This window comes from Grus americana, chromosome 2, assembly GCF_028858705.1.
Source record: "Grus americana isolate bGruAme1 chromosome 2, bGruAme1.mat, whole genome shotgun sequence".
In the NCBI taxonomy this organism is placed as follows: domain Eukaryota; kingdom Metazoa; phylum Chordata; class Aves; order Gruiformes; family Gruidae; genus Grus; species Grus americana.
In genome coordinates this window covers 138593699-138737877 of record NC_072853.1, presented here as the reverse complement: position 1 = coordinate 138737877, position 144179 = coordinate 138593699, and the positions used below count along the sequence as shown (strand labels likewise).

Here is a 144179-nt window from a genome sequence, read left to right as displayed (position 1 = left end):
AAGGCCTTTTTGGTGCCTCTCTTAAAATGTTAGCAGCTGATTTGGAAACTCAGTCCATCTGTAGTTTGTTTTTCAGAATCTACAGATGATGAAAAAATCTCCGTTGTTCCCTGTAAGGAAATGCCAGCAGTAACTCTAGGTGGCAGCTGGAGGCAGAGATACCAAGCAGAGAAAAGTCTCTTTCTGTCAGGTTGTCTGAAGTAGATCCTCAGGAATACTACACTGAACAAACAGAAACAGGAATTTTCTGAGGTGGAAATATCATCTATCTATCTGACCAACCTTAAATTAAATCAATATCGTCATGTCAGCAAATGAATTTATTGTCATTATGAGTTATGACTCATAATTTCAAGAGATGAAAAAGATTTTCCTGTGAGTTTATCCTGACTATTCTGGGGTACCTGAATTGTTCCAGAATGGCATCGTGGTGGTAGCCAATTTAGGCAGCACTTTTTTCTTATGAACGTTTATAATATTTCTATGCCCTCCAAAGTTATCATCCAAAAGAAATCTAGACCTTTCTGCATCTTTCAGATCTATGATACATAACCTACCTCTGTATTGTCTTCCATAAAGACTGCTAATTTTTACTCTCTGATGTCTCTACTGTTCTTCAATGTCACGTCCCTCTGATGATGCAAGGCATTTTTCCTCTCAGAAAGTAAACTCCATTATTCTTGGGAAAGTGAACTAAAAACAAAAATGAGGCAACACTTATCCACATGGATGTATTCACAGCTCTTTTTTTAGCCAGCTCTCTCTGCAGGCATACTGTGCAGATGAAGAGTAGTTCATCCAGTTGAAGAAACCTCAGCACAGAAGCCCATAAAAGAGCACTTTAATCTTTGCTAGTCTCCACTCTCTCTTTTACTTTATGACAGTGATCATGAGTGTTTCCACTCCATTTCAAGAAGGAAGCACCTAGCTCTTTTTCTTCAGAGCTCTAACAATAGCTGATCCATATGTACATTCAACTGTCCTGATTCAAAGCAATTTGAACTCAGAGAGGCTTTGGGCAGTGTTCTCTGCCATGCCAGTCACACAAACAGTACTGCATAAACCCTGTCACGAATTTTCAGATGATTATTAATATGTAGTGACTTCATCCTTTGCTAGTTTTACCACCTATTTTTTCAAGATGTAGCACTGGGGAAATATTCCAGAATATCTCCTAACTGCAGAACATCATTTGAAGCCTCACAGAATAGAAATTGTTTTTCTTTTAAAGTGAGGGATATTTGTAGCTAATCTCTTGCCTAACGACTAGCAGCTCAAATTATACCTAGTGAGGGATATACACCTGGATAAGCCTTGCCTGCCAGATGACACATCCCAGTCTGGATTTAGGACTTACTCTCTGTGGTTTCATTCCTAATCTTTCACTGAACTCTGCTGTGCTGCCCTGGCTTTCAACATCTAACCTTCTACAGCAGCCGTTATTAAAGGGAGTTTGCCTTTCAGTCAACCATACAAGATCTAAACCTTTGTGCTGCAAAAGAATCTTGATTTTTATTTGATCTCTATTAACATGAGCATGTATCACCACTTTGTTTGCAGTGGAAGATTTTAACCTTACTTTTTGGACTATAAATACGCAGTATTGTGAATGCCAAAGATGATGTCATGTTTTATTTTTATTTAAATATCTTTCATAAATTTGTAGAAATAAAGATGCTCACTGGATAGCTCTTCCTTCCAATTTTTTTGCTACCATTTGGCCAAGACAACTGAGTCAAGCTCTGATGTATGCTGATGCATTTGCATTAGAAGAGTTACATTTGGAACCAGTGCATGTGTACAGATACCACGTACAGAACGCTGTTATCAGATTTGGCACACCAAAAACTGTTAGGTTTTAATCATGTACCGCTCAGGTTCATGTTTTAGGGCAAACAACTCGATTCAGTAAGGCTTTTACCTGTGTAATTAAACTTATATTTATCCAGAAAATGTCTTAAATACATGCTTACATTTCACCAAGCAATGGGGTTGCCATCTCCTTTCTCAAATTAATGACTAATTGCTGAATGAGCCTTAGATAAAATAGTGGATAGTAACAAAGCTTTTTTGAGTGTATTGCTGTTATAATCAAATTACAGATCACTCTAACAAGTGTTGACTCCTTTGAGACATTTGAGACAGCAAAGTCAGGAGGACAGAAATACAACATGAAGGTGTAGTAGATGCACAGTTTTGTGTACAAAGCAATATGTACCATTCCATGTGACATCAACATTGTTGAGATGATACAAGAAAGGATCAGAATTGGTTTCAGACAAAGTTAACTTGGGAGAATTGTTGAATCTGGGATTTTCTTTGAAAAAATGCATTGAATAGGACAAAATACAAATGCGTTATAAAGAATGGCTTCCTGAAACTCGCTTTCCCTTCTGCATCTGCAGCAGTCCCTGTACAGCGGGCCATAAAGACACACACTCAGGAGCAGCTCACTAAACAAAGCTGTATATCTAATTTCTCAACATTCAGCTTAGCCAAGAAAAAAGGTGCCCAACCTCTGCAGAGTCACCAACAGATGCTATACCATCCTACCAGCTCTGTAGTGGAAGAGGATAAAATAAAAGGAGGGAAAAACAAAGGCCTGAAACTAAGGCAAAAGGAGGAAAAAAACGCCTAAGCCCAACATAAAGAATGACTAGAGAAACAGGTCAAAATTGGTATTTCAGCAAAGGATGGTAAAGGCTATCTGTTTTCACAGTTCTGTCACAAGGGAACTCCAATACAAAGGTCTAGTTCATAAGTGTGAGGGTGCTTTCACCAAACATTCTTTTCACAAGAAAAAAGATTATGAATATAAGGCAAAGAGGTATTTAAGAGAACAAAAAGAACATTTGATTGTTGTTAGATAAGTATTTTCTTTTTAAATTAATTTTATTGCTGAATAAATAAAAGCCAGGCTTCTTCATGCACTGATCTAGCTACATCAATCTGACTCATTATTGTTTTCCATTTATTTTTGGGGGATAAGCAGATTGAATAATGAAAGCAAACTCCATCCACCTTCATGTGAATATATTGTAAGTCCTACAACGTGACATATGATTGTAATACACTGGTTGAATTAATGATTTCAATTTATAAATGAATCAGTGATTTAGAGCTGTGCATATACACAATCTATTTGAGTTGATATTAAGCCTCTGGAAGCAGTGTATATTTATTAGCACCTTTGTAGTAATGCAAATTATACTTGATTTGGCTTCTGAAACACTGAACAAAGAATCTTGGGAATTCAGAACTTTTAACTCCTTGTTGTACAGTTTACAATTGAGTGTGTTAGAAAATTATTAGTCAATTTACCTGAAAGAGTCCTGGCTGATTGAAATAATATCCAGCCCCTAATGGTAGCATTTTGTATTTGTATAAAGCATTCCGGATTGCTCATCTTCATTAGAAAGACAATGTTCATTTGGCTGTTACATAAAACTATGCTTAGCTAAAGGAGTGTAATAGCTTAAGGTTATTCAGCAGAGCCAATATAATTATTCTCGTCTGTTAGAGAAATACAGGGATTACTGGAAAATTAATTTGAAAGAGGAAAGGATTTATTATATAATTAAAGAATTGTCTTTATTAAGCAATTATTGAATTCTAGTAAATTTTGTCTGCTGATTAAGAAATGAGTTTCCTACTAGGAAAAACATCCTGTAGAAAATTACTTTCATCTGTATTTAGCAAATGAGGACAAGGTAATGATTTGAAACTTTCAGAGACCATTTATTAGGTCCCTACTTATTCACAGTGGACAGAACCAGTAGGTTTTCTCTTGTTCACCATCTGCAAGAAGTCTGAATGCAGTGCTAATCAAGACTGGTCTCAGTTCCTCCTTCCATACCAGATGTCTATGCCTATGATGCTCTCTGGGACTAGTCCATTCCCCGTCCCTTCCCCTGCAACTCACTCTTTCCTCTCCCCAGTTTACAGCCTGTTAAAGGTACTGGTAAAGATACCATCGCGTGTCCCTGTCATAGGATGTGGTATTCAGATACCCCTCCATCAAAACTGCATACCTTTGTGGATGTAGGAAAATGCTATTACAAATGTTTTATGAATATTGAACAGTCAGCAGGATGTATTCAAAATAGCGTTTTAGGAACTGTATTACATACTGCTCTAATGCCTCCAGGTTAGGTACCAGACTATAAAAGTAATTCAACAAGACTGAGTTGTGAATTGGAGTCTCCTTCTCTGGAGATATTCCAAACCCACCTGGACGCGATCCTGTGCGACCTGCTCTGGGTGATCCTGCTTTAGCAGGGGGTTGGACTAGATGATCTCCAGAGGTCTCCCCTATCGCTCTGTCATTCCGTGACTGAGATAGAGCACATTGAATGAGGGGAGTTAGACACATAGGATTCAATTTGCAACAATTCAGAGGGTTGTATGAACACCTAATTCAAGAAGCAGGATTACCCATTTCTTCTGGTGTGTGGTTCCTTCTTTTTAAAGGAAATACTATTCTTGGATGTATTTCCATGGAATATGAAATTGTTCTGCACTGTTCTTGATTTGTTTCTTCTATTTGATTCTTTGCCTGCGAGGGAGTAGAGGATAAAAGCTGCAGTCCTGAAGCAGGATTTTGTTGGTAGGAACTGTGCACATACAGAATAAAAAGGCATGTCCTTGTTGGGAGAATTTATGCATCCCAGCTGGAAGACTGAAATACGTTAAGGCAGCAATAAACAGCTAATGGTAAATGTTTATTTTTGGGTATCATTTGTATGACTTTTTGACTCCAAACTACATTATCAATGTGATAAAATGGAATTACAGCCACTCAAAATTGTTATTTATGACAGAAACAGTCTTGTAGAAGTTATTTAGAAAATAATTTGTGAATCTCCTTTTTTTTACTAGCAGACATTGGATGTGTCAGTTCCCTCAACTGAGATAGTTTTTCTGTGTATATCATCTATACCAATGCAAAGTCCCTTGTTCTGGTGTTTATTTTCCAGCCTCCTAGGTGGATGGTTTGCAGCTTTACGGAGATCATGGAAATGTCTGAAAAAGGCTGTCTGATTTCAGAAAAGGCAGGACTAAAAACCTTTGAAGAGTGGGAACAGGAAAATAAAAGCCAAATGTATGATGTTAAAGTTTGCTAGCTTATAAGAAAAATGTTGAATTATTTAACTAAATAAATGTAATCTATATACATTGAGCCACTGTGCCTATCTGTTGCAGTTTCTAGATTTTGATTAATTCAAAATCCAGGGAATCCAATCCCACTGGACTCAGACTCAGAAAAGGGAACATCATTACTTCAGCAGCAACTAATGTAAAGACTCAAAACCAGAGCAATGTGGATTCCTCCTTTTAGTTTTGTCAGCAATTTGGGTAAATTAAATCCAGTTAGAGAGGCATTTAGAACTTGGTGATAAAGGCTAAGGCCGTACCTTGTCTTAGATAGAGACTATGGGGTGACAATTGTTTTAAGGTGTAGGAACATCAAATATTTACAAGCTGATTTTATACACACACATTTGTGGTTCTTACTGGAAAAGGAGACATATAAAGGGGAGAAAATTGCTATCTGGTTTAATTTTGCTTTAGAAGGACATTGCAAATCATATGAGAGCTCTGTGCTATCATTTCTACTGCTGACTACTCTTTGTTGTGTGTTTATCTTCTCTTCAGTTCTATGTGGTTCTGGAAACACAATGAAAGACTGCTATCAGAATGGATTAGAAAAGACTAAATTTTCTTATGATTTTATTTTTAATCAGTCACTTTCTAAATTTTCCATAAAAAATAATTTTTTGGTAATTCTCACAGCTAAAACAGGTGAGGTTTTTAGTTTTGAGTCATACAGTATCTTAAACTATAATGGAAATATTTGAAGGCATAACCAGATAAAAGGAGAAATTTATAGGGACTCAAATTTGACAAGTGTGGGAGCTAGTTTTCAGGTTTTGTTTTTGGTTCATTTTGTTATTCTATGTATCCCAGCTGTTTTCCCTGTCTATTGTATTTTTAAGAAATAGGAATTGCCACTACCTAGCCTTTGAGACTGTTTTCTTTTTCCTTCATCTCTGTCGAAGGACTGATGATAAGGAATTATCCTCACAACTCCTTGTGTGGAGCAGAGAACCCTAAAATAGCTCTGAGCTGGCTTGCATTTCTTTACTCCAGCACTTGAATGCAATAGAGTTATGTTTGCATGATGCTGAACATGAGGGCTAATTAGCTGAGATGGATATGTCACCTTGACCTGGACCCGTAGGCATTGATCCTGGAGTTAGCTGGGATGTTTCAGAGTTGCACTGCATGGGGTAGACATGCCTCTAATTCCTGGGCTTGATGAACAACTACTCAGAATAAGGGAAATGAAACAGTTATTTTACTGTAAACCAGGATTTATTCTACTCAGTCTTTAATCAGATTTCAGAAGAAAGAAGTGGATTTATGAAATCTGTAGGCTTGTTCCTTACTTACATGAGTTATAGCAAGGGAGCACTAAGCTACCATTTGCCCTTAAACACCACTCTATATCCTAGTTGCAGAAAAATGAAATATTACTTTGTTATGACATACTGATCAGTATTTTACACAGTAATGCAAACCTCTGTAATTTAATCTTTCTGTTGCTCCAGCAGTAAAGTAGGTAATTCTGATTCACACTGCTTTTCACCAACTTCAGTGGACATACTCAGATTCTGCATGAGTGTAAGAAGTAAATCAGAACGACAAACACTTAGTGATATCTTCTTAGTCTTCTTGAGTTATCACTGGAGCATCGCTATGATATACCCCAAACAAGGGCCCTGAACCTATTTGGCTCACCTGCCACAGAAATACAGGAAAAAAGTGGGTCACTATCCCAAAAAGCTAGGAAAGGAAATATTCTATTTCTAACATTGGCTGGAAACTGGTTATAAGAATTGTTTGTCTGTTTTCAAAATCAAAAGAAAATCTTTTTTTTGTGGTTTTTTTTTTTGTTTTGACTCTTCGGAATCAATACAGCATAGAACAATTCCAGTTTAAAAAAAACCTAAAAAGCATTGAAGAACACAACATGCTCAAAAAGTCATGCTAATGGTCCTGTCAAGGGATGTGTTTTTCTTATAGCCTGGGGTTTGACTCTTAATGCTTCTGTATGGTACGGTGATTTAACAAAATGTTTTTCATCCCATTCTCTTATACCATTTATAAACAGTCAATGTGCAGGGTTTGTTGGGATTGTTTTGGGTTTTTTTCTTTTTTTTTTTTTAATTCTGAAATATCTTCTTTCAAGGTAGAAAGTATAGAAGCTGTTGGTTATGGTTTTCAAGGTTAAACCTGGGTATGATATTCCATCTGTGCTTGCTTGTCCCTAAGAAGATTCTGCAGCTCAGACTGGGATCCTGACCAGCTTTACTGCTTTTTCCAGCTTGTACTCTTAAGGTTTCCTTAATCTTATTTAAGTCTACAAAGGGCTTATAGTTAGCTGAAAACATGAGGTGGTTTTGTGTAGGAAAAATTCAAGTCCTCTTGCTACGCCGTGGTAGAGCAAAAAGATTTACGCCTTAGCTTTCCTGGGTTTTAAAACTCCGTTACCTTGTAAAATAAGTAACATGCTGCCATCTACTGGCAATGACACAGGGTTTTAGTTCGTCAAGTGATTCTAAGGAATTTTGTTTGATGATATTTTCTCTTCAGTAAAAACTGGAGGTATCTCAGCAGCATAAACTTGCAAAGGATCATCCAATTATATCTTGAGGCTCGCCCAGAGATCTATTTGTATTTGAACTAATACAAAGTCTTACCACAAATCTCAACTACAACCTCCAACTTCCTTCTCAGCAGAAAGCTAGAAGAAAGGCTAATTTCCTTAAAAATACAGAAAAATATATTGCATCAGTGTACAGTGTGCCCTCTCAAAGGGTTCTGAGTCTTGTTGAAAACCAAACAGAAAGCAAAGGTTGGATTTGTTTTCCCCCAGATACTCTTTTGGCCCTGACTGAGCAATTGCAACAATATAAATGTTGAAGGAACTGCATGGAAGTGCTGCAAGCTTAGAAACATTCAGGGAAGAAAGATTTTTTTTTTTTTCCCTATTCTTTTTCTTTTGGAAATAGTATACTTATAAGAAGAAAACCAGAGAGAAATGAATGTGGCAACTGTTCACATGGGTCTAGGTGATTTGTCACCACTGAATTTTGCTTCCTCCTTCGTCTCCAGTTAAATCTACCATGTACACAGTCATATCACATAGCTGAAGAATAGCTCATTATAATTTTATGATGAAACGCCAAAATAGAAAAACAAACAACTGATCCCTGCTTACTCAGCTGAGAACTGTAACTCAGTTCAGGCATGGCCTACTCTGCTGGAGTGCTGGCCAAAGTTTCAGCCTTGTAATGAGGTTCTGCAACCAGAGAGAACAAATTTTACAATTAAATAGCTGATTGAACCAATGTAATTTCCAACAGCGCACACATAATGACCATTTGTTAAGGTGAAAGGGTGCTATAACGTATTTATAATTTTATGCTTCTGCTGTGTTCTTATTCATACTTCACTTGCACATAAGCAAATGCAGAGAACAGTTGTGGTGGTTGAACCCCAGCCGGCAGCTAAGACCCACACAGCTGCTCACTCCCCCACCGGCAGGGTGGAGGAGAGAATCGGAAGGGTAAAAGTGAGAAAACTCATGGCTTGAGATAAAGACAGTTTAATAGGTAAAGCAAAAGCCATAAGCAAAGTAAAGTGAGGAATTAATTCATCACTTCCCATGGGCAGGCAGGTGTTCAGCCGTCTCTGGGAAAGCAGGGCTCCATCACATGTAACAGTTACTTGGGAAGACAAACACCATCACTCCGAGTCCTCCCTTCCTTTGTCCTCCAGCTTTATATGCCAAGCATGACGCCATATGGTATGGAATATCCTTTTGGTTAGTTGGGGTCAGCTGTCCCGGCTGTGCCCCCTCCCAACTCCTTGTGCACCCCCAGCCCACTGGCTGGTGGGGTGGTGTGAGAAGCAGAAGAGGCCCTGGCTCTGTGCAAGCACTGCTCAGCAGTAACTGAAACATCCCTGTGTTACCAGCACTGTTTCAGCACAAATCCTAAACACAGCCCCATACCAGCTACTGTGAAGAAAATTAACTCTATCCCAGCCAAAACCAGCACAACACTCTGTGTGTATGTGGTTAAGTAATTGCTCCCAGTTATACAATCCATGCCATTTTAAGAGTGATCTTATCAAGGCATGTGTAGCAACTATTAAATTATTCTGTTGGCAAAGTGCTTGAAAACTGAAATACAAACTGGAAGTTAATTCTGCTATCCTGATTCTTGTGTTGTCGCTTTGACTGCACGAGCTGAATATTCAGAAAATACTGGTGTAAATACCAATGCTGCTTTTTATTCACTTGTTATAGTAAATATGAACCTGCTCAAAGCACAGGGTAGCAAAGCATCAGATCTTACAGGTCATAAAAGTATGTTTAGTAAAAGATAGTTACATCCCTTAGGATAACTGGTGATACAACAGCTCTGTTTTGTTTTCAGATTACTGTTTTCTTTTCCTCAGTCATATTTTCCTTCTAATACCCTTGTTTTCTAACATGTAAGAGAATCACATTGAACTTGTGGCCTTGTTGCTAGGTTTCAAGCTGCATTTATGCAGTCTACTGAGACACTATTTTCGTTTTTGAATTCTGAATCAAGTCCCAAGGCAACAGGACCCTGTTTCTTAGCAACACAGATGGGTAGCCTGTATATTCCAGCTCTTTTGTACAATGGAAGAATAAACAACTCTCCGAATAAGGGTGTGCTGCAAGTTCATCCCTTTGCTTAACTTCCCCGAGAAGACAGGAGAAGCCTTCTGTGATACAGCATATGAAGTTTGTCAGGAAGTCCCTGGTTTTGCAGAGTGGTGAGTGGTATCTGTCTTTTCTGTTCACTGCATCTCTTTGGGGTCCTTATTCATCACTGTGCATATGGATCTGTAGGTGCTTTGGATCGGCGAGTTTTAGGTTTCTAGGATACAAAAATGTGCATGGAAAATCAATAGTAACAAAGTTGGTAGAGGTGGGATATGTGAAAATACACAGAGTTTTTGTTTTGGTGAAATTATTGGAGAATCATAGAATTGCCTTGCTTTAGCAGCTTCCTCTGGATGCAAAACCTTGGGTTTAGGAAAACAAATGGGGCTGGAGAAAACAGGTGGAGGATTCAGAGGTAAGGAGGAAGTGGGTATTCATGTAACTAGTAAAGTAGTGGTGTATGTTATCCACCATATGAAAAGGAGAAGAGTTGCCCTTTTGACGCCGTCTCTGCAAAAGGTTGCACTGCTTTGGGACTTCTTGGCAATAGAGGTGAAATTTGAATTTTGCTGTCTCCAGGCTGTGGGACTGACCTTGCCATGGGGAGGGAGGAGTGTTAGGAAGAGGGAGAGGGGCAGAGAAGGGCATGCAGCTCCACAGGGCTGAACCTTTCTGCTCCTGACACTTGTGGAGGGGCGAATGCACGCATACCCTTTTCATGATGGCAGCAGCAATGCAAAGACTAGGTTATTACAGTTTTGGCACAGACTAGAAAAGCAGAAGCGCCTTTGCTATTCATTCACGCATCTGGTTGCTGACCTTGACATCTCCATATTTTACCTGTACCTAAAGGCAGCCTGGCGAGTCTGCCAGCATTTTTGTTTAGTTGCAAAACAAGAAAAGGCTGCTTTAAGTGTATAAATTATCAGCTGTCATTTTTTCTCCCCAATTTATTAAATGATCAGATAAACACAGCAGCTAGTTGTGGTGGGACAGCTGGCTTGCCTGTAGACTGGTGTGTGTGTGTGCGCGTCCCACTTAATGGAAAGCCAGAGCCGCTTTAGAGGACAAAAGCAGAGTGCCCACTCAAGCCCACCCAAGCTTGCTCATCTCCTTGCAGGCTGTGCTTCAATGTTTGGATAGCCTGAGAATAATTTGTGGAGTAGGGACTGTGAGTTTTGGCCCCTTCCTGGAGGCTTCCCTGCAGCGGGGCCTTGCTGCAGCTGGGAGTGCTCCAGCCACTGGGGTCCTGGACTGGATGGAAAGCACAGCACAGCTGAGCATGGCTTGGGGACCAAAATCATCTGAAAAAGAGAGGACAGAAATGTGACCTTCCAACAGTTTGTGGGAACTTACTTTATCTCCAGTAAGCTGCCTACCCAAAACCTTGTTCAGAAACAGTTTTGCTGGTGAGGACACATTTCCATTTGCCCTTATCCTTCAAAACATTCTGTCCTCAGAATAAGCACAAAGAAGAGGAAGTTGTAAGGTTATAGCTTTTCTTTAGGTTTCCTAAGCATTGAATATTAAAGGAAGTAAGAAAAATGGTTTGTATTGTCTTGGGGCCTGTTGCAATAGCCTTACAGTCTATGTCTTTCTTCCGGATTTTGCAGGACATCCAGGGATCTCTTTAAGGCCGCTGTTACAGATAATAGCGTAAGGAAGGTAACAGAGTCTGCGAGTGTCTTTAAGATCAGTGAGAAACAGAACAGAGATAATGTAGTATCTACCTCATGCACAGAGCTAAATACTTTACTGCCTATTAGGGCGTTAGTGCTGCTCCAGTGGTCTTTCACCCTGCCCAGAGGCATCCTTGGGTATACGAAAGGGCCTCCCTCTCCCTCTGGGCAAAAAGGTGAAGCTTGAGTGGCACTGGCTGATGAGATGGCCCACGGCAGGACATAACACCTGGGCACATATTAGGACAGTAATGGGGCAGCTCTAATTAATGTTGCGGCGTGGGTGGGCCCAGGAATGTGGAGAAACATGAAAATGCAGCAGGAAGGATGGAGACTGGAGTTTCAACATTTCCCTGATTTGAGGTACGTTTTGTCACTCCTGCTTGTGCGAAGCAAGGTGAGTGTGCATCCAGCGCTGCCCAGCTAACACCAAATCCCTGCTGTGCTGCCCTGCATGTGCACAGGTTTAGTCTCCCCTCAAGGATGTACTGTTTAATGAGACAAGCATAAAAATGTGAAGGAGAGGATGTATTTGTGTTGCTACTTAGTGATGGGTATTTCAGCCAAAATAAAAATCAGAGCTCCTGTTCCTACAGGCTAGTATGTACATGTAGATTCCTGAACATGCATGCTTTTGGCTTTCTCTAGGGTTAGGAGTTTGCTTCTTCAGGTTACTTTGCAGAACTGAGAGAAAGAGGGAATCAAGAAGCAATACTTCATCTAAGCACAGGTACAAAATAATACTGACATACAAGCACACATATATCTTCAATGAATGTACTAGGTTATACAGACAGAGGTAGCCAGATTGCAAGTAACAATCAATAGAAGTTCTGTTGTATATGTGTGTGTTAGGTTTTTTTCTTTTTCTTTTTGCCAGGGATTACAGTATCTGAGAAGAAAAAAAATCCATCATCAGGCCATTATGTTCACTCTCCACCAAGAGGAGCAACAATTTTTATTTAAAAGTCAAACAAAATTTTCTGCAAGCCTTGATTTGCCTTCCTCCCAGCAACAAACTATAGTGCAGCAACCCAAAGCCAAAACAGATGTATGGCTAAAGCAGCCTCCTGATTTTAGCTACCGGCTCTATAGATCATCCAACCCTTCTCAGAAGCCACAAGGAAAGGGAAAAGGGGAACCGAAGCCAAAAATGACCTCTGAGCCCATAGTCATGCAACAGCTTTCCAGGCTTAGGTCCAGGTTGCTCCTTCCTCTCTCAGAAAAGAAAAGGGACTTGCCTCAGCTTGTCACTCGCTTTCCACGGATCGGCTCTTATGAGGCCAAAATACTGTTTGTGAAGAATGGCAAATATAAGACTGGTGTATATGAAGACCCCAAACCGCACGATTACAGACAGGTAAAGTGTCTGGCTCCCACACTTTTATAAAGCAAACAAGCTGAAAAAAAGATGCTTGGGGATCAGTAAATGAAACCACTAGATGTCAGTCTCACTAGCCAAAAAAAAAAAAAAAAAAAAGAAAAAGAAAACCCAGTAGTTAGTACCGCAGTTGGGCTCTAACTTTGATAGATATCTCTGTTTATTTGCCAAATGGACTTCCAGAGGAAAAGCTGATGAACACAGGTTTGGAGCTCTATGTTTTTAATGTGCTTTGCAGCTGACAAGACGGTTTTCATTTTGGCAGAGCAGATTGAAGTATGGACATCAGGGCTAATCAGTTTATCTTTGCCTTGCTCTCTGTGACATGTCTGCCTGTACTTTCTACTTTCCCCATATGTCTGCCTGTACTTTGTACTTTCCCCAGTAGGTAGCAGTTGAATTGCTTGACTAGCTGGATGGAAGGATTTTATGGTAATGTTTCCATTTAGCAGCCCTGAGACCAGCATCTCATTGTGCTAGCTGTTGCGTGTAACATACGGCAAGAAACTGTCTTTTTTTTTCCTTTCACAACAACTGAAAATCAAATTATGTACAGAAAAGTTGCAAGGAAAATTAAAAAATCCAAGATACAACTTGGATTGGTGTATCCCTCCAAAATGAGTGTGTTTAACATTAAAACCGCTAAGGAAGAGAACCCTTCAATATAAATGGATTATGTTCCAATCTTTTGAAGATATTTTTCTCTTTTTAGAGACTTATTCTTTGGTGGGTTCTTTTTTTTTTTTTTGGGGGGGGGGGGGTTGGTAAGATCTTTTAAAGTCAGATGCCATAAAAACAGAGAGAAGAATCTTTTATTAAGATTCAGTATTCTATTCATATTCAATCAAATTTTAATTACAAACCTTCCTAGCTCCTCTCCTCTGAGCCCCTCAAAGAATCTTGCTCAAAGAACAATTCAGCAAACTTACTATTTCTAAAATAAGAAACAAAACCGAGACAGTAAGCTTTTGTTCTCCAAAGCAAACGTTTATAGCCGGACATGTAGTTTTTTGAAGAACCACATAAATGGCATATAGGCAATGTTCATTTCCATGGAAAACAAGAAATATTTTTTTCCTCCTTCTGTCTTCATGAGAGTATAAACCGTGTCTTCATTTATTTGCCAAGCTGCTATAGCAGGAATTTAACTTCCTTGTTTTTGAGTTTACCTAAGGTAATTAAAAGCAAACCTCTAGTTAGCTATTACAGCCAACAGAAATTTGTCCAGTAATATTCTGTCTTGAGGAAAATTTGCTTTATTTCAAGATGATCAAGTTTCTATAATAGTAATTAAATGCCAATTTCTCTTAAAACCTGCTAAACAAAACCTTTCTCTTTAAGTAAATATGCCTTATTTTTTCTCACGTGTTGACCAGTAATGTAAATTTGCAAAACCCGTGGAAGGGAAAAAAGCACATGCTTTTCCTGCAACTTTAATGTTGTGCTTTCTAAGGTCATCACTTCAGAGGGCCTGACTATAGCAAGATAATCTATAACATCCGTATCTTAGGAGAAGTTCTCAAGTTTTCAGAACCTTTACAATTCCGTATCAGGAGAAAACGAACGCTTTAATAATTTGACTGGCTCCAAAAGCTAATTCCAGAAAGTCCAATAACTACATGACCAAGGTATTTAGCTATGAGCGTGAAATCAAATTTCAGGTCCTTCTTACAAATCAGGTGCTTTGTTTGGAGATTTCAGTGTCACCAGTCAGTGCTCTAAACTTAGGACTAATGGTTTTCTTTGGTGAAATTCTGCCTGAGTGAAATGAGTAAGTATAAGTCAGCATGTCTGAAAAGAAATAAGGAAAAAGCAAAAAAGTTGCAACCAAAAATTCCTGCTTAAATTCCTGACAACAACAAAACATCCTCAGACTCTCCTCAGGACTTGCTACAGAGGTAGAAGGGATCTCCTCTGTGAGGTCTGGAGGAATATAATGCATATTGTCTGATTGCTTTGACATATCGTTAACTTTTCAGCCAACTGAAACTTCAGACTACTTAGTTCTAGCAGGCTGTAGACTGTACAGTGATGCAAATTCAGTGGAACTAAGGACTTGCCTTTACAGGGAATTTTACTCTTTTGTTTTTTCTTTTTTATCTATCCATTAAAATGTCCGCTGGGGAGAACCCTTTATGATATATTGTCAGGAGTTTAAAAGGAAGTGAGAAATCGCAGTGCACGATCTCTAAATGGAAAATGTACCTGAGAACTAGCTGCGCTGATCCAAAATTCTTAAGTATAGACTTGATCTTACACGTACAAAAAGAGGCAGTTTCTTTGTTCACTTAGATGGGGAGTCCCTTTTTCACCATTCAGGCCAATGGGAAATGCTTCATGAAATGGAAATCAGAACTCAGTCAGAAAAAAATTAGAGAAAGGGGTGTATGAAGAGAAAGGCAACAAGGAAGATACATAAATTACTAGTGTACAGTGTTTCCTTCTCTTTGTGGCATTCTCTCCTATACACTTCTGAGGTGCATCACACCCATCAATCTGCAGTTAAACATTCATTACCATCAAGTTTTCAACATGTAAGTTCACACACTATTTATGTTCCCTCCTTGATTTCACAGGCTACTCATCCTGTACTCACCCCACCATTTTGATTTTATCTTGTTCAGTTAATCAAAGAAACATATCTTCCTCTTCATGCAGATGATACTGATACCTCCAGAACATCATGGTTATTGATAGTCTACCTTGTAACTCACAAGAAATGTGAGAAATGTTTTATGATATCCATTTCAACCTGTGAAGATAAGGGAAAATTGTCAGTCAAATCTGCATACCTAGCAATGTAGTCTAACATAAGTGATGTACATGAAGAAGCTAATTGCTTTTCAAGAATGGGCTGATGGAACAAACTCACCCTTTTGAGATACCTCGTCTTGGAAAGATTTTTAAGACCAGTGTGCTGGTGTCATATCTTGTCCTACACTTATCTGACTCTGCAAAATATGGTTTGGTGAAAAGCAGCACTAGCAGCAGCCAAACTCACAATTTCCTCTTGCAACTGGCAGAAAACATTACCAGTTATTTAAAATCCTATCCCCTTTGAATGCAAAATCACTTTTGTTTAAAAAAAAAAATAGAATACCTATCTAAAAAATGGTATGTTACTGATGTTAAATATCCCCTTGTTTCAGCTTTCCTTTCAGCCCTCTCCTAAGTTCTCCAGCAACAGAAAGTGCTTAAGCTCATTGTAATACAGATGAATGCAGGGTATGTTAATGATTAACTAAATTCACTGGAAAGGTTTGAAAAATAATGCAAACAACTCCACGCAAATAACTCCAAAGCATGCAACATACTTACTCCAAGAAATTGCATCCCCTGTGTTTTTAGTATCACAGCTCCTTTCTTTAGAAGGGTGTTCCATTTCTGTTATTATTCCTCATCTGTATTCTAATAGGAGGTCACTGGACTCATTTGAAATCTGGACCATGGTGATAGGAGTTGTGTAAATAGACAACTTTAGGGTAATGGAAAACTGTAATTCTTGTCAGCTCAACAGCTTGACTTGTTAACAAGTTAATTAACAGTTAATCAAATCTCCTAAATCTTGCATTTTTTAACAGAAATGTTACAGGTTTATTTTTTACCTTACCTAAATCCATCATGTAAAGTTTATTCTTCAGTTAACTTCAGTGTTCTTGGTTCTAGGCATGATGGCTTATCTGGTGTTACAATATATTTTCCTTTTCAAGTACAGTATGAAGCTAATTTACCAAATCTTGTGACAAGTTACTCCAGAGATCCTTTAAATCTGAAATTAAAATCACAACATTTAAACACAGGTAAGTCCTTGACAACATGCCACATACATTGTGTTAAAGACATCAGAATCAGTATGTAAGAGCGTAGAACCCCTCTACTGCCATGTAGCTGGCTGAAGTGGCCTCCGATGGAGCTTGGCAACCGAACAGCAATGTTTTCCCCTAAGTTTCAGTATCAGAGAAAGACTGCTTCCTAGCTCTAAATAACAGACTCAGACCACAGAAAATACACTAGTTCACTCACGCAAAGACACTCAGTTTTAAGATTACCTGATAAAAGCAGGATTATCAGCTCAAAAATCTGCTTGCCGATGTAGATTTGCGGATTAGACTGCACTTTCAACCTTGTAATGGTGGTTTATTCCCAGGCAACCGAATCAAGTCCAATGTCTGCTGTCCTCGTTGTAGACACAATAGTCTATATCTGCATTCATACTGTGGTAGATAGTCCATACTGGGATGTCTGCCTTTTAGTGTCGTTTCTATAGCTTCATCTCTTATAAGGATAACTTAGTTGAAAATAATTAACCACACATTATTTAAAGTACACACACATACATACTATGTAGCAAAACCCACTACTTTCTATGTACATTCACAGCAAGGCCACAGACAGAATATTTTTTTTTGCTTATGATCTCTATCATCTAAGTCTGGGTGCTCCTTTTTTGGAATCCTATCTGATTAACAATAAATATAGCTTTTCAAATCCTAGAATCCAGACAGTTTGTCCTATAGCTTATAAACACTGTTTGCTTAGTATTTTCAGATCCTGGACTTGAACCACTGAAAGGAAAGCAAAAGGATTCTAATAGGAGATTTCTTACATACAAACCCTGTGAAAGCAAATGGGATCCACGACTGCTACTACCAAAGAATCCCTGGCCACCTAAATCTGCTTCATTTACAGTAAAACAGATTAAAAGACAACTTCCTGCTTTTCTCTGCATCAAAAGATTTTTTTTATAATAGTAGTACTAGTAATAACTATTATTATTATTGTTGTTGTTGTTACTGTTGTTGTTGTTGTTATTACTTCTGAATTCCATTGATTTCAGAGTGCTTTGGATCATGCAATAGCTGAACTTGGGACAGCTGGCATGGCCTAAGGAAAGTGTCACTATACTGGAGATCTGGGGACACAGACCACCAATTTCCTTTAGCTTTTCAAGAATATAATTCTGTTTCCAGTTCTTGTTGACTTTGATGTAGTCTGGAAAGATAATCTTTTGTGGAACACATTTTTATTTCAGCCTGTAGGGAAATTATACAGCATTGCACGTGGCAATGCATTTGTAGGAATCAAGATGTCCATATTAAACCATCCAGACATAGACTATTTCAGAATATGCAGGTACTGGGTGGATACTTTGATGGTTTATATGTATATACCAAACACTTTAATGTAGAGATCTCCAAAAAGAGAATGTCTCTATTTTCATTATAAAACAGCTCCCATTAACATTATTGAAGATTAACAAATAGTGGGTTGAGGGGAAAATAAATTGTGTAGGGAACTGATGACATTCTGATTTGTGAACATAACTACTGAATAGTGGCAAGTCAATATGCACATTTGTAAACCGCATGAATTGGCTGAACACAAATGCCTCTAGGCATTTCAACATGTTGTGCTCTGATTCAAGTCTGAAACACGCCTGAGAATGAGTTCTTTGATGAACCTGTCAGAGATCGTTCTCATGGCAGACAGTCCTGTTTCATTTTATAGCTCTGATGTACCTCTACTTCTTTGCTCTCAGAGGCACAGACAGCGGCGTGGTGCTCACACTGCATTCCTGGATCGTGTGGAGGAAAAGCTGTGCCAGCTGCAGCAGGGAGAGGCAGGCAGAGATGTGAGTGTTCGTTCTGCTAGAGTAGGGACACAGGGTCTAGTCACATCCAGAGGGCAAACATGATTTTGCTCTCCTGTGGTCTTAGATGAGAAAGGATTGATGTGTGCTGGCAGAAGCCATAATTCCATTGGTTTGGGAGGGTCAGGAGGACTCTGACACCCAATTAAACTGAATAGGCCCAAGACTTTCTTTGAGTCCAGAGCAAAAAGTGCAGATAGCTTGGCTGGCCTTCCTCATGCTGGCTTGTACTGGTGAAAGCTTACCACCAAGTGACATCCTTGCAGCATCCAGGATGGCCCTGGCTTACACGGGCTCAGTGTGTCCATGCAGGCAATGAAGCATTGTCTCAGAGTCTGAGTTGCAGCGTTGATAATCTGAGTGAGATGAAGCCATGAAAATGTGCTGGTCGCAACATTGACCTTTGCTGGAATAGCTTGTGCTTCTTGGAAAAATACACTTGTCTGAGAGGAGTCCTCTGCTCCTATAGCCAGGATCTACACTTCTGCTTGTCAAGTCTCTTAAATGAGGTCATGGTGGGCAGCTTCCTAAAGCAGGTGTGTCGTGGTTTAGGCCCAGCCGGTAGCTGGGTGCCACGCGGCCGCTCACTCACCCCTCCCCCAGCGGTACGGGAAGGAGAAGTATAACAAAAGGCTTGGGTCGAGGTAAGGACAGGGAGAGATCACTCACTAATTACCGTCATGAGCAAAACAGACTGAATGTAGTGAGGAGATTCATCTAATTTATTACTAGGCAAAACAGAGTAGAGCAATGAGAAAATACAATCAACTCTTAAAACACCTCCCCCCACCCCTCCCATCTTCTCGGGCTCAACTTCACTCCTGGCTTCAACCTCCTCCCCCCTCAGCAGCACAGGGGGACGGGGAATGGGGGTTGCGGTCAGTTCAGCACACATTGTCTCTGCCGCTTCTTTGTCCTCAGGGGGAGGACTCCTCTCAACATTCCCCTGCTCCAACATGGAGTCTCTCCCACGGGCTACAGTCCTTCATGAACTGCTCCAGCGTAGTCTCTCCCACAGGGTGCAGACCTTCAGGAGCAGACTGCTCCAGCGTGGGGTTTCTCCCACAGGGTGCAGACCTTCAGGAGCAAACTGCTCCAGCGTGGGGTCTCTCCCACAGGGTCACAAGTCCTGCCAGCAAACCTGCCCTGGCATGGGCTCCCCTCTTCACGGGTCCACCGGTCCGGCCCGGACTTGCTCCAGCGTGGGCTTCCCACGGGCCACAGCCTCCTTCAGGTGCCTCCACCTGCTCCAGCGTGGAGTCCTCCACGGGCTGCAGGTGGAATCTCTACACCCCCTCATCCTTCCTCCATGGGCTGCAGGGGACAGCCTGCTTCACCATGGTCTTCACCACGGGCTGCAGGGGGATCTTTGCTCTGGTGTCTGGAGCGCCTCCTCCCCCTCCTTCCTCACTGACCTTAGTGTCTGCAGAGTTTCTTACATATTCTCACTCCTCTCTCCAGTTCCAAAAGCTTTTTTTAAACTCTTTTGTTTTCCTTCTTAAATATGTTATCACAGAGGCGCTGAGTGGCTTGGCCTTGGCCAGCGGCGGGCCCGTCTTAGAGCCGGCTGGCATTGGCTCTATCAGACACAGGGTAAGCTTCTAGCAGCTTCTCACAGAAGCCACCCCTGTAGCCCCTCCCGCTACCAAAACCTTGCCACACAAAACCCAACACAAGGTGGAAGGTAGGACTGCTTTTTAATGTGTTAGGAGACACTTTTAGATTCCAACACACCTCTCCTTCAGTATTCCTGGGCTGCTGACTCTTTACAGTGCCCTCCAACACAGTACCCATGCCTGGCTGCCAGAGTCCCAGGAGGAAGAGAAAAATGTCCATGAAATACACCATTTTCTGCTTCTGTCTTGTCTAGAACAAGCTTCTCATGGGGGAAAATCTTGATCTTCTCACTGGTGAAACCAGTTTGCTGTAAAACTGCATTTTCTCCTATAGTGTTTGATACTAGCCTGATGTGATCTTATAGGGTGATGACTCTATTTAAATGACAATGTCTTTCCTTTCACAGGAATCCCAGCCTGAACAGCATGGTGCTGAGGAGAAAGCAATGCGGTAGAGACTCCACACCATTATCCATGCTAACGTACCAAACTTCTGTTCCCAAGAAGTGTGTTCATCTGCACACATTATGGAAGACACTAGTGGTCCTGAGCTGTGTCTTGTGTCTATCCTGTGAGGTCCGATATGAGCTCTCTGAGAACCCTATCCTGCTGTAACAAAGCAGGCCTAGGTCCTTCGAACAATACAAAACCTGGAACAGAGAGCCCCCTTTATCAATGATGTTCAAATATTTTAGCAAAATATCTGGTTTTTACTGTAAATACCAGGAGGGAACAGAAACATAGTAAATGCACTTTTTCTGTTTTAGTAGTGAGTATTTGACCTCTTTCCCTTAGGTCCTGATTTGTGAAATAACATGGAAGGTAGCATTATTATCTCTTTCTACTTAACAAATTCCTCTCTATATATATCTCTCCATATTGCTAAAAATTACTTACCAACTCTTCCATTTAATTAATTATTTTCCCTAAACAGTCACTCAGTTATCTGGAGGTAAAAGAAATGGCACAGCCCATCGCACTCCTGAGAACTAGAGAGGCTGTGTGCCATGATGAGCTTACTTTGGAAACTCCTTGTCCTCTCCACCCAAGAGCTGGTGGTGATCAGCAGGCTGTGCCAAAATCAACCCTCATGCTTCCTCTTTCCTTGACAGGAACAGCTGCTTTGCTCTTGGCTGTAGTTACAATGGGCTTGACTGCTGAAAGCTCAATACGGTCAGGTAGTTTCAATTCCTTTTATAAACAGTGTGGGGGGGTATTGAGTGTAACAGGGGAAGCACTTTTTAGTCATAAGTCTGCATTGCCGAGGGCTTTGGAGGCATATACAGAGCCAGATTTGGATTCAAATCTCTAGATTTAAACTGTAAGTAAGCTGCATAGTAAGTGCACCCCAGATAGTGATTTAGCATAAGAAAATTGCATATTGGATTGTTTTTGCCTTTCCAAAAGACGGTGAGCTACACCCCACTATGGAAAGCTTGGGACACTAGTAAGAATCTGTTAAGCCATGATCGCATAGCTCTGTGTGCACTGCTGTGGAGTTTGGCATTTCTCCAGGATTTCCCAGACACAATGCTTAGTGAAAAGAAAAATTGTGTAAGATGTTAACACTAAAAAAGGGCGTATTTTTTGTTAAAGAGACCTTCCTACCAGTCAGGAAGCAATTGCTTGTTTGAAATTTGGGGTTCCCCAAATTTGGGTTTGGAAATAAAAAAGTCCCCAGTCTGCCTGGAAATTACCAGTTTTCTGAATGCCAGGCAAACCCAGCCCAGCAAATGGTACTTTCTCTGTGCATGGCAAATGAAAGACTTAGGACAAATTCCATTTCAGAGGTTGTTAGGTTCTAGACCTCTTGTGGGTAGACATCATCATAATAAAATAGCATTGTATCTATGCTAAGATGGATGATAAAATTTTAGCTGGGCCTCCCCATTGTAATAGGAGCAGCAGTGTAAAGAAATGATGCACGTAGCAATCCTTCGAAGGAATGCTATTGACTTTTTATACAGATGGGAAAAAAGAAGCACAGACCAGGTAAATGAATTGCCCCAAACATATGAGGGAGAGTCAGTTTCAGGCAAACTCTCGCAGGTAAACTTGATCTCTTATAACACACGTGGAGGCAGTTCCAGTGTTCCTGAGGAAAAGAACAATGAACTTGTCTATAATCTCTGTGCATGACCCCTCATCTTTAAAAATTTAGATGACAGAGGTATGTCTTCATTCAGACCCACAAGATGGGGGTAGCCCCTTGTGCTTGCTTGCAGTGGGGAGTGAGACACACAGGCGTGTTACAGACACTCATTTCCTGGCTTAGGCAACTTCACTCTTTCATTAGAGGAGCCAGGAAAAAAATGTGGGGCTGCTTTGCAGTGAGGAGAGTGCAAGCTGCCAAAGTCTCAGGGGTACTAAAAGGCTATTAAGGAAACTATGGTACCTGCAATAAATCTGTGCATGGATAATGCAGTAAGAGGTATCCTAAGAATCTAAACTGAGACTTGGGAACCTAAGAGTTCCTTGAAAATGCTGTCTCAGTTTGTTCACCTACTTTGATGTAATTATTACATATACTACATACCTTTACCATATGCAGTATGTATAAGAAAAAAACTGTTCCTGTTAAGAACACTATGAAGCATGCTGTTTTCTTTTTCTCCAACACCACATCCTTGCTAGGAAGCAGCTTAATGAGCATTACTGCTACTGACAGGACAGGTATCTCGCTTTCAAATTCCTACAGGGGTGTGACACCCAGCTGTATCTTTTGTGAAAGGCAGAGGTAGTGCCTCCAGGCAGCTGGGCAGCTGGAAGCCCCCATTACCCTGCCAGGCTTACCAGTACAATGCAGTGGTTTGGTCTGAAGGAGGTGGCAATGCTGCCACACAAAGTGGAGATTTAGGTGCTCTCCAGAGAGCAGCTGTCCCCGCTGCAATGTCAACTTGGTGCACTCCAGCATCCAGCAAAGCCCAGCGGAGGTGCAGCATCACTAGCCTGCTGCTGCGTCTCTGCACACCATTTCCCATCGCGATGGCTCATAGGCACAGAGGGAAGAAGTGCTCACCCGAGCTAAGTACTGTGGCAGCTCTTCACACTGGCCCCAGCTTAGCATCGCCTTGTCCTTCTGTTGCGCATCCGAGTTCTACCAGAGCCCAAAAGGTCATGAGATTCCTCCTCAGAGATATTTGCCATTCAGGCTGATCTCCACCTCCTGACATGCTTCACAAAACTCTTAAACCTCAAAGAAAGTGGAGTATAGTTTTTGTATCAAGGACTGGCTGAAGTGGTGTTCTCATGCCTCAGCAGTTGGAGACCATGCAAAATCTCTTCATCCTTTTTACTTTTGCATTCTCATTTTTGGGGGTGCAAATGCACTGTAAATCTTGCTGACAGCTATGTCAGCCATTTAGGCACAGAGTCAACTGTGGCGTGGATATCTCTTAGCCCAGTGTACAAGAAATGGCCAGTATCCCTTACCGAAAATGTCGCTGATCTAAAATCTGTTCCAGTCAGTCAGCGTTTTTCCATTGACTTTGCTGTATTTTGGAACAGGCTTAGGGAGGTGAATTATTTTGTTTTAGGCGGCAGTATTGGATTGTTCCTTTAGAATCACTTTATAAAAACCTCTACAGCTTATATAAATGCAGAGAATGAATTTGGATGCATTCTGAAATACTAAAAGGAAGAAGCAGCTTTACAGGTTAACTGTAAATACTGTGATCTCATAAATGACGAGAAGAAGCAAATGTGTATACGAACATATAAAAATATGTTCAAATCTGCCACCCACACATACTGACTCTATAAAAGACAAATCAGTAGATTCGGTAAGTTGTTAATACTAATGTTTTGTGTATGTATAGAACTTACCTTACGTATCATTATAAAACAGACAGAAAGAATTCAAGGTCTCTGCTGAGGACATCCTCCACTCCCCCTATCCCCCCATATACTTCCAATTCAGTATTATCTCTAACTTGTACTTTGGGCTAGATTTAGCCATGTGTCCTGTGATTTCTTGAACTGAAATCCAACTCATGTTAATGATTACCATGCAGATTAAAATCAGTGTTTGAATAATCCACAGGACTCCTAATCTAATCTCTGACAACATCTCTATAACTTTGTTTATATTTTATTTGCCATGAATTTATGCCCAAGTTCAACTAAAAGACACCTCTCTATATCTTCCCTCCATCACAAACCTGTACATTTGAAAAATTAAGCACATACACATGGGGTACTCAGGTGGTCAGCAAATTTTAGGTACTGGAAATGGTCCTGGGATCATACTGGTCATGCTAGAAGTGTTAATATCCTTGTCACACTAAGCTGTTGAAATACCAAATTTTATGCTTTTCCTGTGGAACAAAATGATAAAAAGCATGAAACAATAAACGTGACTAACAGTAGACTAACCATGTAAAGTTTAAAGAATTATTATTAATTTACTAAGATCTTTCTAAGGCCTGATGTACAAAAGTTGGTAAACATAGCAGATTTGTTTGCAATAAAAAAATCTCATATTGACCACAATTAACATACTGGAAAAAATGTAAAGAATAATTTTCTGCCAGATACTTCTCTGTTCTCATTAAACACTGCTCTGAATATTGCATTATACATTATCATGTTAAAGTGATAGCAATAGGATAATTTTATTACCTTAATAAAACCATCATAGTTAGCTAACACCATACAGACATGTGCTGTTTAGTTCATATAAGGAAGAAAAATATTAATTTGTTTTAAACAAGGGAATGTTTCTAAAAAGGCACTAACTGCATCTGAAAAGACACATAGGAGAGCTGTGCGATACTAAATAAAGGAGTGAAGCCTAAATAAAAAATGTTCTGGGATGCCTCTTTTCATTTAGATAAGACTAATACCCTCTTTTACTCCGCCACCAACCACTTCGCCACGTGGGGAGAGGGTCTCGGAGGAGGCAGCGGGATGTGCGTAGCCGGAAAGGCTGCTGGTGCTGCAGGACGCCTGTACATGGTTCTTTTAATAAAGAGCCACTTTAGTTTGAATACCATGGGATTTCCTTGAGTTGCAAACCAACAGGCAGTGCATGAAACACACAAGGTCTTTTCTGTAACTGTTTAAAACTTAAAGCTTTATAAACATTGAAGTGCTATTTTTCCTCCACAGAGGCCTTTTCTTAGTTGCAAAAATAAAACAAGGAAGCGCCTGTCGTGTAGGTTGTACTAAAATTATACTTAGCACAATAAACTTATCTGTAATAGTATGTTCCTCAGCTGACTCATCTTTTACTTTGTAAAGAGAAATAGTTAATTTTCACTTGCTTCCTACATAGTTGAAGAAGATAGTAGCTAAGTAGCAGTGAGATTCCTTGAATGTTCATCTCAAGAGATGGATAGGAAAACAGCAAGCACCTGGCAGCCAGTGGAAAGTCAAACCACCGAGCCATAAACAGATGTGTTCCTGTACGTGTTTTCCTGAGAGAATAATCGCTCTTGTTGATGGTTATGTACCTTTGAAAATAAATAGCAAACAGTGTTACTAGTGAAAATAACTAGGAATGGATAAAGTCAAAGGATACCAAACGGATTTTTCTTTTCCCAACAGAGGAAATTTTCTGGCCTTTTGGAAAAGGCAAGGAAGGAAAAGGAATATCTTGGCCTAGTGTATTTTAAGATAGTGTATCAATATGCACCCTTCCCTCTAATCGTGTCACTAAAAGTTGGCTGGCATGCCCTGGGTGAAACATGAGCCCAAGCATACAGGGGCTGTGTAATCACATAATGTTGGCTACCTTGCACTGAGTAAGGAAAAAGTTTCTCTTCAGTCCAGGAAGAGTTGGACCAAGCCTTAAGTGACTTCCAGATCTGGAATTTCAAGCACATAGTCCATGCGCATAGTGCTGCGTTGCTGTGTCGCTGTGTCATTGAAGAAAAAAGAGCACAAAATTTATCAAATTATTTATTGACTTTATTGATCTGTTTGAGTTTTTTAATTTTTTTTTTATGTTTTTGTGTATGTATTTCTAGCACCACACAGTTTATCACAGTTTCACAACATTGTAGGTCTCATATGAGTGAGCATCCCCCAGTCTTTTGTGGCACTGTTCAGGATTTTATTTTTAAAAGTAGAAATTTGAGAAATGTACTCCCAGAAGTCATATATGTATGAAGCAAGGAAGGGGAATGGTTGGGATACAGATTACATTTATGTTTGGCTCCTAGACAGATCTAGTCAAGAAGGCTCAGGAGCAAAGCTTGGAAACAAGGGACAGGAGAGTGCCAGAGACCTCAGACCATTGCAGCAGGATGGTGGGACGGCATGTACCTTAGCAGGATAAACTGGAGACCCAGGGAAAAGAGGTACCTAAACTACTGGTTTGGGGGCGAAGCTAAAAGGTACTTTGTAGCTGTTGAACTGTTTTATTCTGGAAGGAGTGAATGCTGTAGTTCTGTTTGGGAGCACCAGTATATACAGTATTATTGACATGAAGGAAATGAGGGGATGATAAATATTGGAGACACTAGCTCTTTTTTTTACAGTCAGAGGATTCATTTATTCTGGGAACTATGCCTAATGCTACCTAGGATTGAGAGCGTGTAAATAATCTGCACACTTCACCATCTCACATCAATTATGTATTTTACCTCACACTTTATTTTATCTGGTATCTGCCCTTTGTCAGTGGACAATGAAATAGGAAGACAAGTCAGGAGAGCAGGGTCTGTAAAGATAATACACTTGTGTCCCTGAGGACATGCCTTCTCTAGAATAATAGGCTCCTTAAAACAAGACATTAAGAAAATATATTGATTCCCATAAGATTAATTTTTGCCTTGGAGTCTAGGGCTGGAGGAGTTGCATGATTTGTTAATCTGACTTGAGTTAATATGAAATGTGTGTTCTCCAGACTTTCTCATGGAAAAAACTTGTTCCTGATGAGTGGCAAAAAGACCCTAACAAAATACTGCTCCGTGTCTTTCCTTGTCACTTAGAATTATAAAATCAACCTTGAAATAAACGATATGTTGACAGTACAATTTTTAATATTGAGGCACCTCCATGATTTCTATGCATAGTGCTAATCAGAAAACAGACAGATAGGGTCCTTTTCCAGGAAGTATGTTTCGGACTCTTGAAACAGGAATCAGTCCCAAACTTTGATTTAAAATAGATCTTTCTGTAGACCTCTTGAGCAACATCAAGACCCCATCTTGAACATGCGCTACCAAAAGATAACTATTTTAGAAGCTGTCTCCAGCAGGTTTGCAGATCTCAGCAGCTTTGTAGCGAATGCTTTCAATATTTCAGAGAAAAGGAAGAAGTTAATTATATAAATCTGGTTACCCTGATGTAGAAACAAATTTATGGATGTCTTTGTTCTCCTTCAGATAGTTTTGCTTTTAGATCTGCTAAACTCAATGGGCAGATCCCCAATAAATGTTAGTGATCTTAGAAACTACTCACTTAATTTGGGAAGGCTGATCAAGGAAACTGTCCTGCCCTCTTCAAACTGAAGCAATGCTGAGTATGAATTTTAAAATGGTGTGACAGGCCTCTTGTTAGTGATCTTAGTGTTTTGTGCTGGTATAATTAAACTTTGCTAATACATAAAAGCTGACATACAATAATAAAATTCATAATTCTCAAATGTGTTATTCTCGGAGAGTATGAAACCACCTTAGCCTTTCATTAGTAGAAGTATAACAATACACTTGTGCCTTAAGAAAACAAGTGGGAGGCATAAATACTCTCCTGTATGAACTTGGTAAAAACTGCATGTTTTGAACAATCTAGAAGATGTTTATTTTCCCAGGTTGGTCTTTCAAACAGACTTTTTTCAGAAAGTCAGAAAACAGAACATCTTCCCCCACTTTCCCACATTTCCCTCCTTTTCTGTTTCAGATATTTGAGTCATTTAAGTTAGTGTCCAGGGTCAGTGAATTAAAAATGAAAAAAATGTTAGAAAGTATTTCAAATTTTATGTGAAGATAATGAATGTTTTGGAAAAAATAATTTCAGTACATGGTTTCCAAATCCAGAATAAATTCATATGTGAGATTTGATGAAAAATGTAATTTTAAGTACTCAAGTAAGTTTCAAGTAAGAAATCAATACTTACAGATATCTATTAATGAGGAGCTACTCTGTATTTAAAAGGCAGCCATACCACTACAGAGATCTGTGTTATTCTGAAAATCTAAAGAAGCTTAAATCCTAGTTTTATTCATCTTATAACTGTTTTGCCTGGAATAGAGAATCTGGCCTACACCATGGATATCTGCCACTGAAACCAGCTACAATGAATTAATTATTCCTTCTCTGAGAATTCAGAGGAACTGCTTGCTGTTGGGGGTAGGAGCTGCACATGCTTTGAGTACTCGGCTTTTCACATACACTGTCTTTAAATGCATAAAGATATTCACGTATTATCTTCATTCAAGAGAAAAAGCTATCTCAGTATAACTTTATTTCAAAATACACCTGTGATTAGAATCTTAGTAAAAATATCCTTTCCTTAGGATCTTGGTTTAATGTCTCACAAAAATTGTTCCTTTTTATATTAAATTTAGTAACCCTCTCAGACAAAACAGTATCAAGGAATTAATGAAGGAAACTTTTACCATTTGAAAAATGCAATGAAATATATTAAACTGAAATCCTACGTCAGTTTAGATAACTACCAGCAGTTTTGCTTTTTACCACTTTTTTACAGATTTGATTGTTTCCCGTTCCCCCTTTGTGAGTAGATGTCTAGAAGAGCCACTGGTTTATGCAGATGGAGAAGGCTGTTTTCCCTGGGTCCTCCCCACTCCCCTGCTTGCCATTTCCAATACTTCAGGCACTCTTTCCACAGATTTAAGGATATCTTCTTGGAGAGTTGATCTATGAGATTAATGGCTGTTGCATATTCAATTAATCGGTCCATAAGATACTATGCTTTCTTCAAATTGTTGCTGATTTCTTGTGTGTGGGTAAACCTCTTTTCATTGGTTTTACTTAGATGCTTTTAACTTTAATTATTGCACTGATGGTAAATGGGAATGTGGCAGTTTTCTTGTCCCTCTTTTCCAAGTATGCAAAAATAACTTAAACTGTCATCAAAACCTGTATGCTGCAACATACAAATAAAAAACTTCAATTATCACTTCTTGACACTCAAAAGATCATTCTGAAAATATAGTCAGGCCATAAATACAGTATTTTCAAATTCAAAATGGATAAACACCACTTTGACACTTACAGAATGTCAATCAATGCAGACAAATTCTGTAACTACCTCATACATAGCCCTTTTAGGCTATGTATTTGAACTTTGCAGAAGAAACAAAGAAAGAAATCAGGGTTTAATTCCCTACTGCCTTCCATCTTCTGTAATGTAAAGTGAAGTCACTTCATCTTTTGTAATGGAGAAAAAAGTCACCAATCTGACACATTGCCACTTCCACTTATGCAAAACAAATGGAAGAGCTGGAGCAATCAGGTACTGACTTGTGCCGTATGACAGGGCGTAACCTTTAGTGCACCATGTGAATGACACGAATGGAACCAGCCATTTTTTGTGGGGCATCTTGCTTCACAAAGCAGTGTGAAGCAGTTGAGTCCCAGCAATACTGTAGAAATTGTAAAAAAAAGAGTGAAAGAGGTTTTGTAGCAATTATCAAAGTTATCAACTGATATCAAGTAGCCTTGTTTTAAATAAACTTTCTGAGTGATAATTCCTGGCCAATATCTCTGAATCTTTCTTAATAAAGAATGGCATTTCCATTTTCCTATTTCCAACCAAGATACACTGATTCATTGAAAACTTGAACCTGAACTCTTTGCAAAGAGCTGGAGATTTTCCCCATCAAACTTGGGACCACTATATCTAAGTATAACGAAGTAAACTCAAGGATCAGTGGGATGATTTTGGTGAAACTTACTGAGCCACGTATCCATAGAGAACAGCATGATTTATTCCTATGTTAGACCACATGAGCAGGAAATGTGGACAGGCTGCTAAATCATTGATGTGAATAATGACAGTATTTCTCTGTCTAGATAGCCAAGGTGGGTAAAATGATGAGTCTAAGAATGTTTTTCTGAATCTTGTCTACTCCCATGACCATGCAATGAAATGCCATATATAGAGGAGACCTTCTGTCTCTTGGAGAATAAGGGATTGCTGAAGGAGTGCTTCACTTCCCTCTCTCTGACTCTTTGAGATATAATATACTGTGGCTTGGCATGAACATATACTTGAAATTTCTTGATTAAAGTTTTATGCTGCTCATCATTGAATATTTCAGGAGAAAAACATAAGAAAAATGCAGAGAGCTATAACATACTTAATAATTAACACTGCACTTCTCACTAGCCCAGTGCCAAAAATGTCTTCCTAGATTCTTTGATGGAAGCCAACATTCAGATGGCTTCCTCTGCATGCCCTACTTAGGCAGCGCCATTGCTGAAGAATGAATTTGGAGAGTCAGAGCTCCTCGGCTGCTGGGCATGCGGTGTCCTTACCTGCACAGCTGAGTGGTGGGCACCACAGAAGAACCCCTTGTTGCCTGGACAGGGAGCACTGACGCTGCCATAGTGAGCGAGAGAGCGCTCATGCAAGCAGGGCAGGGCGTAGGTGGGAGCCAGCCAGTTGCCACCTGGAGCACATAGCGTAGCTGTGATCCTACCCTCGCTGCGCCTTAGATACCTGCTTCAAAGCTACATGCTAAGGCCCTTTATTTGCTCTGGACTTGGATTTAAGTTGTTGATTTAAAAGCAGACTCCTCTCTTGAAGGTAAAGGGGGACTTGTTACTTCTATGTCAGGGGACTGGTTGGCCTTCTGCATACCTCTCATCTGGTAGCCTCGTCACTCAAACTTTGCCAGTAAGGAGGAAAGCGAGGTTTCAGTCTTTCTTCAGCGTGTTCTGGCTTTGCTAAAGCCTCTTCTGTTGAAGCTGGGCTACCAAGCAGGATGGTTTGAGGGATCATGAGAGAATGGAGAGAGTTAGCAAGTGATAACATAATTCTATAGCCTGTTTTTGATAACTTGGCTTTTAAAACTGTATGTTCTAATTCTCCTTCTGCTCATACAGTATCAGTGATTATTATGATTTTTTTTTAGAAGTATATTGAAAATAAGAATTTAGCTCAGATCTGTGAACTGACTTGTGCTGTTTGGGGTAAATCTGAAATAACTATTGATTCATAATTCAGCAACAGAACAGATGAGAGCAGGGGTTGACCTCTGTGACTGTTTGGACAACAGTGTGCTTTTGACACGCAGACTCTGTGTATAGCAAACTTTGTAATGTGAAACTGGAGGAAAAACTAAACATCTGTAATCCCATTGTCAAGGTAGGGTCAGAGAGTTCAGGAGGGTATTTGGCATATGTGGTGAAGAAGAAATAAGCTTTGTAGAAGGAAACAGTTGTGACATTTGAAAATATTCTCTCCTCACATTGCCTTTTTGTACCTTCCATTGTTAGTTCCTGGAACCATAACTCAATGCTGGGCATCAACCTTGTAGAAGGACTTAAACAATCCATACTGAAAGTTATTCCTACTGCGAAAGATGCTGGAGCTCGGCTTCTGGAAACTCTTTTGGGTTCCTTGAGTATATCACCTGGAAACACCACCTTGTTTTGCTGCAATCCTTATCCCTGACTGGGACCAAAATCAGAACTCACGATGTTGCATTCTGGTTTTCCATATGCATATACATAGCCACACCCTGTGTATATGCAGTATATGACAACAATACTTTAAGGGGAAAATATCCCTTAATCAATGTAACAAAGGACTTTGGAAGCAAATTAGCAAAATTAAATGGCAAAGTTTTTCATAAGTCCTCTAATTCTCCGAGTCATTCCAAAGCTTTAAACTCAACACAAGTTTGAATCTCTGCTGTTTTAAGGACTAGATGAGGAGCAGAAACATCATCTGACACTCCTGTGTGGCCTATCAGGACATTTAAAGCTGGCCATACCTCAAACAGTGCAGTCAAGCAGGTAGAAAGCTACATCTTTATGACTGTGTTCCTGGTCTGCAACAGCAGCTGATCGCTATATCCAACCTCCCCCTGAGGAAAGGGTATGAGGCAAAATTATTTCCCTCTGTTACTCCAAAGCTGAAACAGCACCAGACCTTTGCTATCCTTCTGAGAAAGCTATAGTTTATCAGCAAAATATAATCTTTAGGAAATTAGAATGGAATTCTTTGAAATGTTAAGGAAGTCTGAAATTCAATTCCAGTGCAGTTTCTAATGAGTGTAGTACTTGCAATTTCACCTTGGACTTCTGAGTCACAAAACCAATGTTGTTTTGTAGTCCTCTCCAGTTACTATACCAAACCACATGCAAAAGCACATAAAAAGTAATTTAAATACTCTTTCTGAATGTACATATCCTGGGATACTTCTCAGTTTTTCCTCCAAAATTTCACTTTTGAATAACTGCTTTGATTATTTAAAATGTTATGAAAATCTGTGTAATGTTAACAATGTTAATGCATCTATTTTTGTTACAAAAATTAGATGGAAATGGATCAAGACAAAAGACAGTACAACTGTCATAAAATGACAGACATACACAACAGCAGTGAGATTGCAAATGCAAGATTTGCAAACAGACAAAAATTAATGTTGAAGAGTACAAACAAATACCCTGGCACTTGCGATACAAATTTCAACCCAAGATTTTCTTTGCTAGCAGCCAGTAAGTGGTTACATAGTACGTAATCCTAGTAAGACAAACTTGGGCATGAGAAAACTCTGCCGTCAGTACTAACATAATGCCACGGACTCAGAAACAAAATAATTAAACTGTTCTTGTGTCTTTAACCTTTGTTCATTGGTGTGTGATAGCGGGCACAGGCAATGCTGAACAAATAGCATTAGCATGTATCTCATGACAGCAAGAAGGATTACAGCTGAGAGTAGTATTTGGTCTGTCGATTGAAAATTTAAAGCTAGACTAAGGAGATGTAAATTTGACTCAGCTGGCCTGTGCAATCTGTGCACAAACAATCTTAGCTTGGCGAGACAGGCAGAACAGGCAGGAGACATGAGGCTGCATAACACCGGGCTGCTTTGAGCTCATGTATGGGCAAAACCCAGCACACTTCCAAAGTGAGTGCAACTCGCCAACTTCAGAAGAAATAGTAAATCCATACAATTATGCAGTATGTGGTAAGTTCTACCCACACTGATTAAAGCTAACCATAGCACAAGAATGGAGAAAGGTATGTAATGAGAAAAGAAAAGAAAAACTGCTTGGTGTGAGTGAGTAAAAGTGAAAAGAAGAACAGCTAGCACGGATAGAAGGGTAAATCTGAGAAAGCATGAATATTTCGAAATGTCTGATACTGTATTGAAACTGGAACTGCTGGATTTTTTTGGCTGCTCTTCCTAAAGTTTTTTTTCTTCTTCATATGGTGAACAGTCTGGAGAAAAGGATTTAATCTGGGAGGCATAGTGCGTTATCAAGCAGGCTCAGCATCAGCAAGTCCCCAGCCCTGGCAGAATGAGGGATAAAATGCTTGGCTGTAAACTGGTGAAGGTGAGCTGTAACATAGAATCATAGAATCATAGAATCTTTAAGGTTGGAAAAGACCTCTAAGATCATCAAGTCCAACCATCAACCCACCACCACCATGTCTACTAAACCATGTCCCAAAGTGCCACGTCCACACGTTTTTTTAACACCTCCAGGGCTGGTGACTCCACCACTTCTCTGGGCAGCCTGTTCCAATGCTTGACCACTCTTTCAGTAAAGAAATTTTTCCTAATATCTAATCTAAACCTCCCCTGATGCAACTTGAGACCATTTCCTCTTGTCCTCTTGTCACTAGTTACTTGGGAGAAGAGACCGACACCCATCTGGCTACAACCTCCTTTCAGGTAGTTGTAGAGCGCGATAAGATCTCTTCTCAGCCTCCTCCAGACTAAACAACCCCAGTTCCCTCAGCCGCTCCTCATAAGACTTGTGCTCCAGACCCTTCACCACCTTTGTTGCCCTTCTCTGGACATGCTCCAGCACCTCAACATCCTTCTTGTACTGAGGGGCCCCAAACTGAACACAATACTCGAGGTGCGGCCTCACCAGTGCCGAGTACAGGGGGACAATCACGTCCCTAGTCCTGCTGGCCACACTATTCCTGATACAAGCCAGGATGCTCTTGGCTTTCTTGGCCACCTGGGCACACTGCTGGCTCATGTTCAGCCGGCTGTCAACCAGCACCCCCAGGTCCCTTTCCGCCAGGCAGCTTTCCAGCTACTCTTCCCCAAGCCTGTAGTGTTGCCTGGGGTTGTTGTGACCCAAGTGCAGGACCTGGCACTTGGCCTTGTTGAACCTCATACAATTGGCCTCCACCCATCGATCCAGCCTGCCCAGATCCCTCTGCAGAGCCTTCCTACCCTCAAGCAGATCAACACTCCCACCCAATGTGGTGTCATCTGCAAACTTACTGAGGGTGCACTCAATCCCCTCATCCAGATCATTGATAAAGACATTAAATGGGACTGGCCCCAGTACTGAGCCCTGGGCAACACTGCTTGTGACCGGCCGCCAACTGGATTTAACTCCGTTCACCACAACTCTCTGGGCTTGGCCTTCCAGCCGTTTTTTTACCCAGCGAAGAGTGCACCTGTCTAAGCCATGAGCCACCAGCTTCTCTAGGAGAATGCTGTGGGAGACAATATCAAAGGCTTTATGGAAGTCCAGGTAGATATAACATCCACAGCCTTTCCCTCATCCACTAGGCGGGTCACCTGGTCATAGAAGGTTGGTCAAGTAGGACCTGCCTTTCATGAACCCGTGCTGGCTGGGCCTGATCCCCTGGTTGTCCTGCACCTGCCTTGTGAGCACACTCAAGATGATCTGCTCCATAATCTTCCCCGGTATCGAGGTCAGGCTGACAGGCCTGTAGTTCCCCTTAGGAACCCTTAGCTTAGGGTGCCTGTACGCCTCTGTCTGGCAAGTTGATAACAGGAGGCTCACCAAAATGGGAGGCGGTAGTAGGTACACACATTGTGTAACGGCATCTTTTCGCTCAATAGCTAAACTGTACACCAGACAGTATGAAAAGAAGGCAGAGAAAATGGTTAAAAGACTTTCTTAGATGTGGTGCTTTTTTAACTTTTTGCCAGAGAAGATGCTCTCCAGCTGTTCTGTTGCATTATCACTGCCTCTCCCTCCTTATTGACATAACCCAGATCCACCTGCAGGTGGATACTTGCACTCTGCTTGTATTAACTTGCTAAAACAAACTAGTAGGGAAATCGTGAGCCTCAAAATCAGTCCAAGTGAATAAGATAATGGGACCTAAACCCCCTCTGAAATGTATCCTTTGATATACTGACAGCTTGAGCTGTACATATCTGTATCCTATCCAGATTAATCTACCTCCTACCAATATCAGATGAAAGCAGTGATTTGCTATAATTTTCATGCTGTAACGACCTGCCAGGATGACGTACCAACCATTTATAAAGGATAAGTAGGAAGTTGGTTTAACCTTTTTGGGTTGTTTATGCATGGTGTTGGAAAAACACCAGCATAATGCTTTGTTTTTTTAAGAAAGGGAAATTTATATAAATTCTGAGCTTCATCTGGAATCTTCAAAAAGACACAAGATTTTTTTCCCCTACAAGAAGATTCCTGGAAATATTGGACAAACGAAATTACTGGATGCAGAGTAAGAGCTGTGCTCTGCCATTCCAATCTAGGATAAAAAAAACATATCCCAGCAGCAAGCGCAAGCTATAAAACCTCTGTATTCTGATATGAGCAGCTTACAACAGCAAGACAGATGTGATAATTGCATAACCCGTAGCTTACGGGGTTAGGCCGGTTGTGCTTTGCTTTCTTGACTGTTTTGTTTCTTCTGTTTAGAGAAAAATTACCCGTTTGCAGCAAGGGGCGCTGATTATCTATAACATCTCTGCAACGGCTTTGGGGCACAGAAAGAAGGGTATGCCGGGTGAGTTCTGTAGGCGTGTTAAAAACTAATATAGAAATAAAAAGTCAGCCAGGCTGCACCGGGGCCGCCAGCGGGAGCCGGGGAGGAAGGCGCATCCCGGTGCCCTGCGGGAACCAGCCGCTCCCGTCACCGCGCTCCCCGCCCCGGGCGGCTCCCGGGCAGGGCTGGCCCCCGCTCCGCCCGGGGGCCGGGCCGAGCGCTATAAAGACGGTGCGGAGGAGCCGGCAGTGCCGCTTCTCTCGTCCTCGTTTCTCGCAATGGCTTCCGACCGGTTCCCGCCGGCCTTCGCCGAGGCCGGGCAGCAGAGCGGGCTGCAGGTGTGGCGCGTCGAGCGGCTGGAGCTGGTGACGGTGCCCCCGAGCCGCCACGGCGATTTCTTCGTGGGGGACGCGTACCTGGTGCTGCACACCGTCCGCCGCGCCGCCGCCGTCGCCTACCGCCTCCACTACTGGCTCGGTAGGCAGCGGGGCGGCGCGGGAGATCGGGGCCGGGGGGCAGCGGCAGCCTGCGGTGCCTGACCTTGCTGCGGCTCAGGGGTTTTTTGCGGCTTCGCTGGGCTCCGGGGGATCGGGAGCTGAATTTTCCCACCTCTCTTTTCAGAAGTGTGTGCAGCTCTTCCAAGTTGAGGCAGTTGAATAACAGAAGTAGGGCTACAGTCAAGGATCTGGGTGATGCCAGGCCTCACTGTGTCTGATGATAAGGGGCTCTAGGGATGAGAAATGGGGTATGACACAAAGGTGACCATTTACTTGCCTTGTGATGTTAGTTTGGAAAAGTGGTGAAGGATTAAAGTCAACTCTTGGTTGTGCAAATCCAGCCAAGATTCGCAAGTGAAATCCTGCCTCCATTCAGATGAAGTTTTCTTGCTTTTGTTTCCACTAGGACCAAAATTTCGTCTCAGCCCATGGCATCGTTGCACTGCTTTGCCTCCAGATGTTGCCTTTTTTCAGCTAGACTAATTTTGCTTTCTGATTATACAGAGATTGGAGGCAAAGTCAACAGATTTTCTGTAAAACCTCTTTAATATTAGTCTGACAGCCTAGTAAAGCCCCTCCTGAAGCAACTGGGAACACTGAAATTGGGCTGATGTCTTTTGCCTTCAACTTCGATTAGCATAGTGTTTACAGCAAAATAGAAGTCTGACATAAGAATGCTTTTTAGGTAACTTCCTCGTCTTTTAGAGTTTTCTTAAGATTTCCTTGTCTGGTCACCAAGTCATCCAACCACAGTGGATGTGATCTATTATTTTGTTCTTGTTTTACCATCACATGGTTTGTATTTGTAGGGAATTATCTCAGTGAATGCACATAAAGACAGGTCAATGCATATTAACATTAATGTGTTTGAGTTGCCATGGTTCTCATTGTACTTTTGGATGCATTGAAAAAGAATAGCAGATAAAGCTGGGATTGTTTTTGCATAAATGTTTGAAACTTGTTTAGTTTTGTATGTGTTATGCATTATCCAGCTGGCATGTGGGATAGTGTCTGTCTCTGACAAGAGTATAATCATAGATGGCAGAGTAAATGAATTTCTGGCAGATGTTCTTATGTCAACAGCATTGCTAGTTAATAGCAGGGTTTGGCTATTTAGACCTTTGTTAATGAAGTTAGAACTATTTATGTAATAGTTAAGATATAGTAGACATTTCCCAGGGAAAGATGCAAAGACTCTTTGCAACTGGAAGTCAAAACAGTGACTGACGCACTAGTTAAAACCTCTTTGCTGTTGGCTAAAGACCTTTAGTTGTACGTGCACATCTTATGCTGATGTGGTGATACCCAGATATTGTACATAGCTTCAGATAATCTGGGCACACATCGTTCTTATGTAGCTGGCAGGTTGGCAGCAGAGTGCCTATCTGCTGGGAAATCCCTTCCTGCTTGCAAGATATTCCAGTAGCAGGGTGGAGGTGCTCAAACACTGCTGCAAGCTTAATAGCAACAGGAGACCAGAACTTCATACAAGGTATATGGGGAAGAGCAGTCACATTCAGAGTAGGAGTGGGAATAAACTTGGGTGTTTTTGCTGACTGATTCTCGCCACTGTTACATACACCAAACTTCTCTCTTATGAGCAAAGGTTTTATGGCCTGTGGGCCAGGAAGACCTCAGTAGGCTCTTTCTGAAGACTTCCCATAAACTGTCTCTGAACAGTAACAGCAGTCATTAACAGTCAGGCTTTGGGATGGAAAGAACTCTTGTGAAATTAGATGGAAGGAAACCCTACAAACTTTGGGCTTAGATACTTACAAGGGATTTGCCATTTGGTGGCACTGTCACTACTCCTGACTGTCATGTGGCATGTGTTATTGTGTGTGTCTCGTGGTGGCTTTGAGCCTGAACAGATTCTGACTTCACCAAAAGAGACCTCAAATTTAGAATAAAAGCAGAGCATTGAATTTTTGTATTATATAGTGGTAAACTTCCTCCTAATACCTTGCTCGGGCATACCCATAGTGTTAGAAGGAGGTCTAGACCATGGGAGGATGGTTTGTGACATTGGTGCAGTCTTGTGGTGTGACTGGCATCCTAGGGTTAAAGGGACCAGACTGCACAAAGTCTCACACCTGGGTAGGAGGTAAACAGCCAGGAGGTGGGGGGTTACATCTCCCAAGGTACACACCACACTCTCAGAATAGTTCTTCTCCCTCATTTTGCTCCACCTTTTCTCTCTGTGTATATTTTTAACAGCCCAGGGCCTGCTCTTTAGCTAGCAGGGCGAGTGGCACAGCACAGTCCCATGCAAACAGCTGAACTGTCTCCTTCCTCCCCCTTTGACTTCTGCTTAAACAGAAGTGAACATGTCTCCAAAGTATTTCTTCAGAAATTTAAAATGTACAGTTGTCACTAATATGCAGAATGTTTGGTTACAACTTACTGCAATTTGGATACTGAATCTTTACCCTTTTGCAAGTTAGTCTTTACTAGCACTGGATCCTATGATTAATGTGGGGTTTATTTTTTCCAACTCAACGCAATACAAACTTTATCTTAAATGTGTTCTCTCTCTTAAAATAGTTCAGTATGTAAAAGTATTGATAGATGATCTGTCTCTCTGAAGTTGCTGTACTGTATCTCCCTTTGTTAATAAAAACAAAGTTGTTGCTAAAGAACTTGATAAATGTACAGCTTTCCACACCTATTTGCAATAATATATGAAATCTATACAGAAGTATTTTCTCTTGATTAAGTACAGTGCCAGAGCCTTTTTTAAAGACCATGGAGGGCAGGGAGGCACCTGATTTCTTTTGCTCCTGGTGAAATGTACAGTCATCTCTGAGGGATGATTACTTCACAGTTTTTCTGTCCTTCAGCTCCAAAACAACAGCTTGCATAATACTTTTTCCCTACCAGTACTAGGTGTGCATTTGCAAAAGAAAAAAGATAGTTTTGAGAATTTGGAATTAACTAATAATAATTAATTAGCAAACAAAAATTACAGAATCTCTTCACCAAATATGTCTGACTGCTACCTGAGATCAGAGTCCTAGGGAATCACAAATCCTTGTTTAATCTAATTTTTGTCACCTCGTATTTAAACTTTTTACTTAAATCATTAAAGTACACCATCTGTTTTAGTAAAAAGAGTTCAGACATGGCTGACCAATGTTGCAATGAAAGGGTTTCTTTTGAGGAAAGAAAATTTAAAACATTATGTAACTTACCTAAGACTCCTCTTCACAGCTTTTTGCTTAGTAAAACTTACACCTGCATACCCTAAAACCATGCCTGTACTTTTCTGAACATCTAAGCAAATCATTGCTGGTTACTCTGGGTTTCTGGGCCTGCCCTTGTTCCCACTGTCACAGTCGTTCCATTGGCCTGAAGCTTCCTATGTGAAAGCCAATGTTTTATCAAATACCTCACATACGGTGAAGTGCTGCCCAGGTCAGATAATTTCTGAACAAGCTAACTCGGGTGCTGCCATGATGTTGGCATGGCCAACTAATCAGTGTGGATCTGTGTCACGGTAGCTGTATCCATTTCTAATTTTACTCAGAGACCCTGGCTTGGATGTCTGCACTGGCACTTGAGGGATGCCCTAGCAGCTAAAGTAATCCTAAGGGAGCTGTCTTGACTTCAAACTGTCACTAGAGGAAGCGGTGTGTGCTATGCTGGTATGAGGCTACGTGTGGGAGTAAGACTGGCTATAGCCCACTTAGTATCTTTAGTAAAATCATGCATGGTGTTTTTAACTATTTTTTTTAATTCTTGTCCCCAGAGATTAAGTGATAAGACCTATCCATGTGAACGTATCCAGTCTGGTAAAAATTTTGTTCTTTTTCCTATATACACTGGCTTACAGTTGTTTGTGCCTCAAACTGTAAGGTAAATCCATTTTCCATACAGCTTGAACAACCTACACTTGGATTGATGCTGACTTTTTTATTTTAAATCATGCTTTCAATGACTATTTTATCGCACAGCAGCTGTGAGACCAAGCCTGGTAGCGGTTCTTATCTCTAACACCGTTCCAAAATCAGTTTACACAACAGGGTTCAAGGTTGAAGAAATTACAAGCAATAAATCTGAAGGATCTAGTCCTAATGGACATGAATAACCCTATTAAAAAAAAAAAAACCCAAACCAACCACAACCAACAAACAACACCCCCCACCCCCCCCAAAAAAAAAATAAAAAAACCCTTAACCACCAACTTTAAGGAGGTACCCAGGTCTGAGAAAGAAGAACTTGCTATGTGACAGTATGCTATCACTCTTGAGGGATGGGCTGTTTGGGGTTTTTTCCCAGAGCTTCTTGTGTTATTTCCTGCTTTCAGTAATTTTTTTTACTGCTTTTGGGCAGGCCTCGTGCTTTTCTCTTCCCCATGTCTCTATTATTCTTTGGGGATCCCTTCTCTATTTCATCCTTGCTGTTTTCTGAAGGCTTCCATTGCACCTGTGTCCCCACAGAAGCTGTGGTGGTGGCAGTGGAGGCACTGCTCAGAGAAGCAGAGTTGGTGGTGGGGTGTTTCCACGGCTGGGCCATGAATAGGGCAGTCATTCTCCCTGAGAGAGGAGCTAGGTCAGTGATCCACTTAGGAACCCCTGTCCCCCCCTTTTCCCATGCCTTATTCTTTCCTAATACCTTACCAACAGGCTTCCTGTGACAATGACTCACTACACCGTGAGGTGACACCAGCACCTCACTACGCACTTCCCCTTGTCCCACAGCCTGAGAGGTATCAATGTCTGGGCTGCCTGGAGCTCTGCACTATTTTTCCACTCAGTTACCTACAAGCAAAGAAATGGTTAATGCAGGTGAGAAGCTGCTCTTGAGAACTGTTGCTTGTGTACCAGCTTCATCCTCTTATTTAGAAAGAACAAATTAAAACTAAATGGCAAACCTTGCCTTTCCTTGCTCTTCAGAAGTTTGAGAAGCCAATATTTTTGAGACTCAATCCTATTTGCACTGCTCTTGAACGTTTTCAATAGTTTTGATTGTTTCATCAAACATGTATGGGCCCATGCTAAAAGTTTTGGTTTAATATACAGCTTGCTTTGCAGTATGATTAGTTTTGCCATGGTCCTGAGAAGAAGCTAATCTCTGAAAGGTGCAAAACAAAGTGTGACCTCATGAAGCAAATATCTGAGCCCCAAAGCTGCTTTTCTTTCTCCCAGCTGTACCAGGCAATCTAATAAAAGATATCTAAGCAAAATACCCTGTGCTTACATTATAGTATCAAGAGGACTGCTTTTGAATTATTATTTTATGGCTTGGCGAGTTGATTTTAGCATAAACATATGGCTTACCTTCGACATGACATTCCTTGGTCTTTGCACTTCAACTCAATGTCCAAAAATCATTCCTGCAGACACTTGCCATGCTAAACTTAATCTCTTTGAACAAGAGAGTATTTTAATTGAGAGAAGACAAACTTGGCTATTTTTCACTTTTTTGCTTATGAAGGCACTTCTACGAGTAGCTAAGAAATGGTCTGGATGGTCATGTATTTGGTGATGAACAAGGTAATGATGTAGTGCTTTGTTGCAACATATACATGGGCTGTACAACCTGCCGAAGGCAGTGTCTGAGTATCACAGAAACAATTTCTCCAACAGAATTCAAAGTTATATTGGTGCTTTATAGATACAATATTTCATCTTATTTCAGGGAAAGAATGTACTCAGGATGAAAGCACAGCTGCAGCTATCTTCACTGTTCAAATGGATGACTATTTAGGAGGAAAACCTGTGCAGAGTAGAGAAATTCAAGGATATGAGTCTACTGAGTTTGTGGGCTACTTCAAAGGAGGAATTAAATACAAGGTAAAGAGCTAGCCATCAAAATATATTCTAAAAATATATGTACCATTGTCCCGCAAGTAAAATCAAGTCTTTTGCTTTGTATCTGTTACTGAAAGTTTAAAAATTCTTTCTTAATGCTTAGCGGGTTTAGATCTGAACTACCTATCCTAAACTATAAGAGTCCTAGTTATCTTCTGATGACTGAAAATATCTCTCAGTGATTTATTCCACCATCCCCTCCCCAAATCAAGCTATCCTGAGATTTCATACTTGTGTGCACTCACAGTAGGGACTCTGTGTTTGGGAGGCAGTAAATTTCACAGAAGTCATTTCTGTGTTGTAGACTGGAGCATTTTGTTCAAATGCAGAAGCCGATGTGCTTACACAGTTAAAAGCGTGAACAGAGTTGAAAAGACCAAAACCTCACATTAGTCTAAAAATAGTGCTTTTGCAGTCCTACCACAGTTTTTTTTCTTTGAGGTAAGTAGAAAAACCTCCCAAATACTTTTAATGAAAATTTTATATTTTAAAAAGCTGTAGTGTCAGCCTGCTTGTTGTTTTACTTCCAGAAGCAGAATCTTTGGAAGGAAATTTTGAGATATCTGTGTTTTTTAAGAATAAAGTAACGTATCTCCTGACACTGTCCTTGTAGTGGGAGCTGTGGGAGGCATTGTTCAGTCAGCCTTTTTGCCATTATGGAGGTTTGTGACTTGTCACACAACCGATTTGAAGCTTTTAACTCTGCTTGCGTAAGAAAGCTTGACAGTGACCTGCCCACACTTTTACTTTTTACTCCCCCTTTGTAATTTCAAGAGACACTTTCTATTCCAATTTAAGGTCTGGGTCTCCCAGAGACGTGGAGAATGCTGCCTCAGAAGCAGACAGCCAAACCTGTTTACAGGAATAAGTTAGGCTTAAATTTACACTTCATAGATTGTAAATCAATAGTTTGGTCTCGCTTCCCCAAGTTTGGTGCTTTTTGCTAGGTTGTGTCCTAAGTTGTAAATATTCCCCTCAGACAATTACAGAGCTGCTGTGGAATGACTCCTCCCTCCACACGTAACCAAGCACTAAAAACACCCACACCTCTGAATTTAAGGAAGTTGTGAAAACTTGTACAGGAGCTGCATGTTCCTCTGCTTTCACTCAGTCCTTATTTGATAACGCACCGACTTTTGTCCTAACAGTCTGGTTCAGCATTACCTTATCCTCTAGATAATGCAGGAAAGTGTGGTAAATCCTGTCCTTTCCCCATTCATCTGAAAACGCTTTGAAACAGGGTGACATCTGCTCCCTCAGATAAAGGCTCACACCTGAGAATTCAGCAGCAGCAGTGTTCACCAAGTCTGTCTGGTCTGTGGTCAGCACTGTTAAACAGTGTATTATTTTGGCTCGTCTCTCACTGCATAAACTATTTTTTGCCCTTGCTAGCTCTTTGGCTGCAGCAAAATGGTAAACTTGCAGAAATCAAACTGAAATAAAGCTTGCTGCTTTGTTTTGTTTTATTCAGGCAGGTGGTGTTGCCTCTGGATTTAATCATGTTGTTACTAATGATCTGAGTGCTAAGAGGCTTCTGCATATCAAGGGCCGGAGAGTGGTAAGAGCCACAGAAGTCCCCCTGGCTTGGGCCAGCTTCAACAGAGGAGATTGCTTCATTATTGACCTCGGAACTGTAAGTCTTTCCTAGAGCAAAACACACTGAAAAGAGATGCGGCATCCCTTCTAAGATCTGAATCTTCACCTAAAATGCACAACTGATTTTGTCACTCACCCAAACTGACAGAATCTGCTTTAGAAAATCAGTTTGTGTCACAACACTTTGAAGGTTCAAAACTGCCCTAAATGTTTTTTGAAGTATGATTGTCCTTCAGGAAACAGTTCTCTTTCCCACTCAAGTTACTGGGATTTTTTTACTACTGATGTTTGAACCTTAAGCTGTTCACAGTAAGTCCTGTGTGACTTTGACACTATCTACGAACCGAACGGGATCAGTGCTAGGGTTCAGAGCAGAGCATAGATTGGGCCTTTCTCTCAAGAGCATTTCTTCATATTCATAAAACTTTAATTGTGACATTCACCCTAAAGAAAGAGCTGCAAAAGAAGTTTTCATACAATGTGTTATAAAACTACTTCATTATTTCAAGAGATCTCTTGAGAAGCAATCCCATACTTCACGGCTTTTTGCTGAAAGCAAGCAGAGAGCGCAGAAGCGTACGTACAGATAAGAGAAGATAATTTTGCTTGCTTCAGGTGACTTCAAGAATAGTACTGTCACCTTAGTATCAAAAAGTCTTAAAATGAATTCTAAAAGTAGCAGCCGGGATGTAGTCCACGCTAGTTAGATGCTAATTATCAGTCTGAAGTTATTCCCATGCCTGATATGCTGACACTTATAAAATTAAGAGCATGTGAAAGAAAATAGTTTATCTGCAAGGCAGCAACTGCAGTTGGTCTCAACTGTAGTGCTTCACAAGGAAGTGGTCACCTACTTCACAAGATTTCAGAGAAGAGTTCCCTGACCTATTGACAAATGAGCTCTTCTGAACTCACGAGTTCAGCTGTTTCTTCTGAAAACCATCTCCTGGTGTGATAATTTAAGATATTGGTATCTTTTGATACCAGTATTGATTATTTGTCAGCATTTGATCATGCTTAGCAGCCTTCAGATAGAACAATCACCAGTGTTTTCCTAACATTATTCCATTCCTCCTATGGCACTGTGGTCTAATCATCTGAAAGCCAAATTATCAATTATCAGCTATCTCTCAGTGTCACTTTGTGTAAAGGATGCATAGAAGACTCAAATCATCTATTCACGTTCAGAGTTAACCCATGGGAGATGGGAAAGTTGGAACTAAATGTTGATAGAAAATGCTGCTTTTGCAGTCAGGCTGTCGCAGGGCTTGAATTTTCTGGTTTGGAGTTAACCTTCCATGGATACTCTGTGGAACCGGATGTATGCCTTGAATCTGACTTCTCCTGACCCTTATTGTGCTACAGTTACCCAGTTCACCTAAAATAATTACTCAGGTCACACTGCAGACGTGGCAATGACGGTTATGAAATGTACTATGGGTATATAGTGATGTTACGTGTATAGCTTGAAGCTTATCCCTTTTGATGACATTTGTTGCGAGGAGAGCACCATCACTAAGCAATTTAAATGCGATATGGCTTTAGGGTCTTGTGTGCTAATAGTGAATGTATATTGTGAGCCCTTTTCTGGTTTTAGTACGTCATCACTCCGGTTTCTGATTTCCTGTTTGACAAAACAGAGGTTAAGCAGCGATGCAACCCTGTGCCTTTGTAGGAAGGAAGATTAGATGTGAACATCTAGATATCTTCTTTACTGTGTTATGGGAAATGTCAGTCAAATCACACAACTGCTCTTGGTCTTGCCATGTCAGTGGTATATGAGCATTGGGTTTTCTTGGATGTATTAACAAGTTAAGGAAAAATTCTTTCAGCATCCAGACACTTGTAGTAGTTTCATCATAGGTTATTATATAAACCAGACCTTTCTTTTGGGAGGTGAAAAGATAATGTGTGACATACTTCAGGATGAAGATATACAAGTCTAGTGAAGTGCCTATAGAGAAATAGGTGTGGTGTAAAACTTGCTCAAGATTTCTACTGTGACAGTGTATTTTCTAAGAACTATATTTCAAGCTGAAGTAACTGTATTTCAGATTGATTTTTTTCCATGGCTCCATGACTAGAGGTCCATTGTAAATGAGTGAGTCTTTACAGGAGCTATTAATTGAATTTAGGGATCCTTTAACAAAAAAAATTGGCTCAAGTAGATTGCTTTACTTAATAATTGAAATAAAATGAATCTTAAATAGGGTTGCTCTTGAGTCTTGGGATTTATCGCAGGGCACTACCGAATCATTGTCTGAGAATAATGGGCAGTAATTGCATAAAATAATGAGCTTATGGCCAGTGCTTTTAATATCAAATTATTGTAGCATGTCAAATAAGATGAATTTCCAAGACTTACTTTCCCCAGTCTCTTAGCTAACCAGAAGGATGGTCTCCATGGCACTGCAAAACTGCTTGTGCAGTCCATTTGCTGTTAATTTTACCAAGCCACTTATCTAATATAATGAAAAATTTCAGTTTTCCCACTGAGCTCAATTATAGCAGTATTTTAAACCTGTGGTTTGAACAGATAAGGGAAAATTAAGAAAGATAGTAATGATCAGGAATAAAATCATTAAAGTCACTAAGGGTTCCCTCCCAGTGATAATGCCTTAAGTAAAAAGCGTTTGTGTACATTTCCAGCTAGGTTCACGTATTTACAGTTCAGGTTATGATTGTTATGTCATACCTAGATATGTCACTAAACCACATTTACAGCATTTCAAATATCCTGCCCAGGTCTTATCTTGCCTCCTTTAAACTTCCTAGGCTGGAACAGAAAATAGCTGCAGATGGCAGAGAAAACACTGTCTCTGATATGAGGGGAGTCATTAGCTGTGGGTAATGTGTAAAGACCTGTTATTCAATCTTCTGTAAGACCATGACATGAGCGCTGTGACAACCAGACTGATGCTCCAGTGCACTGAATGATCCAGGAGGGTGCCTGGGTTGCCAGACCCTGATTTATGACTTTTTTTTTTTTTTTTTTCCTCTGGAAGAGATTTCCGTGACAGCTCCTTGATGAATCTGGAAGTCTCCCCGTAAGGGAGCCTTTGGGACAGGGCAGGCAAGACAAGTGCAAGGCAGTTGCTGAGAAGGCTTTGCACAGGCCTGGAGTAAAGCACACCTTACCTTGTTAGGCGCTGCTTAGCGCATCCTGTCCTGGCATAGCTGTGCTCAAGCCCTCCCAGAAGCCATGGTCTTCTGCCATACTTCCCATCCTGTCCTTTTGGCTGGAGGGTGCTGAGCTCTTCCTGGTGTCCCACCTGAGAGGTACCAGGACAGGTTTGGCAGTTCTTGGTGGCCATAAGCTGTCTGGCCTTGCTCTGTGCTGTCCCCTTCAGCTCCAGATGCAGATCTCACTGCATCACCCCATCCTCTAGCTACCTCCCCTTAGCCACATCCCTCTTTCTTCTTCCATCACCAAGACATATTATCAAAACAGCAAGGAGCATGAGAGGGCATGGAAAATGACCATGGAAGGGAAGGAAGAAGATTAATCATTGTGCCATTCAGTGAATAACATACACACTGTTTCCCAGGCTATTTTAGTATTATCCTGATGCATATGTTAATGTAGCTTATATATGTATATTTCTGATAAGCTGTGCTAAAGACTTTCATCTCTTTTGTCAATTTTCTTAGCAATTGGTTTAAAGTGAGAAGAAGGCTTATCAGTATATCAGTTCACCCTACATACATTGGTGTACACTGGTGATGTACAAAATGTGAACGTTGAGACAGGATAATTTGGGTAGCTATCAAAGCATGGAACGGAAGTAATGGGAGTAGCAAGACAATAAATTAATATGAAGTGATCGGCTGATTTTATTGAAAGCTTCTCAACTCAGTTTCAGAAACTCTGCTGTATGAAGGCTGTCTAAAGTTGTATCCTTAGTGACCAGCAAAAATTCAGGTAGAGCTTTGTAAAATGTAAGACTTGGTTTTCTCTGGCTGACTTCCCTCTTGGTGGGAGGCAGCAGCAGTGCTATGAGCCAAGTGACTGCAGAGCGCAGGGAGAGGGCTGCGTACCGCTCAGCCTCCTGGGAGACATTGGGAGACAGTTGTTAAAATAAGGAGATGGGGGATGTGTGGTAAGTACCAAACAGTTCTGAGCTTGGGCCTGATTGAGTTTGGAAAGTTTTGTCAGTACAATCAAAGTTCTGCTAATGAAACGTTACCCTTCCCAAAGGAAGAATGCAGATGGTGAAATAACTATATCTCAAGTTAAGTGAAGACTGAAGGTAAACTGCATTCAGTTATCCATCCTTCGCTTTCCTATAGTGGTGCTTATAAACTGCTTTATAATCAGCCAAGAGGTTGCTGGTTTGAAATTTAAGAGCCTGTGGTGTGCTTAAAAACAACTTTTTGTGCCATCCAGCAATCAATGTATGTACTTCTCACGTGCTCCTTGAATCACAAGTGAAAATTACAATGTTAGAACTCAAAAGTATGAGGCTGAATAAAGCTGTTGTGATCATGTATCTGTCAGTATGCTCCTACTTGAACTCCCGACATAATAGCTATTTCACAAGGACAAAAAAAGATTGCACAAAGACACTAGTAAAAATACATCACACAAAAAGGCTGGCTTTTTTATGACAGCTGTTTTTCATAAAAGCTGTTAACTTGGTATGGATTAAATTATGTTTACAAAAAGAAAATTAACTTCTGCTTTTTAACAGAAAAATCAAGAGGACGGATACTTGCTTTATGATTATGACTATGGGGTATGAATCAGCATCACATTACAACCTTGAGCACGGTTGTAGTTTTGCTTGCCTCAAATCTCCCTGCCTTCTTGCCTGCACTATCTCTTAGGTGGCTTTGCTGCTCTTCCTTTAGAGAAACCAGTTCACAATCAGCCTATTAATCACTTTAATAATCAGTGTTTGGGTATTAACAGGACTGGAAGAGCAGATTCTTGCATGTTGGAGTTCATCACTGTAAGTTTCTTTCTTTTTCCAGTTGCTTTCTCTGGCACTAACAACTACCCATGTCCTTTGTCCGTGTTCTTTATTCACGTTTCTCCTACGACTAACCTCTTCCCCAGTTTCCCCAGAGCTGAGAGTTAAACTATCGCTCATGCTGTAGCAGGGAGTTGCCAAACAAGGAGCAGAGCTTGAAGAACTGAACTGCTTTAGTTCTCTAGTAAGTCTATGGACTTATTAGCAGCTTTAAAATGTGGTTCTATCTATGCACAGTTTATCTTACAGAAAAGTGAGATGTTAGTTTACTAAGTCTGTGAACCAATTATTTTTACACTTCCAGTAGTGTAAACTCCAGCATTCTGGAAATGGTTATAGTCCCAAAGTCATCAGATGAAGAAAAATAAATATGAAGTTTTTTTCTCCTCTTCAGTCGAGTATTCAGGGTATGTAGTTTTCCTTCATACTCTCTGGACTGAAAAGCTTCCCCTTGCCCCCACTTGTATGCAGGAAAGTGGCTGGAACAGACCATGGTTAAAGCTTCAGGTGGACAGGACATACGTGTTAGCACAGGGATTCAGTTAGGTTACTTCCTGATGCTGTAGGAAATCCAGATGTTTTGCTGCTTGTGCTCCTGTTATTCAGAATGAATATCCTCCTGGTACTCACCCTTTAATGCACTGTGATATAGCAACAGCTATTCCCAGAATATACGAGCAAATCAGGTGTGAGAGGAAAAATACATGTAGTAAGTACATGACTGCGGTACATCTGACTTATTTTTATTCTGACAGTTTGTTCCAGTTGAATCAAATGGGAGACTCCAAGACCGATTACAAAGACACTATTGTAATTATACCAGGGCCAGGCTTGTGGTGGCCTCAGCAGCATTCTGGCTGAATGAATTCAGAGTTTGTTTTGGATTATCAAAACTCTACAACTTTCAATGGTTCACTGTATTACAGTTTCAACAAATATAAAAGGCAGATTTGATGAACATGTGAAATTATTTTATTTTTTCTTTTCCCTGCCTGTATCAAGAATTCAACAGCCAAGGCAGGAAAAAACATTGAATAATTTAAGGAGAAAAATGTACTCATAAGCCTATGTTAATGTGGTTCAATCCAAACGTTCCTCTTAATATATTAGGTCAGTTCCTAAAAAAACTGAATATCAGTGAACTGACAAAAAGCTCTATATCCTACCCACTTTTATTCAGTCTTACTGTTCGGTTATTTTTCCCCACCATTTGGACTTTGTTTTCTTGATTTAGCACTCTTTTTCTACTTTTTTTTTTTTACTTTTTTTTACTTTTTTTTTACTTTTTTTTTTTTAAAAAAAGCTCCACACTTGTGCTTTAGAGCTCTCCATTTGATTTCCAAAACCTTGGTGTTTGAATTGCAAACACCAAGGTAACGTGCATTTGTTTTACAAATACTTTTACTGAGAACTGAAGGCATTGGAAGCATTTCTGTTTGCGGTTCATATAAAAACTTTTTTCCAAGGCTATTTGCGTTTTGTATTGGCTTTTTTCCTTTCAATTTGTTAACTTTAAGAGACTAGATGTTAACAAAGAACAGTTACAGCTAAAATGAACTCTTGCCTTATCAGAACAGCTGTTTATTAATGACCGTGAAGAGAATGAATGGAGTCTCAGCTGAGTGCATGCCAATTATTTTGATACAAACACAGGAGCATGATAAGATATATATACACATGCTTTGCCAATATTTGCGCATGTTCAATCTGCCTTTAGCGTTGCTTTCCCCACTTCGCTGAAGAAGTGGTATCTTAGGTTCGCCCATGTGAAAATTAGGAGTGCAGGCTCCTTTGGGCACTCCTGCATCACAGCTCCTCTCCTCCTGACTCACCTTTCCTTACAAACCTCATCAGCCTTTCTTTTACCTACCCACTGTGAAACCACTACAGTGGCTTTCTGTGATGTGATTATTTGCCCAGGTCTGATTCTATCTAATAAACAGAAGCAGCTAAGCCTAAGAGAAGAAAGGAATTAAGGTAGTCATAACGTTACAAACCTTCTTCTCTTGCTTTTCCCCCTTTTCTATGAATTGTGGGGGTAAAGAGAACGTGGTGTGGTGTTTCACGTGAGTGAGCAGGTTTAGCTGGTCGTCTTTTTTGCACTAAGCCCCTCTGCTTCGTAGCCGTGCCTCCGTACCTAATGTTGTTCTTTAGATGAACAGAAGACAGCGTCCTGACTGACATATATTAAGTCAGCATAAGCTACGTCATGTTGACATGACACTATCCACACTATAGATTTAGCTGACTCTTAGCTAAGAGTGGTAATTTTTTTTAATTGAGGTGCAATTACGTTTTGGGAGCATGTTTTGGTGTAGATCCAGGCAAAGGTGGACAGGCTTAGGGTGCATCAGGGTCTGCCAACAAAGAATAGAGGCACACCAGCTTGTGATACTTCACTTAAAGTCTTTCCTTAATGAAAGCTTAAATTTTTATTTTAAGATTGGTAACACTTAATCCCTCAACCATTTCACTGTTACGTTCTACCAAATTTGAAGTTTTGCAACAAATTTGCTGCAAATAGGTTTCAAAACTATTTAATTTGTTTAGCTTTTTGTGTCTCTTCATGTAAGAGAATGCAAATCAGCAGTTACCTATGGGCCTGGAAATTAATAGGTACTTCAGTAAAGATGTAGTATTAAAACACTTTTATGTTCAGGACATGTTTGTAACTAGAACAAAATTGTGAGTTCTTCCTAGATTTAAACGTCTTTGTTTTGCTTTCGTAGTCCTGGCTAAGATTCATAGAAAAGACACTAGGACACCGAGTATATTTTCATTTGCCTCCAAACTGAGCAGGCTGCCAGTGGAATACAGAGGTGGCTGTGTGTTAGAAAGGAAAATTGGTTTTTATGTCACTTCTGAAATAAGCAAGTTTTTTTGTTTATTTTTCCTTCTCTTGCTCTGCATGCCATGTGAGGTTGGAGCAGGAAGGCAGGAGGTGTGCTTTCACAATCCTTCTCCGTAGAGGGCAAAGTGCCAAGGTACTCTTACTCAGAGTTACACATGAGCCTTACACGATGACTCTGCCACACGCTTGTGTGGAAGCTAAGTGTTGGGTCAGTTTGAATGTGCTGTAGAAGTCTCATGTGACTTGCTCAAGGTCACTCTGCGGGCCAGAAGCTGTCAGGAATGAAAGTGACTCCTGCTACTCTGGAGCGAGAAGACCGAACTGCATTCCCAAAACATGCAGACGAGGAGAGACCTCGCTGTGACTGCAGTGTGCATGGCGCAGACCCGATTTGCCATCCCGACCTCCCTCAGGAGCTCTAGGGTAGTCATTGTGATTATTTATGATAACATTTTCCCACTGTGATCTGACAAGGATATTGATATCAACAACCATTGCTATCGGGTAGCAGAATAGCTGTCTTCCACGGCATCTCTCTCAAACTCTGTTGGAGATTGAAAAAAATAAAATACTGCTGGTACAAACTTCTGAAAATAAACTAGGCTTGGCACAGGAATTACTGATGAATGAAGTTTTGTTTTTTTTTTTTTTTTTTTGAGGGGAGTGAACACTTGAAGTCTATTTTCATTTTAATGGAAACATTTTTTGTCAGCCTGCCAATTCAAAATAAGGTTAGCAAAACAAACCTAAATATAGTGAAGGTGTAGTACAGCTAAGAAATTGCGAAAGCACTGAGCTAAAGCTAAATACCACATTATGGCCCTAGTTCAGCACTTTATATATATGTCTAAAAATAAATACATGAATAATGAAATACAAGCCAAAAGCTCAGCGGTCTCCTGGACATGGTTAGATAACTATCTGACTGTATTTCAGGTAAATCCAGATCTAAATATTAGCCTTGTCAAGAAGTGGCTTTAACTTTTAAAAAATCTCTTTTTCTGACTTTAAATTGTTAAAAACTTAAAACTTCAATCTGCCTAAAGGTTGAAATGGGTAAGTTATATCAGGAAGACAAACTTGTAAATATCCAGATGTACTTCTACTGTGAGGCTTCAAAATTAGATACATTTAAAAATAATTGAGATTATTTTACTTCAGAAGAGAAAATTAACTAAATCTAAACTCCTGAAAGCTTGTAGCACTGAATGCTTAAGATATTTTAGTGCTCATAGTAAATACAGTAAAATATTATATACTTTGGGACATTTTCATGACTTGTGGCTGCTCACTTCCTTCTATTAAATTACACAGTACCTGAAATTCAGCTTTCAGGATTTTAATAAAGAATACTGTCTTTATTCTCTAATGCTGAAAAGAATCAGATTCTTATTTCTCTAGCTTTTAAAATAATTATTTTTTTCAAATAACCAGGGAAGATGGAGCTTATAGGAATGGTATGGCTCGTCTATGTGAACTCCAGATCAAGTATGTTTTCAGACATAGCTTGTTCATTCAAATATTTTTATGCAGCAGAAGAAAACATTTACCACACAAGGTTTCTCAAGATTATGGCTAATGAAATTTCACATTTATTTTAGTTTAGGACAAAAGTATTTAGGCCACGTTATTTTGTGGGAATGTTTCTGTAGTTGAGGAGTGTGGAGTCCATAAGGAAACTAATGAAATCTGCAAATCAAAAAATCTGAAATCCATTACTGTAGAATTTAAAGGTCTTTCTCCTTCATCAGGCTGATTTGAGAGCTAGAGCCAGTGGATTGTAGGAGAGCTCAGTTTAGTCACTTGCTGACCTGAGGACAAACTGGGAGAGTGAGGCGTAGCTGGGGTGCACTGTGCAGTGGGACCTTTAGGAGATGCTAAGAAAAGAAAACATGAATTTATTGTCTGAGAAGTAAAGGTCTTCGTAATTTGCAGTGACAGTTTCAGTCTCACAATATCCTTTGTGGTCAGTGCAGTAAATACTGTTCATTTTGTAGATGAGAATACTTGTTTGAGGTTGCATGGCCAGTTACCAGAAGTCCAAGAGAAGGCTGACACGTACGACTAAAACTGAACTTTTAACCTTTCTGAACGAGTAATCTCCATGAATCACAGCATACACGCTGAGATAAGGCAATAGCTGCCTGACCTCTTCAGCTAATTGTCTATATGTATTGTCTTCCTCTTCCTTATTGCTTCTGTAGACTGGGAAATAAAGAATTCCTATTTATTGCTGCTGTATCTCTAGTGACTCCTGTTTTCTCACATAATTTCAAATAAGCTCAATTAGTAGGAGGTAGGCTAAGAGGAGAATGAGTAAGTTTGAGTGCTGAAATTCTCAGAAACTAAAGGAGTCTGTGTTTTGGGAAGTCTCCCAAAATTTGGGAGAAGATGGCTGAAGCAGTGCATGGCTATAATAACTATATTAAAGAAAAAAATGCTCAGATTGAAACTTTTGACTTTCTACACACTTAAGGCAGTCTTTCATGAATACTTTAGAAAATTCTGTTTCCCTGCGTATGCACAGATATTTTCTTTTCCTGTGGAAATGTTGAAAATCAGGTTTAAGATAGGGTTCAAACCTGAAGCCAAGTATGTCTCCAGATTCTGGATACTTAGTAAGCTGACAATAGTTAAACCAGAACTTGGAAGCAGATTTTTTTTTTTTCCTTGTCTTAAGCCTACAGTCAAGTTGGTAAAGGCAAACTGAAAACCTCACAGCATTCATTGCATAACATCTGCAAGTTGAAAGTTCTGGGACTCTGTGTAATCCTGACGTAAGCTTAAAACTTTGTCTCTGAAGGATGTTTCCAAAGGGAAGGGAACTTGGCTATGAGATCAGTGAGTTTTATTTTTTTTGTGTCTAAGCTGGTGAAAAGTAAACATCAGAAGATACTAGCGTGGTTTTGCATGTGGGTGACATTGTTAGCTGTCTTCTAAAAGTTTGCATATCTTAGTACTGAGAAGCTTCATCTCCTGCTTGTCTCAAGCCACCATTTCAAGAACTATTAAATAACAATAACGGTCAGCAGAAATAGCTTAAAAAGCATTTTTTGAATGAAACAGCTTTTCATCCAAAATCTAAGTTTTATACAGTTGTATGTACATGATAAAACTAAGACCCCAGTAATTTACCTAGTGAGGGCTCTGATTAAATCCTCGTTATTTGCACTGTACTTGAACGCAAACCAGTTCAACCTTTTTTAAAGCTGAAAATTACTGTGTACCTTTATTGCTGTACTGTTTGGGCTATTTGACAGAACCATGTGAAGCAGAATCAAATTACTTTCTTCCAGAGGAAGGGAGGGGGGAAAAAAGCAACCAGCCAGGCTGATTAATTTCCTTTGACTAGCTCCTTCCAGCTCAGCCTCTAGCGGCTCTCCAGCTTATGTTCTGCTGCTTCTTAGTGATTTTCATCAAGGCCGGAATGTAAATTCTTTATTCTGAAATGCTTTGCATTCAGGATAAATAACGGGACTTGCCAAAACTGGGGGTCCTTGGTCTGTGGTGTGACTGGGTTAGGTGACCTTAGACTGGTTCTGGTGGCCCTCCTTCCTGAGAGGTGCCTTGGGAACATGCTCCATTCTGGTGGAATTGTGCTTTCCCCGTCATGTGTGGGTCATACCCATTCACTATCTATTCAGCCAGATGAGAGGAAGGCCTTGAGGGCCTGTAAGATGGTATCTAGGAGTGGGCTGCTGCCACCAGAGCGCTCGCTCATCAACATGGAGAGCTGCTGCTGCAGTGTCAGAGGAGCCCCTTGTGAAGGTGGCAGCCGCAATGGGGCAGATTGCCCCTGTGGCAGCACCGTGCTCCTAGCTGCTGCGTTTCCTGAATGGAGGCATCTTTCACAGATGTGTCTCTTGCCTTTATTTTATTCAGTTCCTGAGGCAAGAAGGGGGACCAGGAAAGGGGTCCGTCTTCTGCTGGGGAGGAACTTGGTGTTTTAACTGACCAAAAAACTGTGTATTCCTGATCTGTAAGTCTTTAGATGTAATTTATAAAGACATTTGTGATAACTACAGTCAGAAGGGCTTGCATTAGTCTGAGGTTAACAAACTTTTAAGAGCACTGGATCAACTGTACACTGAGGAAAAGTCTTCCGGTGAAGAAGACTTTGTATTGAAAACACCTATGCCATCCATTTCCACTTGAGCTGGTTTTGTGGCTTGATGCAGCAGAGCATGCAACAAATATCATTGTACAGAAAAAAGTCACCAAAATAAAAACTGGATTAAAAGATCTAATGTTACTTTTGAGTAGCAGATACAAGCAGAATTTTCCTTGAGATTTTGAAATTACTTTGTTTCTTGCCACAGATGGGAATCAGCACTGCTGAAGTAGCATAGAAGAGGAACTGCCAGATATAAAATAAAACCAATTTGCACTAGCAAATTTAGGAGTTTCACGTTCTTTAAATAGCTGAAGATATATCTGTATTTGGGATAAAACTCAGTCAAACCAAAACTCTGACTATTCTGAGATCGAGTGATCTCCTAGTATGTGGATGCTAAATTACATTATGTAAATATCTTGCATATTACAAATATCTAGATGACTTAGCAAATCTTTTCTGGAAAGTATTTCTGAAAGATGTAGTTTCACTAATGTTCTAGTGGTTTAGATCCAGTAAGATAATTATTAATCAAATACTAATTTCATAATTTTGCTCAGTGTTGAATTTTATTGCTAACGTGTGTGTACTTTTAATTATTGTAGGAAATCTATCAGTGGTGTGGCTCATCATGCAATAAATACGAGCGGCTGAAGGCTACTCAAGTTGCTGTTGGCATTCGGGACAATGAACGAAACGGAAGGTCTAAATTAATTACCGTGGAAGAAGGGAGTGAACCAGAGCAGCTCATAGAGGTATTGTAATATGTGTACCAGTTACTGACATAGCTGTGAATATAATGTTTTTACACCTCAGGAACTAAATAGGATTGGGCTCAAACCTTATGTTCTTTAAGGACTCCAGGAAATCAGATTTAGGTTATGGTAGGCCAGTTTGTACTTCTTTTCCCTCCTTATCCAAGCAGTGTTAAGTTTATTGGGCAGTAGAGTCTCAGATAATTAAGCATCTGAGAATACTTTTTCAAGAACTAAATGTCTGCTTTTTTGTATTAGCTGTAGGATGACTGAGTTAACAGCACAGCTCATACCTGAACCACGCTATCTGCTTTGTGTGAGGAAAGAGCAGCATCGAGGTGGGACAGCACCGAACAGGAGGAAAGACATAGAATTGCTATGTCTAGGATGTCAACAAATGTCGCAAATTGCATAGAGATGGATGGGGCCAAGCACACTGCTTTGCACACCCATTTCTATTACAAAGTCTTATGCATCTAGCCTCTAGTAACCTTAGTGAGCCCCTTCCTCGTAAGTTTAGAAAGTTTAACTGTTTACTGAAAAAACCAGAATTTAGATTTAATAACTGAGCTGATCAAAGTACAGTGCAAAAAAATTATTCCCTAATTTATGGTGTTTTCAGACTTTCAAAAAATTAACAGGTACTCATAAGATGTTGCAGGCCACATCCTAATAAAAGCATTGTCACTTGGCATTTGTGTGCTAAATTAAGCTTTTTCCATTCATTCTCTAAAAAGAAGGGAGAAGCAGGGTCATAAAGCAGTCCTTCAATAAAATGGAAAATGTACAGTTAGAATATTATCTTGTACTTCAGATTAACGTCAGGAAGTAACGCTAATGGTGCATGCAGGTATGCCATTATTTTTGATGGTGCCTACATTCAGTTTTGTGACACGGACTGTAGCAAGTTATTGCCTAAGCAGCAAAACGTGCCAGGTGCTGAGCCACCAGCCCGTGGCCGTGCTAGCTGTGGTGACGCCTGTGGATCTGTCCATCTGCTTGCAAAGACTTTCTGCCTGTGGGTGTGAGTACAGAGGTGGCTGTGCTCAGAAGCAGGGGAGGTGGCACTCAGTGCACTGGAGATTTTTGAAGGAAAAAAACAACTCCAATCCAGCTTTTTACTTCCTTGTACAGACTTCTCACACCGGCTCTGATGTGGCACATATTTTACACCTATAACTATTACGAAAAGAGCACAGGTTGGCAATTAGAGCCCAACCTCCTGCTCCTTACTTGAATCATGGTATTGGGTCGCAGCCCACTGCGAGCTGCGGCTGGGTGGCACCGTGGGAACCTGCTGGCACGGTCCCCTGGCAGCAGCCTCCTCGTGCCAAGCCCATCCCGGGGTTACAGCTCAAGGCTCTGCACGGGGTTTACAATAAGCTCACATGTGAGTTGGGAGCATTGGACAGAACAGCTGCACTTTGCACGTCTGTCCTGAGGTAAAGTTAATTTTCCTCCTAGCAGCTGGTATAGTGCTGCGTTTTGGATTGAATAACGTTGATAACACACTGATGTTTTAGTCGTTGCCAAGCAGTCACAGACTTCTCAGCTTCTCATACTGCCGGGCCAATAAGTAGGTGGGGGGTGCCCAAGAGGCTGGGAGGGGACATGGCCAGGACAGGTGACCCAAACTGGTGAAAGGGACGGTCCATACCATATGACCTCATGCTCAGTATATAACTGGAGGATAGGCAGGGAGGTGGTTTGACTCAGGAACAAGCTGAGCATTGGTTTCAGGTAGTGAGCATTTGTGCTGTGCATCACTTGTTTAATATTAATATTAATATCATCTTCCTTTTCTGTCCTATTAAACTGTCTTCATCTCAGCCCACAAGTTTTACCCTTTTTTTTCTTTTCAATTCTCTCCCCCACCCCTCTGGGGGTGGTGAGTGAGCGAACGGCTGTGTGGTTGTGGCTGCCTGCCGGGTTAAACCATGAGAACCTCTGACCTGACCACGGTGCGGATGCCGTGCCACTGCAGGAAGGATGCGGGCCCACCGCAGGGATGGCCGTCAGGAGGCCGGCTGCCTCCCCCGACAGGCGATGAGCGGCAGGGATATGTTAGCCTCACCCCTGCATCTGTTTGCCAGATTTTTTCAGCTGGCTGCAACTGTTGTTTTGTAGCAACCTTGACGCATGATTAAGAGCTGGAAAAATGCCAAGGTTGCATTTTGATCCTGTAGTGCATTGTTATTGTATCAGGGAATAAATCTTTTCTTCGCTTGCTCAGCAGCGCATGAAGAAGTTTCTGCTTTTCCTTTTGGATTGTGACTATAGAGGGAAGAAAAACGGGTAGTTCAATACAGGTGGGTTCATGGCTTTTATCCCCACTGGTGTAATGAGCCTGATTCGAATGAGTTTGTCAGCAGCCAGGGCTTAGCTTCTAGCCTGCATCGTGCCAGGTAGCCTTGCTTTTGGCAGCGCTGCTCACATAATGGGGTTTGCAGCTTGGCCGTGGCTGTCCCAGTCCAAGCTCTGAAATGTGCTGCTAATAAGCCCAGAGGGTAGTTAACCTCACAAATATATAAAACCTATTAATCTCTATTCCTGCTCAAATTGTGTCCAGTTCCTGGTGTTCTTCATTTGGATTTCTCCTTGCTCCCACAAAATTGTCTCTAACTTGCTGTAGCACCTGCCCAGGCCGACTGCTCTGAAATTGGCATTGTGCTCGTTTCTTCCCTCTGCATCAGGAAGGATGGATTTTTGCCATCCCCAGCTTTCTTAGAAAAAGGTTGATTTCTTTTCTAGGGAAAAGAATTATGTACTTTAAATACTCATTTTGTCATCCAGTATGTCACTGAAATCGGAATGAGATTTCATAAAATTATCTCCTCTGATAAATGTCAGGAATGATCCACCCTCCTGTGAGCTAGAAATCTGCTTACCGTATCAGTGGCTAAACTTGCTTGGCCAGCGCTGCTAGAAGAGTGTTCACGAGGCAGGGGCTGACATACATACCCACCATGAGTGCCAGCGTAAAGAGCCGATAGCGATCTTATCCCTGCCCCCTAAGCACGGAGTCGTGACTCCCAGCCAGGAAAGCGAGACTGCTGTGCCTGCGGGCCCGCCATGATTCAACAAGCCCTGCCGGCCTTCTGTCCCGCTATGGGACTAGCAGAGGCAGCAGCGGCTGTGCTGGGTCGGTGTTTCCCAGCCTGCCCGCTTTCCCGTTGGGAGCTGGGGAGCTGTGGGTGAGGAGAACTAGTCTGACAAGGGCGGCTGCCTGCTCCCAACTACCATTTTTAGCAAGGACCTGCGAACGGGCTGGCACCGCTTGAGCAATTTGCCCGTGGGAGAGAGCTGTCTGGAGCATGCTGTAGGGCTGGATGAATTGCTGTGGCAGGCCAGCATGATACAGCTTGCTCGCCCTGGGAAAGGAGAATGGCTAGGAGCTGGGTACGTGAGTAGTTTTGACAGCAGCAAGCCCTTTCTTCATCTGCTGTAGTGACCAGGGGCTGCTTGGGAACACACAGTGACCGTGCTGCGCCCGCGCTCAGGAAACACGGTGGATTTGGAAGGCTCAGACCTGCAGTGGGTGCACAGGAATCGCTAGAACTCTTCAGCTACGAAGACGAGGCAGAAACTTCTGTGCAAGCACATGAAAGGTATTTAGTCTACCTGGTCTCACCTCTGTGTTTGCACTTTAGGTGAGGTACTGACTGGCAGGTTTAAATAAGCAGTGCTGTATAGGGTTGCTGCCTTGGAAATTTAAAAACTAAAGTGACCACCTTGGACAAATTGCTGCTCTCGCTGCTCAGTAACCATGACTGGTCTCCAGAGTCACAGCTGCCCCTAGTAAAATTCACCAAATGCCAACTCTGCTCTGATTTTCACAGGTAAGCAGCTGAATAGACTTACTCATTCTGCTGAATCTTAGCCCTGAGACTTCAAATTGTGTTACAGGAAGTTTTTCATCTGCATGTGACCAATCCAAAAATAGATCTTAGCAACCCTTGAGTCAGTTTGGTTGCTCTAGAGTGACCACGGTAGGGTTAGAGATAACAAAGTTTCTTTTTTTTTTCCTTTAACCAAAAAGAACACTAAATACATGGTTTCCAAGCTAACCTAGGACCAAAATCTTCTCGGGTCAGTTGCTAGCCCTGTCAGAAGCCCCCTTGGGCCGACTGCACTGACACTGGTTCTTGCCTTTCTGACTGCTCGCAGTGGTAAGCAGAGATCTCACAGCATCGCATTTGCACACCCAACTTGTGTCACTGAGAGCAGCAAGGTCTGAGAGTGCAGCCGCAGTAACAGGTAGCTGTGCTCTGGACGGACAATTTGCTAATTGTATTGGACTCTCAGCTCTAATTCTGAAGAGAGGACAACATAGGGGAAGCTAAATTTAAAAATAGTTTCCCATGATCTCCTTACTCAGCATTGTAGGAAATGGTGAGCAGGATGAGTGAATGACTGAGGTACCCCGTTTTTTTTCTCCAGTGAACTTATTGCCCACTGTTTGGCTAGTGAATGTGTAAGCTGTGGTTCTGTTTTCAGAGCAATGGCAAACTGGAGAAACGAGGAATCGGAAATGTCTGGTTTTGTGAAGTTTTCTAGTTGGCCAGCAAGCTGAAGCTGACCAACACAGAAACACAGAAATTTGGTTCTGAGTCACCCAAGGGAAAGATGCAAAGCATCCAATCTTCCATGCGTAGCGCACCAACACCTTCATCTGGTGTCATACCTCTAGAGACAAAGTAGGAGAGGAGAGGAAAGTCTCAGTATATTTGCTTTACTATATTTGTGTAATTTGAAATATTGGACACTCTAACAGATTTTTAGATTGACAGTACTGTTCTGACTACATAGGCTCATCTCCCCATGATAGATTTTAAATATCTCAGGCAGCTGTTGACAGTCTGTCTGCAGGGTATAACAGCCAATGAAAAAGTAAGATAAACTGAGTTTTAATTAACTAAGTACTGAGCCTGCATCTGTCTCTTCTACTCAATCCTGAAGTGTTCAGCTAACAATTTTCAGGATGGTTCTTGTTTTCTATGCAGTCGAAACTGATTCTTAGGACCGTTTTGTTGTTTCCCCACAAATGACTCCTTTAAAACTGCAGCTCTTGGTAGCCTGTGATTGCTGCAGTTTTTACTGTGGAGGCTTTTGGCTTTCTTTTCATTTTTTTAAAGGTTTTTGATGTCATGGCTGAAACAATGAAACCTGGGAAACGTGACTGCTGAGGTCTAAAACCACAAGAAAATGAAGGATCATTTTTGAAATCACTCTTCTGCCTTTAAATTAAAAAATGCCATGACTTTTGTTTATTCAGCATTTGCATGTGTTGTGTACTTGGTTTTGTTAGATTTCTAGTGGCCTTGCAACAGATGAGTGCAAACTCACTTCTTATAAAATACTTGTGTAAATATTCACTTAGTTTATATTTGTTTACATATTGAGCAACAGAAGGAACCTCTTCCTCCTTTCTGATAACGCAGCCTTTCTCTTCTCTCCTTTTTCTTTCAAGCTCCTCAGAAATGCTTAATCCTGAAAATTCCTGAATGCCATTGTGTTCAGTGACGATTGTTTTTGCATGTGGCATGAATAAATACTACACACGGAGGTATGGGAATGGCTTGATCATATTACAGCCAGTCACACCTTTCCACCTCTGTAGCAGGAAAGGGACTGGTAGCGCTACACAGTGCTAACTCAGTCATGTGGATTAAATCTCAAGAGCACAGAAACTAAGAACTGCCCATTGCAAATGCAAGTTACAGAGGCTGCTTCTCTAGGAGACCCAAAAAATGCAAACATCACCACAACATCAATCTCCAGTAAACCTTAAATTAGCTGGATAGGTGTCTGGGCATATGGACAGAAGAGCAGGAGCACCCCCTCCTTTCTTGTAAATTCAAGTCCCTAAAAATTATTTGCTACAGAACAAAGATAGTTTCCAAGGGCAGCACAGAGCGCAGTGAGGTAGCTGGGGCAAACTAAGGCTTGCTGTGACTTGTGACTAGCATAAGTAGGTTGAACAGTGCAAGGGCATGCTTCTCTGAAGGAGCTAGGCAGCTTCCTGCAGTCTCTGGTCCTGTCACATGGATCACTGCGTAAGGCTCGAAGAGCCACGCGTGCCCCACCAGTTGGGTACCCGCTCCTTTCCCAGGGCCAGCAAGAGTAAGATTTGCCATCACAACTCTGTGAAAGCAAAAATTGCTATTACTGCTCTCATAACATTTGCATTTCTTCTTGTTCCCTTGCTTTTGGTTGTATTAGGAGGTCAAGTCATGCTAAGGAGAGGTCTGTTTGTTTTGTATACAGAGGAGTGGAGGAACAGTGGGAGTGAGGGTGATGCGGGAGGAAGACGAGGAAGAGGAATAACTTCTTTTGCAGAATACAAACTCCAGGCATTTCTAGGGATTAAACAATTGTTTTACTCCAATGCTGTGAATTCATAAGCTATGAATTGCATGTAACTGTTATGGTCCAGTCTGATCTGTTCACTAGGAAGAAAATGCCCAATATAAAAAATACCTTAATGAAGTCACACTAGGCCAAATTATCCATCGAGTTGGGAATATGTAAGCCAAAGGATTATCTTTTGTTATCTAGATTGAGACAGTTGGAAAACAAATGGACAAGCTTCTAGGGAATTTTGTGAAATAAATACTAGAAGTGAATTTCAGTTGCAGGGCAGAGGCAGTGTCAAACAGTCACATACAGAAAAGAATGAATGCACTGAGAGAGGGGTGAGGACAGCAGAAATTGTACCAGTCCCCAATGCAAAGACTCAGCTATGCAGTCAGACACACACAGAGAAGTTAACTGCATTTTCATGAGAATGCAAAAACTTAAGAAAGCTAATGGGCAGAAAATAGCAGAACTACTAGCTATAGATGCTAGCTGTAGTTGCATCGGCTACTCAAATGAACAGACAACTTTCTCAGGCTGCTTTGAAACTATGGGTCAGATTTACCCCTCAGGAAGACGAATAGCCTTCTTCACTGGATATATGCAGGTGTCAGCAAGAACACAATTTGGGTCTTGCCATTTTGAACCGTAAGAGTTTGTAGGATACAAACTCAAAATAGTCCAGGGGGAAAAATACTACACGTGCTTGTGCACCTTTCACAGCAACATCTGTCCTATCTGAGGAGTGGCAGTTTATTAATCATTACACTGCTTAATTAAAATTTATGATGGGCTATGAATGCAGATACAAAGTACAAACCCCTTGCCCTGCAGGGAGCCAGTTTCACGCTGTCAAAACCAGGCGTCCTGTTTTCTTTCTAATTACTGAGTGTATCTCCTTCATTAAGGACAGTCCTTTTTCTTGATGCAAATTTCCATTTGAAGGACTCAGTTATGCAACTTGTACTCAGACAAAACACTCATGGCCTGGATTTCAGTACAGCTTAGCTGCTTTACACCAGCTGAGCATTTGGCCCAGCGTTTTCCCCAGGCCCAGGCAGAAAATCAGCAGGGGTTCTGCCCGAAAATGGCAGAGGCTGGTATGGAGGACTCTTGAGCAACATTGTGAGTTACCCATAATGTTCTTCAAGCTGCAGTTCTCGATCTTGGCTGCCTGAAGCCAGGTGCTTAAATGACGGGGAACTGAATAGGAGCTGCAGGTGGCAAGTACATCTGAAAGTCAGGCTTTTAATTAAGTCTCTAAATACGGATTTCAGTGCCTGCATTAGAAATTTTACTTCAGACAATGTTCAGCCATGTCTTACTGCATGGTATGAACTAAATAGTTTATGAACAGCTCTAATAATAGATGGTTGAAAACCTAATTTCTTATGCTGGGAAAGATGCTTCTATACTAGGTATTTTAGTGAATTTCTAAAATGGTAATGAATTTCTGGAAGCACTTGCAATTAAATTGTAACGTGTCTCGTTTGCATTCTCGTGGGTGAGAAAACCACTCACCTTTGTTATGTTTTCTTCTTCAGCAGCTGTAGTGCTTGCAGGGTTACCACCTTAGTCAATTATAATCTTCTAATTACATGTTAGAATATTAATGGAGTTTGTAATGGCTTTTTTCCTTTCTGTGCTAGACTATCAAGAAATCTATTGATGAAAAACCACTATAACTTTCAGTTATTAAATGAGCGTAATTAAGAAGACAAGGCCAAAGAAAAATGTTGTTAGCAGTTATCTCCATGTAGAGTTGTTAGCAGTTCCTTCTGCTTTATTGGGACATAAAGTTAGGCATGCACTTAAATCTTTGTAGCTTTGCAGAAGGAACAGGCATCTTAAGCGCATGTGCACATCTCTGCAGGATTTGGGTCTCATTTCTAATATTTCTGCTGGTATCAGAGGAGGCTGTAACAAAGGAGTAGGATTAAAATATGAGGCAGAAAAGATTAGTATAAATGCAAAAAAGATGTAGGGGTGATTACTTATTGTATTTTTAATTATGCTGCAGGTTGTCAGGTTGCTGAACAGCTCAATTCTCAACGTTCAGCAGCAGTAATGATTAAAAACGTCTGCATAGTTACTGCCATTCACCCTCCCAGCTTCTTTAGTATGGGATCACTGTTCATCTTGGAGACATCCTAAAAGGCAAACATTTGAAGATAACACAGGCTGGGGGTTCCCTCCACTCATTTCATGCATACCTGATCTCAGTGTAAATAGCTAGCTTAGATACTGCCAGCTGTGCGGTCCCAGCAGGACAGAAGGTAGTTTGTTTTACCTCGGAGGCAAACTATTGAAAAACATCGAATTTGTATTCTCAGGACTGATCTAGCAACTTTTATTGTGAACATGTTATCTGTGGCCTGTTTCACAGAGTGGGAAATTAATGTTAGAATATCATTACCATACCAGTAAAGGCTTTATATTCAAGTTATATCCCAGACAGATATGCAAAGTTGCAAATACTGTATGAAAAACTGCCAAAGCCTAATGCCCTATTTTTAGGAAGTTAAGCAAAGAGCTATGAATAAAATTATGATTTGCATTTGGAATTCCTGAGACAACACAAACTGGCTAAAAACGTAGGCCATAATTTATGCGTCAAAAGTGCCATGAGCAACTGATGTGTTTTGCTATTTTATAGCAAGCTGAATGCATACAGATCAGGTTTAGACCTTACTACCAGAAAGTCCTTTTGATAAATTACATGGTAAAACAAAACCAAAAAAACCCAATCAACAACGTACCAGAACTGTTTGTTAGCATAAAACATCCTTGTGTCCACTTCTCAGTATTTTATGGCTGTTTCCATCTTATTTTCAGTCTCTGTTCAGGCAGGAGGGAGGTCTTTGGCTCAAGGTGAGCATGTAACGACAACTGTTGTTGCTGGAATTGCTCGTGAGAGGCAATGTCAGGCAGAAATTCTGCTAGCTACCTGGGAGCAGTTTAGTGAAATGATTTTATTTTTTTTCCTCTTGTGAGTGTAATTTTTTGTAAGACTATGAATGTTTGCTCAGACAGATGGAAAGAGTTCCAGGGTACAAGAACCAGTGAAATAAGCATATTCAGCTATTCATAATCTGACCAATGTCAAAAGTTGGTTTTGTCTGGACCAGAATATCCTCTGCAGTGGCTGTGCTCTGGCAGGAGAACCAGAAAGCCGAAATGATTAGAAATGAAACTGTGGCTGGTTACTTCAGCAGTGAAGCCCTAAAGCCACCTTTGCCTGATGATCCTCTGGGCTGGTACCCAGGGTCAGCCAGGTGGTTACTAGCCTGCATCGTGTTCATCCCTTCCTCTCTCTGCTGGATCTTTTCCTTTTACTGGCTACTGGAGTAGGTATTTGAGGCAATATTTATTTCGGAGAGACATTCCTTCTTCACTGCTTTGAAGGTTAATAAAAATCTAAGCCTTTATCTACCAGTGAGTTCACTCCATGCCTATAGTTCAGACCTATTTTCCTGCACGGAGGATTTCTTCTCTGTCACAGCCTGCACGCGTACCGTGAGTTTGCAGGAGCAGGATATTCTTATGTCACAGCATGCAAGAAAATAATGATGAGCTATTAATCCTGATTGTTTTCCAAAAGTATTAAGTAAGAAAATGTCAGGCCACAAGACAGCTGTAAGCTATCTAAATGTCTTGCTTTTCTTTCTATTGCTCTTAGCATATAAAGAGAGGAATTTGAGTGTTTTTGAGATCTGACACTTGGGATCACAGCCACAGCAAATAGTTCCGTTTCAGACCCAGAAACCTAACCCAAACTGTGTATACTAAGAAGAAACACAAACACAGTGCTAGTGTACACAAGTTAAACTGTACAAAACTGGTTTTCTCTCTTCATTAACCTTCACCTGACATGTTATTCAAGTATTGTTTTCCTAGTTGGATTTTCAGCCTCACTGAACTGTTTAAAATTCTTGCTCCCATTAAATCAATATCAACTATTTTACGATGCAGAGCTGGCTTCTCCAGTTTTGAAGACAATGTTTGCTAAATTTCTTCTTTTGATTAGTTTATTTTAAATTATTTACCTTTTCACATTCCTACAGATTAGAAACCTTTTGTCTGTGATTTCTTCAATTCTTTTTTAAGGGCAATGGACTGGAATTTCACTTGTCAGTAAAAGCTTTGGCTCTGTATTTTACACTTCTCTGAGGGGGTGCAGATATTTTCAGAGAAGAGCTCGTGCACTGAGAATATGAAAGGGGATTATGGCTTTGCAGGCAGGATAAGCTACATTGCATTTACCGCAAGATAAGAGTGAACTTGGGCAGTTGCAGTAGAGGAACTGATGTTCTATTGGTTTCCACTACAGTATTCTTGCGCTAACCTAAGAAAGTCAACACAAAGGTTTAACAGAACTTAAAAAACCAAAACTTTTAAAATTAATGCAGACTGAGTTCCTGTTATACCCCCCCATAGACAGGATCTAAAGGTGTAGAGTTAATGAATACTTTTGCTAAAACAACACTAGCTCGGCGGTCCGATGCTCTCCCTGAGAGGTAAGCTGGCATTAGGCTATCGCCACGTAAAGCAAGGTAGGCTCTGCTGTAGCCAGCCATGGGCATGTCTTGTTCTGAAACAGCTGTGAAGCAGATTAAACCCTGAGTGGTTAAACAACCTCACACAGACCGTGAGGTTAGAGTGTGCACACTGGTGGTCACTGCAGAGTAGCAGCACTACACCTGTGTGCACCTTCGCTGAGGCCAGAGTTGCTCATGCTTTTCTCCAGGACTCTGATAAACGGGCACACAGGAAGCAATGGTGGGGAGAGGATAAGTATCATTCTATGGTGGAGCAACAGAGAATGAGGGGTGGTTTGACATGTTAATCTGTCAGTAGCAGATAAGGTGAAGTGATATGGAGAGTCTCTGTGGTTTGGAAATCAGCTGCAAAGAAAGATGCTAAGCCCAAAGAATGAAGAAGCTGGGGCATGGATATGCTTTCAGGGCCCCTAATTATTCTTTAGATTATTTCTACTGCAGTAAATAATAATAATGATGATTTTAAAAGTGGTTTCAAAACCTGTGTGTGCACTTGTGTATTTATGAGAGGTATGGTTTGAAGTTGCCAATATGGTTGGATGTCTGGGGAAAAGTGTGACTAGATTGTTTTGGATCCTCAAGAGAGCATTGCTGTTTTCAGGTGTGTAGGGTGGATTTGTGGGTCTGCATTCCTGGCAGGTTTGCGAGTCAGGGTCTTGAACCTCAGAGCAGCCCAGGAGAGCCAGCCTAGGGCTGTCAGTATGCTGGGTAGAAATGTAAGGACCCAGTGAAGCAGCCTGACTGTGTCTGTATAGGGAGAATTATATGAGCAAGGTCCTGTGTATATAACCACCACAGGATTTGTATGAGTATATGTAGGTAAGTATCAGAAGACTCAACATCCTTTAAACGGTCTGTTGGTTTAAGTAATTTTATTGGAGAATCTTGCTGAATATCTTTGGGAGCCTTTGACTCTAGTCTCAGCTGGCATGGTTTGTTTTCTTTTTGATGCATCACATGGGAATTATCTGTATAAAGGTGAGGTGCCCTGGAGAGCTGCAACTCAGCCAGCCCAATTCCAGCTGTTGTTCAATACACACTTTGTAATCTTATTGATAAAATTATCAGTTGTCATAACATCCAGGCATATGTGTGGCCGCGTGTGGACTCAGCCGTAGCACAGGAGTTTGGTTAAGAAGGAGGAAAGACAACTTTTCTGGAAGGCATTTCTTTGGGACAGGACTTAACATTTTTTTCAGCATAAATTGCTTTCTGTTCAAGCACAGAATTTTTCCTTCCATGATTTGTCTCATCCTCCAAGACAAACTGGCTGAAATTAATGCATGTCGGGAATGGCAGAAGCTGTTCCTAGCAATACAAGAGTGTGCTGACTATATGTATTTCATACTGTATCGTTTCATATATTGAGTATATATAGTGCACGCTGCATCTGCACACAACTGGTGTCTTCACATGCCTTAGGTCATTTTAACCTTGTATCATCTTCTGGTTTTGATACCAACACACACAGGTATACATACACGTTAGCGATTCAGCTCAAGGCTTATTCTAATGGCTGTGTTGGCTGCACAGCACTCCTCGCAAGTCCTGGATTTTCTTATCTGGTGGGAGGAGAAGCACATCTTGTCCCTTCTTAACAGAGGTCACCAAAATGCCAGGATCTACAAGCAACTGTGACTTCAAATGCAGGAGAAGGGAGCACCCTCAAGACCCTTCTCCATTTATTTTTGGGCTCCTCTGAGAAACTGCAGAAGAATTACAAAACTTAGTGATGTTCCTTTTCTGCTTGCCGACGCTGAAGCACAGGGGCTGCTGTTTAGTGAATCGTGAATGGATTTCCCCAGACCGTCTCTGGCCTTTCCAGGGCAGTTCATCTCATACCTGTAACTGCACCTGCGCAAAGGAGGTTTTGACCCCTCTCTCTGTGCCTGTACTGATGAATTGAGATTTCCTAAGATAAGAATTAGGGAATCTGACAAAAATTCTCAATCTAGTTCAGAAAAAACATTTCTACATGCGGTTTTAAGACACCGGCAAGTCAGGCCGGCAATGTAAACTGTGCTGGGGCCAGATTTAAAGCCCAATTTTTAAATTATAGAGGCTTCTTGATTTAATTGCCATCAGAGTGGACCGTCTAGACTGTGCTGTGAAAAGGGAGGCTACTTTTATCAAGATGCTTTCACAAACACCAACAGGCACTATTTAGCCTTGTTTAAAAATATTCAGAGTGGCACTCATGTAGTTTTCAAAGACCCCTGGGCAAGCAGAAAATTTTAAGAGCAGTTTATTTTATATCACTTTAAGTGACTTAGAACAAAGGTGCAAAATAATTGTGGTGCCACAGGTATTCTGTATGCACGGCAAGGGAAAACGCTGACTTTAACTGCATCAGGAATCACAATTTTTGTATATTTTTTGGGGTGTATTTTTTTGCTGCAAATACCTAATAAAGCAGAGAACTAGTGAGTATGGACTTCTGGAAGTTTTATTAACAGGACTCTTTTAGCCTCTTAATTGTTACTGAAAGTCAAATGTTATCAAACCCTCAAGCCTATTCCGTGTCTGTTCAGGTAAAGATGCATGCCTGTTATTTGTCGATTTTCTGACCCTTGCATTACAAAGACAACATTATTCTTGGTGCTCTGTGGCCTGTGTGTATACTGCTGGTTAGTGTGCAAATCTAGAGAGGGAAACATTTTCAGAAGCCTTGTGCTGATATGCCACATACGGCCACTGTTTTTAGCCATTCACCAGCACGGTGGCACTCTGCTATGAACATGTAGCCCTACTCGGCGTATGCGTTAGTAAATCTGCAGCCATGTGTTCTGGAAATCCTGACTGATAGCTGCTGAAGAGCTACTGGCAACATCTTTGGTAAACACTCAGGGCATTACTTTCTTGTCTTCAACGAGTCACAAGTAAAGTATTTTAGCTTAAACTGCAGCAATCACACTTAACAAGGCTTTCCCCCCCGCCGCCCCCCCCCCCCCCCCCATTTTACTGGCTTTACCAGGTCAGGAAACTCCACAGATGGCAGATTTATATTAAATATTTAGGCTATATTGGTTTTATTCCAAATTCTTTGCAGCTGTATGCTTTGTCAGGCTTGCCTGTTATCAAATATTCACAGTGGGTGTGCATGTGACTCCATGTTGCAATAGTGATAGTTGTTATAACATTACCCATGGTGTAAAACTACTATGATGTAAAGCAACCACAGTGTTAAAACTAATACTCTGGTGATAGAGCAAGAAAATGTTTTTGTTACCCCATAAATTTTTTTCAAGACCTTGGCTAACTTTTCCCCCTTAAAATAGGATTAAGAATCTGTAATTTTTAAGATTTTTGAACTCATAATCTGATATTTTATATTGTCAATTGTAATATTTTAAAAGATAATTTCAACTCATATATTTCACTTCGTCTTCTTTAATTTTAGTATCGTTAAACATTTTAAGCGTAATGTCATTCCAAAAATTGTAAGACCTGCTTGCCGACAGTTTAGAAGTTACTGGGAGGAAAATGGGAAGACAGACATATAAGCACACACATAGAATAGGATCACAGAAACCTTTCTATTCTGTGTATTTGTGTGTATGTCCCTTTGAAGCTTTTCTCTATATATCATTTCCTATCCTAGCCTATAGATGACCAGCAAGTTGGCCTGCAGAAAAGGCAGCATGTAGATCTAAAGCTGCTGGAGATCTGACACAGTTATTTAAAATGATCCATATGTTTGTGAACAAGTCACCCATTAGTTTGGATTTTGATTAGATTATATGTAGAGGTGATCCCAATTAATTGATTACTGGGACAACAGATTACAGTGTTTAGGTATTTATACTATGGCACCTACTCTCTCTGCATTGAATTTGTTATTCTCTTGTACAGGTTTTAGGGAGCAAGCCAGCGCTTCCCGAGTGTGGTGATGATGATGATGAGCTGGCTGATATTACAAACAGGAGAAGCGCTAAACTATATATGGTAAGTTATTTATTTATTTATTTATTTATTTTAGTTAGGTACACTCAACAGTATTCATGCATTCATTCATTCTTCATATATAGAGCTCTGGTTTCAGTTACAGAACTGCAGTTGTGTTAATTGATGTGCAGCCAATGGACAAGTTCCTCAAAGGATGTCAATCAGACAGCCCAGGTAATTTGAGGGAAAAAATGGATTACAGTCCTGTTTACTCAGGAAGCAAGTTAAGCATGGCCTATGAACTACTCAGTGCAGGTCATAGAAGAATTAACTGGTCTTAAACTGTGTTTCCTCTCTTCTTGATTTTTAACAGTGGGAGTTTTAGTAGTCATGTATGATTTGACAGTGGGATCAAGTGCACCCTCAGCAAGTTTGCTGACAACACCAAGCTGTGTGGTGCAGTCAACATGCTGGAGGGAAGGGATGCCATCCAGAGGGACCTTGACAGGCTTAAGAGGTGGGCCTGGGCAAACCACATGAAGGTCAACAAGGCCAAGTGCAAGGTCCTACACATGGGTCGGGGCAATCCCAAGCAGAAATACAGGCTGGGCAGAGAATGGATTGAGAGTAGCCCTGAGGAAAAGAACTTGGGGGTGTTGGTGGATAAGAAGCTCAACATGACCCAGCAATGTGCACTTGCAGCCCAGAAAGCCCACCATGTCCTGGGCTGCATCAAAAGAAGCGCGACCAGCAGGTCAAGGGAGGGGATTCTCTCCCTCTGCTCTGCCCTCATGAGACCCCACCTGGAGCTCTGGGGTCCCCAGTATAATAAGGACATGGAGCTGTTGGAGCGAGTCCAGAGGAGGGCCACAAAGATGATCAGAGGGCTGGAGCACCTCTCCTATGAAGACAGGTGAAGAGAGTTGGGGTTGTTCAACCTGGAGAAGAGAAGGCTCTGGGGAGACCTTAGAGCAGCCTTCCAGTACCTGAAGGGGCCTACAGGAAAGATGGTGAGGGACTGTTTATCAGAGAGTGTCGTGATAGGACAAGGAGCCTTAAGCTGAAGGAGAGTAGATTTAGATTAGATGTTAGAAAGAAATTCTTTACTGTTAGAGTGGTGAGGCACTGGAACAGGTTGCCCAGAGAAGCTGTGGATGCCCCATCCCTGGAAGTGTTTAAGACCAGGTTGGATGGGGCTTTGGGCAACCTGCTCTAGTGGAGGGTGTCCCTGCCCATGGCAGGGGGGTTGGAACTAGATGATCTTTGAGGTCCCTTCCAACCCAAACCATTCTATGATTCTATGATTTAGTTATTCTTCACAGAGTTAGAGATGGACAGTTATGTTATATTTTATATATAAATCCAAAGGAATTTGAATGCAAAACTCCTTTCTTTTGCAATACCCTTTTCCTCCTTCTTCACCTGCAGTGCCTTAACACTAGGACAGTGCCACTATATTACTACTTATAAACAAAATGGATTAAATATTTACTCCATTTAAATCAGTAGGAGTTTTATGACTACATTCAGTAAAGTTATGATTTTTCCTCATGTCATGCTAGGCATACTGCTCTTTCCTAGAAGAGGCATGGAATTTATTCTTCGAACTAACAATACAGTATCTTACTTATGTACAAGGCTACACAACTATTTCTTTTTTTTTTTCAGGAAAAAAAAAGCCAAACCCCAAACTATTTCCAGGCCTGTATTTTCTCTTTTTTTTCTTTCCACAGCTCCCCTTTCTTTCATATTATCCCACTTGAGAAAAGAAGTGAGAAAGTATTTGAAAAGGAGGATGTTTTTAATGAAATCTAGAAAAGACTGTATCCTCCCCCTCCCAATAAAAAAAAAAATTATTTTCTCCTGAAGACTGCAAGAAGAGTATGTTTTTTCACAAGCTCTCATTAGCATCGAGATCTGGACCTTTGTCTTCAGCACTGTGCTCTGGCTCATGCAATGAGGTTGCCTTGTGTGACAGAAAAGAATCTTTCATTGGCGTACAATATACTTTCTTCCCTTCCCCATAGTCACTTAACAAGAAGGTTTTGGTCAACAAGTGGCAACACTGACAGCACTGAGTGCTACTGGATCCCCACGTGTGTGACCTCTTAGGTGCCATCTACACTCCTTCGAAGCTGCTGTGAAGTGCAAGATAGGATGAGTGACTCCCTCTGCAGCTCCTGCATCCCACAGACCACAGCAGGATGGAGCCACCTCTCTCCCTGGCTGTTACGTGACCTTTCCCCTACCCATATTCGTGGCTGGGGTTTACAAGAAGCCTGTATGAGGCGATCCATGTTACAAGGCCATTTTCAGTCCTTGTTGTCTGTGTGCTGTGTTCAGTTCCCATTAATCATTCCATTCTTGCCAAAAAATCTGGCACCTATTTATCTTTATAGCAGGGTTTTAGGGAGAAAAAAAAACAGAAAAAAAAAAAGAAAAAAGAAGGAAAAGAAGGCCTGTAGTATAATCAGGACCACTGTAGTAAGACTATACTAGAGAAAAGTGCTTGCAGCGAATTTTGGATTCTGTGGGTATCTAACAAATTCCTATAAGTACATAGGTCCTGCTAACAGACCTCTTAGCTAAATGTAAACGTGCTGCAATGTAACAGGGAGTGTTAAAGTCAGGAGACAGGTCTACGGTGAGCCCTCACAGTGGGTATAATAGTTGATTTTTATTTGTTGTATGCAGTGGTAATTTCCATCTTGTGCTTCTATAGTATACAATATAAGATATAATGGTGTATTTAAAATTAATATTTAATTATGAAAGGAAGTAAAGATTGCTAGAAAAGTGGAAGCCACCATAGTAATAACTTCTTTTCAGTAGTAATAACTGGTCTGTTCAGCTACACAGGACTGAATTTTAAAAGGTCATATAGGTCTACATGAACTTACAATGTTGGTAGAGGTTACAAAGCAGATTCTGCAACAGGTCTTATATGACAGGTTCCAATTAAAGAACTGTAGGCTATAAATGTATTTCACTTGTCAATATCAGTGCAGGACTATTTTATTATAATTTCAAATGTTCTTGTTCAGCATGTGCATGTACCTTTGGCTTCAGTGCGGGTTGCTTGGTAGCAGAAGATGACACCTAGAGACTCCACCAGTTCAGCTCAGCATACAGGGTGGGCTGAAGAAAATACAGATTTTTAACTGTGAGGTGTTCACTGAATGAGCAGTTGAATTGAAAGTGGAAGAGAAACAGATTTATTTTAAGAAGTTGTGAGACAGGGATCCCACAAACTCACTAAAATTAACACTACATCTCCCTCTATTGGATGTAAAATGAAATGAAATAAAAAAAAAATCTTATTAGCCTACCTTCCTTTCCAGCAGCACCCAAGTTTCATACAGCCATTTATATAGGAATGGCGACTGATTTTTGTAGTAATTTTGGGAGCAGCAATTAATTTGGTTATAAAAGCCAGAGTTGATCTGAATTTGAAATAATTGCTTTCTTAGGTGTCAGATGCAAGTGGATCCATGAAGGTGTCTGTGGTAGCAGAGGAAAACCCCTTCTCCATGGCTATGCTTTTGTCTGAGGAGTGCTTCATTTTGGACAACGGTGCTGCAAGGAAGATCTTTGTGTGGAAAGGTAAGAGATCATTTCTGTGCAAAGGCAGAAGCTACACTGACATATCTAAGGAGTCAACACAACACCCTCGGGACACTAGCAAGAATTTAATACTGGCTGGACACAGTACCCGGCACACAGTTCTTCCGTGGTGCGGTCAATGGACAAGGGTTGCTCATGTGAGTAAAAGCCTCAAGACCAAGCCCTTTCTATGGATCCTGGCTATTTTTGAGGCATCTGTAAGATTGGGTGCTTAAATGCTTATTGCAATTATAGAGCAAACAATCCTACAAGTTTTGCGTATTGCCATCAAATCCCTGTCTTCTGGAACAAAATCTGGACACTGGAGGTTTGATAATGGGTAGATATTATATTTCCATACATTACTTCACAGAGGTGTGAAATTGAAAGGTGAGTGTCCCAGGCATCAACTAAAAGCATAAGCTTGCAAATACTTTGATGCTTCTCTTTTTCTTGTGAATATTTCTCTGTGGTGTCATCAGTGCTTATAGGGGTGCCTGCAATTGCTTTGAATGATCATTTCTCAGGAGAATACTACTACTGGGGAATTACTTTTGGATACCTCGTAGCTGGATTGTTGTGGTACTGCCGTTGCATCCAGTGCTGAGGATATCCCCTTTTTTGTCTGAGGCAGTGTATTAATTATTATGTGGCATTTGCATTTCTTTTTACCATGTGCAATAGCAGATAATTAATTGATGCAGTTGTCAAATTGCTGAAGTCAGTCCAGGAAGCATTGTAAGCATTTTGCTTGAAAACTTCATTTGCAGTTAGGGAAACAGCCTTTCAAAGTGAGCATTTTGGGAGCACTGTGCTCAGATAGCCAATAGGATCAGGCATAAAATAAATAAAATACAATGTAGGCCCTTTGAATGTGGCCCTATGTGCTCCTCTGTGCATCCTCGCTTTGCTACTGTTGGTAACAATAATGTGTGGAAAAAAACCATTAGTCTGTGAGTTTCACCCTTGCCCTGGGAGGCTGCAGTTATCATCTCTGCTGGAAATCTTCAGACCACTAAGCTGAGAAGTGTGAATTACTTCGCTAATAGTCTCACTCAAGATGGAATACAATGAATAGCTTATCAGAGCATCTTATTAGACTAAGAGGTCTTTGGAGTATAGTCATTTGACAGCCAGCTGGGACGCAAACCTGACACACAGTATCATCCCACAGAGACTTTCGGAGATGTCTAACACCGAGCAGGGCTGAACAAGAAGCAACAGATGGGGAAGGTGGTGATAAACCGCACAGCACAGCCAGATGAAGTAGGAGTTTCTTGTGCTCCAGCTGTGGTGCTGCCTGAAGAACTGAAGGCAGTTCTGGACACCAGCTTTATTTAACACATTGCAAGCCCACCTAGGGAGGATTCAGAGAAAGGATCCAGAGTGTTCTTGTACATTGAACCAAGCAGATAGTATGAACAGCATTTTTTGATAGAAACACACACATTAAGCAAAAAACAATGCCTTTTAAAAATTTCTTTTTATTTTAACTGTTTTCAAAGCCACTGAGGTACTGGTTTCGCCATTCAACTTCTGTGAATCTTAGTGCTCATGCTATGTCCAGCATTTGTGTTTGTTCAATACTGAGGCATCAGCAATGTTGAAGAGAACCTGCCTCAAGGACTTCTTGTTTCTGCAGGATCTGTGAGCTCATTGCCCTTTCCCATGTATTGTTATCCTTCTGTTTTAACCAGGCAAAGATGCTAACCCACAAGAGAGAAAAGCTGCCATGAAGAATGCTGAACAATTCATACAGCAGATGAATTATCCTGCCAACACACAGGTGCGATCTATTTATGAGATGATACCAGGAGAGCATGAGCTCTGTTAATGGCTTTGGTTTTAAATCAGGAAAAAAAAAAAAGGGCTTTGTAAGACAATAAGGTCAATGTTTCAGTAACAGATAATTCAGAAAAGTTTCTGTTCGACTAACTGTGTCAGTTTTGTTTTCTTTCCATTTCACATGTCTTGCTTCATTTCAGATTCAAGTCCTTCCTGAAGGAGGTGAAACACCAATTTTCAAACAATTTTTCAAAGACTGGAAGGATAAAGACCAAAGCAATGGCTTTGGCAAAGTGTACGTCACAGAGAGAGTGGCTAAAATTGAGCAGATTGAATTTAATGCTACCAAGTTACATGAGTCTCCACAAATGGCTGCCCAGCATAACATGGTAGATGATGGTTCAGGAAAAGTAGAGGTAATTTTTGCATTGTTTTAAATTGTATTCTACCTACCTAGCTTATTCTGTAACAGGATAAACTGCTACTCTACGTTTTGCCATTTACACTGTTGTGTAGAGTAACACTATGTTAGTGGCAGTGTTACTTCTATCATCCAGAAAAGGTACTTAGCAGTGAAAAGTGAATCTGTCAGCTGTATGCTGGATCACGTTTTTATGGTGCTTATGAAAGATGTTGTGCCAGTCATCAGTAGAAATCAAACAGCAGAGACATTTCCCCTTTTACACAATACCTCTTAAAGATATACTTTAAATATGATCCTTAGCCTAAAGAAAAACTTCTAGCTCACATCAGCTTGAAATCTGCAATGGGAAAACTTGCCCTTGGAGTCAGAAATTCATTCAGTGTCTTTATGTATGTATCCAATCTGCTTTCTAGAGAAAACTGCTTTGTCCCTAGTGCGTCTCTCAGGTAGCCTGGATTTGGAAAGAAAAAGGCGACTGTACAGTCTTTCTAGATCTATCCATGTCACCGTACAGGAATATCTTTGGACTACACAGGGCTGATTTGGCATTGCACCAACACAGCCTGTTGAATACAGGTCTGTATGTTGGGATTCTGGAAAAAAAAAGCAGGATAAATACCTACAGTCTCATTAGTGTATTTTCTGAGGTTCTGACCTCATACTTGGGATGGTCCCTAGGCTTGAGCCAAAGCATCTTAGATCTGAGGTATTTTTTGCTGTATAATTTAGCAGTATGTTATTGGAGAACAGTTGTTAACTGAACTGGGCTGCAGTGAATCAAACAGGAAGAAATCTGCCTAACAATGTGTTATCTGAATACAGTGTGCCTCTCTCAAATGATGTGATAGTTCTATGATGAATCATAATGTCGTGCCATTCATGTCATATTATCATGTTACGATGTTAAGAAAATAAGTTCAACATACATTATGAGGTGATCATGTGGCATTAAAGCATCAAGACAAAAGTGTACTGCAATGGCTTGTTGATGATCATTGTTCATTCATTCAGTGGGCACAGGGTGTATCTACTTCATGAAGAACTCTTCCTGGTTTTATTCCATACCACTTGGCAACAGAAACAAAGGTCACTCAAGGGATGGCACTATAAATTGCTTCTTGAAGAGTCTCAGGATGAAGTTCAGCATTCTCCAGTGATTCCTCTGTTTCCCCAGATCTGGCGTGTGGAAAGCAGCGGCAGAGTTCCTGTGGAACCTGAGACATACGGACAGTTCTATGGTGGTGACTGCTACATTATCCTCTACACTTACCCTAAAGGGCAGATCATTTACACATGGTATGTTTGGTCAGCTTTGCACAGACCTCCAGCATGTAGATATTATTTTATGCAGACTTTCTGTCATTTTGAGTAGAACCACGTGTAAATGTGTCCTGGTTTTGGCTGGGATAGAATTAATTTTCTTCCTGGTAGCTGGGATAGCACTGTGTTTTGAATTTAGGATGAGAATGAGGCTGATAACACACTGATGTTTCACTTGCTGCTAAGTAGTGCTTACGCTAAGTCAAGGACTTTTTAGCTTCTCATACTGCCTTGCCAGCAAGGAGGCTGGGGGTGCACAAGCAGCTGGGGAGGACACAGCTAGGACATCTGATGCCAGGTGACCAAAGGGGTACTCCATACCATACGACATCATGCTCAGTACATAAACTAGGAGGGAAGGTTAGCTGGGGAGCCACTGTTCGGGAACTGGCTGGGCATCGGTCGGCGGGTGGTGAGCAATTGCATTGTGCATTACTTGTTTTGTATATTCTTTTATCATTTTTATTATTTTCCCTTCCTTTTCTGTCCTATTAAACTGTCCTTATCTCAACCCACAAATTGTCCTTTTTTTCCTCAGTTCTCTCCCCCATTCCACTGGGGGAGGCCACTCTCATCTGCCATCCCACTTCCCCCACTGCAGGGGGTAGTGGGTGAACGGCTGTGTGGTGTTAAGCTGCCTGCTGGGTTAAACCACAACAAAATGGAAGGTTGTTTACTGTGCATTTGTCATGCGGTATAAGCTCTGGATTATTTTGCAACCAGACTTAACCATTGTCTTTTTCTTTGTCTTCCTCAGGCAAGGAGCCCATACTACAAAAGATGAACTGACTGCGTCTGCATTTCTGACTGTTCAGCTGGATGGGTCCTTGAATGGTCAGGCCGTGCAGGTTAGTGTCTTTTGGATAAAATTCAACAGAGCATGCAATATATGCAAATTTCAATGACAACTGAAAGGAGGAGGTAGCGTTTGAAGACTGGGAATATCGACGGCTCATGGTCTGTATCGAGCCAAGCACTATGGGCTCCTTTTAAAGTCACCGGAGATTCCCATCTGAATCATCCTTTCTGAATATAGATGTCCAAAAGAACACAGATACAACGCACCTTAAACCTGCCTTTTCTTTCCTTCGACTTTCACAGTCTAAAAATTAAGTTTTAGTCCTGCCTAGCCTTACAGACTCTGTACATGGTCAGCAGAGACCGAATGGTAAGGTGCTCCCAGGGCAACTCACTCTGAAGCAGGTGTCTGACAGGGTGATAGCCCTGTGTGAGCTCCCGTCTCCTTTTGATTATGTAGGAAGCTGTGATGCTTAGCCCAGACAGCTTTTACAGAGCCATGAAAGCCACATGACAGCGAGAACCAGAGTGCCTGCAGGAACTGTGCCACAGGGTCTGACTTGACCCTGCCTTAGTGAACATAACTTGGGTTTTCCATTCCCGTAGTGCTTGCAGCTCCATGTAAGCAGGATACACACCCTCGCTTGAAGAAATGGGGTGTGCAAGGCAAGGCACAGGACACTGGCAGCTAAAAGGTGTGAGGAGATAAGCTAGTCCTAGCATGACTAGGGCGTGTGCTCTCCTTCCACCACTAGTGAGGAGTGGTGGGTAGGTGGGGAAGTGAGAGGTCTCCTCTTTGACAAAAAAGCTAGAGCTGGAAGATGACTAGGGACAGGCAGAGATTTTCTAGGCAGTAGGAGATAATTCTGTGCTTCCCATTTCTTAATTACCAAAGTAAAGGGCTTCCCCCACCCACCAAGGTACAGTTAATTTAGATGGCAGACCATACTTTTAGCCATTAATCAGTTATGATTCATGATTGAAATTATATTAAGGGAGGATTAGAACACTTCTAGGTAATTATTCCTTGAAATATTCCTAACATGTGTTCTATATTTGGAGAGTTCAGCACAATATGGTCCTGCCTCATACCTGAGGCCAATGCTAATACTACAGTAACAATAATATTACTACTAACAGCTGCAATAATATTGTTCTTAAAAAGTCTTTTTATTAAAGCTTCTGAAGGAGATCCATCTCACTGCAATGGATATGATACTTAAAAGTACTTTTAGCCTGCAATGAATTTAGGAATATATATTTCTATGTGTATATACACACACACGTATACATGCATGTGTGCATTTGTACGCATGTACATGGCTACCTAGAATATATTATCTGTGCTTAACGTCTGTCCTAGCATTATTTGAAAGGTTTACACGTACTGTTTTGTGGTCACTAGATGGCACTACAGCACAAGTGACTATTAAAAAGCGGTTCCCGCATTTGTTTTTCAGGAATGCGTGTTTCCCTCAGCATTTTTTTTTTGCTGTGATTTTTTGTTGGTTTGGGTTTTTTTTTTCCCATTTGTAAAATCCTGCCGCAGTTTGTCACCTACAAGCATATGTGGCCTAGGGTATCCTTATCAGGCAACTGTACCAGCTGTGCGATACGGAAAAGCAGCCGCCTCTGCAGCGCAGCACGGCCCGGGCCGCCCCGGCCCCCTCAGCCCCGCACCCCGGGCTGCCCCTCCCGGGCCCGGCTCCCCGCTGCCGCAGGCCTCACCGAGCAGGGCTGAAGGGCTGGGGCTCGCCGCTTCTCTCCTCTGCTGGCCACGCAGCGTGCCTCAGTCCCTTTTTTTCCCTTTCTTTCCGGAAGCGAAAGGCGGGGAGTCGCAGCCCTTACCTTGGCAGGTGATATTCTTAGAAAGGAAGAATTAATAGTTGTATACAAATAATTTTTCTCATACATTAACCTAAAAATAGTTGTTCTTCATAGCTCAATGTTTTTTGATATTGCATAACATCTTTTGCATCTGTAATGGAAGTTCATTTTTGTCATCCATGTTATCCTCTGCAAGACAGATTTATGTTCATCTTTTTCACGTTCTTGCAGATAAAATACACATAGGAATAATGAACAGGATGAATAACCATTCTCTTCTGCTTAAATATAGGGCACCTAAACTTCCAAGATAGTTTTTCAGGGGAATTAAGTCACTCTATAAAACTCTATAAAATGACAGTTCTTTTGAAAAAGAGTAATTTTCTTACTACAGTAGACAGCAGCCATTTTAATCAGTTAAACATTATGTTAGAAGTTTTAATTTTGTCCTTGTCTCAGCATGATTGACAAAAAATCTCACAAATTCTGTAACTTCAGTGTGTCTGGAACTATATTTTTAGTTCTTAGCTTGCCACTTCTCATTCTTGCTAACATACTTAGCATCATTGGCCAACTTCCCCTATGCTATTCAACAAAGATCAAAAATAACTAACTGTGTCCTTTTGTTTCTTTTATTGCATTTCTTTACGTATGTACAGATCCGAGTCAGCCAAGGCAAAGAACCTGCACATTTACTGAGCTTGTTCAAAAAGAAACCGCTTATTGTCTACAAGGATGGGACATCCAAGAAGGAAGGACAGAAACCTGCTCCTCCCACGCGACTCTTCCAAATCCGCAGGAACATGGCAGCCATCACCAGGATTGCAGAGGTAAGGTCTCCTGCTAAGTAAACCAACCGTTCTGCATGGGAAATGGTATAGCTGCCACGAGCCTTTCCGACTAAGCTTGTTGAGTAGTCACATCTGGTAGGAATGCAGAACTCCAAATCAAATGTACTGCTCTATGTGACTAACACATCTAATAAATCAAACAGAATATGCTTTAACTGGCAGCAACCAATTTACACCTTTCAGAGGATACTGTAAGAAAACATGTAGTGAACAATCAGCTGACAAAGAATAGACATGAAATCAGCAACCCTTATGAGACAGTCTTTCCTACTGCCAAACAGTCCTAAGTTTTGCCCTTCAAGTCAGTTCCCTGTCTCTAGTTAGGTTCTTCTCTAATTTATATCAGTATAAATCTAGGGAAAATTGAAGAAAAAAGCATAGCTGATGAACATCTATTTACTTGTTTTATATAAACATGCAAAATAGTGATTGCATTATTTGAAAATATGAAGAATATAACAATTTCTTTTCTGGTCTAGGTTGATGTTGATGCAGTGTCACTAAACTCTAATGATGTCTTTGTTCTGAAACTGCCAAACAACTCTGGCTACACCTGGGTAGGAAAAGGAGCAAACAAAGAAGAGGAACAAGGAGCTCAATACATTGCCAGCATTCTTAAATGCCAGACTGCTAAGATTAATGAAGGCCAGGAACCTGGTTAGTATGAGGCCACGTGGTTGCTAATAGGCAGCTGAGCGTACACAGCACTGCATGGAAATACAGCCTAAATGGTTTTTTGCGATCATATGCATTTTGTAGGCAGAAGCATATGCTCATTCTCTCCCTTTGAAAATCCAATCTGACCTGTACCATGGAGACCTATCCAGATCAGGCTGATGCACAAGCAGTCCGATGCCCTGGAAGTCTGTAGGACAGTAGCAGGAGCTGCAGACAAATGTGGTCCCTTCTTTACCCTGAGTGCCTAGGAGGGGAGAAAGACATAGTGCGTTGCTCTTTCTAGGTCTGCAAGTGATATCTTTATTGTTATTTTGACAAACTGCAGGAAGAACTGTAAGAAAACGCACCCAACTGTGAGACAGTAAAGATGACATTTTTGGGGGATTCTTAAAACAGTATCTAACCAGCTAAAACATCAAATGTTAAATCCAATGCTGAATAAATTATATATCGTGTATTTCAGAGGAATTCTGGAAAGCACTTGGAGGTAAAAAAAAATATCAGACTTCATCACAACTCTTGACAAAGGCTGAAGATCATCCTCCTCGCCTGTATGGTTGTTCTAATAAGACTGGCAGATTTATTGTGAGTATATAAGGCATACTTTCCTCTCTGTTTAATTACATATTTTCTGGTATATTTTGCCTTGGGAATCAGCAGACATTAAATGAATATGGGGATCTGGTTTAGTTAGCCATGCTTGGCAAGAACTAGAGAGTTGACGTTTGGTGTTTTAAATCAATCCAAATGCAAAGGACGGACAGGAGAATTAATACTGCAGACATTTGCACGCAGAGCCTGCTCCAGCCTGGGACTGGAGGCTTGCAGATGCAAAAAGATAAGGTGCTTGCCTAGTCAAAAGCAACTGTGTCCTTGCAGAGTGTTGCCAGACTCCTGTCATTTTGCTGAGAAAGTGCAGGTCAGTGCCTTGCCCCTTATGTGTTTGATAGCGGTGGTGGGGAAAAGAAGCGTCCCTTGCCAAAAATCCCTAGCAGCCTGAAATTTTCCATAGAGATTTAAGACATGTAATTATGCCTCTAAGGTGTTGGCCTGTGCTCAAGGAGGTTGGAAGACCTATTTCCTTACCAGAAATACCTGGAGCTGTACGCTGGGTATTAAGCCTGTAATCCAGGCTTAATTACTTATCGTATTCTGAGAGGGCAACGCTGTGTCACCATTTGGCACGGATGCACTAAATTTTAGGTAGGGGACACAGTTGGCTACCTTCTCTGCAGTCTCCTTCAGGCACAACCCATTCATTTGGAGAGGGATAAAACAAATAGGAGCCTTTAATAAGGACTTTAAAATCTTATGAGAGTAGTAAAGTGTATTCTTCTAGCAAACTTCTAAAACACTCTTGTGAAATACAGTAATAGGAACCAACCTCTCTATAATGGTCTGCTGGGAGCTATGCATTTGTTTGGCTTTTGTTTTAAATTCCCTCCAAATTCTGTGAAATCCTCTCTTTCCTATAGCATTTCTCTAGTAACAGAATCACCACTGTTAAAGCTCACCAGAATAGGCAGGTCGGATCACCCTGAGCTCTGGCCACCGTAACACGGGGCAGGGAAGAGGAATGTCTTTTGCACCATCTGCTTACCGTCCCTTTAGCATTCCTACATGACCAAGCATAGCCAAACCCTTGACAGTCCTTTAAAAGCAGAGGACTGACCACTAGCTACATTATTACCTCTCCTGCTCATGCAGAAGAACATTAAACTGCTTTCCTATCTGCCTGTAAACCCTTGGAAGAAGCAAGCAGTCTGCCTTTCCTTTGGGGACTGATCCTCAATGGCTCAGTCAACTGTAATGCCCCATTGTCCAGTGACTGGGAGCTTGCTTGGGTGCGTATTTCATCACTGAGCTCACCCATTGCAAATCAAGGGAGTTTCTTTTCCTTATTAATGAATGTAAGCTGGATGAATATAACAGCTGTAAGACTGATTTAGTTTGCTTGGTACAACGTGCTCTATGGAAATTTCCCTGTCCCTTTCTTCTGGCAGACCTCAGTCCCAACTTACAATAGTCACAATTACAATGTAAACCTCTGCCTCTCCTGAGGATATCCTATCAATTCTGACAAACTGAGCGCTGATTTTCTAGGACACGCAATTATGTGATTTGTTTCCTTTCAGTGAAACACCCTTGAAACATTTATCAAATCAGTTTAGGGCTTAACCCTTTAGAAGCAAAAAGAATTACACGCCAGCTCCTAGACTTATCTCTTTAAAAAAATCTTTGGTCTGTTCAAAATCAGAATATCTTGCGAAGTCATTAAAAAAAAAAAAGAAAAAAAGCCCATAATATCCCTTTTTAGATCGAGGAGGTCCCAGGAGAATTCACTCAGGATGATTTGGCTGAAGATGATGTCATGTTGCTGGATACTTGGGAGCAGGTAAGCTGTGTACTTGAGCACTGCTTTTTGTGGTAACAAGGATAATTTATTCTTAACCACTTAGATCATAAGATGGGAGGAAAAATCATCTTTGTGAGAATGGAAGAGGTTTTGTTTTCTTTAAATTATACCAGAGGGAGCTATTTATGATGTGCTAGTGCGAACATACATGATCGGACTTCCAAGCATAACGTGCAATTGTGGCAGGCACTTCCCAATAAAACCAATGGAGGCTGCAAGAATATAAGCCCCAGCAGTCTTCTGAAAGGCTCTCAATAACGTTCTTGACTCTAACACTAAAATTTATTGATTTTAAAAAGATAGTTATTGCATAAAAGGTATTCGGAAGCCACAAAATCCCCCCAAAAGTCTTCCTAGAGAAGAGGACAAACACTAGACCCTTACTCAGATTTCTTTAGAAGAACTGGGTGGAGGGTGACAGAAATAATCGCCGTCATTGTCCCAGGTTCACTGAAAACTGAAAATGTTGAGAGCTTTTTGGATGACAGGCAAACTTACTGTGGGTGCGGAGAGCACATCTGTTTCTCACAGTATAGTCTCTCTACCCTTCCTCTCCCCTTGGAGGGAAAAGGGGAGGAGGCCACAGATCTCACACTTTATTTGTCTTCTTCAGCCTAACCCTTGAGGAAAAAAAGGCTGAGGTTGTTGGAAGTGAGAAGGAACATCCAAGGTCCATGTGGGAAGGAGTGATGAGGGAAGGTGGGTGGAAGAGCTGGATGGAAAGTAGTTGGGACATACTGACTCGGGTAAGAAGGAAAGAAGTCCAGGACATGTAGCTGGTTTCCAAAAGGATCCTCGACAGAAAAAAAATAAATGTGGGGATTGCAGATCGAGGCTCTCGTTGTTGGGTTATTCAGTGGGTTATCTAGCAGTTACCCTGAGTAGCATTGATCACAGGGCACAACCGTTGATGCACATACTGAGCTTAAACCAGAGACAGCTCCTCTTCAATGATTTTACCTGCACCTAAAGAGCAATTTCCTTGGCAAACTGTAAAAGATATCCATGGAAAAGGTAATCAGAGTTTCTTTCATCAAAGTGCATAAAGGTCCAGCCTTCCAGCATCAAGACAGCAGTGAGATTTCAGAGGATAGAACTAGTCTCTTGCAAGGGAATCTAAAACCATCAATTGTGGTTTGTGAGAGCTGTCTATCTCTGCAGTCTTTTCATAGTGTATATTCTTTTTCCTAGTGGAATCAACTATTTTGTACTTTACCTGCTGTACACAACATCCTCCTAACAACACAGGAGCTTTATCTTTCCTCTGTTTGCAGGTTTTTGTCTGGATTGGGAAGGATGCTAATGAAACTGAGCGACAGGAATCTGTTAAATCTGGTAAATCAAATTAATTTGGCAGAATTCTGAGTGAAGTAGCATCAATATTACTTAAAGAAGTGAAAAAGATGATGTAGAAGAAATCTAGTTACATTTACAGTGTTTAAAAGGGTTACTGAGCTTATTAGGATTTAATCCTGGAGAAGATTATTTTCTCCTTTAAATGTGCTTTAAAATTCATTGTATCTTTCTTATCCTTAAGTTTATGAAGGGTAAAATTAATCAAGATAGCATTACCAGGCTGCAGAGCTTTTTAAAGATGACATAGGAGAGTTCCATGAAAAACTGCACGGAAAATAGAAAGAATTTAAAAGGACATACCTACTGTGCTGCACCCTACACTAGTGTATATAGTCAAAGGAATGCCAACAAACCCTCATGTCACTCAATCCACCGCTGCCCTTCACTGAGTTACATTTGGAGGAGGACATTCCAATTGCAGAACAAATCAAGGCAACTGATGTAGAGTGCACTTCCTTGAAAAATCACGTCGTATCTGGTGTGATTTCACATAGCTGAGCCATTCTGACAAAGATTGTGCTAAAAGAGCTTGCAGGTATTTCCCTGGAGCAGCTAGGGTTACCAGGCTGCATTTCTGATACGTACTGATGTCATGTTGCGATGTCAAGGCAAACTGTACTGGCTTTAACATAGGAGAAACGGGACTGAAGCTTGTGCATTTGCACAGCACCAGCAAATGCTTTCTCTTGTGTAAGAGCCAAAACCCAGCTGTATGGCAACAAACTGATCAGAGCAACAATCCCTCTGTTTTAACCTCCTGGAAAATTCCTTCACTGGCAGCTGGGAGAAATCAGTGATTACCTGATCATTTCAGTACCTTTGAAATAATTTAACTGAATACTGTATTGTAGTAGCCCTGGGTTCTTTCACTAGGGCTTTTAATGTATTTTTTATACCAAAGGAATGAACTAATATAATACATGTTTTATTTCCTCTCTGGTTTCAGCCAAACGCTACATCGAAACAGATCCTTCTGGCAGAGATAAGGGCACCCCCATTGTAATCGTGAAGCAGGGGCACGAACCCCCGACATTCACAGGCTGGTTCCTGGCTTGGGACTCCAGCAAATGGAAGAACTGATCGATCCAAGAAGGTTTCAGCTTCAAGCCAAAGAATGATCAGAGCCCAGCTACTTTCTAGTATTTTTAAGCAGAAGCTTATGCAACAATATGATGCATCTGTTGTTACACTTTCCCAAGCTTTGATATATTTCTGTGAATAACCTAGAAATTTTTAGGACTGGAAAGGATAAACAGTAATTATAAACTGGTCAAATGGGGTCAGTGGGGCTTTTCATGTAGCAAATATGGAAAGTGTTACCAATACTTTGTTTAATCTATTGATTCTTCAAACAGAAGCTGTGGATCAGTTTAATGTGCTAAAATGGGCCAAATTCTGCCTTTGCTTAAAAATCCAAACTAATGCCAAAGAAATTCCTTTAGATTAAGGTCACCATAATATAGTGCAGAATTTGGCCTCATAAAGGACTAATTCTACATCTGTTGCAAGGGGAAGACTGGACATGATTTACTTACTAGGCCAAAACACTGCCACACTCACTCCTGTAAAATTTCAGATGATGCCTGATCAAGAGTGGGAGCTGGGTCTTGCAGGGGGCAAATAAGGGATGGGTTATTTTGAGAAAGCTGTGCTTAACCTGTTTGTTTGTCTTGTTAGCCCATATATTTGGAGCTTCGCACTGAATGGCTCTAAGAATATGAAGTCAACAGTGTTTTTTGAGGGACTGTCTAGCTCATTGTAGTTCATTTCTTTAGCTTTATCTCTGTGAACCACCTCCAGCTCCACCAGGACTTTTTAACCAGAGCTCTTAAGCACATTCTAGTGCACTAGTACTTTTAAGTGGAAGCAGAAGAAGTAACAGCTTCAAAAATATGTACTCTGCCTTAACCAGATTGCACTTAAGCCATACTTTGTCTCGGTTGCCTTACTCAGCAGTACTCAGTTCTTTTCCAGCATGCAGACTGCTTACATTGTCAGGTGCAGGATCTGTTTCTAGCCATTTTCTATGCAGGTCTTAGTCAAATATCAAGTCCATCAAGCACAAGGAAACCCCTTGCTTCAGTAGCATTCCACATCCTGGGAATTTGGAGTGTGAGTAGGCACCATAGAATGTGGCCTTCCCTTTTCTCTCAGACACAATTATTTTGAATGTTTGGTTTTTTTATTCTGGTGATTTTAAAAGTACATTTTCAAAGTGTTTTTTATGCATAGTTTAGCCAGAAAAGTCTACTTTAAGGTCAGTGGGGAAAAATCTGCTTCAAATCTTTAGTACTGCTTTGAACACTTATCCTGTAATGCTTGTTTTAAACAACAATTTGTACAGCTGTATATCGTGTCAATGTGGCTTTTTAATGAAGGCATTTCAACAGTTTTATTATTCGTATAAATTAGGTTGGAAAATGAAATTTTAGACATTTTTGTATTTTTTTAAACGTGATTTTGAATCTGGGTAATGCAAAAGAGTGAATTTAGCCTGAGCTCATAATCAGTATCAATGACAAAAGAATTGTAAAGCTAAGAGATTAATTGTAGGGCTTTGTTAGCTTTAAACATTTGTTTAAATCTCTGCCAATATGACTGGGCTGTATCTGAATGTAATTTCATTTAAAATAAAATTTATGAAAACCAGTATTTTAAATGCAGCTGAATTGCCTCTCTCTGAAATACTGTTGCACAGTGCTTCCCCTGATGTCTAGCAAAACTTCCTAAAACCCCCAGTATGTACCTTCCTTTTTAGATGGACAATGCAATGAGAAGTTTTTGTTGGCTTTTTTTAACTTTGTTGCCATTGTACCCAATGGAAAGGTAACTCTTCCCAACAACTTTAAAGTTACAAACCCAAGTGAAAATCAAAGAACTAGGTGCTTATTTGTTTATGATTGCATCTTTAAGAAAAGCTACCATTATTGTTATCAAACTCTTTGGCTTTTCTGCTTGCAAAAATGATTGACTATAGAAAAGACAATTTTATAAAGGAGGAGGAAATAGGTGTATTCTTGTTTTTAAAGGATAGGTCTTGCTTTTTATTTGTGCGAGTAGATAAGGAGATGTTGTTCTCCTGCTGGAAGGAGCACAAAGACCTTTTCAGTTCCTCAGCTACTGCTCTTCATACAGCCACTGAGCAGCCTGTAATTATCTGATGGTTGTCTTCAACACAGGCATATGATTCTTCTCATTTTTAAAAAATAACAGTTATAGTAGCTCTCAACCAAGGATTAGACAAGATTTGCCCTCCTTGTCCATAAACATCTTACAGAACACTGAGAGCTCTGAACCCGGCGCGGTCTGCCAGCATGTTCTGCAGCACTGTGAAAGCCTCTTCTCAGTTCCCTTGCAGAAGACAGAGGAGCTTTTGTGGTCTCCTGGCCTGGGCATTTGGGTTTACAATACATTGTCCTGGCACGTTGATCACTGATGTTGAGAAGAGCATTGAGAGCTCATAACGGAACAGTGTTCTCAACGGGGCTTTAAGCACAACAGCTGCTAGCAACGTTGTTCCTAGGGTTTACTTGCTAGCGAGGAAGTTTATTTTTCATACATACAGTGCAGTAGTACACACAAAGATGTATTTCTTTCTCTCTCTGAAGAAGAGCGGGAGGGAGGGAGGACAGACAGGATGGACTGTAAGGGCTTGGAAATATTAAAGATTAAGCTGTTCTCAAGAAAATATTTAAGAGCATAACTTTGTGAATAGATGTAGCAAACCTATCTACCTTATTTTCAGAATAAATAGAAAAAATTGTGCAGATGTATGCAGTACAGTCAAGTTCAGTCAAGAATAAACTATATCTTGCATTATTATCAAACAGTATTTTCAGTCTATTCGTTATGGCAAAATCAGACCCTGAGTTAGCAGGTTCATTCTGCTACCAAACAGCAAGTACCCACATGTCCTATTCGTTGTAAACACGGCATCATTTTTCATCTTTGTTTTATAGAATTTCATTGCAACAGAAAGATAAAGTTAGGAATCCTTAGAGCCAACAGGACATCGTAATACTATACACAGTATTAGCAGTTTACATAAAATAGCATAATCCTAGAATGTAACTACAGATTGTATGCAGGAGATTTCCAAATCCTTGCTTTTTCTTTCTTTAAGGACAATACATTTGTCTTTAGATAAAGAAAAAATACACTTTTCTTATGGCTAGGACTTTTGCTACTAAAATCAAAGGAACTTCTGATTTCATTGAAAACACAATCAGATCTTTAATCCACTACACATCCTTAATGTTTCATTACATCCTCTCCAGAATGACCTAAAGTTACTTTGACCTCCTCTGACTATTAACACGTTACCTTATGCTAAAAATCAATAAACTACACTCACTTCAATTAAAGCTTCCAAGGTGCAAGAGCGAGAAGGGCAGACCAGTGGGAACTGGGAGGCCCACCATGCCATAAAATTAGTTGATGACTGTTCTGCCCTTTTCCCCCTGCATGTCATTTTCCTTTTGACATTCAAGCACATTTGCATTACAGAAAAAATATCTGTTCCTACAGAAGATGTAGGGTGTTTTTTATTTTTCTTCTAAATAATAGCAAACTGAGTTATTCTAGGGGAGCAGTTAGAAGGGAAACTGGCCTATACCAAGCTTCTTCCTAAATGCATCCACACTTCCATCCCACGAGTGCTCTCTCCTCAACAGGACACTATGAGGTTACTGAGATCCACACGATTATACCTTTTACCACCACATTTAATGTCAGCAGTAAAACACGAGCCTCTGTGCAAATGAAACGAAAGCATCAAGTGAAAACATTGGTTTTTATTGTTTGGTAGACTACAGATCATTTGCTCAGAAAATTACCTGGGTGGGGGCAGTAGGACCAGTGAAGGTATGTGCAACATTTCTTTGGGAATGTACCAGGAAACCAAGAAATAAGCCTGGGACAACCCGAACAGCATCCCAAGGCACAGCCCAGAGATAGGCACGTTTGCTTTAGCAGCAATAATGCTTTGATTATGCTAACAAAGCCTCTTGGTCAGTGCTAGAAGAGCACAGCTCTCCCTGTGGCTCTTTACCAGATTTCACAGGCGTGACCAAGGATGATTTCGCAGCAGTTGGCAATGTTAACATCAAGGCTGAATGCAATCAGGTGATTTTAACATCATTTACCTGACAGTTGACTGTGCTTTGTGTTGTCTGATGCCCTTCCTGCAGTAGAACCAGCTACAGCAACAATCCTGATTAAAATAGATCACCGCTAGAAGGAACCTAAGCCATATTTCCCCCCAGGCTTAGATTTTTACAGAGGTGGCTCAGAAAGGTCACAGATGTCCTGTAACAGGCATGGCAGCACAGCTGAGTCCATGTTGAACCAGCTCAGTGGGGCTGTACGTATCTTTGTTGGTGCCAGAGATTGCTCTCCTACTGGTCTTGGGTGAGAGGTTAGTTGTGTAGCAGGGAGAAGAGACAGGAGTGGTAGGGAATGTCTTATCAGCAAGGATGACAGGTAAGAAGCCCTCTCTAACAATCCCCTACTTTCTTGCTAGATAGCCCCGGTCAACAGCAGGTATCTTGCACATCTGCTGCTGCCAGGCTCCGTACCATCCTAGCATTTGCAGATGTACTCCAGCATCCACTAACTAAACATCCCATGTGTGAATTCCCAAAGCTCAAAGTGGTTGTTTTTAAGATTGTGTGAGGAAAGGTGATTGAAATTTGTCCTGTATTTAAAGCAGCAAACAAGAATCCTGGTAACCTGTGGTCTGTGCATCCTTGTGTAACCTGAAGTAAATCACTGAATTCTGCTGCTTCTATTCTCCACCTATTAAAGGAGGATTTCTCCCCTCCTTTTCCTGTTTATTTAAGCTGTGCTGTCTTTTACCATGTGTTTGTATAATGCTTAACCTAGTGAAGTCACTTCTCAACACTGTCATCTTGTAGGTACTGCTCATAATCCAGACAGCTGCCAGGGTTACTAGTGCAGATCTGCACAGGCTTGCTCAGAGCAAGATTAGACAAGAGAAGTGCAATGTCTTGGAGACGTGCTGCAGCATGGGTGCAGCTCCACCAACGGTGGCATTGGGGCAGCAGAGAAAGGGCTGGAGCCAGCTCAGCTGAGAAGTAAAGCTTTTACAATATAACACGATATGAGCAAAAATAACTCCCCCCTGCCCCACAGTGCAGTTCAGGGCTGCTTTGTCACAGCATTCAGTAAGCTGTAACTACGGGTGCACCTGCATCAGGTCATATGAATTCTTCTCCAGATCAGGAGCAGCTGCTCTGGGGATAGTAAGTCTGAGGGGAAGACAAGGCTCTGCTGTGTTTACAAAGGAACAGTAAAATCCTTAGGTGCCTCTTTACCTTGACCTGGAGAGTGAGAACATTTGCTTTTAAAAGGTATGTCAACTTGTTTGATCTCCCATGTCCTTAAATTTTTTCTGCTGCTGTTGTTAGACACAAGGCCTCTCTGCAGTACAGCTTGTTTTGTTTCTGGCAAGTGGTATTTTTGGGGTGACTCGAGGACTGTGGCTGTTGATAATTTACTGGATCTTTCTTCTTTCATTACTGAATTATACTGGGTAACAGACATCTGCTGACATGGCTTCAATCCAGCGGCTGAGTGTGAGGGGTCCTGTCCATGGTAAAGTATATGAACTGAGAGGACCAAAAAGTGCCTGCTGACTACAGATGGAAGGATGGAGATAACTGCCAAATATCTTGTTCATTCTGAGGCTTTGGTTTGCATTTTAATGATATCTCTGCTCTCAAAATGTCTGCTGGCTACTGCTATTGGTTTCACATAAAAGGAAGAATTTCCTAGTTCTGTAATAGTGAAAGCTTGGAGTGAGAGACTCTGTGGGACTGCTAATGGCTATCATTTTATCTCAACTCTGAATTATCACAGGTCTGAAAAACACAGAAAGAAGTATATGCTTCATGTGCTAGACTGCTGCACCTTCACTCAGTTGTCAGCAAGGACTCAAAGATGAGTGGTCTGAGGGGAGTGCAGTGGTGGTCACCTAAAACACCCTCTATCAGAAATTGTGCTGAGATGAAAGACCGTGCAGATGTCAGTGTCCCTAAACAAAAGGGCTGGGCTCTGAAGTGAGACTCAGCAGGTAGGAACTCTAGGACTTAATAACAGGCTTTTGCACAATGATGTACAGTTTCAGAGGCCTTCCATCATTAAAATAGGAGGAAGGGATGCAGCCATTTGTCCTCTTTAAAGCTTTCTGATGCTTCCTTTGAAGATTCAGATTGGGGTTGCATGTACTCAGGAGCTGTTTGCATCATACATCTATCATATTACTTGCCATCTGAAATCCAAAGACTTCAAAGCATGAAGAATTCCCTAAATAGTCCCTTTCTGTTTACAGTATGTCCACGCTTATTTTTTCCTTACATAAAGAGGTATTATTTGGTTTATTTTCATTTTATATCCCAGCAGTAGAGAGGCCTTGAATGGAAGAAGTAAACTGGAAAAAAATAAGGTTATGTTTATAGTATCCTGCTTCTGCTTCCTAGAGTCCTGCATGGACTCTTCTTTCATCCTCTTTCTGTGTCCTGTCCTGGTAGAGGTGTAGAGGAAGGCCTTCCAAGATGACATGAAAACTGCAGAACTCAGAGTTACCGGCTTTTGCAGCATTGTCTCCATTCACTGGAGTTAAGCGATGTGATTAAAATCTCAGCTAAACAATCTGTTCCTCCCTAAGTTTGTTTATCTGCCCTCCTTACTTTGTTTAAAGCCCGCTAAGTAGTGTGGTGTGGCCATGAGAGCCAGAACAGAGGAAACCTATATTCTGATAAAAAGCTGTGATGTCCACATAAGGCTTAAAAATGTATGTATTTAAAAATTAATATTTTGGAAAGTTTTTACATAAGTGGAGTTTACAACTCCAGTGGCAACAGCTGTTGGGTGCCAGATTCTCTAAAAGACTTGAACTCTTTTTCAATATTATGAAACTGGAATGTATAATGTGGTTTGTTTGAATCATATCTGTGAGATGAAAGCAAAAATGATTTTGCAGAGACAACTTTTATAAGGTCTTCAAAGTGAGTTTACTGTTGTTTCCATCCAAGAATTGAAACCCAGGAGCGCAGATGAAAGCTTTCTGCCTAGCACACTCATGATCAGCTTTCAAATCAATTTTCAATTTACTTAGTGTTTAAACTTTAGCAAAGAGGAGGCCCAATCTTGCATTCACTGAAATATTTTTGAGATTTACTGGCAACTTAAAAAGAACACACGGTGAGCTGATAGGACTTAAAAATTCTATAGCTGAGCAATGAGCTGAAATTACTGCTCCCCACCCACACAATGTTTGTCTTTCCTGAAACCTCCTTCTTTTATCTCTTTTCTTTGGGTTGTTTCTTCCTCCTTTTTTCACCTAGCCATAATACAAGCTCGTGAGTTCCCTAGGATAAGGGTTGGTTTTCCTTTTGCTGTGTTCATACAGCACACAATAATAGGCTTGGATTTCTCACTGAAACTCTTAAGTATTGTGACTGAGAATAATAATTACTTTCTCTTCTGCTGAATTTTTAGAAACTGCAACAAATACCAGGTACTTAAACAAGTATCAGATGCCCATTGTGTCTCCATGTAAGAGACGAAACCTTCATGCAGCATTCAGGCTAGTGGGTGAAACTGTCTGTGACCCTGGGGGAAAGAACTCCTTTGGTTGCACTGAAACTTTGTAGTTCTTATCACCCGCAGCCAAACAATTCTGCTTAGGCTTGAGAAAAATCCAATCTAGAATGCTTAGCTCTGGTTCACATTCTGCTGACTGAAGTCTACTTTTCGTACTAGAAATCAAAGCAAGGGAGTATTTGCTCTTTCCACTCCCTCCTGTAAAGCTGATTTTTAACATCCTTCTGTTCCAAAACAGAATTTAATGTATTGGTCAAAATCCAAACCTGTTCAGGGGCGGGATGCAACTGCCACGCACCTGGAAAAGCTGTAGATCTGCACAGCTACTACATCAACATGGTTTGTGTGTGCTGCACCTTGGAGTGCTGTTGGCTTGGAAGAGGGGAAAATGCAAACACGTCTTAGCTCAAAACTCCTAGTCCCTAGTAAATCTGCAAATGAAAAGCCAGTCAGAAGTCTGTCCTCCCTTGCAAGCAATGCACTGGCCCATGTATTGTTCTGAGTGCAAATTTATGTTTTATTTTGCTGGGCCAGATGAAGTATTTTCTCCTGTGCGTTTCAGATGCCTATTGACTAAAAGACAGACTAAAAGATCTGTCCACAAATGCCTCGCAACTACAGTGCTAAAATGAAGTGACTGGGAAAGACTTCCGGCAGGAAGTGGAGCAAGCACTGTGGAGGATGAGACTAGTGGACTGCACAGATGCTCAGTGGACTTTATTGGTTTTCTGTGGTTTACAAAACACCCAGTTAATTTATCTGTTAAAGCACATACTGTGTTATTTCTTTTCAGGAACACTGTTAATCTATTAATTACCTCATTGAAGAAATTACAACTACACTTGAGCTCAGTTATCTGACTAAAATTTATAATAAATTGTTGCTTTCTTTAAAAAATAAAAGTAAACCTTCACCCTGCATCTAAGGAGCCAGCAGATCTTTCTTTTTACTCATCTAAGAGAGAGATGCTATCAGAAAGCCAGAGAGTAGCTATATTCCATACATATTTGTTCTGTAGGTGACCAGGAGTTATAAGGAGCACTTGCAAGCTCCTGTTATTAGGAGCACTGATAAATCACAGAAGAGTGGTCGGAGAACATCAAATTGTTTGTGCTCTATTTCATTGTCTCAGTAGGGACTTATATGAGCTGTTGCCTCTGAACACCAAGCTCAAGAAGCTGTGACATTATCACTGTACTACCTACAATGCTATACACTGAAGATTTTTCACAGCCCTACTGGGGGTTCAGGTGTATCTCCCATTAAAGTTTTATTTCCATGCACTGTCACCTCTGTGAAATCTTTTTTCTATTGCTGCTATGCCTTCTTTAGGAGATGAGCAACAGAATTTCCTCTTCAAGCTGTGCACTTAACTTGATTTACACCACGCTATTACAGATCAACAGACTGCTCGTTTTTACAGCGGACCCTGTATATTGGACGGGCATCTTCGTTCAGCTGCTGCCAAAAGGGTCAGAGCGCACCTGAGAGCCAGCTGTGCGCACACCACACTGGCTGCAGGCACGGGCTGGTGCTTGCCAATTAGTGGACCTTCAGCGCTTCATCTTTGCGACCATCTGAAATTCTCTCATAGCAGGTCTCAGTGCGCTGTACTTGTCATTTAAGTGTTTTGGTAACTGTATGCCAAGTCCTGCTCTGTGAACTAAGTGCTATAGGTCCCTGCACTTCCTTTTGTATATATGCGGTACCTGAAGGACAAAGCATAGCTTTTAACTGTCACAAGTGGATGGATTATTATGAAATAACTGGCTTAAATTAATGTTTCATCCTACAAACACTTAGAAGTCTCAGTCAGAACTTGCATCTCTTTTTCCGCTACAGTTAATCAACTGAGATACAAATTCATCAACAAATAAGCCTTCTTAGTTCTGATGTTCAAGGTCTGTTTGTTTATCTGATCTTTTATAATTCCAGCAATTCTCAGTACCCTTATAAATGTTAAATACTTATACAATATTTAGAAAGTTCTTTAGAAAAGTAAAAATTTAATTGTATTTTTCTCTTTTCTTCACCGTTACTCTGTGCTAGCAATATTGAAAACAGCTGTATCTGATACACTACTACTGTTTCCATTATTATCCTGGAGTGGGGAAAATATCTTCACATATTAAATCTAGCTATGCAGGGACAAAATAAAACAGATGCTGCTCTTGTATTTGAAATCATAGTACTTTTAATCTGCTTGCAAACTGCTTCCTTTGTATTAAAGAAAACCGATACATTTAAAAATTGTGCAACCCTCTTCAAAGGAAGCATTGTGAGGAGATGGTAGCTGATACTGCAATCTCAGCTTGATAGAATTTTAAACTACTTAGAATAACTCTGGCATACAAAAAAGCTCTAAAGTGCCAATGGCTTTTCTGGGGGAAACAATACCAGGGAAAAAAGCAAAGCTCTTGGAACCAGTGCTGTGACTGACAAGATTTTCAGACAGTAGCACTGAGTAGCCCAGCATTCTCAGCAAAAGAGCTTTTGACTCAAGTCAGTAGTTCTAGAAAAAAACAAAAATGGTGTCACAAACTCGGGGTGGGGAACCCTTTGCTGTGGTGAATATAGGTACAGATGTCTTTGATCAGTATAAAACCATTGAAGAAAATATTCAAGCCAAGGCTGTAAAGTTCATATGTAGTATCACTCATTGAACACTTTTGAATTCCTCATGGTGTAGAAGTCTTACCTAACATACTGAAGGGCTGAGGTAGGGACGTATTTTTTTCATTTATTAAAGAAAAATTGCTGAGTTTTTTTCAGCACCAGCTGCTTAGTGAAGTAGGGGTAAGGAGTTTGGAAACCAGAGGTACCTATAACAATAATGCTTTTTAAGCTGAAGGAGGGTAGATTTAGATATTAGGAAGAAATTCTTCTCTGTGAGGGTGGTGAGGCACTGGAACAGGTTGCCCAGAGAAGCTGTGGGTGCCCCCTCCCTGGAAGTGTTCAAGGCCAGGTTGGATGAGGCTTTGGGCAACCTGGTCTAGTGGAGGGTGTCTCTGGCCGTAGCAGGGGGGTTGGAACTAGATGATCTTGAAGATCCATTCCAACCCAAACCATTCTATGATTCTATGATTTTTTTTTCTACTCTTTAAAACTGCCCCGTAACTAGCTGTATGTCTGGGCTTGGATTTTGTGACTATAAACTTTGTATCGTATGAAGACAGGATCTATGCTTAACCTTTATTAATTACACGCTGCTATGAAATGAACAGTGTGTTAGAGTTTTGTGATACATAGATGCTGTTGAGGACAGCCGTTGTGCTGTTCCACCTGCTCTCAGGAACAAGGCAAGCTACTCGCACAACCACAAGTACAGAAAGCAGTGAGACTGTTCCCTGTGCTCTGCAAACCTGGAGTCACTACCATTACAGCCATCCTATCAGAGGATAAAGCAAAGAGAACTTGGAAGGTGATTATAATTTTAGTCACCCTGAGACAACGCTTGCTCACTGCAACTAAGAAAATTTATGAGCCAGTACCACTTCTTTTCAGCTAACACACCTCAGCAGCATTCAAGATGCAACTCAGCGTGACTGTCGGTATCAAATAACAAGGCTTTTTGTTTGTTAGCCTGCTATATGGCATTATGTTTATGTATGAAACTGAAAGCAGTAAAATGTAAATGTTAGACTTCATGTGAAGGTACATATGAAATGAGAATAGGTTTAATTAACTGGTCTAATCAGAGTGGTAACTTAAACTGTAACACACAGCAACCCCATCTCCTACTGCTCGAAGCTTTGTTATTTATTGCGAGGAAATAAATTAGATTTTCTACCACCGACTACTTTTTAATAATCAAAGCAAAATAATTCATGCAGCATGTAAGTTATCATAATAGAATTCAGCAGATGTAGCAAAGATGATAAAAGGCTTCTTTGTACAGAACATTTCGTGTGTCAATTTAAGAGACGGTCTTAAGAGCAAAACTTCATGTGTTGTAATTTGTCAGCAAATTCATTGCTACTGCTTATTTTCAAGGGGGTTCTCAAAATCCATGGTGAAACTCCTGTAGTATTTTATGTAGGAACTTCATCTTATTTTAAAACTGTATAATGTCACCTCAAAGCAATACTTTTTTAGCTCTAATCTTAGATCTAGAGTATAGCTGAAGGAGTAACTTCAATTTTTAAATATATAAGATACAGTTGGTTACTGAATAATACAACATAGTATTACTATATATATATAAAAATACATATTACCCTAGTCAAGGCCTGCCATGTCATTGTACTGAAATGCAATTGATTTTCTTTTTTACACACATTGAGAAATCTGCTCCGTTTCTGTATGGAGCAGCAAGAATCAGCGGTGTGAGGTGGCTAACATGTCTCTCTGAAGAAGATGGAGGTGTTGGGATCCCATCACTACATGCCAGCTACCTGTAGCTGGCAGTGCAGTAATTTCATTCTCCTCATGACTTCATTCCTTTGTGGTTTACAACTAATTCAGCTCCATGATGCAGCTGGTTTCTCCCTCGCCCTCCTTCTGCATTTGCTCGTATTTGCTTCTGTCCTTTATTGTTCTATAGTTCTAGCCCTATCCCTCTGCATCTGTGGTATATGGGATTTGGTTCGTGTACCTTATGTTTCACTTTCATTTGATCTGCATGTTACTCACAACACATAGTGTTATTAAAAAGTAGCTGCTAAGGTGATTAGCTATTGAATTGGATAATAAACATCGTTAGCCTGTTCTACAGAATGATGGTATTTAGCCAAAACAAAAGGAGTCTTGTGCTTATCTGGCCAAATTCAAGCCCACTGGCTTTGCTTTGGAAAGAATTTCTCATCAGCGTTGTCGCTAGATGTGTAACAATTGTCATACCTACTTGAATGGAATTTACCTTTAAAATGAGCAACACTAAGTGAAAGCTCTGATTTAATGTCTCGCTACAATGAAACTCTCATGAACTGCTAGCTTTTAATTTCCCTTAATTGCTATTTCCATATGAAAGATGGTTTCTTTTGAGGCACACTTGCAGCCTTGCAAGTGGACATTTGATGATCCTTTGCGTTTGTTGTTGTTATCTGGGCACTGTGAAACAGCTCCTGCAGCACACAAGGTGGTATGTATTGAAAGGTAACCTAAGTCTCTGACTGGTAATAATAATATTTCCAAAAGTCTTCTCTTTCCACCCTATGCTGCTTCTTTCTTGGCAATGTTTACAGCCTCTCTCTCACCGCTATCAGTTTCGTGGTCCATATCGCTAATAACAACTACCTGTGTTTCAGGTAGTCAGTGGCTGCAGCTTTAGCCTGCCCTGAACCAAAATTATTCCTGGACCATTTAGGAATAAAAAAATAATCCTATTTTACCATAATGAAGCCACTACACGTTACGCAGGTGCTGCTGCTTTTTCTTGAAACACAAAGGTTTGTCCCAGGCCACCTTTTCTGTGTGGAAAACATATGTAGACTGTATGTATGAAACATATGTAGAATTTACCCTGGTAAATTGGTATCAAAGAAAGGGGCAAAGCTCTTTAGCCCAGAGAAGCTGAAGTTGCAGTTGTTTCCATGAGCTAAGGAATGCTGAGCCAGAAAGAACTCCGAAATGTTGACAAGTTAGATTGGAAGTGAGAAAAGTATCAGCTGGTGAAACAACCATGACACAGAAGTTAGGCACCTCTTTATTTTGCATTACAAAGTCCGCACATAGCTCGAGCCCTTTTCCATTCCGTTTCCCTGTACGTGCATCTTGCAGTTATTGTCACCTGTCATCTAGTAACTGCCCCTTCCCCCCACTTAGCTACATACTTGAAAAGTAAGTATGCTTCTTGCTGTACATCTCCTTCATTCAAGACTTCTACACAATAATCAAAGCCTTGCTTCACACTCACCTTCAATTATTGGAGGCTGAATGTGTCAGCTTTCTTACACTCCCACTAATTTAGATACCATTACTCCCTTCATAATACCTGGAACACCTGCCCAGTCTGCACGTTTGACTTCTAAAGTAGCATGAAGGGCATGGGAGGAGTTGATCAACTTGGATTGCTATTTAATAGCTGTTTTTCAGAAATGCCTACAGGCATTAATTAAGATCAAGGTGTTAAACACTAAGAAGACTTACAATGAAAAATAGTTCCTGCCCCAGAGAGTTCATAATTCAGTTTAGAGCAAGTTACAACAGGTGGATGAGATAAATTAACCGTAGGGAGGGAAAGAGAAGTAGAAAAATCTACTTCTCCAAGCATTTTCTGGACAGTATGGATCATTTTCATGTATGCATTTACAAATATAGATATGCTCATTTTGCTGAAGACGTTCATTTCTAATATTAAAATGATCTCCCTGATGTCATAAAACCTTTCTTCCAAAGAAACACATAATCCGTGAGATTCCTTCTCTACCTATTATGTCGAATATGCCATACTCCAGAAAATCATCAGTTCTGTATCCCTCCATTTTCAAGGGCACCAAATTCTGTTATGATGTATTGACTGCTTTTCAGCAGAGCAAGAGATAAAGGCAATCTTTCTGCATTTTATGTTGAAAATTAAAATACCTCCAATAAAAGTAGGAGCTGGCCCACATCCCTCCTTGTGGAATTAATTGTAAAATATGTTATTATAAAGCTGTGTTAAAGCGTGAACAGATCTTGGAAACAATCAGACACTAAAGTTTAGAAGACTGTAATATCTAATAGGCTTATTTTTCCATTAAAAATAGGGAATACATCATTTTGTAGGTGGAGATAAAGGTCAATTTGATTTATTTCAGCTTGTCAAGTTTTATGAATTAATCTATTATCTCTAGTAATATTCCTTAACAAGATATTTCTATCTGGTTTCCACCAATTTTGCATTACTGAAAACCATCCATGGAATAATTAAGGCCCGCTTCTACTGTCACTATAAATGCTTTTCTCTTACATTGTACGCTGTGCAGTTCTTTATACTATGCAAAAGTAGTACAAAATGCCGCCAAATTAGAAACCTTACTAGTTGGCCTTAGGGGTAGTAACTTACCCCGCTTTTCCATAGATGTAAAATCACTTTCCTATACAAACAGGCCACTTCCTCCAAAGAGAGTCATCTGCAAGATCAGGATGTAAGTAACTAACAAAGATAAAAGCAGTGAAACATTAATCTCAGATGTAAGCAAGTGAGAATTTTGCTATTTTTAGTAGGACTATAATGGGTATCTTAACACTTTAATAACATGAAATCTTGCCTACAGCACACTGTGGAATTTTAGTTGCTATACAATGTCCTTTTACTATTAAATCACTTCTCTTGTATATATCAATAATTTGTGATTTGAAATATAAATTACAATGCTTTCAAAGGAAAAAAATATGATTACTAGAATACTCTTAAAAATTCATCCCTTTTCAGCAGCCACATCAAGAAATTTGGAAGTCCTCTAGAAAAAACGGGAGGTTAATATTGAAAATGCTACCTTTTGTTCTTTTACTTGAGCCCAGCTGGTCAAAGACTTGGATGACTGTGGTACAAAGTAGAGAAAAGATACACTTGGTAGAGCAGATTTCAGTAGCACAATACCTTTAGTTAGCAGTTGAAAATATGCTTTTATCAAAAAGATGGATTTATTTTTATCTAAGGGTTATAGATGAAGACTTTTCTAGTATGGTCTGCTCCGAAGTCAGTATATCTGATCCTTTTCTGTGCTACTATTATTTTACATTGACCTAGTGTACATCCAACACAGGCAGAAGCCGCCATCTAAATTGCCACAGCTGTATAAAAACTACAGTGGCAAAAGCCTTAAGTGAAGAGAGCAGTGGGAAGGAACAGAATGATGGAGACAGCAAGGATATCAGAGACAAAATACTCTTCCAGGCCTCCTCTAAAACCTGTATGCTCTGGAAACAGTAACATATCAAAATGTCTGAATAAACACTAGTAATTAGTTATGACTTTGAAAAACTTTACTGCTTGCTCAAATCAGGCTTAGATATTAAAATGCAGAATTACTTCACATATATCCTTGTGCTGTGGGAAACCTTCGTCACAACCAAGCCAGGTGACACGTTCATTCAGACCTGAGCACTGCTGCTATCTTGACGTGCCAGGCGCCTAACAGGACGATTTGTTCCACTCGGTTATTCTCAACTCCTCCCAGACTGCTTGTCTCCTGTTTCATGGGGACGAGCGAAAGGCAAGAAGAGTACCGTAAGAACATACAGCTGGGCCTGGGCCCACTCACTCTTATTTGTGGAACAACAGCGAGAAACCCCTCTCACAGCACTTCCCTCTAACTTCGCCCAAGTTGGTGTCTGCAGAGGTCCCAGGTGGTGGGAGCAAGGCAGCCAACAGCCGCTGAGGCACGGCGGTGGCCTAGAGCCTCGGATACTTGCTGCGTCACTCCCAGAAATCAGCAGCTGTAAGGCCATTTACTGAGGCTCTGACTGCACTACCGACCGCACTGCAGCACCCCAGCCTGCCCAGAACGGCTCGGGGGGGGGTGAGGGGGTGGAGCGCCAGCGAAGAAAACATTCCCGCCACGGCGGCGGCTCCTCAGCGGGGCGGGCGGACCCCCGCGAGCCCCGGCCGCGGCGGGTCACGTGGGCAGGGCCGCCGCTGGGGGAAAGCGGCCCGCGAGATGCCGCTTTGAAGCCCGTTGCTAGGCGACAGGACGGCGCGCGGAGCCTACGGGAGCGGCCGGTGGTAGGGGCGGAATGACGCAACGGCCGGGCGAGCGCAGGAACCTCAGCAACACCTCCTTACCGCGCCGGGCGGCTTTCCTGGCGGAGCTTTCAGCGGGAAAGGGCGGCCGCAGAAGGGCGTTGCCGCCGGCCCCCCCGCGGGCTGCGCACTCCCGGCCGTAGCTCAGGTGCGCTGTGGCGCGCCGCCGAGCTGTCTCCTAGGCCGCTAGGGGACGGGGCTGGAGTGACAGCACCCACATCCAATGAGCACACGCGCCTCCGCACAAGGGGCGGGGAGCCGAGGCCGGCGGGGCGCTACCGCTCGCCCGCCGCAGGGGGCGAGAGGCTCCTGGCGCCGCCCGCCCGTTGGCGCACGGGCCCGCGCGCCGTGGGCGGAGGGCGCGGCAGCCGCGGCTTTCCCCGAAGGGGCCGTGTGAGGCAGTGACTCCGCCCCTGGGGGGGAGGGGTGTGGGGTCGTTTAGGCAGGGCGTGCGTGGGGAACGGTGCTCCCCCGCCATTGCAGAGTCTGCGGCCTCTTCCCGGGCCGCGCTCGGCCCAAGCGTTCCGTTGAAGACGGTAAAAATCGGTTTCTCCGATGAGTGGCCGGTGCCGTCGGCCAATAGGCGAGGCGGAGCGCGCCCTCCTCCCCGCCCCCGTCGCGCGGCACGACCAATGGGGACCGCGGGGCGGGGCGCGCGGGGCTAGGCGCGGGCTGGGAGGCGCCTCGCCGCCAGATGCGGGGGAGTCGCGGCGGCGCTAGCAGCAGCGGTAGCGGCAGGAGCGGCGGCGCGTGCGGCGGATGCGGCGCGCGGGCATGGGGGCGCGAGCTGCTCTCGCCTCCCCGCGCTGAGGGACGTGCCCGCCGGCGGGGCCAAGCGGTAGGCGACGGGCGGCGGTTGGTGGGGCAGTGGCAGCGGCGGCGAGGAGCGCAGGTGCCCGGCGAGCTGCAGTGTCGGTAGCGGCCGCCGCCGCGCCGCAGGGCGGCAGAGCCCGCTGGGCCGGGCGGGGGACGTGTGGTGTTCCGCGTCGCGCTGCCCGCGGCCGCCTCCGCAGTCGGGGCGGCGGCGCTGGCCGGCGCATTGTGGCCGTGAAACCCCAGCCGAGGCAGAGGGGGGTCAGCCGTGGGCTAACGCCGCTTGTGTCGTTGGCAGGATCTGAGCCTAGCGCGGCGGCCAGCGTAGCCGTGGGAGCCGGCCTCTGCTCGTGGCAGCCTGCTGTCACCTTCCCTTCTGGCAATGGGGAATGGACTCTCGGACCAGACGCCCATCCTCTCCAGCCTGCCTTCTTTCCAGAGTTTCCACATTGTCATCTTGGGACTGGACTCCGCAGGAAAGACGACCGTGCTCTACAGGCTGCAGTTCAATGAGTTCGTCAACACTGTCCCCACTAAAGGATTTAATACGGAGAAAATCAAAGTGACGCTGGGCAACTCGAAAACGGTCACTTTCCACTTCTGGGATGTAGGCGGCCAGGAGAAGCTGAGGCCGCTGTGGAAGTCGTACACAAGGTGTACCGATGGCATTGTGTTTGTGGTGGACTCTGTCGATGTTGAGAGAATGGAGGAGGCCAAAACAGAACTTCATAAGATTACTAGGATATCTGAAAATCAAGGAGTGCCTGTCCTTATCATTGCTAACAAGCAGGACTTGAGGAACTCTCTCTCCCTTTCTGAAATTGAGAAAATGTTAGCAATGAGCGAGCTGAGTTCTTCGACTCCCTGGCATTTGCAGCCTACCTGTGCAATCATTGGAGATGGACTCAAAGAGGGACTGGAGAAACTACATGATATGATAATTAAGCGAAGGAAAATGTTGAGGCAGCAGAAAAAGAAGAGATGAGTTCTAATTTGACCTTTCTATTTTAGAGTAGTTACATGGTCAAAATTTGACATAAGATAGCTTCCAAACCCAGGCCTGCTTGTTTGGATGCCGTTAAGCTTAGTTACGTTAAACAATCAGTTGCACAACCTTGCTGTGTGGAAGGCTGTGCAGTTATGGAACTTTTTTTTTTTTACACTAGTCTCTTCTGAGTTTGATGGCTCTGCATTATTTCAGAAGCCCTAATAGGTGATGTAATACTATCAGGAAATGGATGGGTGGGTGTATGTGACATGGATGTCTAAATAGCCAAATAAAATGAGGGGTTTCTGCTTAGTGTTGTATTCATATGTTTGAGGGTGCCCTCTGCAAGCCATTTGCATTGAAGGTGTTCTGTGTTTTTAAACTTCTAATGCTCGTAAGTGGAGTGTTTAGGTGAACATTATACAGCTTTAAAACCATGTATGAAGCTAGTAACCCATTATTTCGAGAGGCTGTTTTTTATCTTGTTTGGGGATTTATATGAAAGCTTGGCTACATGTGTAGGTTTTTTTTAATTTGGCACTTTTTGAAATTGAATCATGTTCAGTTCAAATACTTGAAATTTAAGTGCTGTGGATTCTTCAACTGACAAAAGAAAGACTTTAACAAGTAAAAAATGTAAACAACACGCTGGAGCATGGAAAAGTGGTTTCCCAACATACAGCATGTTTTTTGTATGTAAGGTTTTTATTTTTTAGAAGTAGCCATTCATCATCACACAATGGTAATCAGGTTTAAACTGTTACTCAAAATTAGTAATTTATTTCTGAATGATGAGTATTATGTCCTCGTACTATCAAGTTAAAAGTAAATTAATTGCAGTAAAGGAGCTATAAAGAACAACTTTGGCTGTTGTGGTTCTAACCAGTGCAGCATTCTTCGCTCTACTGGTGACTTTTCTGGCAATAAAACAAAATTATAATGAAGTAAAGATGGAGTTAAAATTAGCAGAGCACATCTTGTATCTCCCCATAATACCCCATTTTATTAAAGTGGTATTGCTATGTCACTTTCAACGTATGCTTTTTTTATCGTGACTCTTAAAGTATTTTGTGGTTAGGAATGTAATAATGCTTTTTACACTCAAACATTTGACACTACCGGGGGCGGGGGAGGGAGGGGAGTGGGGGAAGAAGATTTTCAAGATGGGCCTGTGTTCTGCTTTAATTATGCTTTAAGCTGTTCTTGTTTACAGAGTGTGCAAACAGTGTTAGCTGGGCAGGATAGTGCTTGACAGAAAAGGGAGGGTAGTTTTTCTTACTGGTACAGAGCTTCAAGCGACTCTTTAGATACTTGGCTAGCAATTAAAAGGGCTAAACAGAGCCTGGATTTTTAAGACTAACTTTAGTGGTGCTGTAAAAATTCATCAGAATGTTAGATTCTCTTAAAACTTCTGTTGGAAATACCGGATTAAAAAAAAAAAAAGCGCAAAATCTATTTCCTCCTTTTACTCAACCAGCAAAGTAATACATTTTTCGTACCTGCTGCCATGTATCAGGAGGATGACAGCTACAAACCTGAATGTCAGTCAATGTAACTTAGATATGTTTAAAGAAAAAAAAAAATCAAACTTTTTAACCAGCAGCTGTTCATCCAGGAGGTAACCAAAAATGCACTTTAGTGTCTTCAGTAACTGAAAGTGACAGCTGTTTTTTTTAATGACATCTTGGTCCTTTTTGAATAAACTGAAGTAGCTTCCAGTGGAGCTTTTGTATGTTGGTTATATATGTACCTGCACTGGTGACATTGTAAGTCACTTACTCAAGTAATGTCTATATTTATAGAAATGTGGATGACTTCTTAAACTTCAATAAACAATTCAAAACAAGCCTGCAGAGAGAAGGTGTCTGACTTCTTGTACTGCAGCAGTACGTTCTCATCAACCTCTGTGCACGTATTGATTCTAATAACAGTGGAACTATTTCTGTTGAAAACAAAAGTCTTATAAATGTGGTGAGGCTCATAAATGTCATGGTGTTATAAATTGCTGGTATCTCATTAAAAACTTTCAATCAATGGCATGTCTGTATATTCACAGAAGAAATATTAACTGCAGTGACTCCTTTCTGAAGTGATGGATCTTGCATAATTTGAAAAATCTTGCATAGCTGAACCTATTTTTTGTTACGCGTAATGTTTAATAGGTGACGTAGGGCATTTATCACGTACTCACAGGCAGTACTTAATTTAGTATCTTCAGGCTGGTATATCTGAAGCTGTCTGAAGGATTCACGTGTACTTAAGCCTTGGGTGAATTTCCTCCTCAGATTTTATGGCAGTGATTAGAATGTGGCAAGAGATACGGAAGTTTCTAATTAGTTTCAGGACCCAATCTCATAAGCCTGCAAATCAAAATTACTAAGTTTGAACAAGAATATCCAAACCTATCTCTCAAAACCCTGGTATTTTCATTTTTGTTTATGTCACTGATGGCACGTCAAAATGTAGGTTACTAACAGCAGTCTTGGGAAAAAGCTGTATTAGTGGTGCTGAGCCCTGTGAATTTGGGGTGTCGTTGATATAATCTGGCTAACATTTTCCTTCCCATCAGGGGCACAGTACTACTAGGCTGAGGAAGGTGAGGTGACAGCCTGGCTCTTTGTACCCAGTAAGCAAACTGTACAATACCAAATAATAATCACTTCATTTTGAGTATTCATCAGGCTTCTGTTGGGAATAGTTGAAAAGGTATCCTGCTTGAAAAAGTCAACTGTATTTTGTTCTGCACATTAAACATGCAAGTGTTTATCTGGTGACAGTCTCCCTAACCTCTCCTGTGTATAAAAACTTCAGTGAATGATTTTAAATACAAAGACCAGACTGATCTGTACTCTAGCACTCTGGGGGAAGAAGTGAGAGAAGGTGGAAAGTAATGTTTCTGAAATGTCATGGTTGTTACCACGCGATATTTAATACTGACTTGGAAGTAGAAACCACTGAGTGGTGGATGAGTTTTACATTCAAGCTGTACCTTTACCTGCACTAGAACTGCTTTGCCAGAATATTACAGTAACTGTTCTGAGTAAAATACACAAATGTAGCTGTACCTCCGAAACTGTGTTTTGTATTACTGTGACAAAGTCTTCCAATATGAACAAAGTGGTGATTGCAGTGGAGCATTTGGTATCTTAGCCGATTGAGTTTCTGCTGGCGTAGTTCTGTGAGCCTGGGATTGCTCTATTCCGTATGATGAATTGACAGTTCTGGCCTAAATACTGGTATGTGTAAGAAAATCTTCAGAGGAGCTGAATAAGCATGTGTAATTTTGTTACAATGCTGGAGTTATACAACTTAACTTTTAAAATTTTTGCTAAAATGGGCTACAAATTACGCTATTCTACAAGGTACTAGGTAAGTTAAATATCTTAAACCGCTTCTGCTTTAAGGAAGCATGGAATTGCATTTAAATCAGTGCAGCACTGTTAAAAACAAACAAGCCACAAGGTCTTGTAACCTTATCGCTGTTGTCTTAGCTTACAAAAGTTGGTATGGCATTGCCTCAGCTGTTTATGCACATGCAGTCATTTACAGTTAACCAGCCTTCAGGATCTGGTCTGTTTTCTAGCTGCGTAGCTACATATTAGCTTATGACTGTTTCAGTTAGAAAAAGTACTGTAGGATGGTGAGACTCCCTCGTGTTCTTGACATCACTTTTCAGTTGTGTTGCACTGAACGTGCATTTACATTTGAAAACAAACACTGGTTTTCAGCCAGGTGATAGGTGAAACCTTTCTCTCGTCAAATTTTCATGTTTTCTTGAGACATGATTGATCCTTTGTGTGGAAAGCAGTACTCACAGCCAGTCTGTGGTTCCCAGCCTGACCTAGAGAGGTTCTTCTGTACTGCCTTACACAGCACTTTGGTCCTGCACGGGTTTATTACCTGGGATGCAGTGATCGCAGAGCAAAGAGGAGCTGACAGCACCCTGGGGGTGGGGGCTAGCAAGCCCTTTTGGACACCAGCAGATCTGTGTGAAGGCAGCTCTACCTTCCGGGGGGGGGGGGGGTTATCTGCATCTTGCATCATTTGTTTACAAATAGCAGGGTGTTAATTAGCATCTGGCTGAAACTTTTTGTTGAGAGGAGGGTGTCATTCTTGGCACGGGAGTAGGATTTAGATACTGCATTGATGCTAGAAAGGAGGACTTGGTAAGGTAGAGTGTGGAAAATGTAAGCGATCTGCATACGTTATATATAGGGCACCGACCCTGACATGCAATCTTGACTCAGCTGTGAGGATTGCAATGCATGAAGGCTAGTAAATGCGTACTTGTAATGCTATCTTCCTTTACCTTCCTTTGAGAGAGAAATCTAGGCATGAATCAGTGCTTTTTGGCTCAGTGTTTTCATTTTACTGTTGGGTGACTCATCTTTTGAGAGGGTCACAGCTTACAGCCCCGCTCCAATGGCTGATAGCCTCCTGTCCCTGAGCCAAAAGAACTCCTGATGCTGCTGGAAGGGACATGTAGGGAGGTGTGAATGGGCAGCAGTGTCTCCTGTTTGTTTAGTCTGGGGGATGAGGAAAGCATTCTTTTTTTAATTTTTTTTTTTAATCCTGACTGACATAGGTATGTTACAGCCTGCCCCTCTCACGCTGCTCTGCAGGCTGTGATTATTTTTAGGAGCAGTACAAGACTGCAGAGCTGCGTGGATAAACTTTTGCATGTGTTTTTAAACTGCAAGGAAATACACAGCCTGACTTCGCATCAGCGTGATGCCTGGGGTTGTCACGTGGGCTCCCACAGCCATCCTACCTGAGAACAAAATACAGGGGTGATGCATAGCTTTGAAGTATTAGTCAGTCATCTTAAACCAGCTGTAAAGAAGCAAAAATCCCAAGCAGCAAATTAAGGACTTGAGCGTCCTCCCTGTCGCTGCGCTGTTTGTTGGCGCTGGCTGTGAGTGGTCTGAGGCACCTGGGCGATGCTGCCGGCAGCCTGCCTGCTCGCCGCGGGGCCTGGCCAATGCCGCAGTCACCGGGTATCCACCTCCTGATTTTATTCAAAAGCAAACGCAAAATATAAGGAGAAAAAGTAGGCAGGGAGGCCAGAGAGTGCTTCTAGACTAAATACCTGCTTGCGAACAGCTCGGGAAGGTAAAAGATGATAATCCCTGAGCTGTGAAGATTATGGTTTCTTAGTTCCAGCTATATTTACACAGCTGCTCCACCAGAATTAAGAGCTAAAGATGACAGAATAGTTAGAAAGGAGAAGGTTGAGTACAGTCGTTGGCTGTGGGGTGCGTGGAAGGAGAGAGGATTTGAAACTTGGACTTCCCTGGCTTTTCAAGATGCCTTGAGCCCTAAGGGAAATAGATATGCTTTTAGGCTGCTTAATTGGTTTAAAATCTTTGTTTTATGCACTGTAGTTTTCCTATTGCTGAGATGAAACAATACCTCATTTAAGAAAGCCGCCTAATCACTGCATTAATCTCAGAGTTCACTGACAAAGGAGAAGGTTAGCAGGGGTGTTGAGCCTTGTTAAATGCGCTGAGGACTCCTGGCTGGCACACAAGCTGCTGTATTTCAAGGTCTTTTCTAAAAATAGCAGAGTGGTAGAATTTAGGTCAGGCGAGGTAAAGGTGTGAAGTCTGATACCTCAGACACCACGCACAGTCCAGAGGTACCACCAACCCTGTTACCGCTTATCTTCTGTTACCTTTTTATGAATGAGAAATAAGAATAATTTCCTTTGGAGCACACCATTTCCATCCCTTTCCCATTTCAACGTTATTTGCCCTGAAAGCCTTAACAGGTTTTGATATTGGAACATCCTTGAGTTGGGTGTCTTAAGGATGATTTTGTGAGTGAAGAGGATGAGGAAAGAGCGTTCACCTTTGCTACAGGCACTTGCTTAGCTAAAAACAGTCTTTTTGTAAAGCTGGCTTAACATGGACAAAGGCAACCTAGAAGAGGGACATTTTCTAAAAATATCCTCATTTCTAACATTAGCTGCGCTCCGCTGATCTTATAATTATTGGATGCTGTTGTAGGCATGGGCTGCTGCTGATTTTTTGACACTAGTTGCACGATGATCTCTAAGATGCCTTCAATCATTTGCAGACCATGAGCATAAGGTCTCCACATTAATACTGAATTTATATATCCATGACATATGTTTTTAGCTGTCTATTTGAGGTGTTTCTGTGAGTCAATTTAGTTTCTCAAAGAAAGCTGATTCTTTGTGAAACATAGATTAATGTATCAATGCCTCTGCAAACAGAGTTTATTTCTATTTGGTTCCTGTTATAAGTGATACAGTAAAATGGCAATCTATGGATTATTAGTAGCACTATTTCCCTTGAACTCCAATTACTGAGTTTCTGATTTGAATCAGAGATATTTATTCCATTTTTCTTTATTATACTATATTTTGTATAGGAGCTGAATTGTGCTAACCTTAGAAATACTAGCCTCCCTGATTTTAATAAGCTTAGAAAATTGACTTGTACATTTAAAGTCACTGTAATTCAGCTGTAATTAGTCATGTTATGCTGGAGACAAATGGGATTCACGGACTGAGCCCACACTGATGCTTTTTGACAGATCCCCTATTGCCACATCAATACACATCCCTCGCTGTGTGCCATGGTAGCACTGGTACCAGCAAACTATATTTCTGTATGGTTCAGCAACTGTCTGTCTGCCACTCTGTCACAGAATGTGCTTATATACGATGTTTGCTTATGTCCTGCTATTGCTGTAATCATGATAGGGGACACTTTGAAAAAAATTCTGTACAAAGACTGAGCTGTACGCTGTCACTTTAAAACAAATACATCAAAGCATGTAATTTAGTTTTAAAGTACTGGAGTTCATGCTGAAAGCTGGAAACTTAAGACTGAAGATTGGTACATCCAGCCCAGCCGCTGAACGCTGGTCGCTTTATCCCTGAAGTCTCTTCATCTATGTGTAAAGCAAGAATCTCATAGTTGCTCTTAAATTTAAATTCATGCTTAAAAGTTCTGTGAGATATTAAGATATTACAGAAATACAATGTAATGGAAAGTAACAGAAAGACTGTAACAGTAATTTGGATTTTTCGATTGACTTGTAACATATTCGTGTTCAATAGGCATCAGGAAATCATTTCATTTCAAAAGTAATGCATTTGAGAGTTTAAAGATACAAGTTCAACATACTGTATTATCTCTGACTGCATGAGCTTCAGCTTCACAGAAAACAAAAATATTACCTTAGTTGAGAATAATAATGTATTTCATATTAATCAGCAAATAAATATTCATAAACTGGATCATCTGTGCCTGATTTTTGTTTGTATTTGACCACGGCTATTAAGCAGAAGTAGTCAAAATTATTTGGTTTTATGTTTGAATTAAATTGGGATGAATATATGGTCTTCCAAATCAGGCATATGGAAGTTTTCAAGTAAAGGTTATTTACAAAGATCTTGAGTTAAAATAACACATTATCTTAAAATAAGCTTTTATTTGGAATAGTAACAAAAATGGCTGGAAATTCCTTTGGAAAGGTAGCTTTATTTTATATAGTACAGTGAAAGAAGTATGTTAGAGCGATTTCAGACCTTGGGATTCAGAGGGTGTCCTGTTCTTGCTGCCTTTCTTGGCTGTAATGAATCAGTCTGCACAGGATGTGGCTGCTACCAGATGATAATGCAAAGTGAAGGGCTGGGCCACGAAAAGCCCCAGGGTGGCTCAGCATGGTGCTGAGTTCTCACGAAGAGCTGATTGCTTTCCAAAAATAAGAACAGGAACTAGGGCAGATAATCCATGTAAAATGCACTTTCCACCCTTACACATTCACAACAATTTATTATTTTCAGCATTATGGAGCTTTACATGTTGATTACATACATAATCCATCTAGGCACACACACCGACCTACACACACTTCTGTTGTATTCTTGCAAACCTTGTTTGCGAGAATTTCTCTGGGATCCTGTTTTGTGGGTGTTAACTTGAGAATATATAAATAGATTCATGTTTTCCCATCATTTAAACCCAAATGTGACTGCAAACATGACAGCACTAGAACTACGATTCTTTGAAATAATTTCCTCTGTTTAAAATCTTTCGTTTTACTAGGATAAAGTAACCTGGGCTGTTCACGCTGCCTATGAACCATGCTGTTGTGGTGGCGTTACCACTGCTCACAGTTCAGGCTGTGTCAGCATTTCTTTTATAAATATAAATCCTTATTTCAGAAGCTTAATAACCTAATAAGCCTTGAAATTTCACACTTGTCTGAAACTTGGCACAGAGTATTAACTTTGCCTTTTACCGCATTAAATAAAAATATATTTTAGAGAGGAACATAAATGAAAAATAAGCTTATTGTGTTTTGCTGCCTTTTCTATCTCAAAGCTAATTTCGTTTACTGAAATGGTGTGTTCCAAATGGAAACCTTTGAAAATTTTGTCTTAAGTTAAAAGTTGCAATCATTAGCATTTGCAAATCAGATCTACACACATCACACAAACTTGCAGAGCTCCCTCATGACGAGTGGAGTTCTCGCATCAGTGTCAGTAGAGCTACTCCTATGCAGTTACAGTTGTAGGACAGGACACATACAGAAGACAGAAACATGGACATGTCTTTCCTTAGTTTTTTTATTATATAATTTCAAGTCCTCTCATTCGTTAAGTACATTTTCTTAACAGCGGAGATGTGTAAAAGTAAATCAAATGCAGAGTTTTCTCTGTCTTGTGGAAAAGCCAGCGCTTGTAAAATTTCTGGCTGTTTTCTAAACCATCAAGAAAATAAAAATTGGAAAAGGCTCTAGTCTCAGTAGAAGTACTGAATCTTTTGATGTTTGCTCACCCCATTGAGATAACCCTGAGATTATCCCAAGGATTATTAAGGGCATAGCTTGCCTGGACATAGTATCTTCTTGCATAGAATAGCATTTTTTCTTAAAGGTAGAACTAACACAGGGATCCTGTATTAATCAGGGCTTCAGTCTGACCTAAATCACTTCTGGCTTTTTCCTTATGGATTCACTTAAGCCTCTGCACAGGGGGTGTAGAATCCGGCTGTTCGAATCTGCAGTATTTTATCCTTCCTTTGCATTCATTTTAGCTGCACGTACATGCCTGCACAAAGCTGCTCTTGCACACCCTTACCAGGGAGTGCTGATCTGCTCAGAAGACTAGTCATGCTTTCTGCTCTTACTTTGCCCAGCTAGTTTTAAAGAAAGCACAAACGCCATGTAGTTAAAAAAAAAAAAAAAAAAAAAAAGCACTTTTTTCCCTCCTTCCTTCCTATCAAATAGCTACTCCCACTTTCAGTGGAATGGCCATAATTATCTATTTTGTGTTGGAAGATTGTTACTCACTTTAAGTGCTTTGGGTCAACTTTAGAGTGCCCTTCCACTCAATCTGATTTCCTTTTCTTATTTACCTCCCTAAGGAAAGTTTACCACATCTATAATGCCCTCCCAGGAGCAGCGCTGTGGGTTTTCAGTATAACAAGGGCACAACAGTCAGGATTCATTTTACCTAATATTAGATCTCTAAAAATTAGGCATTCTTGTCCAATTTAGGCATCTCTAGATCTTTTTACAGTTCATGGAAATGTATTTGTTTAGGCTATGATTCATGTCAGTTCAGGAGTGGTATCTAAGGCAGGTCAGATAAATCACCCTGTGGTGTAGCTTGTTTCTCTCTCTGCTCTACAGCAAGCATAAGCTGATTAACTCAAATATAGACACCTGCCTTTTACACCAACTGTCTATATTTATATCCTAAATGATAGCCCCAAATCTGTGCCAGGTACTCTGCTGGAAAATGCAGGTGTCTGCCATCTGAAATCTGTGTCAATCTGCAGCAGCTGAGAGCCTCTTGCAGTGCTTTTCCTTAGCAAAGCCACTCCAGTGCTTCTGGGTGCTGGCCAATGACCACACTGTTCATAGAAGGAAAATATAAAGACCAGTATATTAAATAATATATATTAAGAAAAAGTGAAGTGAAAGCTTTTATTTACCATGAACACTATGTTTCACAGTTCAGATATTTTTGCTAGAGAAATCACTAAACCAAATTACTTCCTCTTACAGTGTTTTTTTGGCTCAGTCAAACTACTTGTGTATGCAAAGGTAGCTTTTTCACCGAATTCAGTGGAAGCGAGAGAAGGCTGTAGAACTGTGCAACAAAACTGCCATCTGTAAAAGCTTTTAGATGGTAAACTTCACGTTTCTTTTCTGAAAATGGAAGTAAATCCCCACCTACTCGTTGATACTGTAATTGAGGCTAGCAACACCTGTGCCTGCTTCTGCACGTGTTGGGAGTTGCAATTGCTCTCCTGTGATTACAGAAAGGCCACCAGCAATCAGGCTGAAATTGTTAGAGGATGAGAGGGATTTGTTAAAAGAGAGTTTGCTAGCTGGTGTTTAGGAGTGGCCTGAGTGGAGAAATGAGATGTGAGGGGCTTACTGTTCTGGTGTCTCTTCTGTCTACCAAGGTATGAATAACTGATAGCCTTTCTGATGAGAAAATCCTAACTTAGGAGGGGGTATGAAAAGGGATCTTCCTTCTTCCTGTATTGTGAAAATTGTAATAATTTAATGCTTTCCTAAGTATCTGTTATGGTCAAACTTCTTATTGGTTAAAGGATTCAAAAGTCACTATGGTTAATGCTCTGAAATTGCATATAACTTATTTCTTCAGGAAGTCAAACTGAAATGCTGGGAGGTGTAGTAGAGGAAGAGACCTAGAATGTACAGATCTTAAGGTATGGTGCTGTGAGCTTTGGTGTTTAGTGAATGACTAAACTGAGTGTATTGTGCACTTCTGTAGTCTTGGGGAAAAGTGTGAGACTGTTTTGTTGAGGTATTGTTTGATCTTAAAAGAAAGTTGGTGTGTAGACTTAGTGAGAGATCTGCATCCCCTTATCACTGTATCATCATGTGAAAGCACACCAAGGGTGTACCTCCTGAAGGGTTGTTATCTCTGATGTGAGACCAGGTGCTATGACGTCCTGTTGGTTATCTCCAGTGAGAAAATAACTGTATGTAGATTCCAAAGCAGATATTATCTGTTTCTGTAAACATCCGTTTCACTCTGTGTATTGTGTGGATTCAGTGAGGGTTGTGAAGACATCTAAGCTGGAACTGAGACTGCTGCTGAAAAGCTGCACTGTGCCTGTTAGCTTTTTCTCTTCCACCGCAAATACGCATAGAAAGCATTTACCTATTGCTTCTCAGGCCTGTGGCAGTGAATTAATAACGCATACCATAGTGCAACCACTTACTAGTGCTGAATTTGCTGGGATTCAGAGAGTTTTCAGTCCTGAAGAAGAGAGCAGTGGGGGGTATGATCCTGCAGTGGACTAGAGGATCAATGGGGCTACATTTGGATGTTTTGGGCAGAGTGCTTAGGAGTTTCCATGTTTCTGGGAACCTGGCAAGTATTCATCTCCTTTTTAATATGTGTACTAATGTTGTTTGTTGGGCCATTGATTTTTTTTTTTTTGAGCCTGCTGTGATTATTTTTACACATTGAAATGTAGAGATGTATGAACAAAGGCTTAAACAAAAAACCCCAAAAATGCAGTCTGGAGGAAAATTATAGAATGGTTTGGGTTGAAAGGGACCTTAAAGATCATCTAGTTCCAACCTCCCTGCTACAGGCAGGGACACCCTCCACTAGACCAGGTTGCCCAAAGCCTCATCCAACCTGGCCTTGAACACTTCCAGGGATGGGACCTCCACAGCTTCTCTGGGCAACCTGTTCCAGTGCCTCACCACTCTAACAGTAAGGAATTTCTTTCTAACATCTAATCTAAATCAGCCCTCCTTCAGCTTAAACCCATTACCCCTTGTCCTGTCACTACACTCCCTGATAAACAGCCCCTCACCAGCTTTCCTGTAGGCCCCTTCAGGTACCGGTAAGCCGCAATTAGATCTCCCCGGAGCCGCCTTTTCTCCAGGCTGAACAATCCCAACTCTCTCAGCCTGTCTTCACAGGAGAGGTGCTCCATCCCTCCGATCAGCTTCGTGGCCCTCCTCTGGACTCAATCCAACAGCTCCATGTCTGTCTTGTACTGGGGCCCCCAGAGCTACAATACAACAATGCTTAGAAGATATTATAAAAATAAAAGCTATTGAATGTGGTTGTAAACATTAGTTGGTAGGTGACAAGTTAAACTTAATTGTAGAAACTTTTCTTGTATCTGTTAATTTGGCCCTAATAACTGCCTTCTAATAAATGAACTTCAGTAAACAAGTGACTCCAGATTTTTTGGTAATATTTCACGGGGTGGCGTGTGTGTGTGTGGCTTTTGGTTTTTGAGTTTCTTTTTTATTATTATTTTTTGGTGCAAAGTGAGCTACACTGGTACCCCTTCTATCAAGCTGCTCAGTTCAGCAGCCTTCAGCAGCAAAGCCCGTAGGATGCCCTCGGGAACAGGGCTGGTGAACTAGGCAGCAGACATAGGAGAGCTCCTGCTATGCAGCATGCTGAGTTAATATAGGTGCGAGGTTACTCTTGCTGTGAAGCCAGGGTTTGTGTGCTAGCTGCTGAGAGCCCTACTTTCAACAAGCCCTGGCAGCTGTAGGCTCGCTTGGGCTCTGGTAGTCTGTCTTAACCAGCTCGGTGGTGGGAACCCCCAAAGCAGTGTGTCTTCTAGGCACTAAAAAGCTCTTACAGTGCCAGTAGCAGTTCCATCTAAGTGGGGATCCGCTGTGTGTATTTCCTCCCCCCCCCACACACCCCCCAGGCTCCTGTCGCTGCAGCAATGGTGTTGGACTCTAGCATGTTTACTCCTGTGTCCTGTGATTCTGAAAAGCTTGCTTTAAATCCTAATGCAGAACAAATAATCCTGTATCCAAGCAGACTGCTGAATTTTCTCCCTCTTGCCCTCAAAAGAGCTCAGAGAGAACATTGAGGGTATTGCAATAACCTTGCTACTCTTCCATAAGGAATGTAAAAACAGGATAGGATCTCTTGAGAAATATTTTGATAGGGAGACTAATGACTAATTTGTTGTTGCTGTGTTTGAAGAGCCCTTTGCTGCATTTCCTCAGTCAGTTGTCAGTGGTGTCTGGAGCTAGAAGCTGTCAGTGTTGGGTCTCTGGGCCTGCAGAGCAATGCTATCCATGTCACCCTCCTCTGCATGACCAGCCAGAGGCTCCATCTGACCTCTGCGGGCTCCAAAATGTGCTGTACTGCTCATACAATCTCTCCTGGGGAAAGTGATTAAAGTCACTTTGACATAGGCTATTGCATAATGATAAGGGTTGAACAGTGTAATGTTTCTGTCTCTCCAAAGGAGTGGTGCTGGGGTGGTTATCGCTGCCAGTGGTAGGTGCCGATGCTTGCCGATTGCCTGTGCACCGTGGTGCTCTGTTTCAGTTTGGGCTGGCTTGGTGAAGCTGGCATGAAAAAAGCAGTGGATGTCTCTTATGTCTCTTATTTGGATACTCTCACTGGGTGACTTTCAGGCTGCTAGGTGTTTGGAGAAGCTCTTGGTTACAGACAGGCATGCTCTCCTCCAGAGAAAAGGAGGCAAAGCTTGGGGAGCAGGAACCTTAGGAAGCCCCTGCCTCTGGGTGACTGGACCAGAGGAGCAGCCCTGTCCCACGATATATGCCAGTGTTAGCAGTCTCCTGCCTTCCTCCTCTCCTCAGCAAGGCTTCATATCTCCTGGCAGTCCTATGCCAACATCCCCAGAGTGCAGCCTTGGTACACAGTCATGTGCGGCGGCAGCTTCAGGAGGCAGCCCTGCGGGTTCGAGTCCTCTGCTTCTGTAGAGCAGTCATGCCTCGGGAGGGTGGGAGAGTCCAGCCTGCATACTCTGCCCTTGGCAGTCTTGTCTTGAGAGCCCGACCAGTATGAGGGGCTGCAACAAGCTGGGGACGGGGTGGATATTGTGTGTAATGCTTCTGCCCAGCCTTGGTAGGCACAGCTGGGAATCAGCTCCAGGCAGGTCTTACTCTGGGGGTGTTAGCAAACTAGAATAAATTGTTCTTGTTTTGGGAAGTGTTCAAATGGAGACATTGGGCAGGGCCCAGCCTTTCTTTTCCTTTCTCTTCTGATAATCAATAGTTAGTAGACCACTTCCTTTGGTGGGAATGCAGAGATAGGCTGAGGCTTGGTTCTGCCCTGCATGGTGGGTCCTATCGCAGCTCATGGCTGCGTAACGTTTCCACAGCGCAGCCCCATGGGGGGCCCTGGATGTGATAGCTGGTGTGACACTGCCTCAGGATTCTCTGGAAGAAAGGGGCAGATGGGTCTGCTGTTCTCCACTGCCTGTCCAAGATGTGGCAAAATGGGTCTTGTCCAGGCAGTATGTGCCCGACACCTTCTCCTGTGGCTTGTAGCGTGTACCTGGTCTTGTTCTGGCAAGCTCCTTTTGTGTCTCCTCTTAGAAACTTTTCTGTGGCTTCCAGGTATTAACAATTTCTAAATTTCTTCACTGTGATTAAATGAAAGGGATATAATTTGGTGGAGTAGTGCTGCTCCCAGGGGAATGTTGTCTGGATAAAGGCTTTCCTGTAGTCAAAGTTTGCAGTCTTTTAAGAATGTTATTTCCAGTATTAGCATTTTCTTATCAGTTTTTTTAATGATCCTCAAAAGGGTTTTTAATCAACTTTTTGGATTATGGTCTATCTATTTATCAAGCTCTCTTCCAATATTAAGACTGGATTTTTTTAAATGTGGAATCTCTGACTCCTACACTCATAGGATGAGGCAGAAGATTTCAAAAAAACTGCTAGATTCTCGAGCTGTATCTTTATGGTATGAAGTATTCAGTAAAAATGTTGCATTGCATCTTGTAGTTGTGCTGGCACAGTTGCCTGTGCAGCTGTATTATGGCCCTTACAGTGAGCTGATCTGGCTTCTGGAAAATTTCCGAGTTATCTTCCAGTTTATCAGTTCAGAGTGCAGCTGGCTGGGCTTGCATGCCAGCGCAATTGGAGGGGACCGTGCAGAGATTCAAAAGATGGGGTTCAATGGTGGTAATACCTTCAACTAGTGCTGCTGAAGAATTCTGGATCATGAAATCGGAGCCTTGATATTTGCTAAGTAATAACAATATGCACAAAGCATAATTGAATAAAATGATACTTTTTTGTTTGTTTTGAAAAGCTGAAAAAATTGTTACGGACTCCAAAGGATCCCTAGATAGAGGTCATTGGTCTCACTAGCTGCCATCACCAAAATAGAGGTGAAATCGTTTTAAGCGAAAGCAATAGGTGAACCTCAGTTTTTAATGGTGTTTGCCTTAATCTACAAAGGTTTTTTATGATTGCTGTTTTGATATTTTCTAACACATACATCTGTTACATCACTGTACAGTGTGCTAATGGCACTTTTTCAGTCTCAAAGCAAGTATTATAAGTTTCAGAAAACTTATGTATGCAGTTGCTATACTTGTTTATGGTGATTCACTCTTTGATTCATTGATCAAAATACAAACTTGTTTCTGCAGAACAGGGAAATTCTGTAGGCTATACTGTTATAAGCCTGCTTTCAGCTTCAAAACAACTATCTGGAAAGCAAAAAGTAAAATTGGAAAATTGGAGGGTGAAAATCCTTATTACATTTGATAATTTCTGGGGTACCAGGAAATATGTGAGGTCAATTACAAGAAGTGATAACTGTCAGAGTTAGAAAATGTTTTTTGTATTGTGGGAGGTTTTTCGTGTTTGGGTTTTGCTTGGGGTTTTGGTTTGTTCTGTTCCTCCCTAAGTTGCAAGGACAGAAGGATGAGAACTTGATCCTCCTCTGAAGGCTGGCAAATAAAGCCTGGAGACCTCATGGTGGCTGAGGACAAGGAACCATCTGTTCTGAGGGTCATACTACAGTACCCCGTCCTGCTTGCCTACTTCTTGATGTGGTGCATAAGAAAGGCAGGCCTTGAGCTTAATGGTATCTATGCTTTTTCTTTTCCTTCTTGTCCTTCCCACTAGTGTTGTAGGGGGGAAAAAATATGATACCTTAGAAGTGTCATGCTTGCTTAAGTAATTCCTAGCTACCTTATCTTTTAACCTTTGTTTCCTCAATTAGCGTGGGGTTGTTCAACATATGCAATACCTGACTTGAGTATTAAGCAATATTTCATCTTAAACTCTGATGTGAAATTCTTTAGCTTCAATTTTCATATTCAGCTTAAGTGATATTGTCTGCTGACAGCTTTGCAAATCATCTTGGTCAACTCTGTTCTTGGCTAGAGAATTACAGATGTGTATGAAAGCTTGTGATGATAATGAAGCAAATGTCACTTCTCCTTCCAGTTTTGTTACACTTAATTGAACATTTGAAGTGAGACATTATTTGGTTGGCTCAGATGGTGTTTGTTTTCCTTTCAGAAGGAGGTGAGCTGTAGCTTCTTCTGAGATGCATATAAATAACTCTTTAAGAGATGCAGTAATGGCTGAGTTGGCTACTGTCTCTGTCAGATTCTTAGATTAGTAATTAGATTACCCAATAACACCTGGGAGGAGGATGCAATTGATCTCCCCGGGCGCAAGAGCCTTGCCGTTCCCTCCCTTCCCCTGCCAGCCCGGGCTGCCCATGAGGCAAGGGGCAGCAGCAGCTGCTCCTGGGGCTGGGAAATACCTGTGTACTGGAAGGCGACTGCACCTGGGCTTCTGGACAGGCCAAATAGCTGCCTGTAAGGTGCCACTTACTGTAAGGTGCCTTGAACGGTTTGGGTGCCCTCCCTAGGGCACGAGGAGGTGCTCTGGCCGAGAGTAGCTGTCTGTCTTGCTGGTCACCTCTGACCCGTGGGAACTGATGACTTGCTGCTGAGGCACCTCCAACTCTGGTGACTATGTAAACTGGAACTTATGAAGATGAGCTCCCTCTTTCATGGTAAACCATTGCCTAGTTTTCTGTGTGTGGATTTATGAGGGTTTAAAGGGGTGTGTGTACTTAAGGAAGTTTCAGCCTCTTCTTTACTCCCTTCTAAATTAACACCTTGTTGCGACAGCACTAGGAACTTGGGCTGTCCCTGATGGATGCTGCAGGTTCCCCGGCCTCCCTGGCAGTGCTGCCAGCCAGGGGAACTGCCTGCAGCACACAGCATCCCTCTCTTTTCTGCCCAGCCAGACCCCGACTTAGGGCTTACCCCCTTGCATCCTGCAGTGCTACTTGCATCACGTCAGAAACCTGGGCTTATATGTGGAAAACAGTAATAATGCATTCATTGTTTAATAAAGGGAAACAATCACAACTCATATTTGGTCCATCACAGCCTTTTGTCCACTCTTGCTTTTGTATATTTATTTAGACAAAAATAGATAGATTATGATGTTCTGCTGCATTATCTAAAGTGAAAACAGTCTTTGAGGGATGTGACTTGCCTTTAAATCTGGCCCACTCAATTGTGATCTTTGTGTCTCTTTGGGTAATGAAATGACAAAAGATCTTGAAATGACTGAAAACAAGCCTGCTGAGACTTAAAATACAATAATAAAAACTGGTATGATTCTCTTTATCCTAATTGCCTCTCTTGTGATGTTCAGGCAAATATCTTACAGTTCAGTTGAGCTATGTTCCACTTAGTCTGCTATTGTATTAGGTAATTGTTTTTTTCTGTCACACTTTATAAATCAGGAATTTATCTGCAATAGAATTGATTAATAGATGCCATAATCTTGTTACACACGTGAGTAGCATGTCTTAAGCACATCAATAGAAGGCTTCACTATCTTTATGTACATCACTATACAGAACTGAACTTATGATAGCATAACACCATCTGTTAATTGTTTGGTAACTCCTTAGTATAAAGAGATTAAGGAGATGTTCATATATACTTTGTGAAGAAGGATCACCAGAAATTCATTAATGGTAAAACATATATACATAAACAATTTCTAGGAACATTCTAGTTGCCAACAATTATATTTAGGTTTATCATGATTAGGTACTCTCTGGGTGCCTACTCAGACCATGCTTGGACATTAAAAAGATGCAGTACCCACTTTAGGGTTTACAGACTACTCAAAATTAGTGGGAGGGCATTGAGGAAAAACAGGGATAGCTGGAGGAAAGAACAAAGGCTATGCTTGGGTGGTTGTGTAGCTTATGTCACTTCGTTAAGTAAACAGGGTGGTTCTGCTAAGCCTTCTGACTTTGTAGTTGTAAGGATATGTGCCTCCTGTACCATGCCAAACCATCCCACTGATAGAGAAGTTAACCTGTTCTCCATCTACCTGTCATCTTGCCAAAAAATGACGTGTAGGTTGTGATGTGGGGATAAGATCAAATGTAAAGGATCAGTACTGCCTTTGGGAATATTTCCCTTATTCCTTCTCGTGGGAGACTTGTCTGCTTGCTGTCCCCAGCTGTTAGTCTTACCGTTGCACTGTTAGTATTTCATACACACATTCTTTTTGTAATTTCTGCAGCAATCATCCCCTTGGGGTTGGGGGGAGCAGGAAGTATTAAAAGGCAGATCCAACAAGGATGTAGTTGTATCTCTGTATCATTTCTTACCTTATGTGCTGGGCATTGTGCTTCCATCTTTGCAACTTTACCTGGCAAAGCATTGATGCGTGATGACACCTTGGCAATGTTGTTACGTGTGCTGGTGGTGTAGACTTGATAGCAACAGAATAAATGCTTGTGCTGGTGAGATAAGTGAAGCTAAAGCATTATACCACAACAAATGCTTTTGCTCATAACGCGAAGCTCTGCAGATAAGGAAGGACCTTCCAGTTTTACAAGTCTCTTGGGTATGTCTGCGATCTTAGTGGGTCTTTCTCATCCTACCTAATCTGATCATATAAACTAATGGTGATAAACAGTTAGAAAAGATTAATTTCAAAGGGAAGACTGTCATTTCTGCTTGTAACAAAACTATTATCTGGAAGTCTCTGTTCTTCTCCAGTTTGTGAAGGTGTATGGGACTAATGCCGGTGCATCTATTAGCACAGCTATAGCGACTTGCATGTATGGAGAAGTCTTTGTCACTGCCGAAGAAATTAGCTCTTTCAAACATCCTTAACCTGTCATTTGCTGTGGTGACTACAAAGATTTGCTCCCCTGAGCTGCTACTGTCTTGATGTTACTGCTCCACTGTGACTGCTTGTCTCCCTGGCTGTGTACAGTGGACTTGGGGCTTGCCTCCAAGCCTGTTATCACCCTCTGGAATGCTCTTGGGTGGCTCTGGCACACCTGAGGGAAAAGGGTGGCCACCTCTCCCCATACCATATATTTTATGGCACATGCCAGGGCATGGTGGAGGCAAAGTCCTTTCAGCAGTATCACAGGCTGTCTCAGGCAGCTGGAATAGCCCATGTCTTCTCTACAAAGGACAAGCACTGCATCTTTCAAAGGCAAGTGGGGCCAGTAAGGAGCCTGAATGAAACCAGGCAATGCAGCTGGATTTTAGGAAAACTTCAGGCTTTGTGCTCTTCCTTGGCCAGTGTGCTTAAAATAGCTAGTTTTGGTTACTGTTTCCTTCAGATGGACAGGTAGGAGTATATCATCTCTTTGCTGCTGAACTTAAATTGTCTTCTGAGGCAATCTCTTTTCTGTACACTTCATAGTGCCATAGGCTCTGGACTCTTTGTAACAGGAGCCTCGGACTCCTACTTGCTCTGCCTGATGCAAATGACTACCAATGGTGTCCAGCACTGTATGTGTGGGCAGTTTTAGGTTGAGGAAATGATTCTGTAGCAGCTTAGCTGGCTAAACCTGACAGCTGGATTATATGAATCAGCAGTCCTTGGTCAATGAAAACCAAAGTGAGTTACTGAAATATCAGTCACACTACCTGATGCCACCTCAGCTGATATGACCGCTTCTTTTTGGATGTGATCTGAGAACTTTGCTTCACTATGTGCCTGACAGTTGGCCTCTTCTTATTTTACTTAGCTGTGATGAGGTACAAGTATGTACCACTGTTACTACAGTAACACTGTAATTGAATGTTCTAGTAAGAATATGTTTATCTTAAAAACTATATTTATCTTTGAATAGTCTCAATTTAGCTAAGATCCTTTAGAAGTGAAATTTAAATTTATACTGGAATAGGCTTTCTTGCAACAAACTTAAAAATGTATCATGAACAAATTGTGTGTGTAGAGGGGTTGTTTGAAGAATGGTTTTTAAAAATGAGCAAGGTGTCTGAAATATCTACGTGCAGCAAGCAATGAAAGCTATTAAACTGATTGTCATCTTGCTCTGGTTGGGAAAACAAAATGAACTAAACTGAAGAAGCCAAAACTGAAGTTCTGGGTCTGATCCAATGTATGCAGCCAAAAGGAAAACATATCTGTTATTTATTTGCATATGCTTGGATCAAGCCTTGAATTTGAAATGGGGAGGGGGGAAGTGGGTAGAAAAGGATGGGAGACTTTCCACTGACTTCAGTGGGTGTTGACTCAGATTCTTGTTCTGTTCCTTCTTAGCAGAAACACTCTCATGTAAGCTAAGGAGGACCAGATCCTATCTCCTTCCTTTCCATCAGTACAAAGTATCTGGGGCCTGCTACAGCATGAGCAGAAATAAGCAATCCCACTGAAGCCTGTGGGCTATCTCCTTGTTAAGTAAATGCTGCCTATCACAGATGGAGCTGTAGGCTATTAACCAAACTTGTCAAGCACTGGGAATACTAATGAGCAGCCATGGTTGACACCGATGGAGACAGTTAAACAGAAGGATTCTCAGGTTAGCAAAGGCTGAGACTAGCTTTCCTCGGAAGGAATTTTTGATTCTGAAATGTCTTGTCCTTGGTTGGCCACTGACTGAATGGCTTAATTTTTCCAAGCCAGCCTGTTTACCTTTTTTTGTAGAGTGGGGGAACATTCTTTTATTGCAAATTCATGTTTTAATGCTCATGACTTTGTTCTAAGAATTGGGACAGCAGTTGGATTACTCTTGCTATAGAACAGAGTGACTGAAGAAAGTAGTTAGAACTTGTAATGTTCTCTTCTAGTTAGTAGATCTAACTGGTCTAGTTTGTATGAACATTTGTGCTCAAGACCTACTTATGGACCTGCACATCACTGTGCAAAGGGCTATGCAAACACAGACCAAAAAGTCAATACTCAGCCTTGCAATTTAAATGAGATAAACAGGAAGGAGAGGAATACAGGATGATGGAAAGTAGGAGGAACCGAAGACAGTGGTGACCAGATGCTGGTGTGCTGTGTGGCCTCATGTAAGACCAGCATCCTTCAGAACTGGGATGCCACTATAGCATATTAGTAATGAAACAAAGCAGAGGGCAACTCTGGCTTCTGAGGCTTCCTAGTGCTGTCACCTAAATTAGACCCATTCCAAAAGAAATACTGTGTTTTTAATATTATAGTGGGTTTGGGGGGTTTTTTGAACTGTGAACTTAAAATGCCTTGGAAAACCATGCTGAAGCCTCTCTATTCATAGTTTTTCTCCTTTGGAGACTGGAATGGGTAAAACAGTTCTAGAGGACATACTAGATGGAAGTAGGGGATTATTCTCCATTCTGTTAGCTGAATGTTGCTGATTTTGGAAAGAGGTGTTAGTAGTCTGTGAGAATTCATGCAGGTGCAATAGCTCCACTCTCTCCCCTGGGAAGTGATTTATCACCAGTTTAAAGCACTAACTGACCCATACAGCCACCTGCCTTATGCCACAGCAGCTGGTAATAATGTTACTGTGTGAAGGCTGCTATAGGTAAAGGGAGGCTATAGTCTCTTTCTGTCCTAAGCAGGAAGGAACTGTTCCGAAAACAGAAAGTCTATTCCCTGCTCCTCAAAACTTTTTTAAGTTAAGGATTTGTTTGATTGACTGGCTTGCATGTATGTGGTTCTCAGATCATCTTGGGGTGTTCTTATTGAAATGATAGGGTAGGAGGGCTCTTACCTCTCCTGCTATTATTGTTTGTTTAGGTGTGTAGGTATTTCCTGCAAAGCTAGCTCAACAGAGCAACAAGAGCCTGACCATGCAGACATCTGTAATGCATGAAAGTTAAAAGTTCAAGCTGTTCTGCAGTTTGCATAGTTTACTCTTTTAAACTTGGCAGTTTATAATCTCTTCTGCCTGTTTGTGGATTCTGCTCAGAATCTCCAAAAGACTGGAATTTTCCATCTTAAAAATAAATGGAAAGCAGGGGGAACTAAGTGCCTCTGAAGACCCTACTTCAAGTTATTTCTTCCCTCCTTTAGGTGAAAGAAACTTCATGTGAGGTTGTACCTGAGTATCTTCTTGTTTCCCTGGACAAGAGCAGCCTGGGTCTTGACACTCAAAATCATCAAATCAAACTCTTGCAGGATGCCTGGTCCCACTTCCTGTTCTTCAGCGTTGGCCCTGCTATGTTGGGCACAGTTGCTCAGCACCTTGTCCAGTCAAGTTGTGAGTATCTCAAAGGATTAAGATTCTACAGCCTCCATGGGCAGTCTGGTCTAGTATCTGGTCATCCTTATTTCGATTCTCCTCTTCCAAGGGCTTTTGATGACTGACCCTTTCAGCCCAATGATCCAGACAGGTCTATGCTTCCCTTATTTGCCACCCATCCAGCTAAAACCTTTATGACTTGGCTGATCTGGATACTGAAGGAGACTGTTGAAGGCTTTGTTAGAGTTAAGGTAAATTATATCAACTGCTCTTCTTTTGTTCAAAGTCATCTTTCTCCTCATAGAAGGAGATCAGGTTAGTCAAGTACTACTTCCTTTTGGTAAGTCCCTGTTGCCAGTTCCCTGTGACCTTCTCATCCTTATTGTGCTTAGAAATGGCTTTGAAGACTTGCTCCACAGTCTTTCCAGGGACTGTGATTAAGTCTGTGGCTTCCAAAGATCATCCTTCTTGCAGAGGAATGTGACATTTTTGCCTTTCTATAGTTATTGGGGCCCTCCTGAAATTGCCATGACCTTTCAAAGGTGTCTGAGAGTGGCATCTCGGTGGTGCTGGCCAGCAGTCTTATTTGTTGTGCGAGCCCACAGGACCAGACTCTTCCATTAGGCAGAGGAACCAAAAAGGCCTGAGAGCAAACCTTACCAGAAGGGCCTTTTCAGCTTCTGTTACCAGCAAGTCCCCCAGCCCATTGAGCCACAGAACCATGTTTTCTTTAAAATTGCTGTTGCTGACTTTGTACCAGGAGAAGCTCTTGTTGTTGCCTCTTGCATGGTTTTTTTTACTAGGGAGCTTCAGCCTCCCTAGGACCATCCCTATATACCTGGGTAATGTCCCAGTTTCCCTTTATCCTTCTACTTTTAACAAACCCCCCCCTACTAGCATACATGAATACCCATGGTTGAGGTAAGTTGCAGAGCTTGAGACTGAAGTCTAGTGCGGGCTGATAAAGGACATGCAGATATGAAGAGGGACTGCTAAAGGTGATCTTAGTTTTGATGAGAACTTATGAATTTTTCACTCCCTTCTCAATTATGGTAGCTCCTTCCTGTTGCAGGCTGTGTATTGAATCATTGGGGACATATTCTACTCCTGCTCTTCAGGTGTTGCCACCTCTCACAAGCAGTCCCGTTCTGATTAAAGGAATTGCCTGGCTATATTACTTAAATTCTTTTGGTCTTATTCATATATAGCCTGAAGGGGGTAGGGGGGAAGAAAAAGCATACAAACTTTACGTGCTCCAAGTCAAAAGCCACAGTGTAGGCAGGCTCATACCAGTGTGGTACAGGCCAGCATCAGGGTAGGTGTTACAGCCAAGCTCCTGATGACTAGTTACAAGTCCAGTCACTTACTACACTGCTGATGCTTCCCCCAGCCCTCACAAGGAGGGGTTTAACCTCTGCACTCCTTAACCCACTAACTTCATTTTCATCTCCGTACAGCTTGCTGAAATACTTCTGGATGCAGCATTTACTGCAAGTAGAAGATGACAGAAATGTAAAATTTCTCTGAGCTAGAATGAACATCAAACTAAGCTGTGTATTACTTGACAGGTAGCTCTGTTGGACTTGAATGGCTGCATGAGAATTTGGAGCTGTAATGTGGCTCTTAATGTCTGGACATCTTTCACTGGCACTGATTTTTTTTTTTTGCTTTATTTAGCTTGGGAAAACAGACTACTCTGTGACATCCATTTTATAAAGCTCTTACTAAAACTGATTTTTTTCAGCTGCTGCTGCCTTCAAGGCTGCTAGAAATCCACAGGATGAAGCCAGAAAGAACATAATCTGTTGAACTGTGATGCTGAAGCAGATTTGCAAACATCAAAAGTGAAGAAAATATTCTGCTTATAAAACATAAATCACTACAATCTCTGAAATAACCTACTATGATAAAATGGCAATGAATTTTTCATGAAGTACAGCAATAGCACCAGATGGCTACTGGGCCTGTGGGAGAATCTTCCCATTTCATACTAATTCTGAAAAACAATGAACTATAAATGGCATGCAGTAATGAACAGGTCACCCACAATGCAGTGACCACTGTCAGTTTGGTCTTAAAATAAATGTATGGAGTCAGACTTGTTCTGAACTGGCATATCTTCCTGGACTTCCATCTGAGATCTGGCTCCATGAGTTCTTGTCTACACAGGTCTCTTTGCAGTGTGTAGGTGGGTGGTGTTTGGCTTAAATTGCTTTATGCTCAGACAGTTGTATTCTGTCCCTTTTTTTTATCTCGTCACATCCTGCTATAAATAACCTGCCCTCAAAGTGATATTACTCCAATGTGGAATGGATAATACCACTGTAAAAGTTCACATGAACTTTACCCATGTTGTATGAGCTAGAGCAGTAGTCTCTACAGTGCATGGCTTAGCTTGGTGTTAGGAAGTTGGGCTCGTTTAGCTTTGTACTTTTGACTGTTGAAATGATGCTTTCATTAAATGTTGACATGTGCCCAGCTGTATTTGTAGTCTACTTAAATTTATGGCAAGTTCTAGCCAGGAGTGTATTGTCTAGTGAGAGTCCTCTGTGCTGCTTTTAGTCATGGTTGGTGACCTAGTTTGTCATCATCCCTAGTAAGGGAAACCCTAGAGCTTGCTTTTTGTGGGTGGGTGTTTTTTTTGCTCTCCCTCCCAAACCTAGATCACATTTAGGCCTTAGATGCCATCAACCTTTTTTGGTTTTTGCTTATTCTTTTTTCTACCTCTTTATTTTCAGAGTGGCATGCAAACTAATTTGACAAAGCCAAAATATGGTTTTATCTGTCATTGTACTTCTGATCAGTGTACTTCTGAAAGGTGGGAAATGGATTTGAATACGGGGCTGGTGTGTGTGTGGGGGGGGGTTATGCATAAACACTGCCTCTGCCTTAAACCATTGCAGATTAAGATTTAGCACAGACTAATCCATCTGAGCCCATACGAGGTTAAAGACTTTTTTTCTTAGTCATGTGATTTTATTTTACTTATTCTCAAGTACCCTCTACAACTTATAACCCCAGTGGAAAAGCTTGATGGATTCCAAAGCCTTTCTGCAGGGGATTTAACAACCTGCATGTACTTTGCCCTCATGAATCTGCGAACAGGAATTCTGTGCAAACGTATGGGTGTATCCACTCCGGAGTGAAGTTCAGAGTCCTTATTTGGCTACGTGGCTGGTACGTCCACATGGCACAGTACAAGCCACGTTAGTTTCGGTGACGAACAGCATAGCTACGTCGGCCTGATGCTGCTTCTCAACTAATGTGCCTTGTCTCCCTGCAAAGCCAACCAGGCTGGCAACAGTGAAGTTAGCCGACGTAGCTCTGTAACTAGAGATGCTCTAGCTAATCAGAATATGTATTCCTGAATAAATATTTCCAGAACCATACATATCCATGAGTAGACACATACCAAGGCAAGGTATAGCTTATGCCCCTGTTTTTAACAGGGATACCATCTTGGAAAATAGTAAGTGCGCATATATTCCCCCCACTCTATTTAGGTCCCTTCTCTGCCTTGGTGGCATACCTCTGAATAATGTGGTCTAGTGTAAGTTGGCTTGTAGGCATTAAGTCCAGCCCCAAAATTATAAATTAATGTTTAATCTAAAGTATTATTATGTTAGATGCCACTGTACTCTGCTGGAGTAGGAAATCAATGCGTGTGGGTGGAAGCGAAGGGGGATAGAGGGCACCTGACTGGATCCGTAGCACGTGTCTGGGTTGGGCTGGGAGGAGGAGGCTTGCACAGCCCCAGGACTTCGCTACTCCCCTGTGTGGCATGCAGGCACTGCACAGAAGAGCAGATGCTGTCTTGCAACACCAGCAGTTGGGGGGGGATTATTGCACTATATTTCATTCATTATGGGCTATTTCTGGCCAGAGACTTTGTTCGGGGTGTTGGTGGTGTTTTTCGCGTGTTACTGTAGAGCGTTGTACTGCAGCATTATGGTAACCGTTCTTTATGGGCCCTTAAGCATGCCACGTGCTGCAGAGGTGCTGAGGCTGAATCTCAAAACTGAGGCTATGGTGAGAAGTGCTGGAGTTGCAGTGAGGGTACTGCCTGCCACCTTCCTTTCAGAGAAAGGTGGCATAGGTCATGTGGTGACGCATAGTGTTAGCTGAGCTGTAACGTGTTGCTGACTTCATGAAGTCAGTTTTACCTGAAAACAACTGATCCGTAACTCCTGGGTTTTCTTCTGTTTAAACCACCTTAAATATGAACCTGAAACCAAGCAAATAGGAAGATTTAGGAGTGGACTCAACAAAGCCTATTCCAAATTTTTTTGAAAAAGGGGAAAGATAATGGAAACTGTGCCAAGCAGTTGTGGATGGGTGAATGGATGAAAACAGGAGAGCAGTTTGGAGGAGAGGAAGCTGGGTGTTACGCAGAAGCAGACTTCCGAAGTAGGAAATGTTACTGTAGTACAAATATGTGCAACATGCTGCTCCAACCCGGCTCTGCAAGATTCTTGTATGAATACAAGGTTCAGAGTACTACTGTACAGTGGTGTGCCCCAGCAAAAACAAATAATTAAAAAAAACCTTTTCTGTTTACACTCACTGTGACCCTTTCTACATATTTATGCTGAAGCCTGCATACACAAGCCCTATTTTAGATGTCTTTAAATATGTGTTGTAACTCTCCTGAAACATCCACTTAAGATTTTATTGCTGCATTTAACCGTATAAAAAAAAACTAGTAACAATACAACTGTTCTATGCCAAAGTCATTCCACCTTAAACAAAACAAACCATTATCTTCCTCTGTCTACATTCTCTGCGTATAAACACAGGGCTGCTTTTGCTGGCTAGAGAACCTCTCTGGCTATTCATAGCATTACAAAAAAAATCTTTCCAGATTCTCTAGGTACCTATTAACAGGCTTTTCTTTTTGATATGGGACAAAAAAGATCACAAATATCTGAGACAGATAGGGAAAGGCTAGAGGCTCCTGAGAGATGCAGCATTTCTATTGTCCTTTCTGCTTTTCAGCAATCACTCTGAAGTCACACTGTTGATCTACAAGATACTCAGGAACAATCCTCTTGTCTTGTGAAAATACCCACTGAAAAAGCTTCATGATTCAGAGAAGAGGATGATAAATACCTCTAGGGCTACCGCTGCTCCCTGATATCTTGTTTTACTGATGAATGCCAATTAGCTGGACCTGAGAAGTGGTGTTCTGCTGAGCAAAACAAATGCAGGCAGAAGGAAATATGTGGTGATGTTGCTTGCTTATTTCATGATCCTGGGGTTTTTTTTTTCATCCCCTGCAAAGTCATGCCTCTCTGTCTGCTTGCATAATGTATATCAAAACCACTCTACTTCAGAGAAAACATAGCTGAACATCGTCTGCCTGCAGCCACTGAAAATCTGTCTGAAAGTGAAATGAGACTTTCTGGAATAACATGGGAGGTGGAAATAGTGTGACCTTGTATTCCTGAACTCTGGCAGCTGTTTAAAACATACTGCAGGAATCAGCCCATGGGTGCGGGTGGCTCAGAGCTCTTCAGAAGCAATTTTCTAATACAAATACACACACATTTATTTGGGGTTTGTGTGTGTGTGTTATGTGGCTGCCCCTTGAGCCCCGTGCCCTAGAGCTGCCGAGAGCAGAGAGGCAGAGCAGCGCCCGGTGCCAGCACGGGTTGCTGTGGCCCTGCCAAGGTCCCTGCTCGGGGAGGGAAGGCGTGTAGCTCCATTCACTCCTCCTGAATTGTACAAGACGAGCGTCAGCATGAGGTCAAAGAAAGAGTCAAGTGCATTTATGCATTTTTTTTCTTCCAAGTGACTTTTTTTCCCTTCCTCCTCCCTGATCTTGTCTAAACTCTTTTTTTTTTTTTTTTCCTCTCCCCGTACTGGCAGAGCCCCTTTCCTCTTTTGCTGTGACGGCATCGCGGCGGGAGAGTGTGGCTTTGGTGGGGTTTAGAAATCTAAGAGCGCGTTTCCTTTCCCACTGCTTTCCGCTGAGTCAGAGCAGCGCAGGGGTGTTCCTGACAGCTGCCTTCATGGCGGGGCTCGTACGGCGTGCCTCGGCCGCACCCGCCTGCCAGATAAACACAACGCTCTGTCTGCTCACGAATTCTGTACTTTGGCCAGTTTGAGGCATTTTTCAAAGCCGTGCCATTGTCACTTTTCCTTTGATGTGCAAAGCTGAGCGGGAGTATGAGCCGCCTGTTTCTACTGCCGAGAGCTTGGGAGATAACAGTGTTATCAGAGCAGGAGATGAATACCCGTGTAATGCCGTTAATATTCAGATAGCGCTGACTTTCAAGAGATAATGGAAGACTTTCAGTCAGGTACTTCTCCTTGTAACACGTAGGCTGGACTAACCCACTGAGAAAAGGGGATGTATATGAAATTTCTTACCTTTATTTAAAATAACTGTAAAAAAACCCCAAATCCCTTCCCCTCAAAAAAACCCACAGATAACCCCCCCCCAAAAAAAAAAACAAACCAAACCCAAACCAACCAAACCCATTAATTTATGGAATTAAGCATGTAAAGAGGAAGGTCCACATCAGACTTGTATCACAGCCCGCAACGAAGCATAGCACGTGCAGGTAGCAGGAATTTAGCTAGTGGTCTTCTGAGAAGGCTTCTTCCTCATGAACAGGGAAGCTGAGGAAACTGGGACAGACTAAAAAAGCCTTGGAAGAGTAAATAGCAATACTGTTGCTTTTATTACAGAGTACTGTTTAATACAGAGTATTTGTAAGCTTTTTTCAATAGGATCGGTGTGGGGTATGTGGGCACAACCTCAGGCAGGAGTGGGACTAGATTTTTAAAATAAACTACACAGCCTCGCACTCCTTGGTTGGATGTGGTTGAGAAGGACACACGTTAGATCAAGCCTGGTAGCCTCCTTTAGAAGCCTATTACTATTACTCTTCAGTTCTGTGTACAACTTGAGAGCTAGGCAAACATTTTCCTCTAGATGTAGAATACTTTGCCTAGATTTTTCACAACTATTGGGGCAACTTAGGTTAACTGTGGGGCTAACTGAAACAACAGACTTATATCCAAGATCTGTACTGGATGATATATAAGGCTACTGGTGCCTTTGTGGTTTCCGTGTCCTTTGGTACCCGGAGCAAGGGAAGGAACTAGGGACCCGAACTACGCTTTCCTGTGCAGACGCTAGCTAATGCTGAGACGTTTGAGTCTCAAGTCTTCTGTGATCCTGAAAAACCTAATCCAGATCTGCAGGATATTGTTAAGTGCATGCAGTAGTCTTGGTTAGATTTCTGAGAGGAAAAGGTGGTGTTTGGACTATGCAGTCAGTCTGTAACAGCCATTATCATTAATAATGTATTAAAAGGAAGGTTTATAGCCCTGAGGCTATCATCTCAATGATGCATAATCTCAGAAATGTCAAGGTGACTCAGGGTGACATGATGGACCATGGCATCTCTGAACTGCTCTGAAATGTGCCGTTCTGAATAGCACACGTCCTGAAATGCGCACGGGCTCAGACACAAAGGCTTTGTCGCCCTCTGAATCGCAACCGCTCTCCTTGGCAAGGATACAAAGCGGCAGTAGTGTTGCATTGTCTTTGCCCCCTAAAAATGTGGGCTTGACTTTTTTACAATCTGTAGCTAATTTGGGGTATGAAATATTCTGTAGGTAAATAATGATGTAATTCCCCCCCCCCCCTTTATTGGGATAGAAATACTTTTTGCTCACGTTCTTAGTGGGGGAAGATAAGTATGGCTTAAAAAAGATTGTGGATCCAGTAGGCACATATTTGTCACGTTGCTGCAGTTTAGCTGAAAGTTCTTGCAATTAACAATGTCTGTTTGTGTGTGTTAATTTTGTGCTGTGTCACCATACTTCTCTCTGATAACATTATTCTTTTGTGAGTACAGCCTCTTTTCACACAACAGGTCAACCAACACTGTGTTCTTGTTTGTAAATTGCATTAGACCAGCTTTGAGTTCTTCCCTGGGGTCAGTATAAATCAAAGTTGAGCACTGATGCCGAAAACCTTATGCAACTACTCTTTGACCAGTTGTTGTTTTTTGGTTTGTGGGGTTTTTTTAATTGGGTATTTTAGTGATACAGTCCAAAACAATGACAAAAATATGTTGATGATGTGAAGGGAGGTGTAGAAAGAAATGAATTTGAATTCTTCAGACTGTATCAGAATATAATCAAATAAAGGGCAGTTCATCTGAATGCTGTCTTCTGTTGGAACAGATAGTTGCAATTTCTGAGGAAAGAGCATTCCTAGTAGGGACCAGGTGGTGTAGCCACTTCTCCCACCCTGTCACCTGATGTTTTCATTTTATTTTTATACAGTGCCTTTCAACAATAGGCTTTTGTTATGTTTAGTGGACTTATGATTTTTTTTTTTAATAATGGGCTGGACTTCCTGATCAGCAGAACATCTAATTCCCTTGATAATTACCAAAGAGTTTCTCTCAGAAAGCTCTTCTCTCAGGATATGTTTATGTTTACTCAATAAACTTGCTCTGCACTTGGCATTCTGAGTGGGTTTTCCCATTTTAGCACCGCTTGGCTTTCAAAATTAAAATAGCCTTGCTGGTATGACAGTGCAGGTGCAAATTTGTTGGATCTCTGACAAAACAGAGATGGACCCTTGTCACTTTTTTTTTTATGCTAGGGAACTGACACCTAGGTTACTTTTGGGCCCCAGTGTGGTCTAGGCTGTACACCCTGAAAATTGTCTTTGCCCATTGCATGTTATACCACAAAGTGACTTTGGGGTAGTGCCAACGCAAGTCAGAGTTCTGTGGTAAACGCCTGGCTTGACTCAAGTTAGTAGCCAAGCTCTCATTAATTTCTGTGGAGTCAGGATTGCAAATCTCAGTTTGGTTTGTGGTGTGTTGGGTTTTTTTTGTCCAATCTCTGACGCAGAGGCAGATGTGAGCACATATCTGCCTGTACGTTTTGCTTTAAAACCAGGTGACCATGTTAGCTGAGGTAGTGCCATGCCTGAGGCTACGAAGTCATGGTGAAAGCCTTTCTCTGCTAAGTTGGGCTTGGTGCTGTCCTAACATGCTCACACAGACACTTCTTTTTTCCAGCATGGCATGTAAACTGAAAAAAAACTTTGATCTGCTTGGCAGAAGCCCACAGTATGCAGTGCAAACAGATCCCTGTCTGACAGCCAAGTGAGTTATACCAAGCGTGCGTTCCTCAGTTGTCCTCTGCAAAGTGAGGTTAATTCTTTTCTTCCTTTTGTAAGATGCTTTGGATGAAAGGTGTTTAATGGCTATAAAGTGTTACTGTTAAGAATGTACCTTGCCGCTTTCAGCTGCTCATGCTGCTGACATGCAACCCAATTCTTTTCCTCTCGGGCGTTACTCCAGTGAGAGAACGAGTTTTGACTGGTCTCTATGCAGTGATATCCCTGAGTTCATGGCATTACTGCTGTTTTACCATCCTAATGATCGACCTTGATTGTACTAATGCTTTTCCTAATCCTGACAAGAAAAATAATTTTTGCTGCTGTCTGACAACTCTAATTTAGAGTTTAACTTCCAGTAGAACCGAGGCTTTGTCTTTTACTTGGGAGGTTTTCTTATCAAGAAGCAGAGCTGTTTGTATGTGAAACATTGTCAGGTTTCTCTCCCTGGTGGCTTTCTCTCATTGAGACACCGCTCATTAAAGGTGGGGATGGCATCGTGTTCTAGAGGCCATCAGTAGTCTCTCCTTGTCTTCAGCCGTAACCAAAAAGCCTCTCCTGCCCTTCTTAGCCAGGAAAGCTTTCAGCCAAAAAATAAATAATTCTTAAGGGAGATTAGAGGCTGCAAATACAATAAGTAAAATCCTATCAGACACTATGTTTAGAGGGTATGACCACAGTTTTAAGTGTTTATCGGGTTTAATTAGCTGGTTTTAGTCTGTGGCATAGATAGATCCAGGACTCTCTCTTTCCTATGCATTCCTTTCTCGTAAAGGGATTGATAGTAAATGCAGAGGTCTTGGGAGAGGTACGGAGTGAGGGTTGTTACCTTCTTCGGTGTGTGGGGGCAGGGACTCAGACCAAAACACTAACAAACCAAAAAAAACCCCCAAGAAAACACTTCATAAGCAGTCCTTTCTAGTTCTTATCTCCTTCCTGCTCTGGCCCTGTGGCTGCATCGTGCTGTTGTGAGAGATGTTAGGATTGCAAAGTAGCAGTTTGCTCTTGGCAGGTCTTAGAAGAGTCTGATGAGAGGGGTCATTATCTAGTATATGCCAGCAGCTCTGGGGAAAAAAGAAAAGGAATTTGGGTCTCCCTGAAGGTGTCTGAATTAAGACAAATTCAGCCTTCAGGTGCTTATTATGTATAATCATATAACCAAGGGTTAATTAGGAAAGCCCCTGTGGTGTTTCAAATGTTTGAGGGATCTCTTAAAGCTGAGCAAACCAGGCTCTGGGATGGAGACTGAAGTCTTAACAAGCAGTCCTGTGGGACTTTTGGCAACCCTACGTGACTCTCACTTTCACTGTCTCGGCTTGCTATTTTATAAGCTATGATGCAGATGTTAAAGGAAGAATAAGGAAGTATTAATGCCTGATAAGCACTGCAGCAATTTGCAATGTCACCAAGTAATTGAATTTGAAGTAGATTAGCATATTCATGGTCCGAATGCTAGCATGTATACTAGCACATACACAATTTTGTATAAATAGTCACTACAGTAGCTAGTTTGTTATGTGGTTGGCATAGGGTGTATATTGTTTCCTCAACAGTGCCAAACTGCAGGCTAGCTTTAACAGTATGGGATATGTTTAAAAAAACCCAAAAAAAACCCCAAACAATGGCTGAGGCTATGAAAGTCAGAGAGGTAAAACCTTTAGGTACCAGTAATTCACCATGAGGAGTCTACTGCATCCTCTGCATCTGGTACCTCAATTTTTTGAGCTATGGTTTGATAAACTTAGGAATCCTGATTACATCCTGTGAAAGAATAAAATCTGTAAAAAGAAACAGTCCATTTTGTAGGAATATGCTTCAGCTGGTTGTGGAACTACTAAGGAGAGAAACTGCAAGGCTCTGTCACAGAAAAGTTGTTTTTATGGTTTTTGGAGTTTTGTTTGCTTGTGTTTTGTTTTGGTTTTTTTTTCATCTTCAGATAATCTTGCTAGAAAGTCCTCAGTTCATTTGCCAAATAACATAGGATAATTCAAACAGCACCAGGCACTTAGGTTATTCCTGCCTTGCCTCTAGCTGCTGTTCTGGGTGGGTACATGCCCTATGAAGTCTGATTAAATATGCAGCCTTAGGCAGGTGTCTTGGGTACCCCAATGAACTGAGTCCAAAAACTTCTAACAAAAATCTGAAGCATTTGGGAACTGATTTCCTGCATTGATAGAGTACTATGGAAAATGATAGAGTAAAACCTATGTTTTCAGTTTCCTAAAATACAAGTTTCTCTAGCCTCTTATCTGCTTGAGCAGCTAAAAATTCTCTTTGATAATAGTATAACGGCCCCAAAGTTGGGAAATGCTACATTTGTTGTGGATTTTTTTTGTTCAATACCAGATATTCTGCAGCATGTCCAATCATAAACTTCTAACTGTCTAAGATCTGATATGAAAAAATAAACCCCCCCAAAACTAACAACTTAGTTTGATCTCATAATTTGTTTCCTAAGTTCTAATCAGTAACAAACCCAGTTAATTTTGTTTCGCTTGATTCTTGTTTGAGATCTGTGTGTTAATGAAAAAACCTATGTCAAGTTGGAGCGCTGGCCCCCTTCCAGAAGTATCTTATGCAAGATAGCGGCAGTAAGCCATGCTCTCGAAAGCCTGTCTGAGAGCACGTAGTTGGAAGCACGGAGCTCCGCTTTCTTCTGCGTTCCACTGCTGTACGGATCATAGCAGGACTCCAGCATCATGGAATGGCAAATCTGGGCAGATGTTCTCTAAGAAATGGTTTGATGTGTAGTGTTTATGACAAGAAAACTCGTTTAGACTTGTGTTCAAAGTCAGTTGAACTCAGATCATAAAATTAAACCCTCACTGTGCTCTGGTTAGTCTCCTTACTGTCTTTGCAGTAGGAACTATTTCCAAAATGACTGATGTGAGCAAGGGACTTTCCCCAACTTTGAGAGGGGCTGGACCAGATATTTACCATTATCTTATGATTTTTAATTTTTTTTTTAAACAGCTTTAGCCTGGCAGTGTTAGTGCAGAGTCAAGATTATCTTCAGAACTACATCGATTATGACCAACTAAGGATCTTACTATTATCTTAGTGCTGAATAAAAAAATAAGGACACACCCAGCTTGCCATGATAGCAAAATGTATCTGTGGGAGGTGTAGGCACAACAAATAAAGTATAAATCCCTGTTCAGGCTATTTGGTCACAACTATACCCTGCTCTTCAACCCAGCCCTGCCAGCTATTAACATGCAGGGGAGTTGTGCAGGCAGATACTCAAACCTATCCCTGCTGGGGGGAGATGGGGAGGATGAAGGCAGGGAGGAAAGACTCTGGAATTCAAACTTAGCAAAATCTTGTATCTTTGACAAGTGAAATTGTGGAGATTTATTCTACAGAATAGCAGCTGTTAATTTTTCATCAAAAACAAAATCGAGGGACAGCTACTTACGATCAGTTGTCTATAACCAGAATTTAGTTTGAGAAGGATGAGAAGTCAGTGTAACTCTGCTTTCCTCCAGCTGTTACGATGTTAGAGCTAGGTTACTTATCTTCACAAATTTGAAACTACAGCCAATTATACTGTCATAAATTCAACATGAGCTTCTTGTGGCTTGGCACACTGTAAACAGTACAGTATACAACAGGAGTGTGATATCCTTTTTTTTAAAGATTCATTCCAAATAATTGAAATAACAAGTCGGTAAGAAGGGTAGGTCAAACTCTGTCAGTTGTGACAATGTACTCTTCTCTAGTAATGGGCTGTAGGTGTCTGGTGGTGGGAAATCTGCCCAAAAGGGAGGTTCGAGTATTATAAAAGAAGTTTTCTATAGAGTTATGGATATAACAAGTTTTCTTGATTTCATTGGAGTGAAGAGTAGAGGTAAGGATAGAGCCCCCAAGCCAGTGGTCTACTTCTATAAAGCAGACAGGTATTTGAGGAAAGCGATGCATGCTTTCCTCCCAAAGACTGTGCTGTATGGCCCAGTGCCACAGGTTGAGGGTGATGATCAGGCAAAGCATTTCCAGATGCAGGCTGTTGCCACAAAACCTTTTTGTTTTATTAATTGCTTGCAAGCAGTGAGGGGGCTCCAGACATCTCCATCAGTGCATAAGGATCTGCTCAGATCTCATGTCTACTGGCTTGGGGCAGCACTTGGTCGCTCTTGGGGAGAGCTCATGGTCCCCTGGATGCCTTCAGAAACTGTTGGCTGCTGCTTAGTGCTGTCGAATGATGATCAGGTACTTTCTTCTTTCTTCCGATTTTTCTCTCTTCTCTCTCCTCAAGTTGCCTCCTCCGAAAGTTGTGACCCTCAGCCTTTCCACCCCACACACCATCTGTTGTTCTGTGTTTGATCCCTGCTCCCAAGGTGTGTCTCTGTTTTGGATGAGGACTTGTTATTAGGGTATGTCTGCTCGCTTTTCTCCTATGTATTTAAGATGGACAGTAGCCAATGGCAGATAACTAGGGGAAAATATAAAGACTATGGTAATACTCCCTGCAGCTCTGGAGGAAAAAAATATTGCTTTTAATGTAAACCTCTGCTCATTGGTTCCTTTTTCACATTCCCCCGTTGCCCAGTTTGTTTTCCCAAGGGCAGTGCCTCCCACTTGATGCAGGTGTGAAGCAGGTGTTCCTCTTGACTGAAGAAGGTCTGTTTGAGGTAAGCATGCATCAGCCAAAGTCCCCACCTGCTTGCAGAATGTGTTCTTCAATGTCAAATCCAAAGGATGGTTTGAAGGTCAAAGGGAGTCTTGTGGGGTTTTTTTGGTTAGATGTCTGCCTCCTTGGTATAGTAACTAGAAAAGTAAAATTAGGGGAAGTACAGATAGCTGAATTCTTGGCAGTTGATATAATTTGAGTGTTGACTACCTTTATGTGTTTACATATGTGTAGAGGGAGGCACTTTCATGACAAATGCAAGAATGAGTCTATGAGGTGAGATATGTAGTCCTTGAGACCCGGCTGTCTTAGTTAATATTGGATAGCTGTACCTGGTGATTTCACATTCTTTTATACTGGAAACCTCTTACTCAACAGGCCTGGATTTTCCTAAAAAATGGTTGGATATGGGGTGGGGTTTTGTGGTTTTTTTTGTTTGTTTTGGGTTTTTATCTTAAATTTTTTTAATGTCAAGACAGCACTTGTAGCCTCTGAAAGATCAATTTTGGGGGATATTTCAATGAGCAAAATGAACAAACACACAAATGAGTATATAAAATTGTATTGTAGCAAACTTTTTTATCCTTCATTCTAAGTCTGTCTGACTGCAACACAGAAGGATAAAGATCCTTCTGTCTATTTCCAAACTCATTGGTTCCTACTTTTTTTTTTTTTTTCAGGATCTCAGCATGCATTATTTCACATGTATGCATATGTGTTACCAAGTGTATGAATACATAGTACCTTTTGGTTAATTTTCTATGGAAGGTCAAGGTCTCTGAAGTGAATTTATTAATGGAGCTGAATGGAATTAGAAGCTGAAACATAGCAGTTGTACAACAAGGATAAATTTATACCAAGGGCAGCTCCAAAATTATTTGCATAGCTTCAGTAGTTTTTCGCTACCTGGAAACCTCGAGAGACTGAATAATATTCTTACCTACTTGCAATTTATTAGTGCTATGGGTATCTCTAATCCATAGCTTTCTCTTCATAGAGCTATGTTTTCTATTTTTGAGTTTGGCTTCCTGCAATATTTGTGGAGGTAAATAGGTTTTGTGGTCAGGGTTTTTTTTCTGCAATGTCTTTGGGCGTGCCTGAAAAATGTTTTCTTTTGATAAAGAATTTGTTTTTTTCAGAGCAGTCCTCACCATAGAAACTTGTTTTCAATTTAATATCGATAAAAAGCTGTTTATTTTTAAAAAAAGGTTACAAACAAGCCATACTTCTTTTGATAGCAAACCACAACCTTTATGTAGTTAACTTGCCCGAGTAGGACCGTAGTGTCAGGGTGACAGTACCAAAGGTTTGGAGGTCGGCGTGCTCCCTTCGTGTGGTCCCTGCTGATAGTGCCGCTCCAGCGGGGGTTTTGCTGGAAGCCTTTCCCTATGTTTCGGGGAAACATCCTACTGATGAAGTGCTGGTGCGACTGGAGTGCTCTGTGGATGGCACTTTTTGGACAGTGCAGTTGTGCGAGCTTCTTGGTGTGACCCCAGTATCTCATCCCCTGTCTGCCTGCCCTGGAGCTGCCCAACAGCGTGCTACCTCTTGTAGCGATCCCTGCAGTGAGCAGAGAGCCCGCTTGCCTAATCCCTCTGTCCGTTTCTTACGCAGGGAAAGAGAGAGGGGGTGGGAAGGGATATACAGATGAAAATCCTGGCTGGAGGACCTGAGCAGGGCTGCGCTGCAGCATTTCATTTCCACTTCTGTCACATCTCTCCCACCTGATCCTTAAAAATGCTCCCGTGGGTGGCCTGGCCCCAGATGATGGTAACCATTGCCTCCAGGAGTCCTCGTGGTGTTACTGGGTTTGATCTCCTTCTGGCTGTGTGGAGCCCAGGCTGCAAGCCTCAAAGTGTGGGGCTCCTCCTTTGAGATAGCTCCCTGAGCAGCTTTCCAGAAAAAGATCATCAATTCTCAAAGGTGTTTTCTGTGACTTTATAAGAGGCCTTGGTCTGCTGCTGCTTCACTAGGAATGAGCTGAAAGCCTTTGATATTTGAAAACTGAGCTGTTATGATCAGATACATAAATCACATGGGTAGCTGGTCAAAAGACTTCAGTGTTAGATAATATTGCTGAAAAATGCTTCACTTTTTCATTGTCCTTTTCAGCAGGGCTGTTCATGTACTCTGTGACTTCAGTTTTGGATTAGGTAACTATAAGGAATCCTATATGTATTAGGCTTACTGCATCAAAATTTGCTTCTCATGAATGAACTTCAATGTTTGCTTTTAATTTACTCTGAATGTCCACATTGGCAAACTTTGCCAATTATTTATAAAACATGAATGCAAACAAACCTCAGAAGTTGAAACTGAAAAGTTTTTGCAGACTTCATTGAATTGTGTTTACTTTCTATTTTTCTTATATTGGTTTATTCCCTTTTATGGAGTGGTAGCTTGGAGCGTTTTGGGTTTCCCCCCCCCCCCCCCCCTTTCTGCTCTGCAGCTCAAGAGCACAGGGGAGAATATAGAGGAACTGTGACCAAACAAATCCACTTCCTCTTCCTTGTGTCCAAAGAAACTGAGTTATGGATTGCATGAAAACATGCAGTCTGAACTGCCCTGTGCTTTTCCCATTCCAAGTGTTGATACAGGATCCATGGACTC

General features: G+C 41.4%; 3 protein-coding genes across 4 annotated transcripts; all 3 read left to right on the top strand.

The window, feature by feature from the left end:
* Positions 1 to 9771: 9771 nt before the first annotated feature.
* Positions 9772 to 21211, top strand: LOC129202879 (uncharacterized). Of its 2 annotated transcripts, XM_054816480.1 has the most exons (5): positions 9772 to 9873; positions 12323 to 12802; positions 16539 to 16623; positions 17363 to 17511; positions 18363 to 21211. In XM_054816480.1, the coding sequence occupies exons 2-5, from the start codon at positions 12368 to 12370 to the stop codon at positions 18516 to 18518; spliced, it is 825 nt and encodes a 274-aa protein (XP_054672455.1). In that variant the 5' UTR covers positions 9772 to 9873; positions 12323 to 12367; the 3' UTR covers positions 18519 to 21211. The 2 variants fall into 2 exon arrangements, with proteins under 2 accessions (XP_054672455.1, XP_054672456.1); XM_054816481.1 differs by lacking the exons at positions 9772 to 9873; positions 12323 to 12802 and having other exon boundaries at positions 15708 to 16623; positions 18363 to 18455; positions 20497 to 21205.
* A 14989-nt stretch (positions 21212 to 36200) lies between these two features.
* Positions 36201 to 89079, top strand: SCIN (scinderin). Its single transcript, XM_054817914.1, has 16 exons — positions 36201 to 36449; positions 42110 to 42264; positions 43754 to 43915; positions 56422 to 56571; positions 71340 to 71432; positions 74843 to 74975; positions 76673 to 76761; positions 76961 to 77176; positions 78359 to 78480; positions 79262 to 79352; positions 81789 to 81959; positions 82460 to 82637; positions 83122 to 83243; positions 84976 to 85053; positions 86349 to 86409; positions 87377 to 89079. Exons 1-16 carry the CDS (start codon positions 36251 to 36253, stop codon positions 87508 to 87510), a joined length of 2154 nt encoding a protein of 717 aa, XP_054673889.1. The 5' UTR covers positions 36201 to 36250; the 3' UTR covers positions 87511 to 89079.
* A 15174-nt stretch (positions 89080 to 104253) lies between these two features.
* ARL4A (ADP ribosylation factor like GTPase 4A) lies at positions 104254 to 107367 on the top strand. The gene is made up of 2 exons (XM_054817659.1): positions 104254 to 104558; positions 104832 to 107367. The coding sequence occupies exon 2, from the start codon at positions 104916 to 104918 to the stop codon at positions 105516 to 105518; it is 603 nt and encodes a 200-aa protein (XP_054673634.1). The 5' UTR covers positions 104254 to 104558; positions 104832 to 104915; the 3' UTR covers positions 105519 to 107367.
* The last annotated feature ends 36812 nt before the right edge of the window (positions 107368 to 144179 follow it).

Bases quoted from the DNA above. Each gene is read 5' to 3' on its own strand.
- ARL4A (XM_054817659.1), top strand. From the start codon at position 104,916: ATGGGGAATGGACTCTCGGACCAGACGCCCATCCTCTCCAGCCTGCCT.
- LOC129202879 (XM_054816480.1), top strand. From the start codon at position 12,368: ATGTTCACTCTCCACCAAGAGGAGCAACAATTTTTATTTAAAAGTCAA. The intron at 12,803-16,538 runs GTAAAGTGTCTG...TTTCAAGTACAG, and splicing joins AACCGCACGATTACAGACAG to TATGAAGCTAATTTACCAAA. The intron at 17,512-18,362 runs GTAAAACAGATT...CTTTGCTCTCAG, and splicing joins CTAAATCTGCTTCATTTACA to AGGCACAGACAGCGGCGTGG.
- SCIN (XM_054817914.1), top strand. From the start codon at position 36,251: ATGGCTTCCGACCGGTTCCCGCCGGCCTTCGCCGAGGCCGGGCAGCAG. The intron at 56,572-71,339 runs GTATTGTAATAT...TCTCTTGTACAG, and splicing joins AACCAGAGCAGCTCATAGAG to GTTTTAGGGAGCAAGCCAGC. The intron at 81,960-82,459 runs GTAAGGTCTCCT...TTTCTGGTCTAG, and splicing joins CCATCACCAGGATTGCAGAG to GTTGATGTTGATGCAGTGTC.